Genomic DNA, 113,782 nt, shown 5'->3' with positions numbered 1-113,782 from the left:
AAGAGACCCTGTTTCCAAATTAAAAAAATATAAAATATGTCTGGGAGTGTAGCCCAGAGGTAGAAGGGCTTCCAGGAACCCCAGTACCGACAAAAATAAAAATTAAAAAAAAATTTTTTTAAATAAAAAATAAAGAAAGAATAGGAAATAGGGCTGGGGATGTAGCTTGAAGGTAGAATGCCCCTGGGTGCCATCCCCAGTACCAGAAGAAGAAAAAAAGTACCGCAAAAATTTTAAAAAATCAGGCTAAGGATGTATCTTGGAGATAGAATGCTCTGAGTTCAATCCCCAGTACCATACACAGAAAAAAAGGGAGCTGGGCGTTACGGTGCGCAATTGTAGTCCTCGTGCTTCAGAGACTGAGACAAGAGGATTTGTTTGCAGGTTTGCAGCCAGCCTCAGCTACTTAGTGAGACCCTGTTCCAAAATAAAGAAAAAATGAATCTGGGGGTATAGCTCAGAGGTAGAATAGCCAGGGTTCACTCCTCAGTACCACACAAAAAAGAAACCCGTACACAACCACAATACAGGGGACGCCCCCAATTTGCCTCGTGCCGTCCTCCAGAGCTCCAGAATGGGGATGGCCAGCTGCCAGGGCTCGCTGTCTTGGTAAAGGGAACCATCACGTCTGGATGGGGAGACCTGAGAATCTGCCTTGGGTTGTGGTTCTCCCCCCCCTCCAGTGTCTCGCTGTAGGTCCTGTCAGTTCTACATTACCTCCCCTTCTCCACTTCTTTTTTTTTTTTTTTTCCGGTAAGGGGATGGGAGGGGGGGTGGAACCCAGGGCAGTATTGTGCCGCCAAGCAACACCCTTAGCCCTATTATTATTATTTTTTTGGTGGTACTGGAGGTGGAACCCAGGAGCTTTCTACCTCCGGGCTATACTCCCAGACCTATTTTATACTTTATTTGGAAACAGGGTCTCACTAAGTGGCTGAGAGCCTCACTGAGTAGCTGAGGCTGGCTTCGAACCTGCATGATCCTCCTGTCTTAGCCTCCCAAGCGCGGGGATTACAAGCGTTTGCCACCATGCCCGGCTTATTTATTTATTTATTTTTTTTTGTGGTACTGGGGTTCCTGGAAGCCCTTCTATCTCCAGGCTATACTCCCAGACCTATTTTTACATTTTTATTTGGAAACAGGGTCTCCTAAGCCAGCGCGCGCGCGGCTGGCTTCAAACCTGCGTGATCCTCCTGTTTCTGCCTCCCAAGCGCGGGGATTACAAGCATGCGCCGCCACGCCCAGCTTATTCTTTATTTTGAAACAGGGTCTCAGTGAGTTACGGGGGTCCTCACAAAGTAGATGAGGCTGACTGCGAATCCCGATCCTCTGGTCGCAGCCTCCTAAGTGCTGGGATTACAAGCCTGCGCCACCACTCTCATTTCTTTCTTTCTTTTTTCTTTTTTTTTTTTTTTTTGGTGGTACTGGGGATGGAACCCAGGGGCCCTCTACCTCTGGACTACACTCCCAGACCTATTTTATATTTTATTTGGAGACAGGGTCTCTTAAGCCAGCTGAGACCGGCTTCGAACCTGCAGGATCCTCCTGTCTCAGCCTCCCAAGTGCAGGGATTACAAGCGTGCGCCACCACACCCGGCTTTCATTTATTTCTTTCCACCCTCCACTGCCCCTCCTGGTTCACACCATGAGCATCACTGCAGTGGCGCCCCCTTCTGGTCCCCTTGCTTCCGACAGGACTCCTTGGCTGCGGCACTCACAGTCGCCCCTCCCGTCCTCCAGCCTTCCCACTTACTTGCTTTATGCTTTATTTTCACTATTTATTGTATTGATCAGTGTTTGGTATTTTCATATGCGTGTTTTCTTGCTTATAAGCTGTTAGCTTGGAATCTTGTGTTCTTTTAGAATTATTAGTGCACTGTAATTGCACACCATTCAGTGTGATAAAGGGTCTTGTGATCTTACTCACTGCTCTTGTCTCTGCCTGAAACCACACGTGGCGCTTTCTAAGTGACCCATGGTGACCCATGAGTATTTGGCTAAACCAATAAAGGCAACCAGAAAGAGCTTTCTAAAAGTCTCCCCTCCCCTTTTTGCAGCACCTAGGCACATTAAATAGATTCCCTATGATCCAGCAATTCATCTTCTGGGCACGTTACCCAAACAGATTTTTTTTTTTTGTACTAGGGATTGAACCCAGGAACATTCTACATCTGAGCTATACCCCCAGCCTTTTTTATTTTGAAACAGTGTCTTGCTGGATAACCAAGAGCATTTGGGAGGCTAAGATAGGAAGATCGCGGCTCTCAGTGAGACCTCAGTTTCAAAATAAAGAATAAAAAATAGGACTGGGGGTGTAGCTCAGAGGTAGAATCCCCCTGGGTTCCATCCCCAGGACTGCAGAAGAAGAAGAAGAAGAAGAAGAAGAAGAAGAAGAAGAAGAAGAAGAAGAAGAAGAAGAAGAAGAAGTAGTAGAAGTAGTGGTAGTAGTGGAGGAGGAGGAGGAGGAGAATATCAGGCTGGAGTGTAGCTCAAGGGTAGAATGCCTCTAGGTTCAATCCCCAGTACCACACACACACACACAAAAAAAAAAAATATGAAAAGATAGTCAAATGTGGTGGCACTCACTTGTAATCCTAGCATTTGGGAGGCTGAGACAGGAGGATCGTGGTTAGTTGCTGTATGCAACTTAGTGAGTCTTGTTTCAAAATAAAGAATAAAAAATAGGACTGGAGCCAGGCGTGGTGGCACACGCTTGTAATCCCCGCGCTTGGGAGGCTGAGACAGGAGGATCGCATGGGTTCGAAGCCAGCCTCAGCTACTTAGTGAGGCTCTCAGAAACTTAGTGAGACCCTGTTTCCAAATAAAATATAAAATAGGTCTGGGAGTATAGCCCGGAGGTAGAAAGCCTCCAGGTTCCATCCCCAGTACCACAAAAAAAAAAAAAAAAAAAAAATAGGACTGGGGTTGTAGCTCAGAAGTAGAATGTCCCTGGGTTTGTATAGGAATTATAGATTCAGACTTCTTTCTTTTTCTTTTTGAGATGGGATATTACTATGTTGTCCTGTAACCAAGATTCTCTAACCCCTGACCTCAAGCCATCCTCCAGCCTCGGTCTCTTAAACAGCCAAGAGTGCAGGTATGTATCAGTCCCCGCCACTGAGCTCACAGGTGTGTGTGTGTGTGTGTGTGTGTGTGTGTGTGTGTGTGTGTGTAGGGGGTACTGCGGATGGAACCCAGGGGCATTCTACCTTCAAGCTACACTTCCGAGCTACACTCCCAGTCCTATTTTTTCTTCTTTATTTTGAAACAGGGTCTCACTGAGTTGCAAAGGGCCTCACTAAGTAGCCGAGGCTGTCTGCGAACTATGATCCTCTTGTCTCAGCCTCGCCTCCCAAATGCTGGGATTACAAGCATGAGCCAGCATGTCCATATTTTATTATTATTATTATTATTATTATTATTATTATTATGTGTGTGTGTGTGTGTGTGTGTGTGTGTGTGTGTGGCACTGGGTGTGGAACCCAGGGGCTTTTACCTCCCCAGCCCTATTTTATAATTTATTTGGAAACAGGATCTCGCTAAGTTGCTGAGAGCCTCACTAAGTGTCTGAGGCTGGCTTTGAACCTGTGCGATTCTCCTGTCTCAGCCTCCCAAGCGCTGGGATTACAAGCGTACGCCATCATGCCCCGCTCATTTTATTCTTTCTTTATTTTAATTAATTAATTAATTAATTAATTTTTGCGTGTCTGGGGATGGAACCCAGGGACATTTGAGCTCCGGACTATACCCTCTGCCCTATTTTTTATTTTTTATTCTTTTTCTTTTCTTTTCTTTTCTTTTCTTTTTAAGTGGTACTGGGGATGGGACCCAGAGACCTTCTACCTCTAGGCTACACTCCCAGACCTATTTTATATTTTTTATTTGGAAACAGGGTCTAAGAGACCCTGAGGTTCAAAACCAGCCTCAGCTGCATGATCCTCCTATCTCAGCCTCCTAAGTGCAGGGATTACAAGCATGCACCACCACGCCCAGCTTTTTTATTCTTTATTTTGAAACTGGGTATCACTGAGTTGCAGAGGGCCTCACTAAGTAGCTGAGGCTGTCCGCGAACTGAACCGCGATCCTCTGGTCTCAGCCTCCCGAATGCTGGGATTACAAGCGTGCGCCACCACACCTGGCTTTATTCTTTATTTTGAAACAGAGTCTCACTAAGTTGCAGAGGGCCTCACTAAGTAGCTGAGGCTGCCCATAAACTTGTGATCCTCCTGCCTTAGCCTCCCAAGAACTGGGATTACAAGCGTGTGCCACCACATCTGGCTTTCACTGATGTTTTTGAATATCTTTCTCTGATATCTGGCCTGGGACGAGGAGGGACAGCAAGTGTACAGGTAATTGTTGTGATAATCACAGTGTTGGTTTTAAACTTTGTGAGTTATTTAAAAAATATTTCCTAGCGGGGCGTAGTGGAACATTCTTGTAATCCCCATGCTTGGGAGGCTGAAACAGGAGGATCCCTCAGGTTCGAAGCCAGCCTCAACTACTTAGTGAGGCTCTCAGCAACTTAGTGAGGTCCTGTGTCCAAATAAAATATAAAATAGGTCTGGGAGTAGAGCCCGGAGGTAGAAAGCCCCTGGGTCCCACCTCCAGTACCCCCCCACACTCATACACACACACACACAAAAGATATTGTAGTATCAGAGTAAATAAAATACACAAGGTCCCTTCTGTAACCAGGAATATAGATCAGTGGTAGAGTGCTTGCCTAGCATGTTGTAGGCCCTGGGATCAGACCCAGCACAGCAGAAACAAAGAAACAAATCCCTTCTTTTGGAGCTGCATTATAGCAAAGGACATAGCAAAAATATATAAACAGAAATATATGATTTTTTTTTTTTTTTTGCTGTCCTGGGGATGGAAACCAGGGGCATTATACCTCTGAGCTACACCCCCCAACCCTATTTTCTTTATATCTTCTATATTTATTTTCAACACAATTTTTTATTTTTTATTTTTGAAACAGTGTCTCACTGAGTTGCAGAGGGCCTCCCCAAGTAGCTGAGGCTGTTCTGTGAACCACAATCCTCAGGTCTCAGCCTCCCAAATGCTGAAATTTCAAACGTGCACCACCACGCCCAGCTTTGTGATAGTATTTTATTTTAAGCTGGGCGTGGTGGCGCATGCTTGTAACCCCAGTATTTGGGAGGTTGAGACAAAAGGATCGCGGTTCACCGCCTCAGTTACTTAGTGAGGCCCTTTGCAACTCAGTGAGACCCTGTTTCAAAATAAAGAATAAAAAATAGGGCTAGGGGGTGTAGCTCGGAGGTAATACCCCTAGGTCCCATCCCCAGACCAAAATAATAATAATAATAAATAATAATAATAATAATAATAATAATAATTTATTTTATTGGTACTAGAACTCAAGAGCATTCTACCTCTGAGCTATACCCCTACCCCTTTTTGTTTTTATTTTTCTTTTTTTGTGTGTGTGGCACTGAGGGTTAAACCCAGGAGTGTTGTACCACCAAGCTATACCCCCAGCCTATTTTAATATTTATTTATTTATTTATTTATTTATTTATTTATTTATTTATTTTGCAGGTCTGGGGATGGAACCCAGGGGCATTCGACCTCCGAGCTACATCTCGTACCCTAATTTTTATTTTTTTATTTTGAAACCGGGTCCCACTGAGTTGCAGAGGGCCTCATTAAGTAGCTGAGGCTGTCTGCGAACTGTGATCCTCAGGTCTCAGCCTCATTTTAAAAGAGGATTTTACTAAATTGCGAGGGGCCTCACAAGTTGCTGAAGCTGGCTGTGAACCTGTGATCCTCCTGTCTCAGCCTCCCACTTACTGGGATTACAAGTATGCGTCACCATGCCTAGCTTTTATTTATTTATTTATTTATTTATTTATTTATTTATTTATTTATTTGCAGTACTGGGGATGGACCCAGGGGCACTCTACCTCTGGACTACATGTCCAGCCCTGTTTTTTATTCTTTATTTGAAATAGGGTCTCAGCAGGGTGTGGTGGCGCATGATTGTAATACCGGCATTCCAGAGGCTGAAATCGGAGGATCACGGTTCACGGACAGCCTTAGCTATTTAGTGAGGCCCTCTGCAACTCAGTGAGATCCGGTTTCAAAATAAAAAGAATAAAAAATAGAAATAGGACAGGAGATATAGCTCAGAGGTCAAATGCCCCTGGGTCCCATCCATAGACCTGTAAAAAAAAAAAAAAAAAGAGAGAGAGAGAAAATAAAAACAAAATAGGGTCTCACTGAGTTGCAGAGGGCCTCACTAAGTAGCTGAGGCTGTCCATGAACCTAGATCCTCCTGTCTCAGCCTCCTAAATGCTGGGGGGGTTACAAGTGTGTGCCACCATGCCTGACTTTCCAAACAGAATTTTTATTTTTATTTTATTTTTAATTTTTGTGGCACTGGGGATTGAACCCAGAGGCATTTACCTCTGAAGTTAAACCTCTAGCCTGATTTTATTTCTTATTTGGAAACAGGGTCTAAGTTGCAAAGGGCCTCGCTAAGTTATCAAGGCTGGCTTTAAACCTGCGATCCTCCGGTCTCAGCCTCCCAAGTCCTGGGATTACAAGCGTGCACCAGCATGCCTAGCTTGAACAGAATTTTTATTTTACCTTATTTATTTATTTATGCAGGTCTGAGGATGGAACCCAGGGGCATTTGACCTCCAAGCTACACCCCCTGTCCTATTTTTTTATTCTTTATTTTGAAACAGGGTCTCACTAAGTTATGGAGGGCCTCACTAAGTAGCTGAGGTTGTCCGCAAACTGCAATCCTCCGGTCTCAGCCTCCCAAATGTTGGGATTATAAGCGTGCGCCACCACGCCTGGCTTTCGACAGAATTTTTAAATTGTCATTCATTCCTAAGCATAGTATGACAGCTATTTACATAGCATTCAGAGTGTGTTAGGTATTATAAGAGATGATTTAAGGTGTTTTTTTTTTTTTTTTTTTACGATCCTGGGGGTTGAACACGGGCTTTCTACCTCCAAGTTATACCTCCAGCCCTATTTTTTATCCTTTCTTCTGAAACAGGGCCTCACTGAGTAGCTGAGGCTGGCTGCGAACCACAATCCTCCTTTTCACCCTCCCAAGCACTGGGATTTACAGACATGCTCCACCATGCCCAGCACTATTTCTTTTACAGAAAGGAATTGAGCATTCTTGGATTTTGGCATCCATTGAGGTGGGTCCTGGAGTCACTGCCCCATCGACACCAGAGGACTTATCTGCAGCACTGGTGGTGGGTCCAATGTGGAGGCAAGAGAAAAAGAATGAGGCTATGTTATTTATTTATTTGTTTATTTATTTATTTGGAGAGTTTGGGAATGGAACCCAGGGGCATTTGACCTCCGAACTACACCCTCTGCCCTATTTTTTATTCTTTATTTTGAAACCGGGTCTCGCTGAGTTGCAGAGGGCCTCACTAACTAGCTGAGTCTGTCCACGAACCGCGATCCTCCGGTCTTTGCCTCCCGAACGCTGGGATTACAAGCGTGCGCCACCACGCTGGGCGAAGCTATGTTTTTAGCATGAGTGCATTTGGATGGATGTTGGTGCTGTTTATTTCAACGAGAAGTACCGAAGAAGAAACAGGAGATTGACTTGGGTCCTGTGTTATACTGAGGATGGAGCAGCAGAAGAGGCCAGAGCCTGTCCCTCAGGAGAGCGGGGCTGGAGTCAGCAGTGTAGACTTGGGACTGGATGAGCCTTTATGAAGCAAGTGCTGGTCTCTCTGCTCTCATAGGTTAGAAAGAGATTCCAGAGGGGCAGAGCGACTGGCCAGCCTGAAATGTATAGTGGCCCAGGAGCAAGAAAGGTATGCATACGCTTGGGAAATCCGGGTGGCTGTAGATCAGCTGGGATAGGGAAGTTGGGGCCAAATTCTGGCATGAATGGTGGAATCTTCAATCAAGGTGGAAACTTGACCTGAGTTGAGCAGCCCCTGAATGGTTGTCTAAGCCCTCTTGGGTCATTCTTGATTAAACTGAATCATCCCACAGAAGTGAAACTATATTGATGACAATTTAGGCCTCCATGGAAGGCGCCAGCAGGTAGGTAGGGCCCAGGGAAATTTCTCTGGACAGGCAGGTCCTACCTGGCTAAAATTAACTATTTATTTATTATTATTATTATTTTTATTTTTTTATTTTTTGGTGGTACTGGGGTTCCTGGAAGCCCTTCTATCTCCGGGCTACACTCCCAGACCTATTTTTACATTTTTTATTTGGAAACAGGGTCTCCTAAGCCAGCTGGCTTTGAACCTGCGCGACCCTCCTGTCTCTGCCTCCCAAGCGCGGGGATTACAAGCGTGCGCCACCACTCCCGGCTAAAATTAACTATTTAAAAACAACAAATCAAGCGTGGTACGTACTTGTAATCCCAAAATTCGGTAGACTGAGACAAGAGGATTGTGGTTCGCGGACAGCCTCAGCTACTTAGACCCTTTGCAACTCAGTGAGACCCTGTTTCAAAATATAGAATAAAAAATAGGGCTGGGGTTGTAGCTCAAAGGTAGAATGGCCCTGGGTTCCATCCCTGATACCAGAAAGAAAAAAAGAAAAAAAACCTCAGTTGGGAATGATGGTACACACTTGTAATCCCAGTACTTGGGAGGCTGAGACAGGAGGATTGCACAGGTTTGAAGCCAGCCTCAGCTACTTAGTGAGGCTCAGCAACTTAGTGAGACCCTGTTTCCAAATAAAATATAAAATAGGTCTGGGAGTATAGCCCGGAGGTAAAAATGTACCCAAGAAGTTTGTTTGCCAAAGAAAGGACAGGAATTTCAGAAAACCGAGTGGCAGTGTCCGGGCGAGCCCTCAGCTCAGGAATTCAGGATCTGCAGGGTCCTTGGCTAATGTGATGGAAAAGAATTTCAGCAGGTGCCAGAGACATGAACAGAAGAAGTTTATTTGGGGAAAGGGGAGGAAATACACATTCAAGAGAGAATGCCGGCCCTTCAAGATGAGGAAGGCATCTTGGGGAGTTCAGGGTTCTCTTCTTACAGGGGACTTTCATGAGGGGTGGGCTAGAGGGGGTATATGAGGATGATTTCAGTCTGGTATTCCCCAAGGCAGTTTATGGTGGCCTGGTCGCCTGGTCAGCTTCAGGGTGGGTGATTTCAGTCTGATAGTCCCGAGGCGCTTCCTGGTGGTCTGGTGAACCTTAGAGTCTTCAGGCTGGTTGGGGTCCTCATTAGCTGATTGACAGATAAGCTGGAATGTCCTAAATTATAGGTTTCAAGAAATATTCTGTCTTGTTAGCAATGCACAGGGCAATTATAGTTTCTATTAGTTAACTCTAGGATCTACAGGTTTCCCAGGAATTTGGGAGAGTCAGGCCTGGGAAAGTGAACTGGTTTGTGAACTAGAGGCTGAAGCACTTCAGCTCCAAGTCTTTTTTTTTCTTCTTTTCTTTTTGTGGTACTGCAGATGGAACCCAGGGGCATTCTAACTTCGAGCTACACCCCCAGCCCTATTCTTTTAGTCTTTTATTTTTGAAACAGGGTCTCACTGAGTTGTGAAGGGCCTAAGTACTGAGGCCGTCTATGAACAGCAGTCCTCTGGTCTCCACCTCCCAAATGCTGGGATTACACCAGGCGCTCCAAGTTCTTATATTAAAGTTATATTTTACTTTTTCTTCCTGTCTTTCTACCTACTTATTTCTTCTATCCTACATTAGCAGGATTTGGGGTGATAGTATAGTGTGCTACAACAAATAATTCAGGCTGTTTGCAGTTGACATATGTCACAGGATTCTTACATCTTGGTGAGCTGCAAAGTTCAGACATCATTACTGCCCTCATTTTATGGGAAGAAAAAAACTAAGACAGAATGGTTATAAGTAATCTGTAAAAGCCACAAAACAAGCCAGGCATGATGGCTCACGCTTGTAATCCCAGCATTTGGGAGGCTGAGACAGGAGGATCGCGGTTCGCGGACAGCCTCAGCTACTTAGGCCCTCTGCAACTCAGTGAGACCCGGTTTCAAGAAATAAAGAATAAAAAATAGGGTAGGAGGTGTAACTCAGAGGTCGAATGCCCCTGGGTTCCACCCCCAGACCCGCAAAAAAAAAAAAAAAAAAAAAGAATTAAAAATAGGCCTTGGTGTGTAGCTCAGAGGTAAAATGCTCCTGGGTTCCAACCCCACTACCAAAAAAAAAAACCAAAAAAACCCCCACAAAACAAGAACCAGCCTCAGGGTTCAGAATTACAAGACTGCATCTTTGGTCACTACAGTTTGTTACCCACCTAGCTAACTGGCGTATTAAGGTAGATATGAAGGTAGGGCTGGAAACGCAGGAACTGGAGGAAAACTACTTTAAAAAAAAAAAAAAAAAGGCATTCTGCCCCAAGATGCGCGATAATACCTTTTTTTTTTTTTTTTTGGTACTGGGGATTGAACCCAGGGGAATTCGACCTCCGAGCTACAGCCCGTGGCCTATTATTTATTTTGGTATTATTTACTGGGGGGTGGGTGGAACCCAGGGGCTTTCTACCTCCAGACTACACCCCCAGCCCTATTTTTATAATTTAAACAGGGTCTAAGTTGCCGAGAGCTTCACTAAGTAGAGGAGGCTGGCTTCGAACCTGTGATCGATCCTTCTGAGTCTCCCAAGCGCTGGGATTATAAGCATGCGCCGCTACGCCCGGTCTAAATTGCGGAGAGGTCCTCACTAATTAGCTGAGGCTGGCCGCGAACCCGCGGTCCTCCCGTCTCAGCCTCCCAAGTACTGGGATTACAAGCGAGCGCCGCCACGCTCGGCTAAGAAAGGTCTGAAAGCTTGCTCTCAGCTTCTTGGTCACCTGTGATTTAGAGAATTATCAATGCAATTTAACATACCATGCTTCTTTACAAAAAAGTTGTTCTAAGGGAGCTTTAGGTAGTTCTTTTAGAAACAGCAGAACTACCCAGGTGGGAAAAATCAGAAGCTGTGTAAGCCTCTTTACTTGGGACTCGGCCGTGAGCGGCCTCTAGGGAAGCCACCGAGCCGAGGCGGAAGAGCGCGCCAACAAGATGGTGGCGGCACGGGCCGCTCTGTCCGCCGCGAAGCTCTACGGCCGAGCGGAGGCGTCGGGAGAAGCGAAGCCGCGGCGGGTGGTGACCCGACCACACTGGCGCGCTCGGGAGGGCGGCACGGAAAGCGCCCTGCCGCGCATGTGCGAGCGGGCAGAAAGATTCCGGGGCTGGGGGCCCAGCCCACAAAACAAGTTTTCCGAAACGTGTGGGTCGTTTAAGTCCAGTTACAGCAGAGGCGGGGCTTTTCCTGAGGCGCATGCGTCGCGGACGCCGCCGGTGGCGCCGTGGCGTGGTCTTTTCAACGCCCAGCGTAGGGACGACGTCTGAGGTGGAGGGGCGTTTAGGAGTCCCGGCACGCATGCGCTCTGCGGCCGAGGCGTTTCCTTCAGAGGGTGTGGAGCGCAGGGCCCCGCATTGCGCAGGCGCACGGCCTGTCCGGTAGGGCCAGTGGTCTAGCAAGGGGAGGGGAGAGGAGGTTGAAGGGCTTAAAAAGCCGGGTGCGCCTGCGCGCTGGTGACTGGCTGGAAGGGCTCGGGCTCTTGAGGGGCGGGGCCACGGCTGCGCGTCATTGGATGGGTAGGTGGGAGAGAGGGTGGAGACCGGGGAGTGCGTGTGCGCCTGCGCAGTGCGGGGGTGGAGGGCGGAGGAGCTGGGAAGCACGCTTGCGCGGCTGTCATTGGGCTGCTTGGTTGGTCAGTGGGGAGTCGGCGCCTGCGTACTGAGACCCGTGTGCTGCAGCGGCGGCGGCGGCGGTAGAGGCGGCGGCGGCGGCGGCAGCGGGCTCGGAGGCAGCGGTTGGGCTCGTGTCGAGCGGACGGGGTCGAGTCAGTGCGTTCGCGCGAGGTGAGGCGGGCAGGGCGCGCCTGCGCGGAGCCTCGGCCGGGGCCGGAGAGGAGGACTGGAACTGCGCGGGGGTCGGGAGGGGGCCTGGGGAGCGGCGGCCGCCGGGCGGGTTCGGTCGGGAGCGGCGCGAGGCGCGGGGCGCGGGCGCGCGGCGGCGGGCGCGCGGGCCGGCGGTTGGGCGCCGGTGACGTTGGGCGACGCAGGGCGGGGGACGGCGAGCGCGAGGCCGCCACGCGGGAGAGGCCGCCGGCGGTCACGCCGGGCGAGGGCCGGCCGGATCGCCCGGTCGGGGCCGGGGTCCCGGCGGTTGGGAGCGGGGCCGCGCGGCCACGTGAGGTGGGGGAGGGGGCTGTTTGGCGAGGGCGGGGGGGGGCTGGTGGCCGGCGGGGGGAGGGGAGGCGGCGTGGCCCCGGCCGAGCGCAGCCTTTGGGGAGGGGGCGGCCGCAGCACCGGAAGTGCCCCCAGGGGCAGCTGCCCTCGGGGTCGGCGGCCGCGTGGCCGAGCGTGGACCGGGTCCGCATGGCAGCGCGGGGACCCCTCCCCCCAGGTCCCGGCCACCGGAAGCCCCGGGCGGCCGCATGGTGGGCGGGAGCCGGCGACCCCCAGCGTGGGGAGAGCCGGTGCTCGCCGGCGTCTGAGGAGCCCTAGAATTTGGGGGGAGCGGAACGGGCTCGAGGCCCGAGTTCCGGTCGCCCCGGGGCCCGCCGCAGGCATATGCTAGCGCTGCTCGGCCTCATGGGGCCCTGGAGCTCTCCGCCCAGCCCTCACGCGCAGTGAGGCGGCCAGCCAGGCTTGAGCGCCACTCGCGAGTTGGAGGCCGCAAAGTGGAGAGACTGAGGGTAATTGGACAGAAGCCCAACTCCGCTCGACCCCTGCCGACTGCGCCTGGGAGTCCCGGACAGATGAGTCCCCACCGTGATAGGAGCGCTTCACCTTGTCACTAGTGATGGCCCCCATTGTCTGTTTTAAGAGTTCCTCGGTTTTAGAGCCCCTATCTGTATCCGCCTAGCATGATTTCTACTACTCACTACTACCAACCTTTTGCTTTCATTTATTGTCATTCACCACCCTCTACTCCCCCACTTTCTGACTGTACAGTCCAGGCCTGAAAAGCCGACAGGACCGATGCATCCTGGGTAAAGTGGGAGGGCCCTCGAGGAGAGGCTGGGTTCCTCGCTTCCCTTTGGGAACTGAGATCGAAGTGTTTGGCAGGGCGATTTAGGAAACAACTTTACTTTGTCCCCCTTGACTGCATCTGCAAGTGCCTGTTGGAGAGGCGGGAATCACCCCAAAAGAGGCATTATGGTTTCCTGTACCAGTGACTGCCTGGTGTGTGGATGGGGTGGGGGGGGTGTAACAGTCGGGTGGGGCCTTGTCCCACTGTCTCCACCCTCCCCCATTAGCTCCGCCCTTTTGCTGGCTCATAGCTGCTCACCTAATTATAGCTCTGGCTATGTGTGGGGGAAAGGGGTGGTTGGTTTCAGTGGCAAGTAACACCTGAGTCCTTCCCCTCTCACAGGAAGTAGGCCTTTCCTCATTTCTGAGATTGGGCACCTAACTCCCCAAAGCCTTCCTTTCCCAAGCCTTCATGATGGGGTGGGATCCAGCTACTGCCAGGCGCCCATAACGCAGCACTTCTTCAGTATAATTGGTCCCAGTCGGTAGTTCAAAAACTTTTAACTTTTATTTCAGGTGGGTAATGGAATAAAGGGTTGGGGGGAATGGAGCAGTGTTTCCAGAGAAGAATGGAACAGACTAAAAGTCCTATTAACTCTCATCCTTACTGACCCCAGTTCTCTTCTTGGCTTTAGTTGGAATCGAAGCCTCTTAAAATGGCAGATGATTTGGACTTCGAGACAGGAGATGCAGGGGCCTCAGCCACCTTCCCAATGCAGTGCTCAGCATTACGTAAGAATGGCTTTGTGGTGCTCAAAGGCCGGCCATGTAAGATCGTCGAGATGTCTACTTCGAAGACTGGCAAGCATGGCCATGCCAAGGTTAGAATTGCCTCTCCACATCTTGCTTTTCCCACACCTTCTGTGTCCATAGGGCTCCTGGCAGCAAGCTGCCATCATTCCTGGCCCTCAACCTTCTTTTGGCTCTTGCTTATCCTCCCCCCCCCCCCAAGTGTCTCAGTCCTTTTGTTTGGTTCCCAGCCCTTACACCCATTCAGACTACATTGTTTCCTGGTCTTCTTCCTCTTCCAGTGCACGCCCTTCTGTGCCCCCATCTTTAATCTGTCTGTGGTCCTTTATCTTCTGGCCATTCGCTCCTTCCTTAGTCCTGGTCTTTGCTTTTCCTCTTTCTTCCTTGGGCTTTCTTAAGTGCTCTTTGTTCCCATCACTTTGCTTAGGAGTTTTTCTAGCTCTAATGAAGAACACAGCATTCCCCTGGAGAGGGCTCAGTGTATTGAGTTTTCGAATCTTGTTGCTGCTTCCCTCCCCAGTTCTGGCTTTCCCTTTGGAACTCTGATGTGGTCTCAAACTCCCTCTACCTGTCCATTCCCACTGTCCTTGTTCCTTGAGCCTCCCTACTTCTCTTGGGCCATAATGTTCTTGTTAGTACTTTCATCACTTCCAGACTTACCTTGTCTTTCCTCAAAAGTTCATCTTGGTTTATTTTTAATTTCTTATGGTTTTGTTTCCTAATCTATTTTTCCATCTTTTTGTGGATTTGGCATTGAATCCTGGGTCATCATAACCCCTAATGCTTAGATCCTTCTGCATCTTTAAGTCCTTTTTAGCTCTCTTCCTTTCCTTCTGTTTCCTCAGTTTTTTTTTTCTTTTTTTTTCTGTCCTTTCCAAGTTCTCAGCCCCTTATATGGGTGTCCTGAAGCCTCTTTGTTTAAAAAAAAAAAAAAAAAACTTTTTGTCTGGAATCTTCCCATTTCCCTGGGCTCCTGGTATCTGGTTTTGTGGGTGCTTTTTGATAAGGTAACTTCCCTAAGCCTGCCCTACCACTTTGCCCTGTGTTGTCAGCCCCAGTCCAGTGGTGGTCTGTTACCGCTGGGTCTTTTTTGAGGCTTGCTTTCTTTCCTGAGTTGATTGGTTCGTTTCAAACTCCCATCATCTTTGCCCTAATGAGGTCCAGCCAGGGACAACACGAGTCTCCTTCGTCCTAGAGTGGTTGGGTTTCTCTTTGTGATGCATACACACAGGTCCACCTGGTTGGTATTGACATCTTTACTGGGAAGAAATATGAAGATATCTGCCCGTCAACTCATAATATGGATGTTCCCAACATCAAAAGGAATGATTTCCAGGTATGTAGGTGTTCAGGATGAGGATTGGGTTAGTGGTTTGTGGGGATAAAATACTGGTTGACCAGAATTGTGGGAAAGGAGGGAAATGCAGAGGGTAGAGGGTATTTGATAGAAGTTTGCTGTCACTCCAAATTGTTCATCAGAACCTTTACCCTCATCCTACCTTCACTTCTCTATCTGCCCCCAGCTGATTGGCATCCAGGATGGGTATCTATCACTGCTCCAGGACAGTGGGGAGGTGCGAGAGGACCTCCGTCTGCCTGAGGGAGACCTCGGCAAGGAGATTGAGCAGAAGTATGACTGTGGAGAAGAGATCCTGGTATGGCGCCTCTCCCCCTTTGTGCACTGTCCTCCTGCTCCTTAAGAGTTTTGCAGCATTTCCCGACTGTCCCTCTTGCTCCTCCAGATCACGGTGCTGTCTGCCATGACAGAGGAGGCAGCTGTTGCAATCAAGGCCATGGCAAAATAACTGGCTCCCAGGTGAGAGTGACAAAGCCCTCACTTTCTGCCTTCAGCCCGGTCCTGTCCTCCCCACTGTTGAAGGCATTATCTCATCTTACACGTGGTTTCTCTCTCTCACCCAGGGTGGCGGTGGTGGCAGCAGTGATCCTCCAGCCTACAGAGGCCCCTCCCTCAGCCAGGTCCCGCTGTGACCGGGCCCTTGGTTGGACGACTCCTACACAATTTATTTTACGTTTTATTTTGGTTTTCCCCACCCCCTCAATCTGTCGGGGAGCCCCTGCCCTTCACCTAGCTCTCTTGGCCAGGAGCAGGGGAGCCATGGCCTTGGTGAAGCTGCCCTCCTCTTCTCCCCTCGCACTACAGCCCTAGTGGGGGAGAAGGGGTGGGTGCTGCTTGTGGTTTAGGTTTTTTTTTTTTTTTTTTTCAAATTCAATTTGGAATCAGCTGTGGATTCTGGCAAATGGTCCTTGTGCCCTTCCCCCCTGCTTTTCCCTGGTCTGGTTCCGTACCTCCATAGCTCTTTACCCTAAGCACCACACCCACAGACTGGGGATAAGCCCCTTTCCCTGCCTGTGTCTCTCTTCTGTAATGGGGAGGGAAGAGGAAGAGAGAGGAGGGCCCTGCCCCTCCGCAGGCATCTGGGAGGGCCCTGCCCCCATGGGCTTCACCCTTTCCTGCGGGCTCTCTCCCCGACAAATTTGTTAAAATCAAACCTGAATAAAACTACAAGTTTAATATGAACTCCCCCAACTCAGCTGCTTATTTGAGTTAAATGGGTATTCTTTGACTGAAAGATTTATTCATCTCACTGGCTTGCTATGAACCTACCAGCCATCCCCCACCCTCACCATATTCCAGACAGCTGGGTGGGAAGTGACAAAGAGCAGCAGCCAGGGGTAATGGCAGGTAGATTTTATTGGCCTGGGACACACAGGGAAGACCCTCGCCCATGGGGAGTGGAGCAGTGGGGTTGAAGATAGACTCTGATGGTCACTTGTGGTAGAATCTCGGGTTCTGGCTGTGTTGGATGAAGGGGAGCCGAGGGCCAGGTTGGCTGGTAGTGGCAAAGCCTGACTGGGTGGTGATGAAAAGGAGGACTTTGTCAGGGGTATAGCATCCCTTGAATGACCTTCCTGATAAAACCCTGGGGGGAGGGATAGCCACCAGGTATAAGCCACCTGTCCTGTCTCCCTGGTAGCCGCAGGATTTTGGTTGCCATCCTTACCTTTCCTGCTGGTTGCATCTGCACAGGGAGCTGGGGGGAGGCAAGGAGTCCAGGGGCTGGATGCAGAGCCTGGGGGTGCATGGGGCGCAGGGAGGACTGCAGAGGACAAAGTACCTGAGGCATGCTGGGGATCCCTTAGCCTAGCCCTTCCACCTCCCAAAGCCCCGTACTCACTGAGTCAGAGAAGCCAGTCTGCTGGTTAGCATGTTCCATCTGCTTCTGCAAGGACAGGGCGCCACCTGGCTGGAGGAACCCTAGGTGGGGAAGAGAAACGTGGAATTTGTTGAAGACCAGGTAGAGAGGGCCTACCCGCGGGGCCAGCGTTCCTGCCCAGGGTATTATCACCTGTCTGGGTGGGCTGAAAGTGGCCATGTACGGCATAGGGCTGTGGCTGTGGCTGAGATATGTACTGCACTGCAGGAAAAGCTGACGGTGCTGAGAAAGGCAGAAGGCATGCCCGTTAGAATTCCCTTTAACAGTCTCCCTCTGGCTTTGAGGAAAGCCCCCCCCCCTTCCAAACATCACTCACCTCTGAGCTGCTGACTAGGGCTGTAGGCTGGCTGTGTGGGCCCATAGTGAGGCGGAGGCTGCGCAGTCCCATAGGCCCCACCTGGGCTGCCTTGGAATTGCCCATGCTCTGGAGTCCCTGCAAAAGCAGCTGAGCCCACGTAGTGCCGGGTCTAGGGTGGAAGGTGAGAGCTCACTACCTGTGAAGTCCTTGAAAGCAGAAATGCGGGGACTTGTGCATATCTCTGTGCCCTGTTTTTCCCCTACACAAGTACTTGGTATGTTTGACTTGAAGGCTGGTGGCTACAGTGCCTGGGAGGAAATTGTAGGGAAAAACTGGGGCTACACATCCAAGTCCACTTTTCTCACCGTAAGTACTTGGGGTCCAAACATCTGTTTGGCTCTATCTGCTGCCATGAGGGTTCCTGGGCGATTGTGTCCTCCAGGGCTTCCTAGAAAGGAGAGGGGTTTTGTGATGGCTGAAATGGGAAGCTTCAAATTCCTAGAAGAATCCTCTCAGGTGGTTTAGTCCTCACCCTGCATGCTGAGGAGATGAGTTCCAGTGTGAACAGTCAGGCTCTGCTGGTATGCAGCGGATGTCAGAGTGGTCAGGTCGCTGGGGTGAAAGTGGTCAAGGTCAAGAGCAGGTATTCTCTCTGCCATGAAACACTGATTACCTTGTCACCTGATCCCTGTTCTACTACTCTGCCCCCATTTTGAAAATACTTAGCTCTCTGATCTCACCTCTGCTCCTTTCGCCTTCGTTTCTCTTCTTCGTGCAAAACCTTCTTGAGCTGCAGGAAAAGTTGGTGCTTTTCTTCCTGTAGGGCCAAAAGCTTCTCCTGCAACTTCAGGATCTGGCAGAAGAGGGGAGAGCAGATGGAAGTCAGGAAGAGTCGGGAAGAAGCCAGAGCTGGGAACCATCAGAGATGGCTTACTTGTTCCTTGGTCTCCTCTAGTGACATTCTTTCTTCCATCTCCTTTTTCTTGCGTCTCTCCTGTTCTTCCTTCATCTTCTGTTCCATCATCTTATCCACCTCTTCCTCCTCTGGGAAATCAGCCAGACAGAATGAAAAAGCAGCAGGGTGGTGAAAAATAGCTTGAATGTTAGAGACTAAAAACCAACAAAAGCCACCGATCCCACACTCCCTTGTGCGCTTGGCATTGGCTCTTCACCTACAGTAGGCAGAGGGAAGCTTTTTATTAGGTGCTCTCCAAGGTCCTTCCCAGCTCAGGGTTCTGGAGCTGGGACCAGGCCCCTTCACGCCCACCCCAAGGGGGCTGTCCCCTCCCTCGTCTAGCCTCACCCACGGGCGCACAGCTCAGGCCGTGGGTGGGGCCAGCGCGGGGACCATAGGGCCACCCGGAACCGTGCCTCGTCCTCCCAACCGGGTCCGGGCCCGGCCCCGGCTCACCTTGCCGCTTGCGCTCTCTCTCCATCATGATGTGCCGGTGCAGCGCCCTGGCCATGGCGTTGGAAAGCTTGGGGCGCTCCAGGAGCGCGGGCATGGTGCTGCCGGGGGCGCTCGGGCCGCGGTCGCCCGGCTCTGTCACTGACTGCCAGACTTCGGACCGGACCTGCGGGGAGGCGGGCGCTCAGGGGGGCAGCGCGGGCGGAGGCGGAAGCCGGTCTGCACGGCCCCGCGCGCGGGCCCGGTCACGTGCTCGGACGCCCGCCGGCCCGCCGCCGCCGCCCGAGCGCACGGGGGAGGCGCGGGGGCCCCCGCCCGCGCCCCCGCCCCTCCCGGGCAGCCCCGGCGCCCGCCCCTCCCTACCGCCTCGCCGGTGCTTACTCCGTGGTCTCCGGCGCGCCGGGATCCGGCGTCACTTCCGGCGGCCGAGTGAACTCCTTCCGGGGTCACGGCGGCGACCGGCCTCGCGGGTTGGGCGCCCCGGAAAGGCGGAAGCGCGCGGGGACGGGTACCCGCGCGAGACAGAGGTGGAGGCGGATGCTCTGAGACGGTGTTTATTGGCTCCTTAGAAATCAGAGTCCGTAACAACTGTACAGAGGGCCCGTCCTCCTCGCGCCCGCCCGCCCCTCCTTCCTTACTTCCCCACTCCCGCCCAGTGGCCCCGGAAAAAGCAGCTTCATGTGGGCACAGGGAGACTCCTCTGGGATTCACAGTAACCAGAACAAAAACGGAAATAAATTAAGTGATATGGGGGAGGGGAGTAATAGGGAGTCATGTTCCCCAAATCAGTGCATGAATGGGGGACCCAGGGCCTGGAGCCGGGCCCCCTACAAGCTCCCTCCCATCAGCGGGAGTGTGCTGGGCCCTGGCCGCGGAGATGTCTCCACTTCCCTTCTGCATCTGAGAGCCTGCCTGCGTGCTCCTGCGGCTGTCTGCTAGGACAGCACCTGTGCATGCCATGAGCCCCTGGGATGAGATGGAGGCAGTGTCGCTCAGAGTCCTGGGCGGAAGCCCAGCTGTGCTTGTAGTAGTGGCATCTCACTCCTCATTCCACCCGGACCAGCAGCGCATAGAGGAGTGTGGCCCCCTTTTCCTTCGTGACCCACTCGAGTTCTGCTGGGCTGAAGTGAGGATCTGGAGGTTCTCTGAGGGCAGCGGAAGGGGGTCCGGGGGTGTAGGAGCCGGGACGCACGCACACCTGGAACGCCACCTGAGCCTGGTGTGTCCGCTGGGATTTGGGGTCCCGGAATCTGTCAGATAAACAGAAATGAGAGTTAGGCCTCTGGCCCCCTCAGCTCGACCTTTGCTGACTGCTGCCACCACACAGGCCGGCCTTGCTGTTACCTGGAATAGCTCCACACAGGGCACTTAGGTCCTACTGTTACTACTTGCATCCAATTCCTCACTGCCTCCCTTGTGCCTGTCTTAAACCTCACCTTTTTATTATGCCTATCCCATTTAATACACTCTCAGCCGGTTGTGGTGGATTGATTGTAATCAATCCCTGCGCTTGGGAGGCGGAGACAGGAGGATCACGCAGGTTAGAAGCCAGCAGCTGGCTTAAGAGACCCTGTTTCCAAATTTTAAAAAGCATACAAAATAGGTCTGGGGGTGTAGCCCGGAGGTAGAAGGGCTTCCAGGAACCCCAGTACCACCAAAAAAACCAAAAAAAAAAACAAAAAAAACCATACACACACACACACACACACACACACACTCTCTCTCTCTCTCTCTCTCTCTCTCTCTCTCTCTCTCTCTCTCCAAGCCACTTCTCATCTGTTTCACTCCAACCTTTTTTTTTTTTTTTTTTTTTTGGTAGTGCTGAGGATTGAACCCAGGGGCATTCTGCATTCTACCTCTGAGTTTTACCCCTGGCTCTATTTTGTATTATTATTATTTTTATTTATTTATTTATTTTTTGGTGGTACTTGGGTGGGGTGGAAGCCAGGGGCTTTCTACCTCCGGACTACACCCTCAGCCCTATTTTATAATTTATTTGGAAACAGGGTCTCACTAAGTTGCTGAGAGCCTACGTAGTTGAGGCTGGCTTTGAACCCGTGCGATCCTCCTGTCTCAGACTCCTGAGTGCTGGTATTACAAGTGTGTGCCACCATGCCCGGCATTTGTATTCTTTATTTTGAAACAGGATCTCACTAAGTTGTGGAGGGCCTCTCTAAGAGGCTGGCTGCAAACTTGCGATCCTGTCTCAGCCTCCCAAGTACTGGGATTACAAGCCTGCACCACCATGCTAGCTCCTTTTTATTTCAATAGTATTTATCACTTTTAAAAACACTAAAGCTGGGCATGGTGGCGCACGCTTGTAATCCCCGCGCTTGGGAGGCTGAGACAGGAGGATCGCACAGGTTCGAAGCTAGCCTCAGCTGGCTTAAGAGACCCTGTTTCCAAATAAAATATAAAATAGGTCTGGGAGTGTAGCCCGGAAGTAGAAAGCCCCTGGGTTCCATCCTCAGTGCCACCAAAAAAAAAAACAAAACAAAAAAACCTCCACTAAAGACAGCTGGTTGTGGTGGTGCACACTTGTAATCCCAGTACTTCAGAGGCTGGGATAGGAGGGTAGTAGGCTCACAGCCATAAGTGAGGCCCTCCACAACTGAGTGAGATCCTATTTCAAAATAAAGAATAGAAGCTGGGCATGGAAGCCAGGCAAGGTGGTACATGCTTATAATCCCATCATTTGGGAGGCTGAGATCTGAGGATCACAGTTCACAGACAGCCTCTGCTGCTTATCGAGGCCCTTCACAACTCAGTGAGATTGTTTCAAAAATAAAAAGACAGGCCTGGTGGTGCATGCATGTAATCCCAGCATTCGAGAGGCTGAGATAGGAGGATCGCAGTTTGAGGACAGCCTCAGCTATTTAGTGAGGCCCTTTTCAACTCTTGGAGACCCTGTTTCAAATATAAAGAATAAAGAAATAGGGCTGGGGGTGTAGCTCGGAGGTAGAATGCCCCTGGGTTCCATTTCAGTACTGCAAAATAAATAAATAAATAAATATACTAAAAAGCAGGGCTGGGGGTTTAGCTCAGAGGTACAATGCCCCTGGATTCCATCCCTAGTACCACAAAAAAGGCTGGTCATGGTGACACAAGCTCGTAATCCCAGCATTTGGGAAGGCTGAGACAGAAGGATTGCAGATCTCAGACAGCCTAAGCTACTTAGTGAGGCCCTTTGCAACTTATTAAGATCCTGTTTCAAAATAAAGAATAAAAATAGGGATAGGGGTACAGCTTGGAGGCAGAATGCCCCTGGCTGGGTTCCATCCCCAGTAGTACAAAAATAAATAAAGGAAAAAAAAATAGGGCTTAGGATGTAGCTCAGAGGCAGAATGCCTGAGTTTAATCCCCAGTACTGTTAACGAGAAAAAAAAAAAACACCAAACAAACAAACAAATAAAAATAAAGAGCCGGATGTGGTGGCACAAGCTTGTAATCCCAGCTCTTGGGAGGCTGAGACAGGAGGATTGCTCAGGTTCAGAGCCAGCCTCAGCTATTTAGTGAGGCTCTCAGCAACTTAGTGAGACCCTGTTTCCAAATAAAATAAAAACAGGTCTGGGAGTGTAGCCTGGAGGTAGAAAGCCTCTGGGTTCCATCCCCAGCACTACAGAAAACACAAACAAACAAACAAAAAACACCTAAAGACTTATAAGGCATAAACATTCTAGGGAGCTAAAGACACAAGTTACCCCAGAGTAAGGTTTGGTTTTTTTTACTTTAGTGAGATAACATGTGGTAAGTGTTATCTCTGTTCAATGAATGAGAGAAGAGAGGGGCTGGGGGGAGGAGCAACCTGGATAGGAAGTGGGGGGGTCATGAGGACCTGAGAGGTCCCGGCCCCCCACAGCCGCCCGTCCTGTGTACTCACTGCACTTTGGAGGCCAGGGTCTCGGCCCCAGCATACTGGAGGGAGGGGGAAAGCAGCACTGGGGGCGGCTGTTCCTCCCGGGGAGGTGCACAGTTCTCACCAGGCTCCTCAAAGCCCACCCCGGGCTCTCCCTTCAAGGGCCGGCAGCTCAGGATGGAGGCAGTACCTGTGGGGAGAGCTGGGTCAGGTCTGCTGTGAACTCCTCCCAGTGCCCCTAGCCCCTGCCTGAGCCCCGATACCTGCTCCCAGCTCCCCTCGGTCCAGCACCCTCCGTACAGCTGCCACACTGCTCCCGTGATAGGCCATGTGCCACTTCTTGGTTAGCGTCCCAGCTTCCAGGCGGGGGTTCGCCCTAGGAGGATGACAGGACAAGGTCACTGGCCCCCCCAAGCCCGTCACTTTTTGCTTGCCCCTCCCTCCTTTCTCAAGGGGGCCTGAGCAGCAGGGGAAACTTGACTCTGGCTCCTCCGTACCTGAGGTTGAACCTGCACCAGCCGAAGGGCAGTGCGTACTCCCGGGGCGGCTCCCCTCGACGCCTGTGGGCCTCATCTCCTCGCAACTTCCGACAAGACTCACAGTAGCACAGGCTGCGCTTCGGCGGAGGCATGAAGTAATCCTCTGCGGGACAGTGCGGGGCGGGCTGGGGGCTGCGGTTCCCGCCCTAGGCCCAGCTGCCCTCCTGCTGCCTGGGCACGACCCTGCCCTGCCCTTGGGAATACGGTGGGTTCTGGGGGACAGGGACTCACCAGGAAGCACCAGCAGTTCTTGGAAGCGGGAGCAGAGAGCATGGTACTCGCAGCTCTTTAGAGGGCTAGCAGCGGGGGGCGGGCCCCAGCACACGCTCTCCTTGATACCTGAGGAGGTGGAGGGACACAGGTCACAGGAGCCCGAGCCAGAAGAATGGGGATGGGGCAGGGGTAGGAGGCTAGGGTGGAGTCCCGGTCCTTCAGGCTGGCGCACCATCCACCATGTCGGCTTTCTCCATGTCCCCTTGGGTTCCTGCACTCTTCCCACTGGCAGCCCCTGGTTCAGGGCTCACAATCGTCACCTGCAGGGGAAACAGGTGATCAGCCAGAGGCCGACCAGTCCCCAGGGCCTGGGGATTCCCTCTGTGGGTGACAAGCTTCCAGTCTCCCAGGAACTCCTTCCTACCGGCCTGCACTGCCACTGACCTGCTCACACTGCCCGTAGAGGTCCACAAGGGCGTGGCAGGGCTGGGGCACGTCCGGCACAGCAACCCCTTGGTCCACCCCATTGACATGGAGATGCAGCCCCCCGGAGCTGTCTAGCCGAAGCCCCAAGATGGTGCCTTCAGGACATGTATCCAGATTGGGCCCAAACTTCTCGCAGATCTGGAGGGAGAGACCTACTGTTTCCAGACATCAGACTCGCACCAGAGCCACCACCCTGCCTCCCGTGCCGCTTGCAGTTGCCCGTCCGAGCTCTCTGGCTCATGCCCACTGTCCAGGCTGGACCCATTTCTTTCTTTCTTTTTTTCATTTGGTACAGGGAGTTAAACCCAAGAGCATTCTACCTATGAGCTACATCCCCAACCCCTTTATTTTGTTTTGAAACAGGATCTTGCTAGGTTGCTGAGAGCCACTAGGTACTTGAGCCTGTGACCCTCCTGGTCCGCCTCCTAAGTACTGGAATTACAGCTGCATACCACGACATTCAGGTACCCCCAAACTTTTGTATTTATTATTTATGTATTTATTTATTTTTGTCCTATTTTATTTGGAAACAGGGCCTTGCTAGCTTTATGAGTCTCACTACTTGCTGAGACTGCCTCCAACCTGCAGTTCTCCTGTCTTACTTAGCCTCCTAGTACTGGAATTACAGGCATGCACTTCCATACCCAGCCTTATTTTTTATTTTGAAACAGTGTCTCACTAAATTGCTGAGGCTTGCCTCAAACCTGTTATCCTCCTGTCTCAGCCTCCCAAGTACTGGGATTATAGGCTGTGCCACCACACCCAGGTCTACCCCATTCTGCTTACTGAACTGTAACATTCTCTTTTGTGTGTTTGGTACTGAGGTTGAACCTAGGGCACCTTAGTTCTGAGCTACACCCCAAGCCCTATATTATCTTATTTACTTATTTATTCATTTATTGTTACGGTACTGGGGATTGAACCCAGGGGTATTCTACCTTCAAACGATACCCCCTGCCCTACTTTTTTTTATTCGTTATTTTGCAACAGGTTCTCAATAAGTTGCAGAGGGCCTAAGTAGCTGAGGTTGTCCACAAACCTGCAATCCTCCTGTCTCAGCCTCCCAAGGACTAGGATTACAAACATGCACCACCACACCTGGCTTTTTTTGTACTGGGGATGGAACCCAGGAGCATTTTGCCTCAGAGCTCCAGCCCTATTTTTTATTCTTTTTTTGGGGGGTGGGGTGGGGGAGTTGGTATTGAGGGTGGAACCCAGAGGCTTTCTACCTCTGGGCTATACTCCCAGACCTATTTTACATTTTTATTTGGAAAGAGGATCTCACTAAGTTGCTGAGAGCCTCACTAAGTAGCTGAGGCTGGCTTTTAACCTGCACGATCCTCCTGTCTTAGCCTCCCAAGCCCAAAGATTACAAGCGCTGGGCTTTATATTTTTTATTCTTTATTTTGAAACAAGGTCTCACTAAGTTGCAGAGGGCCTCACTAAGTAGCTGAGGCTGGCCACAATCCACAATCTTCCTGTTTCAGCCTCTCAAGTACTGAGATTAAAAGCATGTGCCACTACACCAGCTAGCTTTATCTTATTTACTTATTTTTGGTACTGAGGATTAAATCCAGTGGATTCTATCTCTGAGCTACACTCTCAGCATTTTATCTTTCTTTTTTTTTTTTTTGAAACAGGGTCTTGCTAAATTGCTAAGGCTAGAGAAAACCATTGATCCTCCTGTTTCAGCTTCCCAAGTACTGGGATTACAAGTGTGCGCCACCATGCCTGGCTCTTTTGTATGTGTACTTGCTTGTTTATTTATTTGTGTGTGTGTGTGTGTGTGTGTGTGTGTGTGTGTGGTACTGGGGGTGGAACCCAGGGGCTTTTCTATCTCCGGGCTATACTCCCAGACCTATTTTATACTTTATTTGGAAACAGGGTCTCACTAAATTGCTGAGAGCCTCACTAAGTATCTGAGGCTGGCTTTGAACCTAAGTGATCCTCCTGTCTCAGCCTCCCAAGCGCTGGGATTACAAGCGTGCGCCACCACGCCCAGCTTGTTTGTTTATTTTTTATTTATTTATTTATTTATTTTGGTGGTACTGGGGTTCCTGGAAGCCCTTCTACCTCCGGGCTACACTCCCAGACCTATTTTATATATTTTTAAAATTTGGAAACAGGGTCTCTTAAGCCAGCTCGGCTGGCTTCGAATCTGCGCGATCCTCCTGTCTCCGCCTCCCAAGTGTGGGGATTACAAGCGTGCGCCACCACGCCCGGCTCTCATTTTCTTTTTTGAAACAGGATGTCACTAAGTTGCTGAGGCTGGCTTTGAACCTCCCAAATACTGGGATATAGGCATGTGCTAACATACCTGGCTACCTAATTGTAACAGTCTCAATGGCAGAGCAGAGGAGAAAGCAATGGCATGCTGACTGACCAGGTCATGACATCATGCCCCGTCCACCCGCTGCCTCCCCTCAGACCTGCAGTCCTAGCGCTAAGACTATGAGTCCCACTTGTCTCTCTGGCCAGTCCTTCCCGATGCAGAGGCCCAACCCTCTGTCTTCTTTCTGGCTCCCTGCTCACCTTGAGGCCATTGTGGAAAACACCACGGCCCCGCAGCAGCCATGCTGCACGTTTAAAGGCGCAGGCAGAGGCAGGGAAGTTGAGCCTTTCAGGTGGGCAAGTGATGACTCCCAGAACAAGGGAGGAAGTCCACTGTCGGTTCAGGAAGTCTATCCGCACCTGCAGAAGAAATGACTTCACGGCATGGCCTCCTGAGCGAGGCCAGCCACCCTGGATCTGCTCCTCACCCCAGCCAGGGAGGGGAAATTGTACTTTTTTTTTTTTTTGATGCTGAGGATTGAACCTAGGGTTTCATGTACAGCAGACAAGTGCTCTACCACCCAGCCACAACCCTCAGCCTCCTTCCCTCTTTACGCCTTGACCTTACTGTCACCTCTCTATAAGGATTCCTGTCCCTATGGGTTTCCTCATCTGACTAAGTTTTGACATATCTCTTGGTTTGCAATAGAAGGGCCCCTCCAGGAGGGTTGGTTCTGGGTCACCCTGGAGCAAGAGGAGCTGGGGAGGAGGCAGGGCGTACCTGAACTAGCAGCTGGGGCACCAGGGGCTGGCTGATAACAACGATGCCCTGATTGTAGCTGGCTACTCGCGTGGCTGTTCGGTTTCCATTGGACAAGAGGATATTCTTTCCATGGTTCTCCAGGAACTCGAGGGCTGTGGGCATAATGCCCACTTGATTCTGGCCCTGGTGTGGAGGAAGACACTGAGCTGCACGAGGAACCCATGGCAGGCTGACCCACCGCATTGGAGTACACACAAAGCTTAAGTAGATGCTTCTGCTGGGCCATCAGCCGACCCAAGAACCTGGCATCTGATGACCCCCCCACCCCGCTGCCCATCGCAGGCCCGGCGAGCCCTGCCCGCTTCTTACTCCCAGGCCACGCTCCTCGCCGTCGTCATCCTCTTCGCCCTCACTGCCGGTGTCTGAGCTAAGGGAAGGAGGCTGGGTGCCTTCCGACTCCTCTAGCCTCGTGGAGCTGACAATCGACACACTGCGCACCGGCCCGTACAGATCCAATACTGCCCACACGGTCTGGGGACACAAGACTCGGGACATTAGAGATCAGCACAAGACCGCCCCCCAGAAGCCGCTCCAAGAACCCAAAGCAGCTCTCAGGTCTACCTTGGCAATGCCGGTGGCCGCAGGCCCCATGTCCTCTCCATCCACCAGGATGTGCATGGTGTCGTCTGCTCCTCGGCGAATGCCCACACGGCTACCCACCTAGGACCGTGATGGGCAAGGACAGATGCTCAGCCCGCCCACCTCGCTCCGCCATGCGCTCCCCCCGCGCCCCGCGGTGGCTGCTCACCCCTAGCCTCTCTAGGTTCCGGCCGTAGTTCATCCTCTGGAGCTGCCCATCTCGCCTCACTTCACAGCTGGACACCATCCAGGTGGTCTTGGTCCGGAGCTCTGGAAGGGAAGGAGGCAGCCCTGGACCGCCGCCTGCTCCGGGCCCCATCTCCCCTGGGGCCAGCGTGGTCAGCCCTAGCCGGAGGGAACCTGCCCACTTCTCATCCAGTTCTTCCACTTTCACCTGCAAAAGACACACATGAGCGGGCGCTCTGAAGGGTTCGAGGGGCCAGCAGCTCCCACCACGTCTCAAGAGCCCACCTCAAAGACTTCCTCAGCCTTGAGTTCCTTGGTGCTGAAGACAAGGCCGTGGGTGTAGCCCGCGGCCCGCACTGCCCTTGTGCCGTCCTCCTCCAGATTGACATTCTTGCCACAAGTGCTGTGGAACCGGTGAGCTACCCCAGCCACTGTGGATAGATAGATGGCCAGGGGGAGAATCAGGGCAGCGGCTTAAAAGGAGATGCAGAGCCAAACTTTTAGACGGCTTCCTGACCTCTTCTTTTTCCCACGACCAGCCTCATTTTCAAACCCTACTGCGTGGGTGGCATGGAAGCATCGCGGTTCTGTGTCCCTGGTATAACCCCCATGCACCCTTGAGCAGGTCCCTTGGGCCCATAGCAGGCACCTGGGGAGTGCAGGGGGAATGACTTCTCAGTGGCAGTGTTGCTGGTCGCCAGGCTGTTGTCCATGGGGCCGGTGGCATTGGTGATGGACACCTGGACACACTGGCCATAGAGATCCACTACTGCATACACCTCTGCATAGAGAAGGAAGGAGTGAGAAGCCTGAGAGCCTGGGCAGCCTGCACTGAGGGTGGCTGGCCAGAAGCCACAGAGTAGTCACCTTTACCCGGAGGCAAGCCTGAGCAGGCAGCGCCTTGGTCCTGGCCATTGATGAAATAGTGCAGGTCACCCTTGGCGGTTCGCATCATGCCGATGCGTGCACCTGTGCCCAGTGCATCCAGGTCACACCCATAGTTGTTGCGCATCGTGTTACCATCTTGCATGATGGCTGTGCCACTGGGGAGACGAGCAGAGGGGTGGGTTAGTCTCCAGCCCTTCTCTCCCACTGGCCCCTGCTGAGTTCCTGCCTGTCGGAACCCTCCAATGTCTTGGATGTGGGGGAGCAGATGTCTTGACCTAGGACTGCGGCCCAATTCTTTCTCCACTGCTCATAAGGTCTCCTCAGGGAGAAGCAGGGGCTTCTTCAAGAGGAAGAAGAGTCCCTGCAGGCTGAGCAAGCTACCCAGAATTTAACGGAAGCCTAGATATCCTAGGCCTGCCACTGCCCGCAGCTGCCAAAGGCCTACACCCTGCTTTCCTGATCCCAGCAGCTTCACTCAGTCCCATCCTGCTGGTCCCAAGAACAGGCGGCCCAACCTCAGCATCCACGTGTCATAGTCGATGTCTGTCATGGTGTTGGGGAATTCCAGGTCTTCAGGCCGAATCGCAGTCACTCCTGGGAAGACGCAGGGGAAGGTCAAGCTGGCTCCCTGGGCCACAGGCACGCCACGCCGCACCCACACACCGACGCCCCCTCACCAGCCTCGATGGAGCCTGACCAGCGGTCCACCATCTTCTGAATGACAATTTCGAACAGCTCTCCATCCCGAAGGGCCCTAACGAGGAAGAGTGGCTGTCGTTGAGGCCTCACTGGGGTGGGCAGGAGGAAAGGGGAAATGTGGCATTTCAGACTGACCGGTTGGAAATGACAATGGCGTCATTGAACTCGCTGCGGCAGTTGTGGCGCAGCGCGGTGCGGCCCCCATTGGTGATGACGGCATTACTGCCATGCAGCTGGTGAAAGCGCAGGTCGGAGCCCCCGGCCCCCGAGGACGGAGAGCTTGGTGACACCTGGTTGTTGCCCTCAGGGAGCGCCTCAGGGACTGGAGGTACCTCTGAAGGAATGGACATCACCCGTTAGGTCTCTGGGTGCCTCCAAGGCCTCCCGAGCCACCCTGCCCCCTCACCCAGCCCAGCCCGGCCCTCACCCACGTCGTCCACTATGGTGGCCTGGGCCGCCTGGCCGTAGAGGTCGACGACAGCATAGACGCCTGGGGGTACGTTCCAGGCCGCAGGGCCCTGAGTCATTCCATTGACAAAGAAGTGGAGAGTCCCGTCCTCCCGCCGCACCACACCCACCGTGTCCCCTGCCTTGGAAGAAGGGGGGCTGGAGTGAGGAGTCAGGCAGAGTTCCTGCCTGGGATGGTCCTGCTTCCGCCCCGCCTGGCCGGCTCCCTGACTGCTGCACCCAGGGCAACCCCCACCTTGAGGCGATCCAGGTTGTGCCCGTATTCATCCAGGATGGTTGTCCCATTGTGCATCACCCCGTTCCCAGTCATCATCCAGGTCCCTGTGGGGGTAAGAAGTGGCAGAGGACATGAGGGGAAGCAGGCCTCTTCTCCCTTCCACAGCAGCCCCACAGACTCCCCTGAGCCCAAAGCCCCCTTCCCTTTAAGATGTGGCTCTCTTCTTGCAGGGACAAGAGAACTGCAGTTCCCAAATGGCAGCCACAGCCTCTGCCCCCAGGGTACTCTCCAGCCACGGGGTGAACCATCACAAGTTGAAGGGTAAGAAAGGGGCCAGAGAACGCAGGCCAGGGCAGCAGGGACCGCTTCCTCCCTGGGACCCCGGCCCAGCCCAGCCCCTCTTGGGAGCTCACCAGAGCGCAAGTTAGTCATGGTGGAGGGCAACTGGAGGTAGGCAGGGTTATGGGTGGTGACGCCGATCTCAATGGAGCCAGCCCATTTGTCCACCATCTTGTCGATGCGCACCTGGAACACCTCTCCGTCCCGCAACGCTCTGCTGCTAAGCACCACGCCATGATTGAAGTCATCAGTAGCACTGGGGACAAGGAAGGTGGGGATTCAGATCCCAACACACCCTGAGTGCACCGTGGCTTATCCCAGAGGTGCTCAAGCATTGCGCGCTGCCCAGGCCCGCCAACCAGACCTCACAATCCCGGTGGTCCCCTCTGCCTCCCGCAGCTCCACCCCACCCCGCCAGGCCACTGCAGCCCTCAGCAGGCACCTCCCACCCAGGGCATACTGGGGCCTCAGGGCGGTGCGTCCCTCGTGGGTGATGGCTGCCTTCTGCCCACAATTGGGGTGGAAGAGCAGGCGCTCGGGCTCGGCCTGGGCGGCGGGGGCGCTGCGGCGCAGTGCACCCTCGGGTGAAAGCGCCCGCAGAATGGCGTTGTTGCGGCGGAGGCGGTCGCTGTGGTTATTGTTGTGGACGATGGTGACCTTCACAGCCATCCCGTACAAGTCCACCACGCCGTACACCACCGGGGGCGTTGTGGGCGCAGCCACACCTGCGGCGGGAGAGTGAGCGCAGACGGCACGGCACTGGAGCAGGAGGGAGGCTGCCCCCGACGGCGCTTACCCTGGTCGGTGCCATTGATGAAGAAGTGCAAGGCAGAGTTGGACTTCCTCGTGAGGCCAATGTGGTCACCCTCCTACTCAAAGTAGAAAGACAGCTGAAGTCAGCCACATCCGGGTTCCAGAGCACCCCGGGGCCTCCTACCACCCCATTCCCTAAAGGATCCACCCACGTCTCAGACCACCCTGCAGGACAGGCTGGGGAGGTCTGCGTCCCTGTTTTCCAACACGATGATTTCCACGCCTCACTGAATGCTCAATGTTAAGTCAGGAAAGGAGTTAAAACATCTTTGTGTGTGTGTGTGTGTGTGTGTGTGTGTGTGTGTGTGTGGTACTGGGGTTTCTGGAAGCCCTTCTACCTCCAGGCTACACTCCCAGACCTAATTTTTTATACACACACACACACACACACACACACACACACACTCCGGGCTACACTCCCAGACCTATTTTTACATTTTTTATTTGGAAATAGGTAGGGTCTCCTAAGCCAGCGCGCACGGCTGGCTTCGAACCTGCGCGATCCTCCTGTCTCTGCCTCCCAAGCGCGGGGATTACAAGCATGCGCCATCACGCCCGGCTTTTTTTATATATTTTTATTTGGAAACCGGGTCTCTTAAGCCAGCAAGGTTGGCTTCGAACCTGCGCGATCCTCCTGTCTCCACCTCCCAAGCAGTGGGATTACAAGTGTGCATCACCACGCCCAGCTTTTTTTTTTATACCGGGGATTAGCCAGGTGGCATATACCTGTAATCCCGGTACTTGGGAGGCTGAGACAGGAGGATCACAGGTTCGTAGCCAGCCTCAACAATTTATAGTGAAGACCTCTGCAACTAAGTAAGACTGTTTCAAGATAAAAAATAAAGCCGGGCGTGGTGGCACACTCTTGTAATCCTAGTACTTGGGAGGCTGAGACAGGAGGATTGTGGTTCACCGACAGCCTCAGCTACTTAGTGAGGCCCTCTGCAACTTAGTGAGACCCTGTTTCAAAATAAAGAATAAAAAATAGGGATGGGGGTATAGCTCAGAGGTAGAGTGCCCCTGGATTCAATCTCATGTACCAAAAAAATAAAAATTAAAATAGGGCTGGGAGTGGAGCACAGAGGTAGAATGCCCCTGGGTTCAATCCCCATTACCACAAAAAACAAAAACAAAAACAAAAAACAAAAGACAACTACCAACCTCTGAACTACAACCCCAACCCTATTTTACTTTTTATTTTAAAACAGTCTCACTAAGTTGGTGAGGGCCTTGCTAAGTTGCTGAGACTGGCCTCTAACCTGTAATCCTCCTATCTCAGCCTCCCAAATACCAGGATTACAAGATTGCACCGAGTTAAACCATCTTTAAACATCAAGTTCAGCCAGGCGTGGTGGCGCACGCTTATAATCCCTGCACTTAGGAGGCAGACACAGGAGGATCGTGCAGGTTCGAAGCCAGCCGCGCTGGCTTAAGAGACCCTGTTTCCCAAAAATAAAAAAGTATAAAATAGGTCTGGGAGTGTATCCTGGAGGTAGAAGGGCTTCCAGGAACCCCAGGACCACCAGAAAAAAAACAAAAAACAAAAAAACATCAAGTTTAGCCGGGTGTGGTGGTGCACACTTGTAATCCCTGCACTTGGGAATCTGAGACAGGAGGATCATGCAGGTTCAAAGCCAGCCTCAGCTACTTAGTGAGGCTTTCAACAACTTATGAGACCCTGTTTCCAAATATAATATAAAATAGGTCTGAGAGTATAGCCCGGAGGTAGAAGCCCCTGGGTTCCACTCGCAGTACCACACACACACACAAAAAAAATCAAGTTCTTTAAAGTTAAATCTACAAAGTAACCAGGTGTGGTAGCGCACACTTGTAATCCTCGCGCTTGGGAGGCTGAAACAAGAGGATCGTGCAGGTTCAGAGCTAGCCTCAGCTACTCAGTGAGGCTCTCAGCAACTTAGTGAGACCCTGTTTCCAAATAAAATATAATATAGGTCTGGGAGTGTAGTTCAGAGGTAGAAGGCCCCTGGGTTCCATCTCCAGTACCATTAAAATAAAAAAAAATTCGGGGGAGTGGTGAGTTGGCCCGTGCCACCATCCCCCCCCCCATGCCATTTTGGCATGGGGCTGTAACTATTTTCTGTATTTCTATTTTCTGTATTTCTATCTTTTAATAAACTTCTTTAAGTCTTCAAAAAGAAAAATTCTACATAGTAAGTGCTACAGGGGATGGGATATGGCTGAGGCAGAGCACTTGCTTAGCACATAGGAAGCCCTGGGTCCTATCTCAGGGCTGGGGTTGGGGTAGTGCTGCTAGTAGCCTCCTCCCCTTTTTTGTGGAGTGAGGGATTAAACCGGGTCCGCACACATGCCAGACAAGTGCTCCAGCACTGTGCTCTGACAGCGGCTGCATCCCCAGCCCCTGCTGTAGAGCCAGTTGGGCAACCTGGTCTTTTCAGAAGGAACTTCACGCAGAGACAAAGGGACTTGCTCTAAGTCACAGAGGAGACCGCTATGAGGTGCCCAGGCAGGGACGCAGACTACCCACCTCCCCGGAGTCCTAGCCTCACCTGTAGCTCATCCAAACTGAATTCACAGTACTCCCGGCGCGTGCCCTTGCCGTTGGTGAGGATCCCACAGCCGCTCATCATGATAGTGCCTGGGTGAAGGGACCATCATGCTTCCTGATTAGGGTGCAGGCATGCTTCCCTTGGCAACCCCAGGCCTGTTCCCACAGTTCCCCATCAGGGACTGGTACCTGACTGGAGGTTGGTCATGGTGGCTGGGTACTCCAGGCTGTTGGGGTTGTGGGTGGTGACGCCAATCTCGATGGAGCCTGACCACTTATCTACAAGCTTGTCTATGCGGATCTGAGATTGAGTGATAGCAGACAAGAGAGGTAGAGACGGGACCCTGACCCCTGACCTCCCCCAGGCTCCACCCTCTTGGCATCAAGGGCTGATGAGTCTCATCTTTAGCTCTCAGAGGGTGAGGCACCGGCCGACCCCAGGGTCTTGCACACCTCAAACATTTCATTGTCCCGAAGTGGGCGGTTGGTCATGACGACCCCATTGTTGAATTCATCCAGGGGCCGCCGGCGCTCTGCTGTCTTATTATTGTTGCTGAGTTTGATGAGGGTCCCACACTTCTCATGAAAGAGCAGAGCATCGTTGGAAGTGAGGATGGGCGAGGTGGCAGCACCGCCAGACCCCAGCCCATCCCCTGCCAGTGGGGAGGTCAGGTTCACATTCAGGAGCCCCCCGTTGTAGGCAGACAGGATGGCGTTGCTCACCACCTCGGAGAGCTCCATGCTGGCAAAGTCTAGAGCAGCAGGATGGAGAGAAGAGGCTGGAATGAGGCTCTACACGCTCAGGCTTGGTGCCCTCTCTCCCTACCCTTCTCCTAAAGTCCCTCCCTGTCCACCTCCTTGCCCACTCCCCTCCCCAGGACCTCCCCGAAGCCCTCACCATTATGCGACTCAAGGCTGTTAGGAAACGTCTCCGGCCGGGCCTGCGCTGGGGACACCATGAAGGCTGGGGACCAGGCAGGATGGGAGGGGAATAAGGGTTCAGCCTCTGCTTTAGGGCCCATAGCCAGGAGACCCTCTCTCTCCCCAGAAGAGACTCAAGGGTCTGGATGGCACTGCCCACACCCAGCCTTGACCAGCACTACATCAGCCCGACTCCTTCGGCCACGCCCCCTGTCCCCCCAGCACCCTAGCTGTGTTCTCACCTTCATCTCCAGAAGTCCCCTGTTCAGCCAAGGCAGAATCTTCAGGGGGAGCTGAGGGCTCAAGGGGAGGTGTGGGGACGGGAGTAGGGGGGCTGAAGCCTGGCTCAGAGGGGAGCACGGTGATCTGGGTGCATTTGCCATAAAGGTCCACGACAGCCCATACACGAGCAGGCAGGCCCGTGGCAGCCACACCACAATCCCGCCCATTCACCCAGAGCCGCAGCTCCCCGGCAACGGTGCGCTCCACACCCACTCGGTCCCCTTCGCCAAGTTGGTCCAGATCCTGGCCGTACTCCTCCAGTACAGAGCGCCCATTCCTCAGTACCGAGCAGCCTGACACAACCCAGGAGCCCCCCTTCAGCCCCGTGGCACTGCTTGGGAAATCCAGCACACTGGGGTCCAGCGCCGTCACGCCGATCTCAATGGAGCCACTCCAGGAGTTGACCTATGATGGGGGCGGTGGACAGAGAGATTCAGGGTGGACAATCGGTGGGTCTACCAGCCCTGGAACACGTATTCCACAGGCCTCTGTGTCCCCCTCTCACCACGTCTCAGGCACTGACTAGAGAAGCAGACCTACAGGTAATTTTCTGGGCCCTGCCTCAGGACCCTTCGGGCTCCAGCAACTCTACCCTGTATCCAGGTGCTTAGTATACCTGCAACATCCCTTTCCCCACTAGCCAAGTTAAATTCCCTGGTTCCAGCTGCCTCTAACTTTCTTGTCGTTATGGTTCTTCAACCCCACAAATTCACAGGCTTCTCTGCCCATGCCCTTTGCCCTTGTAAATCGCTCTCTTCTCCCTAGCCCAGGCTCCCCTGGATTCACTCTCCTCCCAAATTCTTCCTCCGTGAGCCAAGTAAATCACTTCCCTGGCCCCACCTGAGAGTTCTTCCTTCAGTGGTTTCCTTCTTTCCTTGGGATCTCTCCTTCCCATCACGGCTCTGACATCCCTCCAAACGCCATCCCCAACCGAGCTGACGCCAGGAGACCCGTTCCCCGGCGATGCTGGTGGGTGGCTCCCTCTGTGCCTATCCAGTCTCCAGGCCTCGGGTTTCCTCAAGCTCCCGTTTCCTTCGGAACGACCGTTTCTGCGCCGTGCTCGGGGCTGTCTCCTGCCCACCCCCTGGCGCCCCCGGGCCCCGGTGACGGGGGCTTTGTGGGTGTGCTGCCCCGGCCTCTTCTGGACCCTCCCGCGACCCTCCGCGTCTCGGTTCCGCGGCCCCAGCTCTGCACCTTGCGGTCGATGCGGACGGTGAAGACGCGTCCATCGCGCAAGGGCTCTCGACTCAGCACCAAGCCGTGGTTAAACTCCTGGCCCGGCTGCTGCCGCCGCGCCGTCCGCCCGCAGGCCGACAGGCTCACCAGGCGCCCGGTGCGCGGGTGCAGCTCCCCGCAACCGCCGAGACCCCCGCCGGGCCCCGCGCCGCCCCCGCCCGGCCCGGGCCCGGGCCCTCCCCCGGAGCCCCCGCTCCCACCCGACCCCGCCGCCATCGCCGCTGACACCCGGGCCGCGCGACAGCCGCGCTTGGCGGCACCGTGGCAACCGCGAAGGGCAGACACCCTGAGGGAATACGACCCGGGCTGGGCCGGGCGTGCTTTACGGCACGGCCGGGCAACGAAGCCTCCCGGGCTAGGGAACTCAGGGCTACCACAGTGGGAACGGAAGGGCGACGGGGTCGGGGAGGCTTGCTTTACGGCACGGAGAGATGACGGAGTGGCTGCGAGAGGCGAAGGCTTGGGCAGGGAGCTTTTGCGACAGTGGAAGGAAGAAATGCCTGCCGCAGGCCTCTTTACGACGGAGGGGAGATGGCGCCCGGCGCGCTTTGCGACAGCAGCGCCGACGACCCCGCCCTCCCCGGGGAGGGGACACACTCAGGTGTTCGCTTTACGGCAAGGGGGAAGTGTACCCTGCGCGCTGCCGGCTTTATCGGGGCGCAAGCGGGGTCTGGAGGACACGGAGGAAAAACAGCTTTATAACGAAGTCTCCATCCTCTGCGTCGCCGAGACCAAAAGTGTCGCAGTCCTCCCCGCTTCGCATCACACATCTCCGGAGAGACAAAGCGAGCCAATTTGGGGATGAGGAGGAGAAAAGTTGTGGCTAATTCAAGTGGAGCCCAACAGGAACTCCAACCAAACCCTTAGGACTTTAAAGCCACAGACAGAGCCCAACCCCGAAAGGAAGTTTCCAGCAGCAGCGACAACGACCCTAAAAGACTTCCCCGGAGCAATTAACGAGCCCCCAACTCAACTCCAGGAGACTCGCGCTGGGGGGGGGGATCGGTGACGTCACAATTAAAGGCTTCTGGCCCCGACGATGATTGGCTGATTTGGACGAGGGGCGGTGATGGAGCAGAAGGGCGGGAACAAATTGCAGAGACAAAGGAAGATTTTGGGTGGGACAAAAAGGAAGGGCGAGCGGAGGGGCTTCCAGCCCTAGATCGCCAGTCTTTATGCCGTCCCCCGCGGCCCCCCGGAGCTGAGCGACGCCGCCCCGGCCGGCGCCGAGCCCCCCACCCCCGCGCGGGGCGTGGCCGGGGCGGGGCCATGTGGAGGGCGGGGCGGGGTGGCTGACAGTGGCCCCCCGTTGGGGCCATGGAGAAGCCAGAGTCCCCGGGAGTTGCCGGCGGCCTCAGTGGGGGCCCCCCTAGAACGGCAGCCAAGGAAGGGGTCGCCTTCGTTCCTAATCCTGCTCCAAGCCTACCCCCCGAGGGGGTAGTGGACCCCCAGCCCGGGCCTAGTCAGCACCCTGGGGAGGTCGCGGGGCACAGCCTTGAGTCCGAGCCCACCCCTCCCTGTCCCGGGACATCGGGTGCGAACAGCTCAGGATGCAGTGCGCGCTGCCGATCAACTTGCTCGCACCCCCACTCCAGTGAAGACCGGCCCCGGAGCATCCTCAAAAACACCAGCTCCATCTTGATACATGGATCCCCCAAAGCGGAGAAGTAAGGCGCCCAGCTCTGATGGCGGGCCACCCAGAGACTGGCGGGAGGAGCTCAGAACCCCTGCGAGGGCGGAGCCTTGAGGGAAGAGGTGGAGCCCGGAGAAGTAGGCGTGAGAGTAGGTGAGGGCCCTTGGATGGGAAATCTGAGACCTCTGCGGAGCAGCAGGTGTCTCATAAATCCTGGCCACACTGCACCGTGACTTTCATTGGGTCTGATTCTATCCCTAGTCTCTACAAGGGAGTGTGAAGAAAGTTTATTTATGTTGTGGTACTGGGGGTGGAACACAGGGGCTTTTCTACCTTCAGGCTATACTCCGAGACCCATTTTATACTTTATTTGGGAACAGGGTCTCGATAAACTGCTGAGAGCCTCACTAAGTAGCCGAGGCTGGCTTTGAACCTGTGCAATCCTCCTGTCTCAGCCTTGTGTGTGTGTGTGTGTGTGTGTGGGAGGGAGATTACAAGCGTGCGCTACCACACCGGCTGAGAAAAGTTTTTTTTTTGGGGGGGGGGCGGGCCTGGGGATGTAACCCAGAGGCATTCGACCTCCAAGCTAACCCCCTGCCCTGTTTTTTTTTTTTTTTTTTTTTTTGTGGTACTGGGGGTGGAAGAGGCTTTCTACCTCCAGGCTATACTCCCAGACCTTTTTTAAATATTTTATTTGGAAACAGGGTCTCACTAAGTTGCTGAAAGTCTCACTAAGTAGCTGAGGCTGGCTTTGAACCTTTGTGATCCTCCTGTCTCAGCCTCCCAAGGGTGGGGATTACAAGCGTCCGCCACCACGACCGGCTTCCCTGCCCTGTTTTTTATACTTTAGTTTGAAACAGTGTCTCGCTAAGTTGCAGAGGGCCTCACTAAGTAGCTGAGGCTGTCCACAAACCGAACCGGGATCCTCTAGTCTCAGCCTCCCGAATTGCTGGGATAACAACCGTGCGATTCCACACCAGGCCTGAGAAAAGTTTTGGAGTGACTGGAAGAATGAGGGAAGGCTGTGAGGAGGGGGTCACTAGGAGGTGTCCTCCCCCTTTTCTTTGTCTCCTCATCCCCAGGAAAAAGGCTCAGCGCTGGGATGAAATGAATATCCTGGCCACCCACCACCCTCTTGACAAGGATTATGGGTTTATGAAGGTGGACGAGCCCAGCACCCCTTACCACAGGTGCCAAACCTTCAGGCCCAGCTTTTCAGCCTAGACTTTCTGTTTTATTACAATGAGGCGCCCGGGGGGAGGAGGTAGAGAAGCCCACTGGCTAGATGCCTGCTGAACCCCTCAGCACCACTTCTTCCTCTGCAGGCTGCAGGACAGTAATGAGGATCTGGTGGCAGGGTCCTCCCTCAAGATAACTCCTGAGATGCTGGCAGAGAGGTGAGAGTCCTGTCAGAGATCAGTCAGGGTGTAGGCCTTTACCCCCTCACTTCTCAATTCTACTTTTTGGCACACACACCTGTATTCCCAGTACTTGGGAGGCTGAGACAGGAGGATCATCACAGGTTCGAGGACAGTCTTAGTATAATAGTGAGATTCTCATCAACTTATTAAGACTCTGTTTCAAAAAAAAAAAAAAATAGGGCTGGGGATGTGGCTTGGAGGTAGAATGCCCCTGGGTTCAATCCCCAGTAACAACAATAACTAAAAAAGCAAGCTCCTGAGCTGGGTGTGGAGGCGCACGCTTGTAATCCCAATATTTGGGAGGCTGAGACAGGAAGATCCTGGTTCGTGGCCAGCCTCAGCTACTTAGTGAGGCCCTTTGCAACTCAATGAGACCCTGTTTCAAATTAAAGAATAAAAAAATAGGGCTGGGGGTGTAACTTGAAGGTAGAATGCCCTGGGTTTCATCCCCAGTACCAAAAAAAAAAAAAAAAAGCAAAATCCCAAAATTTCCATTGGGCCTTACCAATATTGATCTGGGTCGGAGAGGGAGGAGTCAGCCAGCTTGGTCCCTTCCACCACCACCGACTGCCGCCATTGTTGATCTGTCCCTTCGGTGCCCCCAACTAATCTTCCTCCCCTTCAGGTTTGCAACAATGGACAATTTCCTCCCCAAGGTCCTGTATGGTGATATCAGAAGCTCAGGGATGGAGGACAACTTTTCCAAGACACGTGAGATGCGGGGTGGGCACTGGATGGAGAGGGAGGTGGAGTGAACCTTCAATGAGAAGCTAGCAGGACAGCCACCGTCTCACACCGGCCCACAGACTCCAGTGACTTTGACAAGCACCGCAAGACACACTACGATGAAGGGAAGTTCTTCAAGACTCAGAAGAACCTGCCCTTGGACCACGACGTGAACAGCAGCAGGGGTGTGGCCAGCATCAGTGGTGGGCGAGGCGTGATGATGGATCCCAGGCTCAGGCTTGGGGAGAGAGGCTGGCCAGGGGGACTGGCCAGAGGAGTCCAAGATAGGACTGTCAACGTGATCCCGGTCCTAGATGTCAAGGGTTAGTGATGGGGGACTTTAGGGACATGAGGGGGATATGGCCCAGTGCCTATTCTTTTCTTTCTTTCTTTTTTTTTTTTTGGTGGTACTGGGGTTTCTGGAAGCCCTTCTACCTCCAGGCTACACTCCCAGACCTGTTTTATATTTTTATTTGGAAACAGGGTCTCTTAAGCCAGCGTGGCTGACTGCGAACCTGCACGATCCTCCTGTCTTCGCCTCCCAAGCGCGGGGATTACAAGCATGCACTACCATGCCCGGCTGAGACCCTTTTTCCAAATAAACAATACAAAATGGTTCTGGGACTGTATCCCAGAGGTAGAAGGGTTTCCAAGGACCTCAGTACCACCAAAAATAAAAATAAAATAAAATAATTTGGGCATGGTGGTGCATACCTGAAATCCCAGCTGAGGCTGGCTTTGAATCTGCGCAGTCCTCCTGTCTCAGCCTCCCAAAGCACTGGGATTACAAGTGTGCACCACCACGCCCGGCTGAGACCCTGTTTTGAAATAAAAACAACTGATCCAGACGTGGTGGCCCACACTTGTAATCCCAACATTTAGGAGGCTGAGACAGGAGGACTGCATGCAGTTTTCGGATAGCCTCAGCTATGTAGTGAGGCCCTGATTCAAAATAAAGATAATAAAGCTGGGTATAGTGGTACACGCTTATAATCCCAGCATTAGTAAACTGAGACAGAGGATCCGGGTTCGCAGGCAGCCTCAACTACTTAGTGAGGCCCTTTGCAACTTAATGAAACCCTTTTACAAAATAAAGAATAAAAAATGGGCTGGGGGTATAGCTCAGAGGTAGAATGCCCCCTGGCTTCCATTCCTAGTACAGAAAAAAAAAAAAAAAAAAAAGCCGGGTGTGATGGTGTATACTTGTAATCCCAGTATTTGGAAGGCTGAGACAGGAGGATCACAAGTTTGAGGACAGCCTCAGCTACTTAGTGGGGCACTCCACTACAAGTGAAGAATAAAAAATTGACCTGGAGGTGTAGCTCGGAGGCAGAAGGGCCCTGAGTTCAATCCCCAGCACCACAAAAGAAAGGAAGGAAGGAAGGAAGGTAGGTAGGGCTGGGAGTATAGCTTGGAGGTAGAATGCCCCAGGTTCAATTCTCTAGTACCTCAAAAAATAAAATAGAGCTGAAGGTGTAGCTCAGAGGTAGCATGTCCCTGAGTTGAATTCCCAGTGCCCAAAACAAAAAGCAAAAAGGTTCAGGGACACCTCCGCAATGTACTGAGACTCTTAGCAACCCAGCAAGACCCTATTTTTTTTTTTTTTTTTGGTGGTACTGGGGTTCCTGGAAGCCCTTCTACCTCTGGGATACACTCCCACGGGCTACACTCCCAGACCTATTTTTTAACTTTTTTATGTGGAAACAGGGTCTCTTAAGCCAGCGAGGCTGGCTCCGAACCAACGCGATCCTCCTGTCTCCGCCTCCCAAGCGCGGGGATTACAAGCGTGCGCCACCACACCCGGCAGCAAGACCCTATTTTAAAACAAAAAATAAAAATGGCTGGGGTATATCTTGGATGTAGAATGTAGAACACCTCTTTTTTTTTTTTTCCAACAGTACTGGGGATGGAACCCAGGGGCATTTGACCTCCGAGCTGCAACCCCGTCCTATTTTTTATTCTTTATTTTGAAAAAAGGTCTCACTGAGTTGCAAAGAACCTAAGTAGCTAAGGCTGTCCATGAACTGCAATCCTCCAGTCTCAGCCTCCTGAATGCTGAGATTATAAGCATGTGCCACCATGCCCAGCCTTCAGCCCTATTTTTTATTCTTTATATTGAAACAGAGCCTCACTGAGTTGCAAAGGGCCTAAGTAGCTGAGGCTGTCTGCGAACCGTGATCCTCCAGTCTCAGCCTCCCAAATGCTGGGATTACAAGTGTGTGCCACCATGCGTGGCTTTGTAGAACACCTCTGTGTTCAATTCCCAGCACCTCACACACATACACATTCACACAAAAAAAAGAAGGAAAGAAGGAAAGAGAGAAAGCCAGGTGTGGTGGCACATGCTTGTAATCTTAGTACTTGGGAAGCTGAGACAGGAGGATTGCAGGTTTGAAGACAGCCTCAGCAAGTAGTGAGACTTTCATCAACCTAGCGAGACCCTGTTTCTTTTTCTTTTCTTTTTTTTTTTTTTTTTTGGTGGTACTGGGAGTGGAACCAGAGGCTTTCTACCTGTGGGCTATACTCCCAGACCTATGTTATATTTTATTTGGAAACAGGGTCTCACTAAGTTGCTGAAAGCCTCACTAAGTAGCTGAGGCTGGCTTCGAACCTGCGCGATCCTCCTGTCTCAGCCTCCCAAGCGCAGGGATTAAAAGCATGAGCCACCAACCCGGCTGACCCTGTTTCAAAATAATTTTTTTTTTTTGAAACAGGGTCTCTTAAGCCAGAGCGGCTGGCCAAGCCAGAGCGGCTGGCTTTGAACCTGCGCGATCCTCCTGTCTCTGCTTCCCAAGCACGGGGATTACAAGCGTGCACCACCACGCCCGGCTCAAAATAAAAATTTCAAGAAGCGCTGAGGGTGTAGCTTGTAGCTTGTAGGTAGAATGCCCCTGGGGTCAATCTGTAGTGGAGAGAGAGAGAGAGAGAGAGAGAGAGAGAGAGAGAGAGAGAGAAACAGACAGACAGACAGACATACTGTTACCAAAAAAAGAGGGGGGGGTGACTAGAAGTGTAGCTTGGAGGTAGAATGTCTCTGGGTTCAATCCCCAGTACCAAAAATGAGAAGGTGGGTAAGAAATGAAAATGAGATTAGAAGCCGGGAGTGGTGGCGCTCGCTTGTAATCCCAGCATTCGGGAGGCTGAGACCGGAGGATCGCGGTTCACAGACAGCCTCAGCTACTTAGCAAGGCTCTCCGCAACTCAGTGAGACCCTGTTTCAAAATAAAGAATAAAAAATAGGGCAGAAGGTGTAGCTCGGAGGTCGAATGCCCCTGGGTTCCATCCCCAGACCCTGCACCAAAAAAAAAAAAAAAAAGAAAGAAAGAAAATGAGCTTCTCCCCTGTGGTGGAGCCACGTGCACACCCTGGGGGCATGGACTTATCGTAGACTCAGTATTCTGGGCAATCCCTCAGATTCCTCAACCTGCAGATCTCATCAGCCCTCAGTGTCGGCCTCCACGCAGTTGGAGCCCATCGACATGAGTCGCAAGGAGTATTACAGCCAAGGAAGATACCTGAGGTCCTGCTCCCACCCTGAGTCAGAAGAGGACTTGACAGAGGAGCAGAACTGTGAGCGCTGGCACGGGCAGCCTAGGGGCGGGAGGGCTGAAGAAACAGCCTACTGGGCCCCAACCCTCGTCCCGTGATGCATCTAGTCTCCACAGGCTGTCGCTAAGAATCCTCTAAGCACTGAAGTCCCTCTTTGGACCACACAGCATTGAGGGTTTTCTGATCACGACAGTGACCAGCTCCCATCTCCCAGCCTCCCAATCCTGTTAGGTCAGGACATCAGCAACAGGTGGCCCTCACCATCCTGAGCCCAAGGCTCATCTTATAGGAGAGGAACCAGGGAGGACCAGAGGGGGTGGGATGCCTTTTAGCTTGGCCACCAACCGCTGGCTCCACACTTCCTCCCTGACTCTTTGCCACTCCATTCCACTCCAGGCGCCCTCATGTCCTGCAAAGACAAGAACCTGGCATCCAACAGGTATCAGCAGCAGGGGGCCAAGGGGCCCAGCTACCAAAGCCCAAGGATCTTAGACAGAGACCGTGGAGGCCGGCAGAACCCTCCAGGGCATAAACGTGAGCCTGGGCAGAGGCAAGGGGTGCTTGCACTGGCCAAGGAGGCAGAGGGTTTGAGTGGGCAGTTGTAGGGAGTCCGGGGATCTCGTGGGCAAGCTCTTAATGTCTGCTTCAAGAAAGCCACTGATCCAGTCAGGCATGGTGACACATGCCTGTAATCCCAGTACTTGAGAGGCTGACAGGAGGATTACAGGTTCTAGGTCAGCCTCAGCAATTTGGTGACACCCTCAACAACCTAGTGAGACTCTGTTTTTTTCTTTTACTTTCTTTCTTTTTCTTTCTTTTTTTTTTTTTTTTTTTGTGGTACTAGGGATCGAACCCTTCTACCTCCGGGCTACACTCGCAGACTTATTTTTATATTTTTTTTATTTGGAAACAGGGTCTCTTACACCAGTGAGGCTGGCTTCGAACCTGCGCAATCCTCCTGTCTCCGCCTCCCAAGCATGGGGATTTCAAGCTTGTGCCACCACGCCCGGCTCTTTTTTTTTTTTTTTTAATTTATGGTGCTAGGGATTGAGCCAAGGGGCATCCTACCTCTGAGCTATACTCCAAGACTTATTTTATTTTTTATTTTTATTTTTTGTGGTACTGGGGATAGAACACAGAGGCTTTCTACCTCCAGGCTACACCCCCCAGTCCTATTTTATACTTTATTTGGAAACAGGGTCTCACTAAGTTGCTGAGAGCCTCACTAAGTAGCTGAGGCTGGCTTCGAACCTGTGCATCCTCCAGTCTCAGCCTCCCAAGCGCGGGGATTACAAGTGTGCGCTACCACGCCCGGCCTTATTTATTTTTTATTTGGAAACAGGGTCTTACTAAGTTTCTGAGAGCCTCACTAAGTTACTGAGGCCGGCTTCGAACTTGGCAGGGTCCTCCTGTCTAACCCCCCAAGTACTGAGATTGTAGGCCCGTGCCACCATGCCCAGCTCATGAGACCCTGTTACAAAACAAAAATTCAAATGGGTCTGGGAGTGTAGCTCAGAGGTAGAATGCCCTGGGTTCAATTCCCAGTACTTCTCCTATACACACACACACACACACACACACACACACACACACACACACACACGAAAGCCACTGACCCCACCTCCTCTCTCTAGATGAAACTCTGCGGCTCCAGTGGACTCAGGAAGAGGAACCCAGACCATGGAAAATGTAGCCAGCTGGGGTGGGGTGAAGACAAGCTTCCCCGGTCCCTACCACTCTAGGGGTAGACAATAAAGAGAAGAGCAGGAGTCGGAGTGCAGTGAATTGGACGGCCGGCTGGGCCTGCTCCATCAAGGAAGGGGTGGGGTGGGAGGGGCACTGCAGGCAGGAAACCAAGAAAGCAGAGAGAAGGAAACCGGAGCAGCGCAGGGACCGACTCCGCGAGAATCCAGGATCTTGAGAAGGCCCAAACGGCAGCGCAGCAGGGTGGCAATGGCTGGTACAATTCATTAGTGAACCCAAAATGTAACCCTCTTCTTTATTACAGCTCCGGGGGGAGGGGTGTACCTCTCCACTTCCAGGTGAGGACACTTGCCTGGGTCACACTGCCTGGAAGTAGCAGAGCCAGGATTTGAACCTAGATCGTCATGCTTCCCCCAAACCCCATCACTAAAGGAGGAAGAGGCAGAGAGGAATCAGGGCCCCAGGAGGAAAGTGACAGCAGATAGTCTCTGGGGCGGGGCTGCGGCTTCTCTGATCTCACCCCCCCACACCCAGGCCCCACCCTTGCCCCTCCCGAAACGGCCTGAAAGTGTGGGGCGAGAGCTCCTCTTCCGACACCCCTTTTCCTTGGGGGAAGAATTGTGCTCCCAGGTTCAACCCGGCAGAGGACCCCTTCCTCCTTCCTCCTCGAGGCCCCTCCTGGGGCAGGGAGCGCCTCTGCCTGCCGCCCCACCTGCCTGGCCCTCGCGGGCTGCTCAGGAGCCGAGATGACCATCAAACTGGACTTTGAAGAGTGTCTCAAGGACTCCCCCCGTTTCCGGTAAGTGTGTGCAGGTCTGGCTGGGAGGCCAAGAAGGGGAAGGTCCCCCAGGTCCCAACAGCTTTCCCCAGGCCGAGACCCCCTTCCAGGGAGTCGGCCTTCAAGGCACCAGAGAGGGGTGGTGGGCCCGAGTGCAAGGTCTGCTATCAAACTGGGGGCCTCAGATGCACTCCGCTGTCAGTGCCTTCCAGCACCCGGAGCTGCTTTTCCCTCCTCTGTCGTCGACTGGGACCCCTGCCCCTCCCCCAGCACCTGCTCTGGGCGGTTAGCAGCTTCCTGCCCTGGCCACATCCACCTCCCTTCTCTTCCGGCTCTGGCCTGGGCTGCGCTGGCTTATACCGCACAGAGTGAGTGAGCCCGCGCGGGCAGGTGGGTGGCCCTTCTCAAGCCAGGGGCCTTCTCCCCTGTACCTCCCACCCCCACGACCCCGGCCCCAACCTGGTGGACCTGAGCTCGGCTCTTGTGATTCGTCCCTCCCTTTCCAGAGCCTCGATTGAGTTGGTGGAAGCTGAAGTATCAGAATTGGAGACCCGTCTGGAAAAGGTGATAGGGAGAGGTGACCTCGGAACTCATTAAGGATTAGAGGACTGGGCCAGGGAGAAAGTCGGAGGCTGAGAATGAGTGCCAGGGTTGCTCACTGCATTGTAGGGCAGATATTTTGGGAACTGTATAGAAGCAAAAAGGTGGTATTAGCCAGGTGTGGTGGTGTATGCCTGTCAGTACTTGAGAGGCTGAGACAGGAGGATCACAGGTTTGAGGCCAGTCTCAGCAATGTAGTGAGACTTCCAGCAACCTGGCAAGATCCTGTTTCAAAACAAAAGCTGGGCATGGTGGTGCATCCCTGTAATCCCAGTACTTGGGAGGCTGAGACCCAAGGATCGCAGGTTTGTGCTCAGCCTCAGCTACTTAGGGCCTCTGCAATTTAGTGAGACCCTGCTTCAAAATAGAGAATTAAAAATAGGGCTGGGGGTATAGTTCAGAAGCAGAAATAGAGTGCCCCTGGGTTCAATTCCCCATACCACAAAAAAAAAAAGGAAAGAAAGAAAGAAAGAAAGAAAGAAAGAAAGAAAGAAAGAAAGAAAAAAAAAAAAAAAAAACCTCTCAAAACATAAAAAGGGCTGAGGGTGTAATTAAGGAGGTAGAATGCCCCTGGGTTCAATCCCAGCATCACACACAAACACACACACACACACACACACACAAAAAAAAAAAGGGTGGTTTTGTTCTTTTCTTTCTTTCCTCTTTCTTTTTCTTTTTTTTCTTCTTCTTTGTGACACTAGGGATTAAATCCAGGGACATTCCATCTCTGAACTATACCCTCAGCCTTATTTCATATTTATTTATTTATTTATTTATTTAATTTATGCGGTACTGGGGATGGAACCCAGGGGCATTCTACCTCCGAGCTACACCCCAGCCCTACTTTTAGTTTTTATTTTTTTTAGTTTTTATTTTTAGCTTTTTATTTTGAGACAAGGTCTCACTGAGTTGCAGAGGGCCTCACTAAGTAGCTGAGGCTGTCCTCAAACCATGATCCTCCTGCCTCAGCCTCCCAAATCCTGGGATCGCAAGCATGCACTACCAGCCATCTTTCATTTATTTTTTAATTAAACTTTTTCTTTTGAGCTAATTATAGACTCGAAAGAATATAAATAAAAGAGGGCACATATACCTATCACCCAGCTTCCCAATGGTGACATCTCATATAACTCTATTATATTATCAGAACCAGGAAATTAATCTTGGCACAAGATTAATTACATTAATTAATTAATTAATTAATACAATTAACAATAAAGTCTATAGACCAACCAGACATGATGGTACACACCTCTAGTTCCAGTACTTGGGAGGCTGAGACAGGAAGGTCACAGATTCGAGACCAGCCTGGGAAACTCTGCAAGACCGGGTCTCACAGGAGGTTTCCAGTTTCAAGGCCAACCTCAGCAATATAGTGAAACTCTCATCAACCTAGCAAGACCCTGTTCCAAAATAAAAATTTAAAATAAATTAGAAGCTGGGCATGGTGGTGCATGCTTGTAATCCCAGGGTTGGGGAGGCTGAGACGGGAGGACATGAGTTCATGGACAGCCTCAGCCACTTAGGCCCTTTGCAATTTAGTGAGACCCTGTTTCAAAACAAAAAATAAAAAATCGGGAGGGCTGGGGGTGTAGCTTGGAGGTAGAATGCCCCTGGATTCCATCCCTAGTACCGCAAAAATAAATAAATAAATAAATAAATAAATAAATAAGGGCTGGGGGTGTAGCTCAAAGGTAGAAAGCCCCTGGGTTCAGTCCCTAATACCACACACAAACACACACACATATAGTAGTTTTTTTTTTAGCTGGGGGTGGTGGTGCATGCTTGTAATCCCAGTATTTAATAGACTGGGACAGGAGAATCGAGGTTTGTGAACAGCCCCAGCTACTTAGCGTGGCCCTTTGTAACTCAGTGAGATCTTGTTTCAAAATAAAGACTAAAAAATAGGGCAAGGGTGTAGATGGGTGGTAGAATGCCCCTGGGTTCCATCTCCAGTACTGAAAAAAAAAAAAAGTTCCTCTTTATTGTTGAGTATTATTCTATCTCTTGGATGTACCAGTTTGTTAGCAGGTCAGTCTTCTGAAAAGTCTTCACTGATCTAAAGGGTAGGGCTGAGGTCAATAAGAAAGAAACTAGACACTCAGTCGCCAGATCCACAGTGAATTGTGAACATCTTTGTCCCTTGTCATGGACCCAGAAGATTTTGTCTTGGCCAGTTTCCTGATCATTACCGATCTTGCTAGCCACTTGCAAATCAAGCTGTATTCCCCTGAAATCTCACAAACTCCAGAAAATGTTGTTCAGTTTCACAAAAGAAAAGTGAGCACCTCTGGACCCAAAGCTCCTGCAGCCCTGCATTTCCTCACAAAGCCTCCCCAGTGGTCTCCTGCACCCTGGGCTGAACTCCATCCCAGATGTGGTGGCTCCAGCCAGAGCCCAGGGTATCCTCTCAGGGGCAATGGAGTTGTAGCCCTGCACAGATAATGAGGGCTTCCATCAGGAGACTACCTCTGGGTTTTGGCTTAACCACCTGGCTCTTTCAGACCCCTCCTCAGGACAATCATTGCCCTCTGGTTTATCAAGTCTTCTTTGTTGATCAGGGGCGGGGATGATAGTAAGGACTCCAGAACACCCAACAGCCCTACTTGGCCCTGACCTTGTGACCAGTTAATGTTTACAAGGGGATATTCAGTGAGCCCAGAAAGGGACAGCCCCAAGCCAGACATGGGGGCACACGTGTGTAATCCCAGTACTTGGGAGCCCGAGATAGGAGGATTGCAAGTTTGAGGCCAGCTTCCGCAATTTAGCAAAACCCTCTGCAACTTAGTGAGACCCTGTTCCAAAATAAACATTAAATAAAGCTGGGGGTGTAGCTCAGAAGCAGAATGCCCTTGGGTTCAGTCCCTAGTACCACAATAATTTTTTGTGAGGGGGGTCGGGGAATGGAACCCAGGGGCATTTTACCTCTGAGCTACACCGCCAACCCTATTTTTTTTCTTTATTTTGAAACAGGGTCTCACTAAGTTGCATAGGACCTCACTAATTAGCTGAGGCTGTCTGCGAACCGAAATCCTCCTGTCTCAGCCTCCCGAATGCTGGGATTACAAACTTGCACTACCACGCTCGGCCCCAGTACCACAATATATAATAAATAAATAAAATAGAGCCAGGCGTGGTGATGCACACTTGTAAACCCAGTACTTGGGAGGCTGAGACAGGAGGATCGCACAGGTTCGAAGCCAGCCTTAGTGAGGCTCTCAGCAATTTAGTGAGACCCTGTTTCCAAGTAAAATATAAAATAGGTCTGGGATTGTAGCCCGGAGGTAGAAACCCTCTGGGTTCCATCCCCAGTACCGCAAAAGTAAATAAATAAATAAATAAATAAATAATAGTGCTGGGAGTGTATATCTGCGGTAGAAAGCCCCTGGGTTAATCCCCAGTATGGGAAAGCGGGGAAGGGAAGAACATCCCCAGACTTAGACTTTAAAATTGAATCCAGCAATGTAGACAATCCCCACTATGAGCCAGACACCGGAGGACGGAGTTTCTTTGGAGTCCTTCGTCTAAGCAGGTGGGCAAGGCAGAGAGGGGCACCGGGAGTGGACAGGGAGAGACATTTTGGAGACAAAGCTCAGAGTGGCTTTGGCAATAGGCTGAGGCGAATGGGCAGGGACTTTATTGGCACAGGGCAGTGGGATCCACGAAGGAGGATGAGAGGACAGCAGGTGTGTGTTAAGAATGGGGCAGAAGCCGGGCGTGGTGGCGCACGCTTGTAATCCCGGCATTCGGAGGCTGAGACAGGAGGTTGGTGGACAGCCTCAGCTACTTAGTGAGGCCCTTTGCAACTCAGTGAGACCCTGTTTCAAAATAGAGTAAAAAATAGGGCTAGGAGTGTAGCTCAGTGGTAGAATGCTCCTGGGTTTCACCCCCAAGTCCCCCCCACACCAATGGGGCAGAGCTGGGATGAGCTCCGGGGAAGGTCAGCAAGGTCAGACAGTGCGGGTGCACCCTGAGCAAGAGGAGAAGTGGGGCGCTGTGGGTGGAGGGTGTCACTTGGTGTGATGGCTGATGGAACCGCTCCCTGTTGCCCTCGTTCTCCCCAGCTCCTCAAGCTGGGCACTGGCCTCCTGGAAAGCGGGCGCCATTACCTTGCCGCCAGCCGCGCCTTCGTGGTTGGCCTCTGTGATCTGGCCCACCTTGGTCCACCAGAGCCCATGATGGCGGTATGTGGAGGGTCTGAACGAGTGTGTGCTGGGGGCCAGGATGAGGGGCTACCGTGGAAAAGGGCTCCCAAAACGCCATCCTCCTGGGTCTTCAGGGCCAGCAGGACTGGGGCTGCCATCCGAGACAGCCATTAGGTCAGGTCTGCAGCGGGAGGGCCCTGCCACCCCAGGCACGGGACTGTCTCTGCCTCTTCCTGCCCAGGAATGTCTGGACAAATTCACCAGGAGCCTGAGCCACAAGCTGGACAGCCATGCAGTGAGTGGGGTGGGCGAGGCGGGAGGGGGACAGGGCGGGGCCATCCGTGCTCCCAGCCCCACCTGCTGACGTCTGCTTCCTTCAGGAGCTTCTCGATGCCACCCAGCACTCTCTGCAGCAGCAGATCCAGACCCTGGTCAAGGAGTGAGATGGGAGGGAAGGGGGCCTTATTCTTTTCTCCCAGAAATCAGCTCTTCAGCCCTCTTCCCATAGTCACCCGGGCCCCTCTGATTGAAGGAGTTGTGAGATTGGGGGGTTCTCGTGGCCCGGTTTTTATCCCTTTGTCCCAAATATCCCCTTGGATTACCAAGTGTACCTAGACTAAGGGGAAGGATGTGGGGGCCCTCATCCCGGGACCTTTCTGCCGGGGCAGATGGGCGAATCTGTGATTCTGTGTTATCTGCCTCTCCCAGAGGCCTCCGGGGTTTCCGAGAGGCTCGCCGGGATTTCTGGCGGGGGGCCGAGAGCCTAGAGGCTGCCCTTGCCCACAATGCGGAGGTCCCCAGGCGCCGAACCCAGGAGGCAGAGGAGGCCGGAGCTGCTCTGAGGACAGCGAGAGCTGGGTACCGGGGCCGGGCCCTGGACTACGCCCTGCAGGTGCCTGTCCTCCCCGGACCAGGGCCTTGGGTGGTAGCTGGAGGTTGGGGAGTCCCTGGTGTGCAGTGGGAGGGGGCACTATGGCTTCAAAACTGACCTGAGGTCTTTTGGGGCCCTCAGATCAATGTGATCGAGGACAAGAGGAAATTTGACATCATGGAGTTTGTGAGTTACAGCGATGGGGAGGACCAGGTGGGAAGGAGCCCGCTGAGGGCAGGAGGGAAGAGGGAGGGAGAGGTGCTTCCCCAGCTCCACCTGCTCTGGCCTCGTCCTCCAGGTGCTGAGTTTGGTGGAGGCCCAGGCTACCTATTTCCAGCAGGGCCACGAGGAGCTGAGCCGGCTGTCCCCGTATCGCAAAGAGCTGAGTGCCCAGGTAGGGGCTGGGTGGGGGGGCAGACCGCTGGTCGAGGTAGCTATGGGTTGAGGTAACTGGCCTGGCCTGGTTGAAGGAGGCTTGGACATCTGAGATGCCCCTTCTACGCCCAGTTGCACCAGCTGGTCTTGAATTCCGCACGAGAGAAGAGGGACATGGAACAGAGACACGTGTTGCTGAAACAGAAGGTGAGGACGGAGGCTGAGTGCAGGAGGCAGGGGACGCGGGGCCTCGTCCCCGGCCTCCTCAGTTGCCCTTTGGCTCTCCTGTGCCCTCAGGAGCTGGGTGGGGAAGAGCCGGAGCCCAGCCTGAGAGAGGGGCCTGGTGGTCTGGTCATGGAAGGACATCTCTTCAAACGGGCCAGCAATGCATTTAAGACCTGGAGCAGGTGAGGAGGGGACACCCCAATCAGCCAGACACACCAATTAAGTTTTTTAGATTTTGATTGGATCCATGGGCACTTAAGGGTCCCAGTTTAATTTAATTTTTTTTCTGGGGATTGAACCCAGGGACATTTTACCTCCAAGCTACAACCCCCAGCCCAATTTTTTATTTTATTTTTATTTATTTTTTATTTTTTGTGGTGCTGGGGATGGAACCCAGGGGCCTTCTATCTCTGAGCTACACTTCTAGACCTATTTTATATTTTATTTGGAAACAGGGTCTCACTAAGTTGCTGAGAGCCTCACTAAGTAGCTGAGGTTGGCTTTGAACCTGCATGATTCTCCTGTCTCAGCCTTCTAAGTACTGGGATTACAAGCATGTGCCACCAGGCCTAGCTCATTATTCTTTATTTTGAAAGGGTCTCACTAGTAGCTGGACGTGGTGATGCACCCCTTGTAATCCTAGCATTTGAGAGGCTGAGACAGGAGGATCGCTGCTCAAGGACAGCCTCAGCTACTTAGTGAGGCCCTTTGCAACTCAGGGAGACCCTGATTCAAAATAAAGAATAAAAAATAGGGCTGGGGGTGTAGCTTGGAGGTGAGAATGCCCCTGGGTTTCATCCCAGTACTACAAATAAATACATACACACATACATACATACATACATACATGGTCTCACTAAGTTGCAGAGGGCCTAACTAAGCAGCTGAGGCTGGCCACAAACCTGTGATCCTTCTGTTTCAGTCTCCCAAATACTGAGATTACAAGTATGCACCTCCACACTGGCTTTTATTTAATTTTATTTTTTGTGTTACTGGAGATTGAAACCAAGGGCATTCTACCTCCAAGCTCCCCTCCCCCCCAGCCCTATTTTATTTTTTATTTGGAAACAAGGTCTCACTAAGTTGTGGAGGGCCTCACTAGGTGGCTGAGGCTGGCCATGAACCTGCTATCCTCCTGTCTCAGCCTCCCAAGTACTGGAATTATAAAGGTGCACCACCTCACCCAGCTTGTGCTTTATTTTGAAACAGAGTCTCACTGTGTTGCTGAGACTGGCCCTGAACCAAAGCTCCTCCTGTCTCAGCCTCCCAAGTACTGGGATTATAGGCATGTGCCACCACACCTGATTTATGTTGAGATTCTTTTTTTTTTTTTTCTTTTCTTTTCTTTTTTTTTTTTTTTTTTTGGTGGTACTGGGGTTCCTGGAAGCCCTTCTACCTCCGGGCTACACTCCCAGACCTATTTTTTATACTTTTTTATTTGGAAACAGGGTCTCATAAGCCAGCGCGCGTGGCTGGCTTCGAACCTGCGCGATCCTCCTGTCTCTGCCTCCCAAGCGCGGGGATTACAAGCGTGTGCCACCACGCCCGGCTTCTTTTCTTTTTTTAACAGTACTAAGGATGGAACCCAGGGGCATTCTACCTCCGAGCTATACCCCAGCCCCATTTTTATTCTTTATTTTGAAACAGGGTCTCACCGAGTTGCAAAGGGCCTCACTGAGGCTGTCTACAAACTGCGATCCTCCTGTCTCGGGCTCCCAAATGCTGGGATTATAAGCATGTGCCACCATGCCCGGCTAAAACTTATTTTATTTAAAAAAAAAATGCCGGGCATGGTGGCGCACGCTTGTAATCCCCGCGCTTGGGAGGCAGAGACAGGAGGATCGCGCAGGTTCGAAGCCAGCTGCGAGCGCTGGCTTAGGAGACCCTGTTTCCAAATAAAAAATGTAAAAATAAGTCTGGGAGTGTAGCCCGGAGGTAGAAGGGCTTCCAGGAACCCCAGTACCACCAAAAAAAAAAAAAAAAAAAGAGAGAGAGAGAAAGAAGGAAGAAGAAGAAGCTGGGCATGGTGACACACACCTATATCCCAGTATTCTAGAAGCTGAGACAGGAGGATCCCAGGTTCAAAGCTAGCCTTGCTATTTTAGCAAGACTCCTAAGCAACTTAAGACCATTTCCAAATAAAAAATAAAATCCGGTGAGGGTGTAGTTTGGAGGTAGAGTACTCCTGGGTTCAATCCCCAGAATGAAAGAAAGAATGAATGAATATTAAGCCAGACCTGGTGGTGTACACCTGTAATCCCAGGACTTGGGAGGCTGAGACAGGAGGATTACAGGTTTGAGGTTAGCCTCAGCAACTTAGTGAGACCTTGTTTTTTTTTTTTTTTTTTTTTTTTTTGGTGGTACTAGGGATGGAACCCAGAGGCATTGTACCTCCAAGCTACACCCCAAGCCCTATTTTTTATTCTTTATTTTGAAACTGGGTCTCACTGATTTGCAGAGGGCCTCACTAAGTAGCTGAGGCTGTCTGTGAACCGCGATCCTCCGGGTCTCAGCCTCCTGAATGCTGGGATTACAAGCATGTGCCACCACACCTGGCTAGTATTTTTACTTTTTGAAACAGGGTCTCACTAAGTTGCAGAGGGCCTCGCTAAGTAACTGAGGCTGTCCGCGAACTGCAATTCTCCAGTCTCAGCTTCCCGAAAACTGGGATTACAAGTGTGCACCACCACGCCCAGCTAGTGAGACCGTGTTTTGAAATAAAAAATAAAAGGGCTGAGGGTATAGCTTGGAGGCAGAATGCCCCCATCCTGGGTTTATCCCCAGAACCACAAGAAAGAGAAAGAGGAAAGAAAGAAAGAAAGAAAGAAAGAAAGAAAGAAAGAAAGAAAGAAAGAAAGATGGAAGGAAGAAAGAAAGAGGGAGGGAGGGAGGGAGGGGAAAGAAAAGAAAAAGAAGGGAGGAAGGATGGGAAAGAAAGAGTTGCACAGTTAGCTGGGCATAGTGGCACATGCCTATAATCCTAGTACTTGTGAGACTGGAACAGGAGAATCACCAGTTCAAGGCCAAAGTGTGGTAATTTAGCAAGACCATGTTTCAAAATAAAAAATAATGTGTTGGGTGTGGTAGCACACACTTGTAATCCCAGCATTCAGGAGACTGAGACAGGAAGATCGCGGTTCGCGGACAGCCTCAGCTACTTAGTGAGGCCCTCTGCAACTCAGTGAGGCCCTGTTTCAAAATAAAGAATAAAAAATAGGGCTGGCAGTGAAGCTCAGAAGTAGAATGCCCCTGGATTCCATCCCTAGTAACACACACACACACACACACACACACACATAATGTAATCCCAGTATTTGGCAGTCTGAGACAGGAGGATCACAGGTTTTTAGCCTCAGCAAGTAGTGAGACTCTGATCAACCTAATGAGACCCTGTTTTCAAAATAAAAATAAGAGCTGGGTGTGATGGTACACATTTATAATCCCAGTACTTGGGAGACGGAGACGGGAGGATTGTAGGTTCTCAACCAGCTTCAGCTACTTAGTGAAGTCCTCTGCAACTTAGTGAGACCTTCTTTCAAAATAAGGAATAAGAGCCGGGCGTGGTGGCGCACACTTGTAATCCCAGTCCTTGGGAGACTGAGACGGGAGAATTGCACAGGTTTGAAGCCAACCTCAGTTACTTAGTGAGGCTCTTGGCAACTCAGTTAGATCCTGTTTCCAAATAAAATATAAAATTGGTCTGGGGGCCGGGTGTGGTGGCGCATGCTTGTAATCCCTGTGCTTGGGAGGTGGAGACAGGAGGATCACGCAGGTTCGAAGCCAGCTTCGCTGGCTTAAGAGACCCTGTTTCCAAATAAAAAGTATAAAATAGGTCTGGGAGTGTAGCTCGGCAGTAGAAGGGTTTTCAGGAACCCCAGTACCACCAAAAATAAAGTAAAATAAAATTGGTCTGGGAGCGTAGCCTGGAGGTAGAAAGCCCCTGGGTTCCATCCACAGTTCCACACAAAAAAAGAAAAGAAAAAAAAAAAAGAAATAGAGGCGGGACACCCCTGGGTTCAATCCCTAGTACCACAAAATAAATTAAAAATAATAAAAAAAGCCGGGTGTTGTGGCACACACTTGTAATCCCCGCATTTGGGAAGCTCAGACAGGAGGATCACACAGGTTCAAAGCCAGCCTCAGGCCAGGCGTGGTGGCGCACGCTTGTAATCCCTGCGCTTGGGAGGTAGAGACAGGAGGATCGCGCAGGTTCGAAGCCAGCCGCATTCGCTGGCTTAGGAGACCCTGTTTCCAAATAAAAATGTAAAAATAGGTCTGGGAGTGTAGCCCGGAGGTAGAAGGGCATCCAGGAACCCCAGTACCACCAAAAAATAAAATAAAATAAAATAAATAAAAACCTGTAACAACAACAACAACAACAACAACAAAGCCAGCCTCAGCTACTTAGTGAGGCTCTCAGCAATTTAGTGAGACCCTGTTTCCAAATAAAATATAAAATAGGTCTGGGAGTATAGCCCAGAGGTAGATGGCCCTTGGGTTCCACCCTCAGTACCACCAATATAAATAAATAAATAAATAAATAAATATAAATAAATTAATGCTGGAGGTGTAGCTTGAAGGTAGAATGCCCCTGGGTTCAAACCACATTACCACCCAAAATTAAATAAAAATAAAATAAAGTAGGGCCAGAGGTGTACAACAATCCCCAGCATGACAAAAACAGTAACAACGAAGCTTAATGCTATCTGCTGAAAAGTCATCTTCATAAAAACATCAAATCTGGGTTGTCCAAGTTGTGAGGAGCACCCCTTAGATGCCCCCCAATCTGCACAATGCCCACCTTCCTCCGAAATGTCTCAGGACAATCAGCCCAGTTTTCTGTCTCAGCAAAACCCGTATGGGGCAAAAGGCCCAGCTGCCCTGGGCTTCATCTCTAACTCTCTCCGCCTCCTCCAGACGCTGGTTCACCATCCAGAGAAACCAGCTCGTTTACCAGAAGAAGTACAAGGTAGGTAGTCCTGGGTGCCTGGGCCCCAGGGAGGCTCCGTCCTCGCCTGTGGCTAACGTGGGTCTCCCTGTCTTCTCTTGCCAGGACCCTGTGACTGTGGTGGTGGACGACTTTCGTCTCTGCACAGTCAAGCTCTGCCCAGACTCGGAAAGGCGGTTCTGCTTTGAGGTGGTGTCCACTAGCAAGTGAGTAGAGTCTCTAGAGAAGATATTCTTTTAAAATTTTTTTTTTAAGTACTGGGGATGGAGCCGGGCGTGGTGGCGCACGCTTGTAATCCCCGCGCTTGGGAGGCTGAGACAGGAGGATCGCGCAGGTTCGAAGCCAGCCTCAGCTACTTAGTGAGGCTCTCAGCAACTTAGTGAGACCCTGTTTCCAAATAAAATATAAAATGGGTCTGGGAGTATAGCCTGGAGGTAGAAAGCCGCTGGGATCTACCCCCAGTACCACCAAAAAATAAAAAAAATAAAAAAAATAAAAAACTGGGGATGGAAACTGGGGCATTCTACCTTCAAGCTACACCCCCAGCCCTATTTTTTAGTTTCTATTTTGAAACAGGGTCTCACTGAGTTGCAAAGAGCCTCACTAAGTAGCTGAGGCGGTCTGAGAACCGCGGTCCTCCTGTCTCAGCCTCCAGAATGCTGGGATGACAAGCGTGCGCCGCCACGCCCGGCTCCCAGAGAAGATAGTCTAATTCCGCTAAAGATTTAGCAACCAGAAAGGCAGGGTGACCGCAGTAGAGCCCCCCACCCTTGTGCAGCTCCAGGCCTTCACCTTTTGGTGGCTAGATGGGAGGGGGAGCATACTGGGGAGGGGAAGAAGAGGGGGGATATTTAGAAGGATATTCCCAATTGGTATAGAAGTATAGGTGCTCCTCTACTTATAGTGGGTTGCATCCCAGTGAGCCTTCTGTAGCTGAGTTGGTGGCATACACTTGTAATCTTAGTACTTGGGAGGCTAAGACAAGAGAATCGCAGGTTCCAGGCCAACTTCAGTATCTTAGCCAGGCCCTCAGCAATTTGGTGATACCCTGTTTCAAAATAAATAACAGAGCTGGGTGTGGTGGCACAAGTTTCTAATTCTACTACTTGGGAGGTAGAGAAAGTAGGATCCAGGTTCATGGCCAGCCTCTGCTATTTAGTGAGGCCTTCCACAACTTAGTGAGACCATGTTTCAAAATAAAGAATAAAAAATTGGAAGCCGGATGTGGTGGCACACACTTGTAACCCCAGCATTTGGGAGGCTAAGACAGGAGGATCACGGTTCGAGGATAGCCTCAGCTACTACTTAGTGAGGCCCTTTGCAGCTTTTTGTAATAAAGATTACATAAGGTCTGGGGGTATAGCTTGGAGGTAGAATGCCCCTGGGTTCCATCCTCAGTACAAAAAAAAAAAAAAAAAAAATTAAACTTGGGCTGGTGGTATAACTTGAAGGTAGAATGTCCCGGGTTCAATCCCCAGCGCCACAAAGTAAATAAATAAATAAGTTACTTAATTAATTAATTATAACAGGCCAGGCATGGTAGTGCAGGCTTGTAATTCCAGTATTTGGGAGGCTGAGACAGGAGGATCACAAATTTGGTTTTGAGGCCAGCCTCAGCTACTTAGTGAGGCCCTCTACAACTTTATGAACCTTGTTTCAAAAAATAGGCCTGGGGGTGTAGCTCAGAGGTAGAATGCCCCTGGGTTCAATCCCTAGTACTGAAAAAAAAAATTAAATTAAATAAATAACAGACCCAGGCGTGGTGGCACATGCTTGTAATCCCAGCATTTGGGAGGCTGAGACTGGAGGATTGCGGTTTGCGGACAGCCTCAGCTACTTAGTGAGGCCCTTTGCAACTCAGTGAGACCAGGAGTATGGCTCAGAGGTAGAATGCCCCTGGTTTCCATCCTCAGTACTGCAGGAAAAAAAAAAAAAAAGCAAATGCATTTTATACACCTAATCTACCAACCATCACAGCTTAGCCTCACCTACCTTCTTAAAGGTCTCAGACACTTACATTGGCCTGTAGTTGAGCAAACTCACATAATACAAAGTCTGTTTTATAATAAAGTGTTGACTATCCCATAGCATTTATTGAATACTAAAAGTGAAAATCTGAACGATCGTGTGATTATGCTGCCATACAACGGTCAAGTCACCAAAATCCTAAGTCGAACCATCAAAATAAGGCAGGGGCCACCTGCATTTCAGTACCCTAGAACCAGCTGAATACTGGCTGACCATCAGCCTGCCCATCCTGCCACGAGGCTCCCCAGGCCTGAGGCCCTCCCTGATCGCCCTCACCCCCACCCAGGTCCTGCCTCCTGCAGGCCGACTCTGAGCGCCTCCTGCAGCTGTGGATCAGCGCTGTGCAGAGCAGCATCGCCTCTGCCTTCAGCCAGGCTCGCCTCGAAGACAGCCCCCGGGGCCTGGGCCAGGTACCTCACATGGGGGTGCAGGGCCTGCCGCCCTGGGGGATGGGGCACCCCTTATCTTAGGCCTCCTGATCTTCCTTTCTTCCTCTGCCTCTCCCAGGGATCAGGACACCTAGCCCTGGGCTCTGCTGCCACCCTGGGCTGTGGCGGGACAGCCAGAGGAAGGGAACCTGGGGGACTCGGGCAGGTGGCCGGCCAGGTGCAGAGTGTGGAGGGCAATGCCCAGTGCTGCGACTGCCGGGAGCCAGCCCCCGAGTGGGCCAGCATCAACCTCGGTGTCACCCTCTGCATTGAGTGTTCCGGCATCCACAGGTCATTCCCCAAGGCCCTGAGCAGGAGACCTCTTGCCCACACACGCCCCTCTCTGCTCCGCCTGGCTTTGTCTTTTAGATTCTGGCTCTGTTACTGAGCGCCAGGTCCCAGCCAAGCATCCTGGTCTGCCTAGGCCTGGGGGATGCCCAGAGGAATTTATTGGCTGGGTTGGAGGAAACATGAGTCAGGGCTGCTGGGGCAGGGGATCCAGTGAAGACCAGAGCGGGACATTGTGAGGCTTTGGCAAGGGTAGCAGCCAGAACCACCAGTGAGTCTGGTACAAGAAAAGGGAAAGGGGATGCCACCGAGTCATCCACACCAAAGTGCCATGAGAGAAGGGAGGTGGCTGGAGAGGACGAGGGCTTCAAAATGAAATGTAGGAGCCCGGTGAGGTGGCTGGTAACCTCAGCACCTGGGAGACTGAGACAGGGGGATTGCAAATTTGAAGCCAGCCTCGGCCATGTAGTGAGGCTGTTAATAACGTAGTAAGACCCTGTTTCTAAATAAAAAAATGGGCTGGGGTGTAACTCAGAGGTAGAATGCCCCTGAGTTCCATTCCCAGTACCACAAAATATTTTTTTAATAAATAAATAAATAAATAGGGCTAAGGGCCGAGCGTGGTGGTGCACACTTGTAATCCCCACGCTTGGGAGGCAGAGACAAGGAGGATCGCGCAGGTTCGAAGCCAGCCGTGTACGCTGGCTTAAGAGACCCTGTTTCCAAATTAAAAAGTATACAAAATAGATCTGGGAGTGTAGCCCAGAGGTAGAAGGGCTTCCAGGAACCCCAGTACCACCAAAAAAAAAAAAAAATTAAAATAAATAAATAAATAGGGCTAAGGGACCGGACATGGTGGCACACGATTGTAATCCCCACGCTTGGGAGACTGAGACAGGAGGATCGCACAGGTTGGAAGCCAGCCTCAGCTACTGAGTGAGGCTCTCAGCAACTTAGTGAGACCCTGTTTCCAAATAAAATATAAAATAGGTCTGGGAGTATACCCTGATGGTAGAATGCACCTGGGTTCAACCCTAGTATTTCTCTCTCTCTTACACACATACACACAAAAAAAAAGAAAAAGGAAAGAAAGAAACATAGGGAAGAAGGGACATTGAACAGGCAGGATCCTGTAGAGCCGGGTCAAAGCTCCCCTGCACAGCCCGCCAGCAGGCCTTGCCTCTAGGTCTTTTCTGGAGCAGCAGCAGCTCTCCAGACGGCCTACAGAGGGCATGACTCCCCTCTGGCCCTCCAGGAGCCTAGGTGTTCATTTCTCCAAAGTCCGGTCGCTGACCCTTGATTCATGGGAGCCAGAACTAGTGAAGGTAACTTGGGGGTATTTGTGAAGTCTGTGGGTGAGCAGAACTCAAGAGCCCCAAGGGCCCAGACACTCAGCCCTACCCTCTCTGTCTGTCTCGGCCTCCTGAAGCTGATGTGCGAGCTGGGAAATGTCGTCATCAACCAGATCTACGAGGCCCGCGTAGAGGCCATGGCCGTGAAGAAGCCTGGGCCCAGCTGCTCCCGGTGAGGCTGGCCTACAGGTGCCCGCTGAGGGGTCGGGGAGCAGAAGGAAAGACCTGGGGTGGGAAGAGGGAACGCTGCCCCTTCCTGCTGCTCTCCCCCAGGCAGGAGAAGGAGGCCTGGATTCATGCGAAATACGTGGAGAAGAAGTTCTTGACCAAGCTGCCTGAGATTCGAGGGCGAAGATGTGGCAAGGGGCCACCGAAGGGGCATCCTCCTGTGCCCCCAAAACCTTCCATCAGGCCCCGGCAGGGGAGCTTCCGATCCAAGCCAGGTATAGGGTTGGGTGGACATCGACTAGGCATCTTCTTTGGGCTCAGCGCCGCACCAAGCCCCGCGGGGAGGTGGAGTGTGAGGCCCAGTGTCGGACCACACTACAGTTTCAGGGGGTTACAGTGGGGTGTGGGACAGGGAGGGGTACCCATAGCATGAGAAAAGGCAGGCATGGGATGAGCTTGGGATCTCCAGAGGCCTGGGAGGGAGGGCGTGGGCTTGGCTGCAGCAGAAGCTGTGAGCCCGAGGCTGAGTACATGAGGCTCACCTCTGACAGCCAGTCAGGGTGGTTGGGCAGGATGAGGTGAATGATGCCATCTCCCACACCCTGGGGGTCCCGCATACACACATCCTCACCTTTTCACATATTCACAGCCGTGTCACTGCACGTCATCACAATCCTGAGTCACGAAGGCCTCCCACAACTTGCAAGTGACCCATCCCAGCACGGCCTCAGGAGACTGTGCTCAGAGTTTTCTTCCCAGCCTCAGCACTAGCTCCCCCTAACAGAACCAAATCCCCCTGACAGAGGCCTCCTCCGAGGACCTGGGAAGCCTGCACCCTGGGGCCCTGCTGTTTCGAGCCGCTGGGCACCCTCCGTCCCTTCCCACCATGGCGGATGCTCTTGCCCATGGGGCTGATGTCAACTGGGTCAACGGCAATCAGAAGAATGCTACACCGCTGATCCAGGCCACAGCTGCTGTAAGAACCACATTGACCTCCCAACCCCAACCTAAGACGCCTCCCTGTTGATTCCTACTCCTGATCCAGGTTTTGCTTTCCCAACACTGCTCCCTAGGGTCTGTGCCCCACAGGGAGAAAGAAGTCACAGTGACTGGTTGCTAAGAGTGTGTGCTTTGGAGCCAGAGAATCTGAGTTCGAATCCAGACTCTTAACACTTAATGGGACTTTGAACAAGTTATTAATCTTTCTGTGCCTTTGTTTCCTCATCTACAAAATAGGGATAGGATGCCTCATAAGGTGGTCTCATGGATTTAGTATATGAATACACCCAGGCGTGGCGGCACATCCTTGTAATCTCAGTACTTGGGAGGCTGAAGCAGGAGGATCAAGGTTTGCAGACAGCCTCAGTTACTTAGTGAGGCCCTCTGCAACTTAGTGAGACCTTGTTTCAAAAAAAAAAAGAATTAAAAAAAGAGGGCTGAGAGTGTAGCTCAGAGGTAGAATGCCCCTGGGTTCCATCCTCAATTCTGCCAAAAAAAAAAAAAAAGAATTAAAAAAATAGGGCTGGGGGTGAAGCTCAGAGATAGAATGCCTCTGAGTTTTATCCCCAGTACCGAAAATGTGTGTGTGTGTGTGTGTGTGTGTGTGTGTGTGTGTGAAGGTCTAGAACCAAGCCTACTCTAAAGATGCCACCCTCAAAGTTGGGCATGGTGACCCACACCTGTAATCCCACTTGGGAAGCTGAGACGGGAGGATGGAAGGTTCCAGGCCAGTCTCAGCAAGTAGTGAGACTCTCATCAACCTAGCGAGACCTTGTTTCAAAAAAAAAAAAATAGGGCTTGGAGTTTTGGAATATAGCTTAGAGGCAGAATGTCCCTGGGTTCAATCCCTACTACACACACACAAAGCCATTCTCAATCCTCCTCCTTGACTTCTGGATGCAGAACTCTCTTCTGGCCTGCGAGTTTCTCCTTCAGAATGGTGCCAACGTGAACCAAGCAGACAGCGCTGGCAGGGGCCCGCTTCACCATGCAACCATTCTTGGCCACACCGGGTAGGGCCAGTTGGGAATGGTAGCCATGGGGAGGGAGGCTCTGGACCAGGTGAGGGCTGGGGTGGGGGGACTAAACCTGGCTGTCCTCCCCAGGCTTGCATGCCTGTTCCTGAAACGGGGGGCCGACCTGGGGGCTCGGGACTGTGAAGGCCGGGACCCTCTGACCATTGCCATGGAAACAGCCAACGCTGACATCGTGACCCTGTGAGAATCGCTGTAGGATTTTCCATTCTGGGCGGGGCTAAGGCCCAGACTGGAGCGGGCCTGGAAGAGGGCGGGCCAAGGGAGGGGCTGGGTCAGCTCATGGGCGGGGCCAGAGGAAGGATGCTTGGACTGGAGTGCCAGCAAGTCAGGAAGGCCAGCAGGGAGGCTTACAGGATGGGAGTTGTCCTGAGAGCCATCCTGCGGGAACTGATGGTGCTGACAGGTGTTTTTTAAGCACTGGACACTGGGGAGAAAGACGAACGAAACACTATCCAGCTTCAAGGATGTCATTCCCCAATTCCCTCTCCTTCAGGCTACGGTTGGCAAAGATGAGGGAGGCTGAAGCGGCCCAGGGCCAGGCAGGTAAAGTATCCACCTATCTCCCGCCCCACCCCGGCCCATATCTGGGCTTCTGGTCCTTGGTGACCTGTCTCAGCTAATGCCCCAGCGATTTAAGTCAACAAATATACACAGCGGGGCATCCGAAGTGCCCAGGTGGGTGACACTCCTCTAATCCCAGTTCTTGGGAGACTGAGACAAGAGGATCACAGGTTTGAGGCCAGCCTCAGCAATTTAGTGAGGACTTCAACAACTTAGTGAAACCCTGATTCAAAATAAAGAATAAAATAGGGCTGGAGGTATAGCTCAGAGTAGAATGTCCCTGGATTCAATCCCCAGTACCCCCCCCCCCCCACACACACACACACACACACACGGCTAGGGGTGTGTTTAAGAGGTAGGGTGTCGAGCAGGGCGTGGTGGTGCAAGCTTGTAATCCCTGCGCTTGGGAGGCTGAGACAGGAGAGAGGATGGCACAGGTTCGAAGCCAGCCTCAGCTGCTTAGTGAGGCTCTCAGCAACTTAGTGAGACCCTGTTTCCAAATAAAATAGAAAATAGGTCTGGGAGTATAGCCCGGAGGTAGAAAGCCTCTGGGTTCCACCCCCAATACCACACACACACACACACACACACACACACACACACACACACACACACACACGAGGTAGGGTGTCCTGGGTTCAATCCCCAGTACAGAAAGAAAGAAAGAAAACGAATAGGTGGGGGCTCTGTGCTCAGGGAGTTCTGTCCACCCATGCTCCAACCACTGGCCCCTACCAGGCCTGAGCTGCCCTGCCTTCGCTCTGAGGCCCTTCGCTACACTCTTTCGGTCTGGGGCCCGACAGTCCGGCCTCCCAGCCTTTCCTCCCTCCCCTCTCAGGAGATGAGACGTATCTCGACATCTTCCGAGACTTCTCCCTCATGGCTTCAGACGACCCGGAGAAGCTGAGCAGGCGTAGTCATGACCTCCATACGCTTTGATTCCAGGCCTTCGGCTGGACCCCTCCCAACCTCAGGCCTCTTTTCCATTAAAGCCTCTGGGCTGATTCTGGGGCCCTTCCCTTCCTGGCTCATTTATGGGGCGCCACCTTAGGGCTTGGCAGGGTGTTTGGCGCTGCGGCCTTTGGCCTTTGGGGTGCAGGGGAGCGGCTGGGAGTTTGGGAGCCCGAGTCACTCCCGGAGGAGTGCAGCGGCAGCTCGGGCCCCAGCCCTAGCGCTGGGGGCGGGGCCCTGGGGATTAGGCTACGTGGCCAGACCCGTCCAGCCCCGGGAGGCCGCCCGCCCGCCCGCCCGCCCGCGTGGGGTGGGGACCGGCCTGCCCTGGGGGAGCTGGCTCTGCACCAGGATGCTGAGAGCTGGCTCGGGCCACCCGGGCCGGAAGGCATCCCCGGAATGCGTCGGCTCAGCACCCGCCCCCTCGGGAATTCCCCACGGCGCCCACTGGGAGGGGGCCGGGCCCCCCAGGCGAGGACCTCAGCTTTCTGAGCGGCCCCTGCCAGGTTGCAGACGTGAGGTCCGGCACACCTGGAGGACGGCGGGGCCGGTCGCCGCCACATCCGGGGAGACGCGCGTGAGTCACCCGCCCCCGCTCGCTCGCGCCCGCCGGTCCGGCCCGTCCGCCCCGTCTCGCCTCCCGGGTCGGCGGCTTTCGGCTCCCACCTCCACCCGAGCCCGGAGCCCCGAGGGCGGGGGCGGGGCCCGGGGGCGGGGCTCCTCTTAAAGGGGCCCTGGCCGCTGCCCTCAGGCCACTTCCTGGGGGCGGAGAGGACCTCAGTCGCGGCGGCGGCGGCGGCGGCGGCACCCGGGGAAGGCGCTGCGCCCGAGCCCCGAGACTCCCGGCGGCTGCCATCAGAGCCTCAGACATTCCCCGCTCCGACTGAGCGCGCATCGCCGCCCCGGCCGGCACGGGCGGCGCGCCACCCGCTCGGGTCAGCTCCACGTCTGTGTCCTGCGGCCGTGCCAAGCTCAGGGCCTCTGGCTGGCCCCCGGAGCCCGGTGTGCACTCGCCCCCCGCGATCCGCCCGGAGACTGGGAAGCGGGAGCCTGCACCGTGAGCCCTGAGCTCGCCACCGTCACCTGCTGGTTGGATTCCGGAGACCTGCTGTCTGGAGGCCCCAGAAGGGAATCTCCGACCACCCAGAATCGGATCCGTCCGCACCTAGAGCTCCCTTCCTCTCTCTGCTGCCCTCTGCCCTCCGCTCTTTTTAACTGTACTCTCAACTTTTCTGAGATTTCCGTGCCCTGAAACCCCACTGCCGCCGCCAAGGGAGCTGGGGTGAGCTACAAACCTCGCTGGCCGTGGCTCCAATCCAGTCAGTCTGAACGCCACCACCCGATTCCGCACACACCCAGGAAGTTCTGTCATTCCTTCTCCTTCCTTGTCAACTTACTTCCCAAAATTTCCCCTCCTCCTGTGCCCTCTACGCCCCCTTCCTTTGGGGGCCCCGTGACCCTGAATGTGGGGGGCACGCTATATTCCACCACTTTGGAGACCCTGACCCGTTTCCCAGACTCCATGCTAGGGGCCATGTTTAGGGCTGGCACCCCCATGCCCGCCAGCCTCAACCCCCAAGGAGGAGCGCACTACTTCATTGACCGGGATGGCAAGGCCTTCCGGCACATCCTCAATTTCCTTCGGCTGGGCCGGCTGGACCTGCCCCGCGGGTACGGAGAGACAGCGCTTCTCAGGGCAGAAGCTGACTTCTACCAGATCCGGCCCCTGCTGGATGCCCTACGGGAGTTGGAGGCCTCTCGGGGGAGCCCTGCACCGACCGCCGCCCTGCTGCACGCCGACGTGGACGTCAGCCCCCGCCGGGTGCACTTCTCGGCTCGCAGGGGCCCACACCACTACGAGCTGAGCTCTGTCCAGGTGGACACCTTCCGAGCCAACCTCTTCTGCACCGACCCTGACTGCCTGGGTGCCATGCGGGCCCGATTTGGTGTGGCCAATGAGGACAGGGCGGAGGGGGGCCCACATTTTCGTCTGGAGTGGGCCCCCCGCCCCGCAGAACTCCCTGAGGCCGAGTATGGCAGACTGGGGCTGCAGCCACTGTGGACCGGGGGGCCGGGGGAGCGGCGGGAGGTGGTGGACACCCCGAGCTTCCTGGAAGAGGTGCTGCGGGTGGCCCTGGAGCACGGCTTCCGCCTGGACTCGGTCTTCCCGGACCCTGAGGACTTGCTTAACTCCCGATCTCTGCGCTTCGTCCGCCAGTGAGGACGCTGCGGGGTTGTAGGGAAGAGGGGGAGGGGAGGGGAGAGGGGGAGGCTCCTGGAACCTCTCTAGCTCTGACATGGGAGCTGTGAGAGTCAGGGTACCAATGCACCTGACTGGAGCCCAGATTGGGCTGGAATGCCCAGACCAGACTCCATCGAGGGCTCTCGCATCACCATCAAGAGGGCCACCTATCCTGAGAGGGGCAGCGAAGGTTCCCTTGGCTTGTTTTTGCCTGAGGCTGGGGACCTCTGATGACTCCGTGGTTAAAATTCAGTATTCAGAGGCCCGGAAAAGTGTGGGAGGGGCTCTGCTTTGTCCAGGTTAAATCTAACAGAGCCCTGAAGGACACTGGGGAAAAGGGGATACTTTATTTTATTTTATTTTTGGGTCTGGGGATGGAACCCAGGGGCATTCTACCTCCGAGCTACACCCCCTGCCCTATTTTTTATTTTTTATTTTGAAACCGGGTCTCACTGAGTTGCAGAGGGCCTCACTAAGTAGCTGAGGCTGTCCGTGAACCGCCATCCTCCGGTCTCAGCCTCCCGAATGCTGGGATGACAAGCGTGCGCCACCACGCCCGGCTGAAAAGCGGATACTTTTGATTGCTCTAATGTGGTCTCCTGGACCATGGCTTCTCCTCCAGGAGACCAACGAGAGGTCTCCAATGAGGTGACCAATGAGAGGTGAGAACACTTTGGAACAAAGAAAGGGGGATTCTTTGCTGTGTCCCAAGCTACCTGCCGGGGAGACAGAAAGGTCACACCCACCCTAGGTTGAAATGGGGAGCTAGGAGAATCCCCATTAGCCAGGGGGCTGGAGCACCCCTCTGGAATTCCAAGTGTTTTAAAGGATCCCATATCGCAGATGGGGCCAGCCGGGGGTAGGAGCAGGTACCTCTTGGTGCCCCGACCTCCTCCTGTGTACGTTAACCAGTGTGTCTGGCTGATGTTTGGGTCGCTGACATCCTGGGTCATCTGTGTTGCTGACTACAGCGTCTATGTGATGGTCCTCCTGTGGTCTCTGCATGTTCAGGCCTGTTTGGGGTTGCCCAGCAACTATTCTGGCTCAGGTTTATCTGTGGTATGTATGTGAGTAGCTTGAGACTTAATCACAGGGTGTGTGTGTGTGTGTGTGTGTGTGTGCGTGCGCGTGTGTGTTTATGGCTTATGTGCCTGCATAATCACATAAGCAGGAGGGGCCTGTTTGCGTTTGAGTCACTAGGATCTTCCTTTGAGAGGTAAAAGAAGTCACTGGGCTTAGCTGGGCCTCTGGAACCTGTAGGGAACTCTTGGTTGCTGAGGCAACTATGGGCCTGTTGCTAGGAGATAGCTGGGGAAGGCCCAAGGCTGCCCCGGGCAGAAAGTAGAGATGAAGAGTTGGGGAGAGTGGGGGAGGATATGGGAAAGGATGGGATTTCTGGATCCCCGAATGGATGGGACACACACGCAGTTTCCTTTGTGGAGGACTCAGTCATTATTTATCACTGATTGTTTACGAGAAGAAAAATAAAATTCTTTTGGAACCACAGACTTGTAAAGGTCACTGTCCCCCTTGCCACTGAAATCCTGCTCTCTCTGCCCATCACCTACTAAAGATGTTTTCTGGCGCCCAGTTCCTTGGATTCCAGCTTTATCCCAGCCAAGGCTGAATCACTGGCATTGTTCCAGAACACTCTAGAACTGCTGACTATTCTAGAACATTCTTGAACCTCCCAGGCAGAGGGCTGGAACCAGGATCATAGAGCATCCCCAGGCCTTTCTAGCCCGGGTGGGGTCAGCTCCCACCCCAAGCTCCGGAAGACCTCATGTGGATGCTGACACTAGGTGGGGTGTTCCTGGCAGCTGCTCGGGCCTGTATCTTTTGCCGCCTCCCAGACCATGACTTGCCCGGCCGCCTGGCTCTGCTCAGCAGCCAGATGGAGGACCCCTGGAAGAAATGGGCCCCTTCAGAATTCTCAGCCTTTGCTTTAGGTAAGACCAGACATCCAGGCAAGGGACAAACAACAGTTCCCTTGCCCCGGGGAGGAGACGTGATTTTCCAGCTGGGCATTGCCTCAGTCCACAGCCTTCTCTGGACACACACTAGCCTTTCCCTCTGGGAGAACTCCAGGAAAGGAGGAGGTAGCCCCAGAATCGCCTTCTGGGCTGGCCGGTGAGGGAATCGTGAGTCCTTGCCCATCTCTACAGATGAGGTGACCATGAACAAAGTCACAGAGAAGACCCACAGAGTCCTGAGGGTCATAGGTGAGGTCAAAGGGAAAGGGAAACCTAGGAACTGGGGAGGACAGGGAGAGAGAGGAGGCTGGGGCGGGCTGCCCGGGCTGGGGGCTGTGTGCAGGGAGTGTGTGAACTGGCGATGAGGCTTGGACATATAGCTGTTCTCTGCCTCCCCAGAGATCAAAGGGTCCATCTCCTCTCTCCCTTCATATTGGCAATGGCTTCGACAGACCAAGATCCCGCAGTACACCCGGGAAGGTACCTGTGGGTTAGGGCTTGCATCAGGGATTTGGGGCAAAGGGGTACGCGGCCGAGCGGCTCATCAGCCCTGCCCCCTTCTTGTCTTTCATTCCAGCTCTCTGCGCTCCCGCCTGCCGTGCGTAGAAAAGGGAAAGGGTAGCAAGGGCCTGGGGCTGTCGGGATGGCGGGGCAGCTGGGGAGAAGGTGGGGCCGCTGGAAGGGTGGCTTCCCCGCCAGTGCTGCTCCTGCTGTCTCCTGCAGGGGGCAGCACCATCCTGTACAACTGCTCCACCTGCGAGGCCACCGAGGCGCCCTGCTGGCCCCGAAAGCGCTGCGTCCCAGGTCCTTACTCCCCAGCTCCGCCCCGCACCACCCAGATCCCAGAGCCCTAAAGCTCCCGGGCGTCAGCGGGCGTGGTCCCCAGGATCATCGCCGGCCTTCTGGGTTCCCTGCAGGAAGCCACGACCTTTGGGAAGCCAGGGTTCTGCTCTGCTCGGTCTCTGGAGCTGTCCTGCTCCTGGGTGCTCTGAGCCTCCTCGTGGAGTGAGTTGCGGGAGAAGGGCAGGAAGCCACCTTTCCCACCCGGAACTTTCCACCCCGACCTTCCCAGCCCCCTTCTCTGACCCTCCGACACCATCCTTTGTCTTCAGGTCCCGCCAACTCCTAGCAAAGGGCGACTTGTGAAGATGCCGGCAGCCTCCTCACCTCTGGCACTAAGGAGTGTGTACCTGCGGTTTGCACATCCCTGAGGGAGAAACCAGCCTCCCTCCATAGTCCTGCAGCTGAAGTTTCCGTGTTCAAACATCCCCATGATCGATCCCAACCTCAGACGGCCTCCAGGAACCCAGGCACATACAGTTGGAAAGTTCCTCCCCTCCAGCCCTCCGCCAATCAGAAAGAGCTGTGGACCACGCCAGGAAATTATCTACAGAGGGAAAGAATCCCCTTCACACCACCAGCACTCCCACGCCTCCCTCCCTCCATTCCCGGAAAGCCGGGGCTGCCTGCCCCAGAGGCTGCTCTGGGCCTTCCTATGACTGGGAATCCGGGAATGAGAGTTCTGAAAAACTCCCTCCCTCTGGGTTGAGACCACATCAGTCAGCCTGCTGGCGTTCGGTCCCTCCGACTGGCACAAGTCCTCCTTGCTTGCACCGAGCAGTCCTGGCCTCCTGCGAAGGCCTCCCTCTTGCTGGGCCCAACTAAACCTGCTGTCTACACTCTCCTCCCAGCCTGGTCTTTGTCTGCAGTGGGGAGGGCAGAACGGGAAGGAGGGAATGGAGCCGCTCAATATAACACAGGCTTAGGGATGGAGAGAGGACCTCCTACCCTTTCCATGAGAGGACATACTTTTTTGTAGGTGTGTGGGGTACTGAAGATGGAATTCAGGGGCATTCCACCTCCGACCTACATACACCCCCAGCCCTATTTTTTTTTTTTTTTTGGCGGGTTCGGGGATGGAACCCAGGGGCATTTGACCTACGAGCTACAGCCCCCTGCCCTATTTTTTAAAATTCTTTATTTTGAAACAGGGTCTCACTAAGTTGCACAGGGCCTCACTAAGTAGCTGAGGCTGTCCGTGAACTGCGATCCTCCTGTCTCCACCTCCCGAATGCTGGGATTACAAGTGTGCGCCACCACGCCCGGCCCTATTTTTTAATTCTTTATTTTGAAACAGGGTCTCACTGAGTTGCAAAAGGCCTCACTAAATAGCTGAGGCTGGCGGCGATCCTCCTGTCTCAGCCTCCCAAATGCTGGGATTACAAGTGTGTGCCACCATGCCTGGCTAGGATCTACTTTTTATTTTTTTACATGTTATAGTTCAATTCATTTTACATGAGACCCAGAGCTCATACAAGATTATCACACAACTTGCCCACGATCGTTCATCAACTCTTTCAGTCAAGGTGGGGTGAGAGGCCCCATTTTCTGGTTGCCTGGCAGCACAGGGCTCCTCCAGACTGCACCTCCAGACTGGGTGGTACGGGGCGGGGCTGGGGAGCTGGGGAGGGAGCTATCCCGCGCCCTCCCGTGCTTTCCCCCCCGTCCAAACTCAACATTTTGGAGTTGTCCTTGTTTTCACACCCAACATTTAGTAGAGCAGAAGTTCTGCCCATTCTTGTGTGTGTGTGTGTGTGTGTGTGTGTGTGTGTGTGTGTGTGTGATATTGGAGATTAAACCCAGGGGTTCTACCTCTGAGCTCTACCTCCAGCCCTATCTTATTATTTATGTATTTATTTATTTATTTTGCTGATCTGGGGATGGAACCCAGGGGCATTTGACCTCTGAGCTATACCCCCAGCCCTATTTTTTATTCTTTATTTTGAAACAGAGTCTCACTGAGTTGCAAAGGGCCTCACTAAGTAGGTGAGGCTGGCTGCGAACCGCAATCCTCTTGTCTCAGCCTCCCGAATGCTGGGATTACAAGCGTGCGCCACCACACTCAGCTCTTTATTTTTTATTTTGAAACAGGGTCTTGCTAAATTGCTGAGGGTCTCACGAAGTTGCTGATGTGGCTGGTCTTGTATCTACAATCCTCCTGTCTCAGCCTCACAAGTACTGGGATTACAAATGTGAGCCACCACACCTAGCAGGTTCTGCGTGCGTGTGTGTGTGTGTGTGTGTGTGTGTGCGCGTGTGTGTGTGTGCAGTACTAAGGATTGAACTCAGGGGCATTCTACCTCAGAGCTACATCCCCAGCCTTGTTTTTCTTTTCTTATTATTATTTTATTTAGAAACAGCGTCGCACTAAGTTCCTGAGAGCCTAAGTAGCTGAGCCTGGCTTTGAACCTGTCTGATCCTTCTCTCTCAGCCTCCCAAGTACTGGGATTACAAATGTGTGCCACCACTCCTGGCTCATTCTTTTTTTTTTTTTTTTTTTTTTTTTGGTGGTACTGGGGATGGAACCCAGGGGCCCTCTACCTCTGGGCTACACTCCCAGACCTATTTTTTATATTTTATTTGGAGACAGGGTCTCTTAAGCCAGCTGAGGCTGGCTTCAAACCTGCACGACCCTCCTGTCTCAGCCTCCCAAGCGCAGGGATTTTTATTATTATTATTATTTTTAGTTTTTGTGGTACTGGAAGTGGAACCCAGGGGCTTTCTGCCCCCGGGCTACATTCCCAGACCTATTTGTTTTTTTACATATTTTATTTAGAAACAGTGTCTTTCATTAAGTTCCTGAGAGCCTAAGAAGCTGAGGCTGCCTTCGAACCTGTATGATCCTCCTGTCTCAGCCTCCCAAGTACTAGGATTACAAATGTGTGCCACCATGCCTGGCTCATTCTTCATGATTTTATTTATTTATTTATTTTTTGTGGTACTGGAGGTGGAACCCAGGGGCTTTTCTATCTCCGGGCTATACTCCCAGACCTATTTTTTTTACTTTATTTGGAAACAGGGTCTCACTAAGTTGCTGAGAGCCTCACTAAGTAGCTGAGTCTGGCTTTGAACCTGTGCGACCCTCCTGTCTCAGCCTCCCAAGTGCTGGGATAACAAGTATGTGCCACCACGCCTGGCTCATCCTTTATTTGGAAACAGGGTCTCACTAAATTGCAGAGGCCCTCACTCAGTAGCTGAGGCTGGCTTTGAACCTGTGCGATCCTCCTGTCTCAGCCTCTCAGGCACTGGGATTACAAGCGTGCGCCATCACACCCAGCTTTAGTTCTGCCTATTCTTCATGGACCTCTGTCCTGTCTCCTCCTGCTCATGGTCCTCAGTTCACTTAAACTCCCTCACAGTGAACCTAGTCTCCAGTGCATCATTTGACTCTGTGCTCTGTGCTCCCCTCAAATCCATATCGTCTTCAGTGATGCAGTGGTCCTCCCAAACTCCACGGTGCTCGCAACTTCCAGTCTAGCATCACACAATGATGGCTAAGAACTTAGGTTTTGGGAGTTAAGCTGCCTGATATAGATCCTGACTCTGATGCTTAATGGGCCTTGAGAAAGTTCTTTAACCTCTCTCTCTCTGCTTGTTTCCTCTTTTTTTCTTCTTCTTTTTTTTCTGTAGTGCTGGGAATCAAACCGCAGAGCCTTGCTAGGGAAGTGTTCTCCCATTAAGCAATACCCTCAATCTTGGTATCAGTTCTTTTCCTGTGTGTGTGTGTGTGTGTGTGTGTGTGTGTGTGTGTGTGTGTGTGTGGTACTGAATTGAATCCAGGGCATTCTATCTCTGAGCTACACCCTCAGCCCTATTTTATTTTATTTTGTTTTATTTATCTATTTATTTATTTATTTATTTATTTTGCGGGTCTGGGGATGGAACCCAGGGGCATTCTGCCTCCGAGCTACACCCCCTGCCCTATTATTTTTTATTCTTAATTTTGAAACCGGGTCTCACTGAGTTGCAGAGGGTCTCACTAAGTAGCTGAGGCTGTCCGAGAACCACGATCCTCTGGTCTCAGCCTCCCGAATGCTGGGATTACAAGCGTGCGCCACCACGCCCAGCTTTTGTTTTATTTTAGACCCTACTTTCAGAGCTGGGCGTGGTGGCGCACGCTTGTAATCCCCGTGCTTGGGAGGCTGAAACAGGAGGATCACACAGGTTCAAAGCCAGCCTCAGCTACATAGTGAGGCGCTCAGCAATTTAGTGAGACTCTGTTTCCAAATAAAATATAAAATAGCTCTGGGAGTATAGCCAGGAGGTAGAAAGCCACTGGGTTCTACCCCCAGTACCACACAAAAAAAAAAAAAAAAAAAAAAATAGACCCTACTTTTAAATAAATAAAATGGGGCTAGATGTGTAGCTTGGAGAATATCTCTGGGTTCAATCTCCAGGACCAAAAAAAAAAAAAAAAAAAAAAGCTGGGCGTGGTGTCACACATTTGTAATCCCAGCATTTGGGAGGCTGAGACAGGAGGATCACGGTTCGTGGACAGCCTCAGCTACTTAGTGAGGCCCTCTGCAACTCAGTGAGACCCGGTTTCAAAATAAGGAATAAAAAAATAGGGCAGGGGGTGTAGCTCGGAGGTCGAATGCCCCTGGGTTCCATCCCCAGACCCGCAAAAAAAAAAAAAAAAAAAAAAAAAAAAAGAGCTGGGGATGGTTGTGCACACTTGTAATCCCAGTACTTGGGAGGCTGACAGGAGGATTTGCAGACAGGTTCATAGGTTCGCACACAGCCTCAGTTATTGGTGAGGTCCTCCGAAACTTAGTGAGACCCTGTTTCAAAGAAAAAATAAGAGCCGTGTGTGGTGGCACACACTTGTAATCCCAGCATTTGGGAGGCTGAGACCAAAGGATTGTAGTTCCCAGACAGCCTCAGCTACTTAGTGAGGCTCTTTGCAACTCAGTAAGACCCTATTTAAAAATAAAAAGAAAATAGGGCTTGTGGTGTAGCTCGGAGGTCGAATGCCCCTGGGTTCCATCTCTAGTACCACAGGAAAAGAGAAAAAAACAAAAAGAAAAAGAAAAGAAAGGTTTCATGAGGTTGCTGAGAGCCTTGTTGACTTGCCAAAGCTTTTTTTGTTTGTTTTGTTTTGTTTTTGGTGGTACTGGGGGTGAAGCCCAGAGGCTTTCTACCTCCAGGCTATACTCACAGACCTATTTTATATTTTATTTGGAAACAGGGTCTCACTAAGTTGCTGAGAGCCTCACTAAGTAGCTGAGGGCGGCTTTGAACCTGTGCGATCCTCCTGTCTCAGCCTCCCAAGTGCTGGAATTACAGACCTGTGCCACTATATCCAGCCATTCTCATCTTTTTTTTTATAGTACTGGGAATTAAACTCAGGGGCATTCTACCTCTGCCCTATTTTTTTTCATTGATTATTCTGGAATGGGGCTTCACTAAGTTGCTGAGGTTGGTTATGAACCGGCAATCCTCCTGTGTCAGCCTCCCAAGTACTGGGATTACGAGCATGGCCTCCTTATTTATTTATTTATTTATTTATTTACTCACTTATTTATTTAATACTAGAATTGAACCCAGAGGCATTCTAATTCTGAGTTACACCAGCCTGATTTTATTTATTTGGAAACAGGGTTTCATTAGGTTGCTGTGAGCTTCACTAAATTGCTTGTCATGGCTTGGAACCTGCAATCCTCCTATCTCACCCATTTATTTATTTATTTATTTATTTATTTATTTATTTATTTATTTATTTATTTATTTGGTGGTACTGGGGTTCCTGGAAACCCTTTTACCCTTTTACCTCCGGGCTACACTCCCAGACCTATTTTTATACTTTTTAAATTTGGAAACAGGGTCTGTTAAGCCAGCACGGCTGGCTTTGAACCTGCGCGATCCTCCTGTCTCTGCTTCCCAAATGCAGGGATTACAAGCGTGCGCCACCACGCCCAGCCTCCTGTCTCACCCTTCTAAGTAATGGGATTGATTACAAGTGTACACCACCTTGCCCTGCCCTCCTTGTCTTTTTCTTTTCTTTTCTTTTTTTTTTTTTCAGTACCAGGGATTGAACTGAGGAGCATTCTGCCTCGGAGCTACACCCCCAGCCCATATTTCCATTAAAAAAAATTTTTTTTTTTGAAACAGAATCTCACAAAGTTGCCGAAGGCCTCACTAAGTAGCTGAGGCTGGTCTCAAACCTGTGATCCTCCTGTCTTAGTTTCCCAAGTACTGGGATTACAAACATGCACCACCAAGCTGCCTCCTCCTTGTCTTTATTTATTTATTTATTTATTTATTTTTATATATTATTTTTAATTTTTTATTTTTATACATTATAATAATAATTTATTATTATTAATTATTATTATTACTATGCTATTGGGAATGGAACCCAGGGGCATTGTACCTCCAAGCTACACCCCTAGATCTATTTTTTATTCTTTATTTTGAAACAAGGTGTCACTAAGTTGCAGAGGGCCTCACTAAGTAGCTGAGCCTGTCTGTGAACCCAGATCCTCCTGTCTCAGCCTCCCAAATGCTGGGTCTTTTTATTTTTGAAACAGGGTCTCACTGAGTTGTGAAGGGCCTTGCTAAGTAGCTGAGCCTGTATGCCAACTACAATCCTCTGATCCTGGAATCCTCTGGTCTCAGCCTCCTGAATGCTGGGATTATAAGAATTGGCTACCACGCTAGGCCTCCTTGTCTTTTTTTTTGGGGGGGTGGTATTGGGGTTCCTGGAAACCCTTCTACCTCTGGGCTACACTCCCAGACCTATTTTATATTTTTATTTGGAAACAGGGTCTCTTAAGCGCGATCCTCCTGTCTCCGCCTCCCAAGCACGGGGATTACAAGAGTGTGCCACCATGCTCGGCGCTCGGCGCTCCTCCTCGTCTTTTAAATAAAGATAATGTACATGTGCGTGGTACTAGGGATTGAACCCAGAGGCATTCTACTTCTGAGCTACCTCTTCAGCCCTATTTTATTTTTATTTTGAAACAGGATCTCACTAAATTAATGAGTCTCACTATTTCCTGAGGCTGTCCCTGGACCTGCAATTCTCCTGTCTCATCCTCCTAGGTACTGGTATTATAAATGTACACCACCACACCTGGACTTAAAAGGCGTCTCAGAGGCATGCCATAGCTTAAATAAGCATTTTTGCATATATATTTGATATATAGGTATTTAATATATATTTTTGCATATATATTTGATATTGGGGAATTAACCCTGGGGCATTATACTTTTAAGCTATACTTCAAGCCCTTTTGTGTGTGTGTGTGGGTCTGGGGATGGAACCCAGGGGCATTCAACCTCTGAGCTACACCCCCTGTCCTGTCTTTTATTCTTTTTTTTTTTTTTGGTGGTACTGGGGGTGGAACCCAGAGGCTTTCTACCTCCGGGCTATACTCCCAGACCCATTTTCTATTTTATTTGGAAACAGGATCTCACTAAGTTGCTGAGAGCCTCACTAAGTAAGTAGCTGAGGCTGGCTTCGAACCTGCGCGGTCCTCCTGTCTCAGCCTCCCAAGCGCAGGGATTACAAGCGTGCGCCACCACGCCCGGCATCTGATTTTTATTCTTTATTTTGAGACAAGGTCTCACTAAATTGCGGAGGGCCTCACTGTCTGGAAACCCTGATCCTCCAGTCTCAGTCTCACGAATGCTGGGATTACATGCGTGCGCCACCACGCCCGGCATTTAAGCCCTTTTTTAATTTTTTGTTTCGAAACAGGCTCTCAGTAGGTTACTGAGAGTCTTCCATAGCTCTCTGTGGCTGTCCTTGAACTTGTGACCCTCCTGTTTCAGTCTCCTAAACACTGGGATTACAGCCATGTGCCACCATATCTGACTGATATTTTAAATTCAATGAAATATAGGATTATTGTGAAGTCCAAATAAATTTATATAAAATATTTGGGATTGAGCTGGGCATGGCGGCACACACTTGTAACCAGTACTTTGGAGGCTGGGACACGAGGTATCACAGGTTCAAGGACAGCCTCAGTTACTCAGGCCCTCTGCAACTTAGCAAGACCCTGTTTCAAAATAAAGAATAAAAAATAGGGCTGAGGTTGTGGCTCAGAAATAAGGACTTGGGTTTTGGAGTTAAGCTGCCTGGTATAGATCCTGACTCTGATGCTTAATGGGCCTTGAGAAAGTTCCTTAACCCCTCTGTGCTTGTTTCCTCTTTTTTGTTTTTGTTTCTTTTCTTTTTTTCTGTAGTGCTGGGAATCAAACCGCAGGGCCTTGCTAGGGAAGTGTTCTGCCAGTGAGCAACACCCTCAATCTTGGTATCAGTTCTTTTCCGTGTGTGTGTGTGTGTGTGTGTGTGTGTGTGTGTGTGTGTGTGTGTTACTGAGAAATAGAATGCCCCTTGGCTCAATCCCCAGTAAATAAATAAATAAATAAATAAATAAATAAATAAATAAATAAGGCATGGTTTTGTGCTTGACACAGAAAGAGTACTTATTAAGTATTAGCCATTATAGCCAGGCCCACTGGTGGCACAGGCCAGTCATTTCAGTACTTGGGAGGCTAAGACAGGATTGCAGGTTTGAGGCCAATACCAGGCAATTTAGTGAGAACTGGTTTCAAAATAAAATAAGCTATGTGTGGTGGCACACTCTTGTAATCCCAGTACTTGGGAGGCTAACACCGGAGGATCCGGTTCGTGGCCAACCTCAGCTATTGAATGAAGCACTCTGCAACTTAGTAAGACCCTGTTTCAAAATGAAGAATAAAAAATCAGGCTGGGGGTGTAGCTTGGAGGTAGAATGCCCCTGGGTTCAGTCCCCAACACTACACAATAAATAAATAAGTAAATAAATAAATAAATAAATAAAATAAAAATAGGCCTGGAAGCCGAGTGTGGAGGCACACTTATAATCCCAGTACTTGGGCCGGGCGTGGTGGCGCACGCTTGTAATCCCAGCATTCGGGAGGCTGAGACCAGAGGATCGTGGTTCTCGGACAGCCTCAGCTACTTAGTGAGGCCCTCTGCAACTCAGTGAGACCCTGCTTCAAAATAAAGAATAAAAAATAGGGCAGGGGCTGTAGCTCCGAGGTCAAATGCCCCTGGGTTCTATCCCCAGACAAACAAAAAAATAAAAAAATAATCCCAGTACTCGAGAGGCTGAGACAGGAGGATTGCAGGTTAGTGGCTGGCCTCAGCTATTTAAATGAGGCTCCCACAACTTAGTGAGACCTTGTTACAAAATACAGAATAAAAAAATGGGGCTGGAGGTATAGCTCAGAAGTAGAATGCCCCTCAGTTCAATCCCCTACCAAAAAAAAAAAAAAAAAAAAATAGGGCTGGGGGTGTGGTAGCTCAGAGATAGAATGCCTCTAGGTTCAATCCCCAGTACAGGAAAAAAAAAAAAAAGGGCCGTAATCCCTAGTTCCATGCACACACACCCTTCTACAGAACACAGCTCTGGCCTCTGTATACCCTGGCATTCGAGACTCTCCATCAGCAACCCCCACTGTTAAGTCTGCTACTCAAACCAGAAGTATGAAAATACAGATATAACTGGAATCTCCTCTCTGGTGCCCACAGGCGTCTCAGACTCCACACGTCCAAACACACCTGCCTCCCTGACCCGTGGCTCTCCCGCGATGGCCAACTATATCACACACGTCCGCTTCCTCGAGGGCCCACAGCCCGTTTCTCATCAGCAGTCAAACGATCTATCTACCTTTGTAATCCTTCTTGGAATCCGGCTCCCACACGTGCCTGGAACCTTATCTCTCGGCACTGCCCACCCCACCCGACCCCCAGGAAGCCATGCTGAGTCACTCAGAGTTGCCCAGACACTTTGTTTCTCTGCCTTTGCCCAGGCTTGTCCCTCCTGGATGCCCTTCTCTCTTGACGCAGACATTTCTTCTTCAGAGTTGCCAGGGGCTCCTGGGATGAAGAGTATCCCCTTGCCTGGCGTCTCTCCCTTGGCTCTCATTCCAAGGCGACAGGGTTTCAGGGTTTCTTTACCTTCTTCCCTCTAAAGCACACACTGCCCTGTGAAGCCAGTACTAGTGATGGGCTGGCTATCTTTGTTTCTACTGTGCCTGGCATGGGGTAGACACCAGGACACATCCCTGCAGAGCTGTCCTGCCTCTGACCCTTGCAATGTACACTCTACCAGGCTCTCCATGAGCGGGGTGTCCTCCGAGGCTGGGAGTGTTTGTGTTTCTTTTCGACTGTGTGTGTGTGTGTGGGGGGGGGCACTGGGGATTGGACCCAGAGGTATTCTACCTCTGAGCTAAACCCCAAGTCTAATTTTATTTCTTATTTGGAAACAGGGCCTCACTAAGTCATCGAGGCTGTCTTTGAACCTGTGATCCTCCCGTCTCAGCTTCCCAAGCACTGGGATTACAAATGTGTGCCATCATGTCTGGGTGATTTTTTGTTTTGGTACTGGGAAGTGAAGCCAGGGACACTCAACCTCTGAGCTACACTCCCGGCACCCTTTGTGGTGTGTATGTGTGTGTGTCTGTGTGTGAGACAGACAGAAAGAGAGAGAGAGAGAGGATTGAACCCAGGGACATTCTACCTCCAAGCTATACCCCAAACTCCCCCCCCTTTTTTTTCAGTACTGGAGATTGAATCCAGGGGCATCTATCTCCGAGCTACACGCCCAGCCCTACTTTTTATTCTTTTTTTTTTTCTTTTTCCGAGTGTGGGGATGGAACCCAGGGGCATTCGACCTCCAAGCTACACCCCCTGCTCTATTTTTTAGGAAACAGGGTCTCACTGAGTTGCAGAGGGCTTCACTTAAGTAGCTGAGGCTGTCCACGAACCTGGATCCTCCTGTCTCAGCCTCCCAAATGCTGGGATTACAAGCATGCACCATCACACCCGGCTGCTTTTTTTTTCTTTATTTTGAAACAGGGTCTCACTAAGTTGTGGTGGGCCTTACTAAGTAGCTGAGGCTGTCTGCGAACCAAGATCCTCCTGTCTCAGCCTCCCAAATGTTGGGATTATAAGCGTGCGCCACCATGCCCAGCTGGTCTTTTTAATTCTGAGTTACAGCCCCACCCAGCTCTTTTTTTTTTTTTTTTTTTTGGTGGTACTGGGGTTCCTGGAAACCCTTCTACCTCCGGGATATACTCCCAGACTATTTTTATATTTTTATTTTTATCTTTTATTTTTTGGTGGTACTGGGGTTCCTGGAAGTCCTTCTACCTCCGGACTACACTCCCAGACCTATTTTTACATTTTTTATTTGGAAACAGGGTCTCCTAAGCCAGTGCACGCGGCTGGCTTCGAACCTGCGCGATCCTCCTGTCTCTGCCTCCCAAGTGCGGGGATTACAAGTGTGCGCCTCCACGCCTGACCGCTCTTTTTTATTATTTATTTATTTATTTATTTATTTATTTATTTATTTATTTATTTTGCGGTACTGGGGATGGAACCCAGAGTATTCTAACTTTGAGCTACACCTCTAGCCCAATTTTTTATTCTTTATTTTGAAACAGGGTCTCACGGAGTTGCAAAGGACCTCACTAAGTAGCTAAAGCTGTCCGTGAACCTGTGATCCTCCTGTCTCAGCCTCCTGAATGCTGGGGTTACAAGCGTGCACCACCCCACCTGGCTGTCCTTTTTATTTTTTATTCAGAAACATGGTCTCACTAAACTGCTGAGGCTGGTCTCAAACCTGTGATCCTCTTGTCTCAGCCTCTCAAGAACTGAGATTACAGGTGTGTGTCACTGCACCTGTCTCCTACTTTTTTTTTTTTTTTTTTTTGCAGTGCTCAAGATCAAACCTAGAGCCTCGCACACACTAAGTATCCCACCACCTACTTCTTCTTGTGTACATAAGGTCAAGGTTAACCCAGTAGAGAATGGCCTGTCAGCGTAAGACTGGGTTTTCTGAGCCTTTCCTCAAACAAGCAAGGCTACTGTGGGTATAGTTTTAAAAAAAGGACCCCCAAAGTATTTAAAATGCCTTACATGGAGAGGTAGAGTCTGTGTATACTTCCATGAAATCTGGGCTCTGTAACAGGCTGACCAATAGAGCCCTGCGGAGCGGGAGCCGTGCCATGTGTGGGCCCAGGCCTTAAGGAACCAGGACCTTGAATCTCCAAGTTACCATCTACCAGGAGGCCCAGCTTCAGGAAGAGGCCATGTGGGGAAGGGGGCTCCAGCCACAGGCCAGTACCCACTGCCGCACACATGGGTGATGGCACAACCTTCGGCTCCCAGGGTGCCTCCAGACGTGTGTGTGTGTGTGTGTGTGTGTGTGTGTGTGTGTGTGTGAGAGAGAGAGACAGACAGACAGACAGACAGACAGACAGACAGACAGACAGACCAGGGGCATTCTACCTCTGAGCTAAATGCCCAAACCCTTTTTTATTTTTATGTATTTATGCATTTATTTTATTTATTTATATTTTTTGCAGTACTGGGGATGGAACCCAGGGGCATTCTATATCCGAATTACACTCCCAGACTTATTTATTTATTTATTTTCTTTCTTTCTTCCCTTCTTTCTTTCTCTCTCTCTCTTTCTTTTCTCTTTCTTTCTTTCATTTTTTTTTTTTTTTTTTTGGTGGTACTGGGATTGAACCCAGGGGCATTCTACCTCCAGGATATACTCCCAGACCTATTTTATCTTTTATTTGAAAACAGTATCACTAAGTTGCTGAGAGCCTCACTAAGTAGCTGAGGCTGGCTTCCAGCCTACGTGATCCTTCTGTCTCAGCTTCCCAAGTACTGGGATTACAAGTGTGTGCCACCATGCCCGGCATTATTCTTTATTTTGAAACAGGGTCTCACTGAATTGCAAAGGGCCTCACTAAGTAACCGAGACTGTCTGAGACCCACGATCTTCCTGTCTCAGCCTCCCGAATGCTGGAATTACAAGCATGTGACACCACTCCCGGCTTATTTTTTATTTTTTGCAGTCCTGGGGATGGAACCCAGGGCCATTCTTCCTCTGAGCAACACCCCCAGCCCTACTTTTTATTCTCTCTCTCTCTTTTTTTTTTTTTGGTGGTACTGGAGGTGGAACCCGGAGGCTTTCTACCTCCAGGCTATACTCCCAGACCTAGTTTATATTTTATTTGGAAACAGGGTCTCACTAAGTTGCTGAGAGCCTCACTAAGTAGCGGAGGCTGGCTTCGAACCTGTGCGATCCACCTGTCTCAGCCTCCCAAGAGCGGGGATTACAAGCGTGCGCCACCATGCCAGCTTTATTCTTTATTTTTTTTGAAACAGGGTCTCACTGAGTTGCAAAGGGTCTTACTAAGTAGCTGAGGATGTCTGTGAAACCCGATCCTCTTATCTCAGCCTCTCAAATGCTGGGATTACAAACATGCAGCACCATGCCTGGCTTCCTATATTCTCTCTCTCTCTCTCTCTCTCTCTCTCTCTCTCTCTCTCTCTCTTTTTTTTTTTTTTTGTATTGAAGATCGCACCCAGGGGCGTATTACCTCTGAGCTACATCCCCAGCCCAATTCTTTATTTTGAAACAAGGTCTCACTAAGCTGCAGAGGGCCTCACTAAGTAGCTGAGATTGGCTGTGATCCAGCCAATCTGGATCCTCCTGTCTCAGCCTCCCGAGTACTGGAATTACAAGCGTGCGCCACCACGCTGGCTCCCTAGATTCTTTATTTTGAAACAGGGTCTCACTAAGTTGCAGAAAGTCTCACTAAGTAGCTGAGGCTGTCCGCGAATGGTAATCATCCAGTTTCACCCTCCCAAGTATTAGAATTACAAGTGTGCGCCACCACGCACAGCTTGATCCTTTTTTATTTTGAATCAGGGTCTCACTAGGTTGCTGAGAGTCTAAATTGCTGAGGCTGGCCTTGAACCTGTGATCCTTCTGTTTCAGCCCCCTAAGTAACTGAGATTACAGGCATGTGCCACCATGCCTGGCTCATCCCTAGACTGATTGGCTTTTCTTTCTTTCTTTCTTTCTTTCTTTCTTTCTTTCTTTCTTTCTTTCTTTCTTTCTTTCTCTTTTTTCTTTCATGTGTTACTGGGATGGAACCCAGGGGCATTCTATCTCTGAACTATACCCCCAGACCTATTTTATATTTTATTTTGAAGCAGGGTCTCGTTAAATTGCTGAGGCTGGCCTAGAACCTGCAATAATTCTGTCTCAGCCTCACAAGCCCTGGATTACAAATGTGTGCCACCATCTGGCTGAGCCTGTTTCAAAATAAAAAGTAGGGCTGGGTGTTGTGGTGCACACTTGTAATCCCAGCATTTGGGAGGCTGAGACAGGAGGATCCAGTTTTGCTAACAGCCTCAGCTACTTAGTGAGGTCCTTTGCAACCCAGTGAGACCTTGTTTCAAAATAATCAAAAATAAGGCTGAGGGTGTAGCTCAGAGGTAGAACGCCCCTGGGTTCCATCCCAAGTACTGCAAAAATACATACATACATACATACATACATACTACATATAAAAAGGGCTGAGGATACAGCTCAGTGGTAGAATGTTCCTGGGTTCAGTTCCTAGTAACTCTCTCCCTCACACGCGTACATAGACTGGGAATGTAGCTCGGGGGTAGAATGCTCCTGGGTTCAATCCTCAGTATCAAAAGTTAAAAAACAACAACACATGGGCGTGGTGGCGCACGCTTGTAATCCCAGCATTTGTGAGGCTGAGACAGGAGGATCACCATTTGCAGACAGCCTCAGCTACTTAGTGAGACCCTGTTTCAAAATAAAGAATAAAAGGGTATAGCTGGTTGGTAGAATGCCCCTGGGCTCAATCCCCAACACCACGTACACACACACACACACACACACACACACACACACACACACACACACAGAGTCCTGAGTTCATTAACATGGCAACCCTGTTGCTTCCTAGTTACATGTACCAGGGACATTATTTTACCAGCTGGACTTTTAATCCTCCTACCTATAAAATGGATTAATGATGGCTTTCTTGTATGAAGATGGTGTCAGACACCAGTCAAAGCATTTTGTGTACACTATTATCTATAGCTGAGTAACAAGTTATTCTTTTTTTTTCTTTTCTTTTTTGGTGGTACTGGGGGTGGAACCCAGGGGCTTTTCTACCTCCCAGCTACACTCCCAGACCTATTTTATACTTTATTTGGAAGCAGGGTCTCACTAAGTTGCTGAGAGCCTCACTAAGTAGCTGAGGCTGGCTTCCAACCTGTGTGATCCTCCTGTCTCAGCCTCCCAAGCACGGGGATTACAAGCGTGCGCCATCACGCCCGGCTGTAACAAGTTTTTCTAAAGAAGTATTTTCTCACAATTTCTGTGGAACAAGTACCAAAATACCTAGGAGGTATTAAATGGGAGGAATAAGTTCTACTGTTCTGTATGGCAGTGGGGTAATTTTACTTTGCAACTGTGTGTGGTACTACAGATAAAACCCAGGGGCATTTTACCACTGAAAATATATCTCTCTTTAAGCCGGGCATGATGGTGCACGCTTGTAATCCCCGTGCTTGGGAGGCTGAGACAGGAGGATCACGCAGGTTCAAAGCCAGCCTCAGCTACTTAGTGAGACCCTGTTTCCAAATAAAAATATAAATAGGTCTGGAAGTATAGCCCAGAGGTAGGAAGGTAGGAAGCCTCTGGGTTCCACCCCCAGTACCACAAAAAAAAAGCATCTTCCCTTTTTATTTTGCGACAAAGTCTGATAAAGTTGTGGGGGCTTACCTCAAACGTTTGGTCCCCTTGCCTCAAGCCTCCTGAGTGGCTGAGATTACAGGAATACACTACTGCTCCCTGCTTAATCTTATATATTTTGTAAAGAACATGGAAGAGCAGGGCATGGTAGCATAGGCTTGTAATTCCAGTACTTGGGAAGGCTGAGACAGGAGGATCACAGGTTCAAGGCCAGCCTCAGCAGTCTAGCCAGGCCATCAACAACTTAGTGAGACCCTGTTTCAAAATAAAAAATAGGGCATGGTGGCGCACGCCTGTAATCCTTACTCTTGGGAGGCGGAGACCGGAGGATCGCGGTGGTTCGGAGCCAGCCTCGCTGGCTTAAGAGACCCTGTTTCCAAATAAAAAATACAAAAAAATAGGTCTGGGAGTGTAGCCCGGAGGTAGAAGGGCTTCCAGGAACCCCAGTACCAAAAACAAACAAACAAAATAAAAAATAAAATAGTGCTGAGGTGTAATAGCTCGGAGATAGAATGCCCCTGGGTTTAATCTCCAGTACCACAAAAATAAAAATAAAAAGTTCTAGAAGAGAAAAATTCAAAGTTTCTCTCCTTTTTTCCATCATTACCCATTGGAAACATGTTTCAAATTATCACACTGTATCCCATAAATATGTACAATATTTGGTAAAAAGAAGAGCTATTGAAGCCAGGTTCAGTGGCACACGCCTGTAAATCTCAGTACTTGGGATAGCTGAGACAGATTAGAAGGTCTGAGGCTATTAGTAATTTAGGGAGACCTTTAGTAGTTTAGGGAGATCCTGATTCAAAATAAAAAATAAGCTGGGCATGGTGGTGCACACCTGTAATCCCAGTACTTGGGAGGCTGAGACAGGAGGATCGCAGGTTCCAGACCAGCCTCAGCAGTTGATTGATTGATTGATTGATTGATTGATACTGGGGATGAAACCCAGGGTCATTCTGCCTCCAAGCTGCACCCCCAGCCCTATTTTTTAGGACTTTTTAAATTCTGAAACAGGGTCTCACTGAGTTGCAAAGGGTCTCGCTAAGTAGCTGAGGCTGTCCATGAACTGCGATCCTCTGGTCTCAGCCTCCCAAATGCTGGGATTACAAGCGTGTGTAGCATACCTGGCTTCAGCCTCAGCAATTTAGCTGAGGCCTTTGCAACTTAGTTAGACCTTACTTCAAAAGACCTGGGCCTGGTGGTGCACACTTGTAATCCCAGTACTTGGGAGGCTGAGACAGGAGGATTGCCAGTTCACAGCTAGCCTCAGCTACTTAGTGAGCTCCTCTGCAACTTAGTGAAACCCTGTTTCCAAAAAAAAAAAAAAAAAAAAAAAATAGGGATGGGGGTATAACTCGGAGGTAGAATGCCCCTGGGTTCAGTCTCTAGTACTGAAAAGAAAATAGGGCTGACAGTATAACTTGAAGGTAGAATGTCCCTGGGTTCAGTCTCTAGCATCACACACACACACACACACACACACACACACACACACAATTATGTTATATGCATGTTTGGCTATATCACAATGAACCCCACTACTATGAATTGGGGTGCAGCTAAACCGGGTGCCTCTGGCTCAGGGTCTCTCATCAAGTTGTAGTCAGGATGTTGGTCAGAGATACAGAAATCCTTTTTTTTTTTTTTTTTTTTTTGGTCTTTTTGGTCTCAGTTGTTGAGGGCCTCACTGAATTGCTAAGGCTGGCCTCGAACCTGTGATCCTTCCATCTCAGCCTCCCAAGTACTGGGATCACAGGTGTGCGTCACCGCACCCAGCTAAGGGTTGTAGAAATCTTTGGTTTGACTGGTGCTGGAGGATCAGTGTCAAAGATGCCTCAGTTGCACGCCTGGCAGGTTGGTGCTGGCTGTGTGCAGGACGCCTCTGTTCCTCGACAGGTAGATTCCTCCTGTGACGCGCTTTGTGACACGGTGGCTGGCTTCTCCCCGAAGCCACAGCGTGGAGCTTTGTTGGCAGAGTTCCGAGTCACACGCCATCCTCTTTTGCAGGAACCCATTGATGACAGGATGAGCCCTGTTGGTTGTGCGAGGAGATGGTCCAACGGGATGAATACCAGGAGCAGACATTCACTGGAAGCCCTTTGGAGGCTAGTTACCACACACAGAGACACAATTAACTCTCCAGTAATTCCATCAGGTAGATACTTGTAGTCGGCTCATCCTGAAGAGGAATAAACAGAGGTGCCATGACATGAAGAAACTCGCTCAGACTCACCACCTCCAAGTGGTAAATCTGGAATTCGAACTGAGTTATCAGACTCCAGACCTGAGATTGAAGCTCCTAAGCTGCTAAGGCTCTTGGATCCACTGGGAGCGGGAAGGAATATGGTGGTTATGACAGTGTTTCCATTTTGGGAAGAACAGCAGATACATTCGAGGAGGTTGGCGATGACCCTAAAAATCAATGAGGCACAGCCGGGCGTGCTGGCGCACACGCTTGTAATCCCAGCATTCAGGAGGCTGAGACGGGAGGATCGCGGTTCGCGGACAGCCTCAGCTACTTAGTGAGGCCCTCTGCAACTCAGTGAGACCCTGTTTCAAAATAAAGAATAAAAAATAGGACAGGGGGTGTAGCTCGGAGGTCGAATGCCCCTGGGTTCCATCTCCAGTACCACACACACACACACACACACACACACGCACACAAAAGGGTTGGGATTGTAGCTTGGAAGTAGAATGCCCCTGGGTTCCATCCCCAGTACAAAACAAGAAATGGCGCAAATACAAACTGGAAAGAGAAGGAACCTCAGGGTCCTAAAAGCCAGCCGCGTGGCACCGGGGAGCATCACCCTGGGAGGGGGCGGCGATGGGCTCCCAAGGCGCATGCCTACTGAAGAGGATGGAAATTTCCATCCCCCGCTCCCAGCCAGGAGCTCTTGATCCTGATCTCCTCACCCGACCCAGGTGACTCTCCATCTCATGTATGTGTTCAACAAGGGTTTCTGAGCACTTAACATGGGAGCCAGGTACTAGCCTGGGCATGGCAGACGGAGTAACGCCCAGGCAAGATGAAGTCCTTGTTTACCTGGAACTATGGGGGAGGCAGACAAGTTACTGGCAAATCCTACCAGGGGATTACGCAATGATGGGAAAGTGCAGGGTTTCTGGGGAGCAGGGGAGACGTGACCGACCACTAAGGGGTAGGCCTCCTGCACAGAGCAAGGCCAGACCCGAGTAGACCAGGTTAGAAAAAAAAAATTTTTTTTTTCGATATGGGGGTGGAACTCAGGGGCTTTCTACCTCCGGGCTATACTCCCAGACCTATTTTATACTTTATTTGGAAACAGGGTCTCACTAAGTTGCTGAAAGCCTCACTAAGTAGCTGAGGCTGGCTTTGAACCTGTGTGATCCTCCTGTCTGAGGCTGGCTTTGAACCTGTGCGATCCTCCTGTCTGAGGCTGGCTTTGAACCTGTGCGATCCTCCTGTCTCAGCCTCCCAAATACTGGGATTACAAGTGTGTCCCACCATGCCTGGCTGTTTTGGCTTTTAATAGTTTATTATTGGTGAGTTTTGATAATCAAGAGTAAATTAAAGGCAGGTGTGGTGGCACATGCTTGTAATCCCAGTACTTGGGAGACTGAGACAGGAGGATTGCAGGTTCATGGCCAGCCTCAGCTACTTAGTGAGGCCCTCTGCAACTTAGTGAGACTCTGTTTAAAAATAAAGAATAAATCCAGGTGTGGTGGCGCACGCTTGTAATTCTAGCACTTGGGAGGCTGAGACAGGAGGAGCATTCAGATTCAAAGCCAGCCTTAGCTACTTAGTGAGGCTCTCAGCAACTTAGTGAGACCCTGTTTCCAAATAAAATATAAAATAGATCTGGGAGTGTAGGCTGGGGGTAGAAAGCCTATGGGTTCCATCCCCAGTACCATAAAATAAAATAAAATAAAATAAAGAATAAAAAATGGGGCAAGGGGTATAGCTTGGAGGTAGAATGCCTCTGGGTTCCATCCCCAGCGCCACACACAAAAAAAGAGTAAACTAATAGGCTAACATTTGAAAATGTATAGTTAGGTCGGGCGTTGTGGCGAACGCTTGTAATCCCCGCACTTGGGAGGCGGAGACAGGAGGATCGCGCAGGTTCAAAGTCAGCGGTGCTGGCTTAAGAGACCCTGTTTCCAAATAAAAATATAAAAAATAGGTCTTGGAGTGTAGCCTGGAGGTAGAAGGGTTTCCAGGAACCCCAGTATTACAAAAAAATAATAATAATAAAATAAAAATATATAGTTAATAAAGTATATAAACAATTAGGTCAACTTGTAGAGAAGATAACAAAGATAACATAATTTTGTATACTATCCATCTAAAATTTCCATATTTATTTATTTTTATCTATTTATTTTTTTGTGGTGTTGGGGATTGAACCCAGGGACATTCTACCTCTGAGCTACACCCCCAAACCTATTTTTTATTCTTTATTTTGAAACAGGTTCTCACTGAGTTGCAAAGGGCCTCACTAAGTAGCTGAGGCTGACCCTGAACTGTGATCCTCCTGTCTCAGCCTCCCAAATGCTGGGATTACAAGCGTGCGCCACTATGCCCAGATAGCACAATTTTTTAGTCTTTATTTTGAAATGCTCTCACTAAGTTGCAGAGAGTCTCACTAAGTAGCTGAGGCTGCCCAAGAATCCAGATGATCCTGTCTCAGCCTCCCAAGTACTGGGATTACAAACGTGCGCCACCACGCCGGCTATTCTCTATTTATTTTTAATGAATATTAATGTTGTTTAATATATACTTTATTATTTGTCATTTGGGAAGACCTTTATTGTAAAGAAAACTCTTTAGTCTGATGACAAACAGCAACCAATTATTATTCTGGACCTCCACACTGAATAAATTTCTTTCTTTTTTAAAATATTTTTTGAGCCGGGCGTGGTGGCGCACGCTTGTAATCCCCGCGCTTGGGAGGCTGAGACAGGAGGATCATGCAGGTTCGAAGCCAGCCTCAGCTACTTAGTGAGGCTCTCAGCAACTTAGTGAGACCCTGTTTCTAATAAAAGATAAATGGGTCTGGGAGTATAGCCCGGAGGTAGAAAGCCCCTGGGTTCCACCCCCAGTACCACCAAAAAAAAAAAAAAAAAAAAATTAAAATATTTTTTGCAGTACTGGGGATGGGACCCAGGGGCATTCCACCTCTGAGCTACACTCCCAGCCCTATTTTTTATTCTTTATTTTTATTTTTGGTGGTGTTGGGGCTGGAACCTAAGAGCATTCTACCTCTAAGCTACACCCCAGCCCTATTTTTTTATTCTTTATTTTGAAACAGGGTCTCACTGAGTTGCAAAGGACCTCACTAAGTAGCTGAGGCTGTCCTTGAACCGTGATCCTCCTGTCTCAGTCTGTGAAGTTCTGGTATTACAAGTGTGTGCCACCACGCCCGGCTTTATTTATTCTTTTTTTTTTTTTTTTTGGTGGTAATGGGGTTCCTGGAAGCCCTTCTACCTCCGGGCTACACTCCCAGACCATATATATATATATATATATATATATATATTTTTTTTTTTTTTTTTTTTTTTTTTTTTTTTGAAACAGGGTCTCTTAAGCCAGCGAGGCTGGCTTCGAACCTGTGCGGTCCTCCTGTCTCTGCCTCCCAAGCGCAGGGATTACAATATGCGCCATCATGCCCGGCTTATTCTTTATTTTGAAATAGGACCTCACTAAGTTATAGAGGGCCTCATTGAGTAGCTGAGGCTGGCCATGAACCCGGATCCTCCTGTCTCAGCCTTTCAAGTACTGGGATTATGAGTGTGTGCCACCACACCTGGCACCTGGCTCTATTCTTTGAATAATTTTTTTTCAGTACTGGGGATGGAACCCAGGAGCATTCTACCTCCAGGCTACACCTCCAGCCCTTATTTTTTATTTTTTATTTTGAAACAGGGTCTCACTGAGTTGCAAAGGGCCTCAGTATGTAGCTAAGACTATCCATGAACCTCAATCCTCCCATCTCAGCCCCCCCCACCCCCGTACTGGGATTACAAGTGTGTGTCACCACACCTGGCTTGCTCTATTCTTTATGTTTGAAACAAGGTGTCAGTAAGTTGTGGAAAGCCTCACTAAGTAGCTGAGGCTGACTGTGAACCTGCCTTCCTCCTGTCTCTGCCTCCCAAGTACTGAGATTACAAGTGTGTGCCACCACATCCACTTCCGTTTATCTTGAGATGAAGGTTTCCTTCTGTATTTCTGAGGTAATGACTGTATTATTTCGGCAGTGTCTGGTGGGCCCTGATGCATCAACAAATCTGGTGGTTAACTTCCTTGGAGTGCTGTGAAATCAGAAGAGTGAGATGGTAGCCCTGATGACCTCATAGCTTTGGAAACACAGGTTGGGAACTTTATTTTTATTTTTATTTTTTATTTTTTATTTTTTTGCGGGTCTGGGGATTGAACTCAGGGGCATTCAATCTCCGAGCTCTACCCCCTGCCCTATTTTTTTATTCTTTAATTTGAAACAGGGTCTCACTAAGTTGCAGAGGGCCTCACTAAGTAGCTGAAGCTGCCGCAAACTGCGATCCTCCAGTCTCAGCCTCCCGAATGCTGGGATTACAAGCGTGCGACACCATGCCTGGCTTTATTTTTATTTTTTCTGCACCGGGGATTGAACCCAGGGGCATTCTACCTCTAAGCTATACCTCCAGCTCTGTTGTTGTTTTTTTTTTGGGGGGGTGGTGGTACTGGGATTCCTGGAAACCCTTCTACCTTCAGGCTACACTCCCAGACCTATTTTATATTTTTATTTGGAAACAGGGTCTCTTAAGCCAGTGAGGCTGGCTTTGAACCAGCGATCCTCCTGTCTCCATCTCCCAAGTGCGGGGATTATAAGCGGGCACCACCACGCCCAGCTATTTTTCATTATTTTGAAACAGAGTCTCACTAAGTAGGTAAGGCTGGCTGAGAACCTGTGCTCCTCCTGTCTCAGCCTCCCAGGTACTGGCTTACAAATGTGTGCCACCACGCCCGGCTGGGAACCTTATTAATGGAGTATATACCCTGACTTGCCTGGATGACCCTCTGGCAGATGCCATCTTGCTGCCTGCCCATCCTGATCCCCGAGAAGGGGCAGCTTCTGGGGCCAGGAAAACTTCCCAAGCAGAGGTAACAGCTATGCCAAGTGTCAGAACCGAGCATGCCAGGGCAGCGAGGTGCTTTCCCCGGTTGTGGTGTGAAGGAAGAGGGCCCAAGGACCACAAGATCAAAACAGGGACCAAGAAGTTAATGGGGCATTAACATAGTTCCCAACAGGCACAGAGGGGCTTCCAGGTGGGCCTCACACAAGCTGTGCCCTTCCTCGCGGCCCCTATCCGAGGCGTGTGTGGCGGGGGAGTCGGTGCCCTCTCTCTTTATCTTCCTGGCTCTCTATCCTATGGAGGAGGACTTGGCCCTACTGCTGTGAAAGTGCTCATCCTTCTCGGATGCCCCTGCTGGGCCGGGCAGGGCAGGGCAGGGCAGGGCAGAGGATGGGGAAAGGCGCATGGTAAGTGGGTGTCCACTGCGGGCCTCCAGGTCTAGGTGTTAACAGAACGTCTGTCCCGGCCTGGAGGAGGGCTCTGTAAGGGTGATCAGGACATCAGGCTGTGTGCCTCCCCCACATCCCACCCTCCTTTGTGGGTAAAGGTGGGGGTATAGGAGAACTAAACTCTACCTCCAAATGGAAGAAATAAATAGAAGGGAAAAATTATATGACTTCTAATTACCTAGGTTTTTGAACCCAGGGTGGGGTGTTTTGTTTTTGTGGGGTTTTTTTTTTGTTTTTTGTTTGTTTGTTTGTTTATTTTGGTGATACTGAGGATTGGCATACTACTACCTCTGAGCCCAATTTTATTTTTTATTTTTATTTTATTTTGTTTTGTTTTTACTTTTTTTGCAGTCCTGGGGATGAAACTCAGAGGCATTCTACCTCCGAGCTATACTCCCAGCCCTACATTTTATTCTTTATTTTGAAACAAGGTCTCACTGAGTTGCAAAGGGCCTCACTAAGTAATAGCTGAGACTGTCCTTGAACTGCGATCCTCCTGTCTCAGCCTCCCAAATGCTGGGATTACCAGCATGCACCACCATGCCTGGTTTATTTGTATTTTATTTATTTAATTAATTTATTAAACCGGGCGTGGTGGCGCATGTTTGTAGTCCCCGCACTTGGGAGGCTGAGACAGGAGGATCACACAGGTTCGAAGCCAGCCTCAGCTAATAGTGAGGCTCTCAGAAACTTAGTGAGACCCTGTTTCCAAAAAATAGGTCTGGGAGTATAGCCCAGAGGTAGAAAGCCTCTGGGTTCCACCCCCAGTACCACAAAAAATAAAAATAAAAATAAATTATTTATTTATTTTTGCAGTACTGACAACTGAACCCAGAGACCTTCTACCTCTGAGCTACACCCCCAGCCCTAATTTTTATTCTTCATTTTGAAACAGGGTCTCACTAAGTTGTGGGGAGCCTCACTAAGTAGCCGAGGCTGGCCATGAACCTTCAATCCACCTGTCTCAGCCTCCCAAATCCTGGGATGACAAGTGTGTGCTACCATGCCCAGCTGAACCCAGGGCATTCTACCTCAGCCATATCCCAGTCCTTCCTAATTTTTTCTTTTTTATGGTACTAGGGATTAAAACCAAGGGCCTTCTACCTCTGAACTACACCCCAGCCTTACTTTATTTTTTATTTTGAATTGCTGAGACTGGCTATAAACCTGTGACCCTCCTGTCTCAGTCTCCCAAGTACAGGGATTATAAAGCATGAGCCGCACTCGGCTTAATTTTTTCTTTTGAGACAGGTTCTCGCTAAACTGCTCAGGCACCCTCAAACTCGCAATCCTCCTGTCTCAGCCCCCCAAATTGCTGGGATCACAGACATGTGACCTGTGCCTGGATTTGTTTAAGCTAAATCAGAAGGGGGGTTGAATTTCCGCCTCTAGTTTCCTGGGAAGGCAAAATGGAGAGTAGAGGACTTGGGCCAGGAGTCCACAAGCTACAGTGTTCCCGACTCTCAGGCTCCTCTCCGTCTGTGACGCTGCGATATAATAAGAAGTGTATATTTGGTCTCTGTCCCAGTTCCTGCCACCGAGCTCCTAAAAGCCTGAGTGACGGCGGTGCCAGGAGCATCTGTTGTTGTTTATTATAAGCCCCATACCTGAGTTTATGCTAATGAGGAGACTCTGAGGCTGGAGGCTGTCGCCAGAGGGCTGGGATGTTCAGCTTCACTCCCCCACCTCTACAGAGGGGAGAATGGGCAGAAACTGAGCTCGGTCACCAATGGCCAGTGATCTAATCAGTTATGCTTATCAGCGGAATCTTCACATGAGTCCTACACGGTGGAGGTCAGAGAGCTTTGGAGTTAGAGAACACATAGGATGCCGGGCTCAGAGAGGACGCGGATGGTCCCCTCCCTTCCTCCATGCCTTGCTTCCATTTGGCTGTTCATCTGTTTCCTTTTCATTTTTAATGCATGTGTATAAGCTGGGTGTGCTGGCACATGTTCATAATACCAATACTTCGGGGGCTAAAACAGGAGGATCACAGGTTCCTGGCCAGCCTCAGAAACTTAGGCCTTCTACAACTTACTGAAACCTTGTTTCAAAATCAGGAGTAAAATAGGGCTGGGAGTATAGCTCAGAGGTAGAATGTCCCTGGGTTCAATCCCCAGTACCATACTAAAAAAAAAAAAAGTGTGGTAGCCAGGCGTGGTGGCGCACGCTTGTAATCCCAGTGCTTGGGAGGCTGAGGCAGGAGGATTGCCCAGATTCATAGCCAGGCTCAGCTACTTAGGGAGGCCCTCAGCAAATTAGTGAGACCTTGTTTCAAAAAAAAAAAAAATAAGCTGGGCGTGGTGGCACACGCTTTTAATCCCAGCATTCGGGAGGCTGAGACAGGAGGATGGCAGTTCGTGGACAGTCTCAGCTACTTAGTGAGGCCCTCTGCAACTCAGTGAGACCTGGTTTCAAAACAAAGAATAAAAAATAGGGCAGGGGCTATAGCTCAGAGGTTGAATGCCCCTGGGTTCTGTTGCCAGGGGATAGGTGGGGGGGGGGAAAGGTGTGTGATGTGAAATAATCCCCCCCACCACCAGACACACAGAGACAAACAGAAAAACCGTGGATTCTTGTCCTAAGCTAAGAATAAGTATTCATCGCTTGGACAGCTGCTGCAGATTTAAAGAAGTTTATTAAAAAGATAGAAATATAGAGATAGTTACAGCCCTGTGCCGGAGCGAGGCACAGGGGGGCAATTCGAATGAAAATGCCAAAGAACTCCAGTTTATTGAGTTTTTATCCTGTTTAAGTCCAGCAGGTCCCTTTGATTTTTGGAGATCATGTTACACCTTATCGCCAGCCCCGGTTCTGCTTCTGTTATCTCTCCAGCTGAATTTATGGCCTAAAGGGGGAGACATCTCTGTCTCCAAACACAGGCCCAGATTTATGGCCTGAGAGGGAGGCATCTCTGTCTCCAGACACAGGCCCCCAAACTGTGTTAAATTGTTCTTAGGAATGCAAGGACATGTTGGCTAACCCTGGCTTTCTTAGTAAAGAAGATATGTTTCAAGGTTGGACATCTTTCCCAGGACTGATACATTAATACTTTTTAAACTGTCTTCCCAATACCAGTACAGGTTCCATCCCCAGACACACACACACACACACACACACACACACACACACACACACACTCACACACGAATAAAAGATAGGGCTGTGGTTGTAGCTTGGAGGCAGAATGCCCCTGAGTTCAATCCCCAGTACTGCAAAAACAAAAAAGTCTCTGTGTGTGTGTGTGTGTCTTAGTTACTGGGGATTGAACACAGGGGCATTCTACTTCTGTGTTTTGTTTTTTGTTTGTTTTTTTATTGTTTTGCTTTTTTGGTACTCGAGGTTGAACTCAGAGGCATTCTACCCAAACTACACGCCTAGTCCTTTATTTTTTATTTATTTTTGTATGGTCCTGGGAAATGAACCCAAAGGCATTCAACCTCCAAGCTACCTCCCCAGCCCTGTTTTTAAATTTTTATTTAGAAACAGGGTCTTATTAAGTTGCTGAGGTCTTCACTAAGTTGTCAAGGCTGTCCTGGAACTTGCAATTCTCCTGTCTCAGCCTCCCAAATACTGGGATCACAAGAGTCTGACACCACACCTGGCTTTATTTTTTATTTTGATACAAAGGTTCACTAAGTTTCTGAGGACCTCAATAAATTCCTGAGGCTGGCCTGGAACCTGCAATCCTCCTGTCTCAGCCTCCCAAGTACTGGGATTACAGGCATATGTCATGATGCTTGGCTTCCTTTATATTTTTATTTTTCAATCCCCAGTAGTACTGGGGATTGAACACAGGGGCCATCTACATTAGATTACAGGTGTGTATCACTGTGCCCAGGTTATAATATCCTTTATTTTATATATTAATTTTTTTCTTGGGGTCTTGCTATGTTCTCCAGGCTTCTCTCAAGCTAATTCACTCAAGTGATCTTCCTGCCTCAGTGACCTGAGTGTTTGGGACAAGTGTATACCACTATGCCTAGCTGTTATATCTTTTTTCTTTTTCTTTTTTCTTTTTTTCTTTTTTTTTTTTTTTTTTTTTTTTTGGTGGTACTGGGGATGGAACCCAGGGACTTTCTACCTCTGGGTTACACTCCCAAACCTATTTTATATTTTATTTGGAAATAGGATCTCACTAAACTGCTGAGAACCTCACTAAGTAGCTGAGGCCGGCTTCGAACCTGCATCATCCTCCTGTCTCAGCCTCCCAAGTACTGGGATTACAAGTGTGTGCTACCACACCTGGCTTGGCTTGTAATACCTTTTATTTTCTTCTTTTCTTAAAATTTTTTGTGGGTCTGGGGATGGAACCCAGGGGCATTCGATCTCTGAGCTACACCCCCTGCCCTATATTTTAGTCTTTATTTTGAAACAGGGTCTCACTGAGTTCTGGAGGGCTCACTAAGTAGCTGAGGCTGTCTGCAAACCGTGATCCTCCCATCTCAGCCTCCCAAATGCTGGGATTACAAGCGTGCACCACCACACCCGGCTGTATATCTTTTATATGAGCCATTCTAGCAAATAATTAAATGGAGGGGGGTGTCGTGAGACCCTCTGACTTGTAGCTGGGCAGTAAAAAATACAGAAAGCCGCCGGGCGTGGTGGCGCATGCTTGTAATCCCCATGCTTGGGAGGCGGAGACAGGAGGATCGCGCTGCCTAGCTGGCTTAAGAGACCCTGTTTCCACTTAAAAAAAAAGTTAAAAAAATAGGTCTGGGAGTGTAGCCCGTGGGAGAGTATCCCGGAGGTAGAAGGGCTTCCAGGAACCCCAGTACCACCAAAAAAAAAAAAAAAAAAATACAGAAAGCCCAGATTTTCAACTGGCATCTAGAATGGGGGGCAGTTTATAGGACTAATCTCTATAACGTCTATACTAACTCTGGTAACATTAGAATTGAACTACATTATACCAGCCAGGCATGGTGGCACATGCCTGTAATTTCAGTACTTGAAAGGCCAAGACAGGATTGTAAATTCAAGGCCAACATGACCCTGTCTCAAAATAAAAAATAAAAAAGGGCTGAGGGTGTAGTTCAGTGGGAGAGTGGCCCTGGGTTTAATCCTCAGCACCATAAAACGAATGAATAAACAAAAAAACAAATTATAGACCATGCTCAGTGGCACACATCTGTAATCCCAGTACTTGGGAGGCTGAGACAGGAGGATAGCAGATCGCAAGTTCAAAGCCAGCATCAGCAACTTAGCGAGGCTCTCAGCAACCTAGTGAGTCCTTGTTTCCACATAAGAAATAAAATCGGGCTGGGGGTATAGCTTGGAGGTAGAATGTCCCTGGGTTCACTCCTCAGTATCAAAAAAAAAAAAAAAAAAAAGAGGGAAGGGAGAGAAAGAAGGTGAAAAAAAAAAGTCTTTACGATGGATACAACGTCACCGGGCAATAGGAATTTTTCGGCTCCATTATGATCTCATGGTACCACCATTGTGTGTGCCGTCAATTATTGACCGAAATGCAATTATGTGGTGCATGACTGTATTTGAAGATATACTGGCTGGGAATTTTCCAAATCTAGTGAAAGACGTGAATTCATACAGGAAATACAACATGGTGAGAAGAATCAGAAGAAAGAGTATCTAGATACATTGTAAGGACACTACAAACATCAGTAACAGCTTATTAGCAGGGAATAATAATGGATCATCCACAAAGATCAGATCAGAATAAACTGAAAAGACTTCCACTTTTTCTTTCTTTTTTCTGCCTCTGAGTTGTACCCCAGCCTTTCCTTTTCCTGGGTGTGGAACCCAGGGGCTTTTCTACATCTGGGCTATACTCCCAGGCTATACTCCCAGACCTATTTTATACTTTATTTGAAAACAGGGTCTCACTACGTTGCTGAGAGCCTCAGGAAGCAGCTGATGCTGGCTTTGAGCCTGTGCAATCCTCCTGTCTCAGCCTCCCACCCAAGATCTGGGATTATGAGCATGCGCCACCATGCCTGGCATTTTCTTTTTTTTTTTTTTTTCTTTTTTCTTTTGTGGTGCTGGGGATAGAACACAGGGACATTCTACCTCTGAGCTGAGCTACACCTCCAGCCCTATTTATTCTTTAGTTTGAAACAGGATCTCACTAAGTTATGGAGGGCCTCACTAAGTAGCTGAGGCTGCCCACAAACACAGATCCTCTTGTCTCAGCCTCCCAAATACTGGAATTATACACCACCACGCCTGGCTTTTTTTTTTTTTTTTTTTCGGTACTGGGAATAGAATCCAGGGCCATTCTACCTCCGAGCTACACCCTACACCCTATTTTTAATTCTTTATTTTGAAACAGGGTCTCACTAAGTTGCGAAGGGCCTCACTAAGTAGCTGAGGCTGTTGGCGAACCGTGGTCCTCCGGTCTCAGCCTCCCGAATGCTGGGATTACAATCGTGCAACATCACACCCAGCTCTTTTTCTTTTTTTTTTCTTTTCTTTTCTTTTTTTTTTTTTTTTGGTGGTACTGGGGTTCCTGGAAGCCCTTCTACCTCCAGGCTACACTCCCAGACCTATTTTATATTTTTTTATTTGGAAACAGGGTCTCTTAAGCCAGCACAGCTGGTTCCGAACCTGCATGATCCTCCTGTCTCCGCCTCCCAAGTGCAGGGATTACAAGCGTGAGCCACCACACCTGGGTCTTTTTCTTTTTTTTGAACGAGGGTCTCTCTCAGTTGCTGAGGCTGGCCTTAAACCTGCGATCCTCTTGTCTCAGCCTCTCAAGTACTGGGATACAGGCAGGTGCCACGCCCAGCTATGAGAAAACAAGTACAGGCCTACACTACTGTCCCCAGCACTTAGAACAGAAAGGTAAATAAAAGGCTCAGCCCCTACTGGCGGAACTGAGCCTTTGAGGGGTGACGGTGGTAGAGGTAAGGATTACAGCGAGCTGAGCTGGCCTGGTGGGAGGGCAAGAGGATTGGCAAGAAAACAATACTCACAAAACTTCATTACTAAGGTTTTCCTATCCGTGATGACACATGGGTGTTTACCAACATGAAAAGGGCTTTTCCCGCCCGGAGACCCAGGGGACCGCAGCTGCTATGTTTATACAGCTTTCCTAGGACAGGGGACAGGCCAGATGTCCTAAGACTGGCAGCTTCCTCTCTGGAACCTCAGAGAGAAAGGGAGAGGGCATGTTCCTCCTAGAGCTTTCTTCAAAGTCCCGGCTTGTGTCCCTCTGGCCACAGGCCTGGTGGCGGGGTGCAGGGTCCTTGGGGCGGGCAGAGGCTCCGTGGGAGACAGATGTTGGACAGGAAGTGTCCATGACAGGAAAGGAGTCCCCGAGGCATGGCGCGCTGCCCATGTTCAACAGCAGTTCAAGACTCTCTCTAGGACTGGGGCTGACTTCTGGATCAACGTCAACTTCTCCGTGCCTTGGCTCGGTTCCAAAGCACCCTGCCCTGGCCGGGTTTCCCCTTCTTAGTTGAAGCGTGTCTCCTGCTCCAGGGCCAATGTCCTGCTTAGGATGCATTCCCAGCACCCAGGCAGGGAATGGCTAACAGGTGTTTACTCAAGGGGTGGGAGCCTGGCGTGGTGGTGCACCCCTGTAATCCCAGTACTTGGGAGGCTAGGACAGGAGGATCCAGGTTCGTGGCCAGCCTCAGCTACTTAGCGAGGCTCTCACTACTTAGTGAGACCCTGTTTCAAAATAAAGAATAAAAAAAAGGGCTGGGGGAGTTGGGGGTGGTGGAGCACGCTTGTAATCCCAACATTCAGGAGGCAGAGACGAAGGACCATTGTTCACAGACAGCCTCAGCTACTTAGTGAGGCCCTTCGCAAATCAGTGAGACCCTGTTTGAAAATAAAGAATAAAAAATAGGGCGAGGGTGTAGCTCGGAGGTCGAATGCCCCTGGGTTCCATCCCCAGTACTGCAAAAAAAAAAAAAAAAAAAAAAAAAGTGGGGGCTGGGGGCGTAACTCAGGTAAAATGTCCCTGGGTTCAATCCCCTTTACACACAAAAAGGGGGTGGGTGGGTCCCGGTGGTGAAGGAGTTGGGGAGAGAGGCCCTGAGGGACAAGGATCCTAGGAGGAAGGTCTCTGGAGCAGTGGGAAACTCTTTGGAGAAGGGGAGGAGGGTTTCTGAGGGTCTGGGGGTCAGAGGGGAGGCCTCCAGCCTCCCTGACCACTCTCATCTAGTGTGACCAGGCCACTAGGGGCGGGCCCTTGCCAGTCCCGGGCCAGCCGCCAGAACCCGCCTTTCGCGGAGTCGGTCCCGCCCTTCCCGGGATTTAGCGTTGCCTACCTGGGCGGCTCCGCAGCAGCCGCTTCCGCCTCCGCCAGGTGAGGGTCCAGGTCTAGCAGGGGCGCCCTGGGCCGGGGGTGTCCCGGGTGCTGGGCCTCTTCTCCTCTTCCCGGGTCCTTCCCGCCGCCGCCGCCTTTCCTCGCGTCCCTTCCCCCTTACCCGCTTTACCTGCAATATTTCAGGTCCTAGGCGACCTCCTGCCCCACCTCTGCTGGTCTCCACTTCCTCGCCTGCCTGCCCCGGGATGCCCACTGGGCCCGGACTCGGGTCCTGCGCTACCTCTCGTTTACTAGAGTGGGATCAGGGAGGGGCCAGGTGTGTGTCTGGGAGTCTGCGCAGGCAGCCAGGACCCAGAGCGCCTGGAGCCTTATTTAATAAAGGCTGGTGGAGCTGCCTGGAGGCCAAGCTAGCAGAGTGACGCAGGCGGGTGACAAGGCGCTAAGGCTGAGCTGGGGTGTGCAGGGACTGTGCACCGGGTAGCTCAGACGGTTCTGTGGGCAGTACCCGAGCTTAGAAGGGCCTGCACTTAGCTAGCGGGTCATCATAGATGACTTATTTGATTTTAAGTGTGGCTTCCCTGGGCTCCTAAGAGGCCGTGACCCTGGGCAATGCTGGGGTGAGGGGGCAGTGTAACTGCATAATTTAAGTATATGTGGGCACTACACCACGATGTCTGGAGTGTTTGTGGGGCCCTTGGTTTCTGCTGTGGGGCAGTGGATCTAGGTATCTTCCGTGTGCAGGGCAGTGAATTTTGGTGTCTGAAGTCTATGTGAGAGTCTGTGTTGCTGAAGCCTGGGTGTTTCACAGCTACATACTAAAATGGTTCAGATTTGAGAGGACATATATTTTGCACAGGGAGTTAGGTCTCAGGAAGTGTGTGTACAGCAGTGTGCCTTCACATGTATGTGTCTACCTACACCTCTGAGGTTGGTGTGGCTGGCATATATTGGCCTCTCTAGTCTGTACGTGGTAGGCAAAAATGTCTCATGTTTGAGGAGCAGCGGTGCCTTGGTTATACATGAGTATGTGCATTGGTATAACTCAGTTCTAAAAGGGTACCGCTGCTGGACAAGATGGTACAGGCCTGTAATTCCAGTACTTGGGAGGCTGAGACTAGAGGATTGCAGGTTCAAGGCTACTGTGCAGTAACTTAGTGGGACCTTGTGTCAAAATTAAAAATTAAACAGGGTTGGGGGTGTAGCTCAGAGGTAAAGTGCCCTGGGTTCAATCCCTAGTACTACAAAAAAAAAAAAATTAAAATGAGGGGCAGAATTCTGGGTATCTTAGGGGTGCAGGGTCAGTGTACCATATCTCCAGAGTTAGGACAGTAGCATACCCGGACTCTGCGATCTGAGCAGGCAGTGTTCTGAAATTTCAGATGCGAGGAAGCCAGGTTTCCCAGTGGTAAACGGGTAGTTTCCAGAGCCTTGGGGCTGGGGAGCATCCTACTTGAGGCGTGTGTGTGTAAGAGGTATGATTCCTGGTTCTCTGATGTATCTCTCTGCACTTGTTTCTGATGGGTTTAAGGATGGTACGAGGGACCCTGTCTCTGGTGTCTGAGTGTCTTAGGTACCTACCTAGGCTGCTTTTTTTTTGTACTGGGGATTGAATCCATTCTACCTCCAAGCTACGCCCTCAGCCCTTTGTACATTTTTTAAAAAATTAAAATAGGGTCTCACTGAATTGCTGAGGCTGATCTGGAACCTGTGATCCTCTTGTCTCGGCCTCTGAGTACTGATTACAGTACTCTACCACACCTCACCTGCTCCTAGGCTCTTGATCTGAAGGAGAGTACCACCATCCTTACTTCACCAGACATGCTCCCTGAGGCTGGATCCCTGTGGCTACTGCGGCTGCTCCGGGACATCCAGTTAGCCCAGTTTTATCGGCCCATCCTTGAAGAGCTTAATGTCACTCGGCCAGAGCATTTCGACTTTGTAAGGCCCGAGGACCTGGACGGCATTGGCATGGGCAGGCCTGGTAAGGAATCCTGCCTGAGGCCCTGGTGCTCCTTCCCCAGCCTGACATCTCGTTCCCACTTCTCTACACCCCAGGCTTCTTCTTGCCTGTAAATCTCTGTTCCCTGCCCCACCTCGTCCCCCCACCCCACCCAGCCCTCTGATTCTGGCTTCCCACAGCCCAGCGCAGACTGGTTGAAGCTCTGAAGAGGCATCGCATGGGGGTCAAGCCTAAGAACTGGGTTTACAAGGTATGTGGTGTGTGTGGGAGCTTAAATGGCCAGCTTTCAGGCCTGAGAAGGGGGTGGCTGCGTGGCTCTGCACACCTGAGGTCCCACTCCTGTTTCAGATCCTTGGGGGTTTCGCCCCGGAGCAGAAGGAGACTACCCCACACTCGGATAGCCCTCTGTGCCTCCCTGAGCCAGAGGGGGGCCTCAAGTGCCTGATCCCAGAGGGCGCTGTTTGCCGAGGGGAGCTGCTGGGTTCGGGCTGCTTTGGTGTGGTGCATCGAGGGCGGTGGACGCTGCCGAGTGGCCAGAGTGTGAGTGTCCTCCGGGAGCTCCTCCCCCTCCCCAGCGACCTTCATGCCCCCTGGGCTTGGGCCTTGGCCTGACCTTTCCCTCCGGCGCTGGATGGTGCCTCCCCCCACCTCCAGGTCCCAGTGGCTGTCAAATCCCTCCGGGTAGGCCCCGAAGGCCCCGTGGGCACGGAGCTGGGAGACTTCCTGCGGGAGGTGTCGGTCATGATGAACTTGGAGCACCCGCACGTGCTGCGTCTGCACGGCCTCGTCTTGGGCCAGCCTCTGCAGATGGTGAGCAGATCCCGAAGTCCGCTCCCCACATCGCTGGGGGCCGGCGTGGCCGGCAGGGCCCGTGACGCCAGGCCCTGGCTCAGGCTGCTCCGTGCTCCCGCAGGTGATGGAGCTGGCGCCCCTGGGCTCCCTGCATGCGCGCCTCACCGCGCCGGCCCCGACGCCCCCGCTGCCGGTGGCCCTGCTCTGTCTCTTCCTGCGGCAGCTGGCGGGGGCCATGGCGTACTTGGGGGCCCGCGGGCTAGTGCACCGGGACCTCGCTACCCGCAACCTGCTGCTGGCCTCCCCACGCACTATCAAGGTGGCCGACTTCGGTCTGGTGCGGCCGCTGGGCGGAGCCAGGGGCCGCTACGTCATGGGTGGACCCCGCCCCATCCCCTACGCCTGGTGAGAGCGCGCCCTGTGGGTGGTCGGCCTGCAGCCGGGATGAGGGGGCGGGGCAGATCCGAGAGGCTGGTCTTTGCAGGAGGCTGGAACCCGAGGGTGTGTCAGGTCTGAAAGGAGGACGATGGGAGAATACCGAAGGATTGGGTGTCCCGTGGAAAGTGAGCCCCCTGGGGTAATACGCGGCCCTTTAACTTCCGCAGGTGTGCCCCAGAGAGCCTGCGCCAGGGAGCCTTCTCCTCTGCCTCCGACGTGTGGATGTTTGGGGTGACGCTGTGGGAGATGTTCTCTGGGGGCGAGGAGCCCTGGGCCGGGGTCCCACCTTACCTCATCCTGCAGCGGCTGGAGAAAGATCGAGCGCGGCTGCCGAAGCCGCCTCTTTGCTCCAGAGCCCTCTACTCCCTTGCCTTGCGTTGCTGGGCCCCTCACCCCGCAGACCGGCCTAGCTTTTCCTACCTGGAAGGGCTGCTTCAAGAGGTGGGGACCCCCAACTCCCCAGATACGTAGAGCCTCCCTCCCCTCCATCCTCTCTTCCAGGGTTCTATAGGACTGACATCCTAGCTGGTGTGATGGTGTACACCAGTCACACTAGCCACTCAGGAGACTCAGGCAGGCTTGTGCAAGTTAAAGGGAACTTAGAGACCCTGTCTCAAAATAAAATCAAAAGGGCTGGTGCTAGAGCTTAGTGGTAGAGCACTTGCCCACCACACAGAATTCCCTGGGTTTAATCTCCAGAACCTCAAAACAAACAAAAAAAACACTCCCAAACCAAAAAGCCTCCAAATATATCCTGCTGCCCTCGCTGGGTTCTGGGACTCCGCTCTGAACAAAACATATTTACACCTGCCTGCAGAGAGCTCAGAGCCTGGGCAGGCAGCTGGGGGCTATGCAGATGTAGGCTGAAGGGCTGGGGTATGTGTCTGAGCCCAAAAAGGGGCACAGAGGTGAGCAAGGTCTCGGTGGGTGTTTGACATGTGAGGGAAGAGAGGTTCCAGGTGGGAGGGGAAACGGGAGTAATGTGTGTGCAGAGAGAAGCCCGGATGCATTGTGAGGGTTTCCTGGGGTGTGTTAAGGATTGCTGGCTACACAGACAGCACTCAGAGTGTGAGATTCTGGACTTAGTGCTCTGCTGGGCATCCTTATGACTGTTTGTTTAGTCCTCTCAACAATCCCATGAGGTGATTATGTTTATCACCATTTGACTGGGATGGGAGAAGATGGGACAGTTGAGATCCTGACAGTTTAGCGACTTGACTAAAGTCAAGTAGTAAGTCGGGCGTGGTGGCGCATGCTTGTAATCCCAGCATTTGGGAGGCTGAGACAGCAGGGTTGAGGTTTGAGGACAGCCTCAGCTACTACTTAGTGAGGCCCTTTGCAACTCAGTGAAACTCTGTTTCAAAATAAAGAATAATATATGGCTGGGGGTGTAGCTTGGAGGTAGATGCCCTGGGTTCCATTGCCAGTACCACAGAAATAAATAAATAATAAAGTCACGGCCAGGTAGGGTGGCGCACGCTTGTAATCCCAGCATTCGGGGGGCTGAGACAGAAGGATCGCCGTTTGCGGACAGCCTCAGCTACTTAGTGAGGCCCTCTGCAACTTAGTGAGACCCTGTTTCAAAATAAATAATAAAAAATAAGGCAGGGCTCTGAGGTCAAACGCCCCTGGGTTCCATCCCCAGACCCACAAAAAATAAATAAAATAAAGTCACGTAGTAAATGGAGGAGTTAGGATTAGTTTCAGTCAATGTGATGTTTGAGCCATTCCCTAAGTCACTAGAGAACAGTACTCCCTGTCACTGAAGGGGTTTAGTCTTGACTCCGGGGGCACATGGGAGCTGTGGAGGGGTGTTGAGGAGGGGAGTTATAAGCCAACATTGCATGCTTTTCATTGACGCCTGGTCCAAAAACAGTTTAGAGGGATGTTAGTGATGATGGCTAGGAAGCAGAATTGAGATGATGAGGTCTGGCTGAGGCTCGAGGCTGGAGTGGGAATGTTCCTGAGGTGCTTAGGCGGCCAGCCTGATAGGCCTGGGTGCAGAACTGTGACCAGGATGGCTCTTCCCTTGGTCCCCCTAGGTAGAGACAAGGCCTGAACCCTGGGCCGTGTCCAGCTTGGCATGGGATCCAGGTCGGCCTCCCCCACTGGATCACACGTGGGAGGCAGGGACAGTCCACTGGGGGCCAGCACAGAGGACACACTTGGTGTGGGTATGATTGGTAGGTGTCCCAACAGAGGGTGTCTTACTTCCCTGCTCCCACACGACCCTCTCGACCCAGGCCAAATGCCCAGCCTCTCTCTCTTCCTGTCTCCACAGGCCTGGCCTCCCGAGGGGCGCTGTGTGAGGGATGTCACAGAGCCGGGAGCCCTGCGGATGGAGCCTGGTGACCCCATCACCATCATCGAGGGCAGGTGACCGCCTCATGTCCCCAGGGCCCCCAGGGGAGGCCTTCCTCTCAGACTCCTTCACTCTTGGTCCCCTCTACTCTCCTGGAACCTGGCCTTGTCTTCTCCAGTCCCTATGGGCCCTGAGCGCCAACGCAGTCCCAGCCTCCCTCCTGGAGCCCCGCTGACCCACAGAGCCCTTTTGTGTTGGGGAGGAAGAGGCTTCCCTCTCTCCTGGCAGAGGCAGCTGCGAGGGACACCGCTTGCTGAGCCCAGCCACCCCTCGCCCCTGGCTCCCATCTCCTTCACGGCCTCCTCTTCCCACAGCCCGGATTCCACAACCTGGAAGGGACAGAACGGTCGCACCTTCAAAGTGGGCAACTTCCCAGCCTCGGCTGTGACGCTAGCAGACCCGGGAGGCCCGCCAGCCGCCCGTCCAGGCCACAGGGGCTCTCCAGCTGGGGGAGAGCGGCGCCGTGGGAGCATAGACGGGTGAGGAGCTGAAAGGGTGGGGGGCCGGCCAAGTCCAGCAAGTTCTCTGGGAGGGAAGGCTGGCGATAGGACGGCGAGGCAGCTGGAGGTGAGGACAGACTGGCTGACTCTCCTCCCAGCTGGAGTGTCCGGCCTGGGTCTGAGCATGCCCGGGAGCTCCAGAGTTACTTAGGGTGGTGACATTGACTGTGTGTTTGGGGTGTGGAGGGTGAACTGGGTCGCTCTCTAACAGGGACAGAGAGAAGGCAAAATCTCGGGATCTACCACCAGCACGGGGCCAGAGAAGGAAGGAACCCCTGCAGAGGATGAAAGGTAGGTATGATGGGACTCCGGGGTCTCAGGAAGTCAAGAACAACATCCTCCCCTGAACTATGCCTTTGCCTATATGACTTCCCAATTCCACCTGCGGGCGTCCTAGCGATACTTTAACAACTCTTGGTTTGAAGGCCCCCTGCCTTTCCCACTGGGCGGCATCTCCCCATTCTGGCCCCTGATTCTCTTGTTCTCTGGTCCCGCAGCTGCCCAGGGACCTGTCTCATCATCCTGCCTATGTGGAACACCCTGATGACAGGGCCAGCTAGCTTATCTGCAAATTCTTGCAAAACCATCCATCACCGGAGAGAAAAAGACACAAACCCGAGGCTCTTCTCACGCTGTCTTCTTTCTCCACCGCAGGCATGTCCAAGAGTCTGGAGTCAGTTCTGTCCCTGGGTCCTCGCCCCACAGGGGGTGGCTCAAGCCCTCCTGAACTTCGACACACCAGACCTCTGCCCCAGGGCCCCCCAGGCCTGCCTCCGCGCCCGCCTGCTACCTCCAGCCCCTCTTCTCAGCCCAGCCAGCCCCAGAGAGGGCGCCCTCCCTGGCTCAGAAGAGAACCCCTACACAATCACCACACTGGAGTGGCTGGAGCCAGTAAAGCCACTGTCTCCTCCGGCAGCCTCTGGCCTGACTCCGAGTGGCAGAGGAAGATCACAGAGGTGAGGTCCCTCTGAAACGGCCTGGGTGTTCCCGGGCCTATGGAACGAGGTAGGAGCCTGAATGAGGTTTTGTCCCCTGCAGCTGGAGATGAGTGTGCATGGAGTCACCCACCAGGAGTGCCAGGTAGCACTAAGAGCCACTGGGGGCGATGTGGTTTCTGCCATCCGGAACCTCAAGGTAATGCCACACCCTTCTCCGGGGCTCCCTCTTCTCTCCCCCTGCCACCTGGCAGTCAGCGGCTCTCTCTCGCTCCTGCAGGTAGACCAGCTCTTCCACCTGAGTAGCCGGTCCAGAGCCGACTGCCGGCGCATCCTGGAGCATCACCAGTGGGACCTCTCAGCTGCCAGCCGCTATGTCCTGGCCCGGTCCTGAGCTCTGCTTCCTTGTCTGTGGACACCAGCACGGAAGGCCTGGCCCTGCGGGGCCATGGGGATCGAGCGACAGACTTGACAGGGGCAGGCAGCCCCACTTAGGGAGGTCCCACCTGCTATGGGCCGGCACAGGAAGCGCCCAGGGGAGCCCAGGGTTGGGCACTGACAAGGGACTCCTCCCTAAACTGTCCCTTGGCCTCTGAGGGCCTCGCTCCCTATGCTGGGCCAAGAAGGATCTAGTCCACTCTGTCTACCAGAATCCCAAACCAAAGGAGGACTTGAAGGAAAAGAGCCAGAATGCATCATTTCCAAAGGAAGCGTCTACACTACAGACAATGGTCAAGCGTCCATACTGGACCATGGACCAGCCATCCTGACCCACTACCAGCCACTCACTGGACTCTGTGGGCTAGCCAGCCATCTCGGATGACCGAAGCAGCCAAACTAACCTGGGACACGCCACCCAGACTGCCTTGGTTTGGTGCAGGGCCACCATGACTGATGACAGGCGCCTTCCTGAATTCAAGGACATTTGACCCTAGTAGCACAGATTATGAGATGGGCCAAGCGCAGCCCAAGCTGCTGTAGCTCCATGGGCGTGTGTGTATGTGTGTAAGTTTTTCCTATATCAACTCTTTCTTCTACCCCCCCCATTATATTACATCTTCCAATGTTTAAAAAGTTACAAAGTTTATAAGAATACAACATACAAAGATGCAGCCTCCTCCCGAGGGCAAGGGAAGGAAGGGGTGGTTAAATAAGGCACAGGAAGCTGCAGCAAGCACCAGCAGTGGGCAGGGCCCGAGGGGCCAGGAAGTTGGCACTGGGGCCCAGCCTCTACAACTGTTGCTGAGGAAGTGGGAGCCCCCTCAAAGGGCCGCAGTCTGAAGCTGAGTCGGCCTCGCCGAGGCAGGGGAAGAGTGGCATGTCCGTACGTCATCTTTGGTGCTATTTGGCCTTCCCCTGCCAGCCCTGTTCTAAAATCCAAGTCCTGGCTTCCACAGGCCTCCCATGGTGCAGAGGCCCTGGAAGCCGGTGGGAAGGAGCGGGGAGGGCAGGCCGGAAAGCTGATATGCTCTGTGCAGAGGCACTGCTGGGAGGCCGTGGTGGGAGGCAGTGGGGAAGGTCTGTCATACACACCCTTCATGGGAGAGGGGAGCGATGGGGCACCAGGGCCCCAGCCACTCAGGCACTCCTGCCTGCCCCTGGGGTATACATGGAAGAAAGGGGCTGCCTCTTTCTTCCATGAGGAGGGGCCAGGCCAGGGCAGGCGACCATCTTGATTTCTGGTTGAGGTGATGGTCTCCTCACCCTGAGGTGGCCTCTAACTGGTGATGGCAGAGGGCCCAGCGCCTCCTCGCTTCTCGAAGAACATGTAGTCCTGAGGAGAGGCCACTGTCAACAGATCCGGCCGGGCCAGTCTGGCTGGGCTCTCACCACCTAGGACTGAACCTGCACGGCCCCCGTAACACTTGCCCCTGAGCTAGAAAGAGGCCAGCCAGTGCACAGAGCTTTAGGTGACAGAGGAGGAGCAGCAGGACGGGGGCGGGGGACTGACAGTCAACTCACGATCAGGAACGTGGCTCCCAGCAGCACGGCCTTCACCTTCACGTCCAGATCCACGGGGAACTGCAGGCCGAAGTCGTCCGCGTCCGTGAGGGCTTCTCGGAGCAGGCCGCCCCACTGCTTGCTGATGCGGCCCACGCTGCGTGATTCATCCCTGGTCTTCACCTGTCGGCAAGGAGGAAGGACCCGACTGGGGAGTGCTGACCAATCTCCCACAGTCGCTGCGTAGGAACCGTACGGGCTCCACACTCAGGGGGTCTTCCTGCCAGCTTTGGGTTTCCACGTGACAGCTGGGGAAACTGAGGCACCCTGAGTCAAAGGCCATGCGTGACATAACTGAACGCTAGTGGGGGAGAAGTGAAAACACCACGTAGTCAAATCCCCTTAGCGTGTGGCTGATTACTGGGTTCCCTTTGCTTATCAACATCCCTGACACCCTGGCTGGATGCAGTCTGCGCCTATACAGCGTAGGCCTGATGGGAGAGGGCAAAGGAGGCTGACAAATCCTGGCTGTGCTTTACCAGCCAAGCAGGCTCCCAGAAGCCATCTGCCTAAAGGGGTGACTTTATTGTATTTATTATTACTATTATTCATTATTATTATTAGCCGGGCGTGGTGGCGCACGCTTGTAATCCCAGCATTTGGGAGGCGGAGACTGGAGGATCACGGTTCGCAGACAGCCTCAGCTACTAAGTGAGGCCCTCCACAACTCAGCGAGACCCTGTTACAAAATAAAGAATAAAAAATTGGGCAGGGGGTGTAGCTCGGAGGTCAAATGCCTCTGGGTTCCATCCCCAGACCTGCAAAAACAAAAAAACAAAAACAAAAATTATTATTATTGGTTATTATTATTTTGTGGTGCTGGGGATTCTACCAGGGACATTCTACCTCCAAGCTACACCCTCCTGTCTGACTTTTTTTTTTTTAGATACTGGGGATAGATCCCAGGGGCATTCTACCTCCTAGCTATACCCCCAGCCCTATTCCTATTTTATTTATTTGGTGGTACTAGGGATGGAACCCAGGGGCATTCTACCTCTGAGCTATATACCCCCAGCTCTATTTTTTTTTTTTTATTCTTTGTTTAGAAACAGGGTCTCAGCCAGGCATGGTGGCGCATGCTTGTAATCCCAGCATTCAGGAGGCTGAGACCTGAGGATCGCAGTTCGCGGACAGCCTCAGCTACTTAGTGAGGCCCTCTACAACTCAGTGAGACCTGGTTTCAAAATAAAGAATAAAAAATAGGGCAGGGGATGTAGCTTGGAGGTTAGATGCCCCTGAGTTCCAACCCCAGACCCACAAAAAAAAAAAAAAAAAAAAAAGAAAGAAACAGGGTCTCACTGAGTTGCAAAGGGCCTCACTAAGTAGCTAAGGCTGTCTGCGAACCTAGATCCTCCTGTTTCAGCCTCTGAATGCTGGGATTACAAGCGTGCTGGGATTACAAGCGTGCACCACCACACCTGGCTCCCTATTTTTTTTAAAATTCTTTATTTTGAAACAGGGTCTCACTGAGTTGCAAAGAGCCTCACTAAGTAGCTGAGGCTGTCGACAAACCGCCATCCTCCTGTCTCAGCCTCCCAAATGCTGGGATTACAAGTGTGCACCACCATATCCAGCTTTTATTTATTTATTTTATTTATTTATTTTTGTGGTATTGGGGATTGAATCCAGGGGCATTCTACCTCCGAGTTGCACCCTATCCCTATTTACTTATTACTGAGGATGGAACCCAGGACCATTCTACCTCTTAGCTACACCCCCATAGCTTTTTACTTTAAAATTGGGTATCATGAGCTGGGTGTGATGGCACATTCCTATAATCCTATTATTTGGGAGGTTGAGACAGGAGGATTGCAGGTTTGAGGACAGCCTCAGCAAGTTGTGAGACTGTCATCAACCTAGCAAGACCCTACTTCAAAATAAAAATAAAACAGGAGCTCGACATGGTGGTGCATGCTTGTAATTACTTCCGGCATTTGGGAGGCTGAGATAGGGGGATCACGGTTTGCAGACAGTCTCAGCTACTTAGTGAGGCCGTTTGCAACTCAGTCAGACCCTGTTTCAAAATAAAGAATAAAAAATAGGACTGGGGGTGTAGCTCAGAAATAGAATGCCCCTCGGTTCCATCCCCAGTACCGCAAAAAAGAATAAATAAATAAATAAATAAATAAATAAATAAATGGGGCTGGAGGTGTAGCTCAGAGGTAGAGTGCCCCTTGGGTTCAATCCCCAGTAACACACACACACACACACACACACGTACACACACCAAAGAGACAGAGCTGGGCATGGTCGCACATACTTGTAATCCCAGTACTTGGGAGGGAGAGACAGGAGGATCGCAGGTTTGTGGTCAGCCTCAGCTACTTACTGAGGACCTCCACAACTTAGTGAGACCCTGTTTTAAAATAAAGGACAAGCCCGGCATGGTGGCGCACGCTTGTAATCCCAGCATTTGGGAGGCTGAGACAGGAGGATCACGGTTCACAGACAGCCTCAGCTACTTAGTGAGACCTTCTGCAACTCAGTGAGATCCGGTTTCAAAATAAAGAATAAAAAATTGGGCAGGGGGTGTAGCTCGGAGCTCAAATGCCTCTGGGTTCCATCCCCAGACCTGCAAAAAAAAAAAATAATAATAATAATAAATAAATAAATAAATAAATAAAATAAAGGACAAAAAATAGGTCTGAGGTGAGAGTGTAGCTTGAATATAGAATGCCCCTGGGTTCAATTTCTAGTAACGAAAAAAAAAAAAAAAAAAAGAAAGAAAGAAACAGGGTCTCATTAAGCTGCTGAGGCTGACCACAAACCTATGATCCTCCTGCCTCAGCCTTCCAAGTACTGGAATTACAGGCGGGCACCACCACACCCGGCTCTGCAGCTATGCCTGGCTGGTGACTTTAATCAGCAAAGTAGCGGTGTGCCCTACTTGGCACTGCTCTTGAGCCTCATCTAGAGGGGACCCAAGAATACGCACTGTGAGGAGGTGCACTAATAGGCTGCCTCTGAGGATCCTAATCTCAAGTGGCTTTTCTGAGTCCAGCAGCAACGGGCCCTGGCAAAGTGGGTGGTAACCCACAATGCCTTCCTGGTCCTTTTTCTATGCTCAGTCTCTGGTGACTAGAACTGGAGGCATTTCCTTCTGTATCCTGCCCACCTCTTCCCCCAATCCTATAGCTCTGGTACACTTCCTGTAGCCCAGTTCCAGGCTGTCCAGCCAGCCTTGCAGTCTCAAGCATGGACCATTCATAATTGTGTAAAATGGACCACTGGCCCTATGAGAACCCCACAGTTTAAACACTCTCATACAGAGATCACACAATCATCCCTTTCCCAACTGGTTCCCATCACAGAACCTCCCTCTAGCTACCATGGTGACTCACTTTTTAAGTAACCTTACGTAAAGCACCTCATCAGAAGCGTCAGAAAGTCTACTGGATGGTACCCATTGTTACTCTCTTATCTGCACAAGGAACTATCCCTTAAGGGCCTCAAGGGTCTGTGGAGTGCCTCTGTCTTCTAGACATCAAGGTGTTTCCCTGGCCTCACTCTGAAAGTCT

The 113,782-nt window shown here is 51.4% G+C and overlaps 8 protein-coding genes across 10 annotated transcripts in view; 5 read left to right on the top strand and 3 right to left on the bottom strand.

Annotated features, from left to right (window-relative positions):
* Positions 1-11,853: 11,853 nt before the first annotated feature.
* Positions 11,854-15,834, top strand: EIF5A (eukaryotic translation initiation factor 5A). The gene is made up of 6 exons (XM_080713137.1): positions 11,854-11,859; positions 13,671-13,856; positions 15,017-15,121; positions 15,309-15,440; positions 15,528-15,601; positions 15,706-15,834. Exons 2-5 carry the CDS (start codon positions 13,692-13,694, stop codon positions 15,588-15,590), a joined length of 465 nt encoding a protein of 154 aa, XP_080569263.1. The 5' UTR covers positions 11,854-11,859; positions 13,671-13,691; the 3' UTR covers positions 15,591-15,601; positions 15,706-15,834.
* Positions 15,835-16,573: 739 nt separating this feature from the next.
* On the bottom strand, positions 16,574-18,824 carry GPS2 (G protein pathway suppressor 2; the record flags this gene model as incomplete). The annotated part of the gene is made up of 10 exons (XM_080713120.1): positions 16,574-16,657; positions 16,809-16,904; positions 16,983-17,062; positions 17,154-17,243; positions 17,338-17,488; positions 17,685-17,767; positions 17,852-17,931; positions 18,060-18,172; positions 18,254-18,363; positions 18,731-18,824. 10 exons carry the CDS (start codon positions 18,822-18,824, stop codon positions 16,574-16,576), a joined length of 981 nt encoding a protein of 326 aa, XP_080569246.1.
* A 948-nt stretch (positions 18,825-19,772) lies between these two features.
* On the bottom strand, positions 19,773-36,286 carry NEURL4 (neuralized E3 ubiquitin protein ligase 4; the record flags this gene model as incomplete). 3 transcript variants are annotated; one of them, XM_080713075.1, is made up of 29 exons in its annotated part: positions 19,773-19,977; positions 22,608-22,773; positions 22,847-22,959; positions 23,081-23,225; positions 23,354-23,461; positions 23,568-23,655; positions 23,780-23,959; positions 26,354-26,512; positions 26,874-27,038; positions 27,225-27,386; positions 27,477-27,575; positions 27,664-27,888; positions 27,966-28,111; positions 28,330-28,461; positions 28,548-28,723; positions 29,084-29,162; positions 29,246-29,322; positions 29,403-29,601; positions 29,695-29,857; positions 29,971-30,056; positions 30,366-30,547; positions 30,752-31,016; positions 31,088-31,160; positions 33,633-33,721; positions 33,821-33,932; positions 34,085-34,383; positions 34,530-34,595; positions 34,795-35,239; positions 36,029-36,286. In XM_080713075.1, 29 exons carry the CDS (start codon positions 36,284-36,286, stop codon positions 19,773-19,775), a joined length of 4,662 nt encoding a protein of 1,553 aa, XP_080569201.1. The 3 variants fall into 3 exon arrangements, with proteins under 3 accessions (XP_080569201.1, XP_080569202.1, XP_080569203.1); XM_080713076.1 differs by having other exon boundaries at positions 28,554-28,723; XM_080713077.1 differs by lacking the exon at positions 34,530-34,595 and having other exon boundaries at positions 28,554-28,723.
* A 9,563-nt stretch (positions 36,287-45,849) lies between these two features.
* On the top strand, positions 45,850-64,845 carry ACAP1 (ArfGAP with coiled-coil, ankyrin repeat and PH domains 1; the record flags this gene model as incomplete). Its single annotated transcript, XM_080713092.1, has 22 exons — positions 45,850-45,902; positions 46,388-46,445; positions 50,546-50,665; positions 50,868-50,921; positions 51,007-51,065; positions 51,335-51,518; positions 51,639-51,683; positions 51,796-51,891; positions 52,005-52,079; positions 52,170-52,279; positions 57,015-57,066; positions 57,151-57,251; positions 59,360-59,483; positions 59,581-59,792; positions 61,045-61,114; positions 61,219-61,313; positions 61,415-61,584; positions 62,113-62,285; positions 63,212-63,321; positions 63,415-63,525; positions 63,839-63,888; positions 64,745-64,845. 22 exons carry the CDS (start codon positions 45,850-45,852, stop codon positions 64,843-64,845), a joined length of 2,223 nt encoding a protein of 740 aa, XP_080569218.1.
* Positions 64,846-66,271: 1,426 nt separating this feature from the next.
* Positions 66,272-67,078, top strand: KCTD11 (potassium channel tetramerization domain containing 11; the record flags this gene model as incomplete). The annotated part of the gene is made up of 1 exon (XM_080713141.1): positions 66,272-67,078. The coding sequence occupies exon 1, from the start codon at positions 66,380-66,382 to the stop codon at positions 67,076-67,078; it is 699 nt and encodes a 232-aa protein (XP_080569267.1). The 5' UTR covers positions 66,272-66,379.
* A 1,804-nt stretch (positions 67,079-68,882) lies between these two features.
* On the top strand, positions 68,883-70,081 carry TMEM95 (transmembrane protein 95; the record flags this gene model as incomplete). The annotated part of the gene is made up of 6 exons (XM_080713138.1): positions 68,883-69,048; positions 69,265-69,321; positions 69,472-69,552; positions 69,650-69,670; positions 69,796-69,876; positions 69,990-70,081. 6 exons carry the CDS (start codon positions 68,883-68,885, stop codon positions 70,079-70,081), a joined length of 498 nt encoding a protein of 165 aa, XP_080569264.1.
* Positions 70,082-103,094: 33,013 nt separating this feature from the next.
* Positions 103,095-108,657, top strand: TNK1 (tyrosine kinase non receptor 1; the record flags this gene model as incomplete). Its single annotated transcript, XM_080713093.1, has 12 exons — positions 103,095-103,257; positions 103,416-103,486; positions 103,585-103,776; positions 103,891-104,046; positions 104,150-104,433; positions 104,634-104,907; positions 106,748-106,842; positions 107,143-107,307; positions 107,540-107,619; positions 107,983-108,284; positions 108,367-108,462; positions 108,544-108,657. The coding sequence occupies 12 exons, from the start codon at positions 103,095-103,097 to the stop codon at positions 108,655-108,657; spliced, it is 1,992 nt and encodes a 663-aa protein (XP_080569219.1).
* Positions 108,658-109,980: 1,323 nt separating this feature from the next.
* PLSCR3 (phospholipid scramblase 3) overlaps positions 109,981-113,782 on the bottom strand; it is a gene marked incomplete at both ends in the record, with an annotated part of 6,709 nt that continues 2,907 nt past the window's right edge. Inside the window, 2 exon segments of the mRNA XM_080713955.1 lie at positions 109,981-110,037; positions 110,226-110,387. Coding sequence (XP_080570081.1) covers positions 109,981-110,037; positions 110,226-110,387 — 219 coding nt within the window.

The sequence above is a fragment of the Muscardinus avellanarius genome (genome assembly GCF_963383645.1).
Source record: "Muscardinus avellanarius genome assembly, chromosome: 16".
NCBI lineage: Eukaryota > Metazoa > Chordata > Mammalia > Rodentia > Gliridae > Muscardinus > Muscardinus avellanarius.
The sequence above is the reverse complement of the archived record's forward strand: the minus strand, read 5'-3'. Positions and strand labels throughout refer to the sequence as shown.

Bases quoted from the DNA above. Each gene is read 5' to 3' on its own strand.
- EIF5A (XM_080713137.1), top strand. From the start codon at position 13,692: ATGGCAGATGATTTGGACTTCGAGACAGGAGATGCAGGGGCCTCAGCC. The intron at 15,122-15,308 runs GTATGTAGGTGT...ATCTGCCCCCAG, and splicing joins TCAAAAGGAATGATTTCCAG to CTGATTGGCATCCAGGATGG. The intron at 15,441-15,527 runs GTATGGCGCCTC...TTGCTCCTCCAG, and splicing joins ACTGTGGAGAAGAGATCCTG to ATCACGGTGCTGTCTGCCAT.